General features: G+C 35.7%; 2 protein-coding genes and 1 long non-coding RNA gene across 5 annotated transcripts in view; 2 read left to right on the top strand and 1 right to left on the bottom strand.

The window, feature by feature from the left end:
• Positions 1–8,050: 8,050 nt before the first annotated feature.
• LOC127065281 (tyrosine-protein kinase Drl) lies at positions 8,051–83,015 on the top strand. Of its 2 annotated transcripts, none has more exons than XM_050997393.1 (9): positions 8,051–8,684; positions 37,971–38,098; positions 60,431–60,698; positions 66,849–67,023; positions 72,428–72,611; positions 78,031–78,187; positions 78,638–78,905; positions 78,983–79,169; positions 79,486–83,015. In XM_050997393.1, exons 1-9 carry the CDS (start codon positions 8,558–8,560, stop codon positions 79,732–79,734), a joined length of 1,743 nt encoding a protein of 580 aa, XP_050853350.1. In that variant the 5' UTR covers positions 8,051–8,557; the 3' UTR covers positions 79,735–83,015. The 2 variants fall into 2 exon arrangements, with proteins under 2 accessions (XP_050853350.1, XP_050853349.1); XM_050997392.1 differs by having other exon boundaries at positions 72,407–72,611.
• Positions 79,140–91,421, bottom strand: LOC127065285 (uncharacterized). The gene is made up of 3 exons (XR_007781994.1): positions 91,201–91,421; positions 79,296–79,736; positions 79,140–79,228 (listed from the first exon to the last, which is right to left on the bottom strand). It is a non-coding gene; the product is annotated as an uncharacterized LOC127065285 (long non-coding RNA).
• A 33,287-nt stretch (positions 91,422–124,708) lies between these two features.
• Positions 124,709–126,767, top strand: part of LOC127065282 (transcription factor Ken) — a 34,008-nt gene continuing 31,949 nt past the window's right edge. The window contains exon 1 of one of the 2 annotated variants that reach the window (XM_050997395.1): positions 124,709–126,767. This exon is cut by the window's right edge and continues 2,846 nt beyond it. The gene's annotated coding sequence lies outside the window, so the exon portion shown is untranslated. The other variant, XM_050997394.1, reaches the window with a different exon arrangement.

The raw sequence follows: 126,767 nt of genomic DNA, 5'->3' as shown, positions 1-126,767 counted from the left end.
ACATATAAGAGGACATGCGTTGACGGTTGAAAATATTATACGATTATTCGTTCTATAATAATTATTTTTCATGCATTGACAGATAAAAATATTAATCGTTCTATAATAATTATTTTTCATTAGGATCTTTGAAAAACAAGTACTGTCCATTTTGAACACTTTAAAAATTGTTTGACATCTCTGTATTCTCATTTGAGATAGTAAATATTTTATTTAATGAAAATGAAGATTTTTGATCTGCATAATTAAGATAGAATACCTTTCCGAAATCGGAACACCCTGTATGCATATATGTAGATATATATCTCTGTGTGAATGTATGTGCATATTAGTATACGCGCGAACGGTTGGCACCCTTCGATCGTGTACATATTAGCATGGCTTCGTACATACAATCACGCATACTCAAACATTATTGCATTTCTATCGATGTACTTACCCTCGACAATTTTTTTTTTTAAATAAATTCTATTACTTCGACATAGATCAGCATGGAAATTTAAAGACGTTAGATAGATTCCAGGATTTAATTTAAATTAAAAATTGAAGGATTTCGAAGTTTCTTTTTTGTTTCCTTTTTTTTCGAATTTAATGAAACATCGTAGCTTGTAAAGCAAATTCGAGTTGGAGTTCTATTCGAGCGAGCATAAGTCCGTTAAATTCGTTTCGACGCGTTGAGTCCTATTTCGAGTCCTCCGTTGGAATAGTTTGTAGTTAAGCAGTTGATCTAACGCGGGATGATCAGGAGCAACGGATAAGGGATTGGTTAAGTTTCGCAAACAAGATACATGTCGTGGGATAAATTTCTTTCGTAATCTCGTAAAGTTTCATTCTAATCTATTATTTCGAATTTGTGAAAAAGGATTTTAAATCGTTTTATCTTCAAGAAGCTTGAATCTCAAAAACATAGAAACGTAATAATATTTTTCGAAAGTAATAAAACACGTTTTGTTAACGTAGACCAAAACAAATGATATATTTCTTGAAGTCCTTGGAACACCCTATAGATATAGAGTATATTACATAACAAAAGTAAGTCCATCGAGGATCTTCCAGTTGAAGAAATTTATCGTATAATCGAATTCAAATCGTCCTTTGGTAGATCGGCTTTTGTAGAAGCGTGCACACCCGGTACGTGACAGTGCGGTGTCTAGCATATTGTACGATCCTTCCTGACGAGGGGTCGCGACCCTTATCTTTAACAGGCAGCATTCCAATCGAAGAGTACCCCGTCGCGACCCTCGCTGCCTATAGTAAACAGCTTTCTACGAGCCATACGTTCGGTTAATGGGGTTAATGAATGCGTTTCTTTCATTTTCTATGAGATGGCGATGGTCGTGATGGTGATGGTGGTGGTGGTAGAGGGTGAAACGCGAGGCGAACATCGTTTAATCGAATAACGTCCGACGTGGATGCACTTTGAAAAGAGCCGCGACGTCGACGACTTTAATTCTCGAAAGTGCTGCTGCGTTGATCGAATAGTCTCCGAGTGTAAAGGACGCCTTGAAATCGTAAGAGCGGAGAATCTTTCTTTGCCTTTGCCCGGAGGAACGGAGAATTACGAACGGTGGGGTTTCTCTAGTTTTCGAAGGAAATTATCGATAACGACAAATGTGATTTCTTTTCGTTCGAAAGATCATCTTATATGTCTCATGATGTATATAATAATGATACGTTTATCACGTATCTTATTAATTCCTTTTAAACTATATTTTTTCTTTCCTTTTTTGTCTTTTTGTTTTTTCAAGTCATCGACCATGCGTTTTTCTATATTTTTTAAGAATATACTGTATTATTGCAGTATGCAATGAATACATAGTATATCTCTGTTACCCGATATATATCAATACTGATATCATTCAACTATGATTTATGGATATTTGATGTTCAATCGATAATTATGGACATATCGATATTTTTCTCCAGTTCTATCTAGTTTATGAGAAAACGAACGGTAGCATCGGAGAGAGAATCTTTTTTAAAATAGAGATGATATCGGTATAGTAAGGGACGCAACGTCTCCAGAGATACGTTGTCGAGGGTCAAACGAAGTACTCAATTCTTTCTCTTTTTTTTTTCTTTTTTCCCCTCTCTCTCTCTCTCTCTCTTTCTTTCGCTCTTTGGGACCATCGATAATGGACTTTTAATGTGTTCGATTTACGAATCTCTACGTCGTATCTTCTCTCTCTCTCTCTCTCTCTCTTTCTCTTTCTCTCTCTCTCACTCGTTTCATCCTTCCAAGCGATAGCAATTTCCATAATATTTCCGGCTCACCTCGCGACTCGAAATTGAAGGGACGAGCAGAAGGTCGTGTACGATGGTGGTTCTACAGCAAACACCCATAGGTGTTTCATCGCGATTACGTTGCGAACAATTTTGCAAGTGGCCAGTGAAATACGATTGTAATCGCGATAACGAGCTACGAAATTATGCGCGCTTGGCCGATCGACAAACGCGTTTGCTCGACAAAACGATCGTACCTCAACGCTTTGGACGATCGTCCTTTCACTGAAAATAAATCGAATCATTTTAAATCGTAGAAAATATTTCATTTCTATATGGATTGAGAACTTGTTCAATTCCAATTCAATTTACCCTTTTTATTCATCATTTCTTTCCTTTCATATTTTCTTAATGGAATAACAATCAAATGGGAATGATCATTCATTATTCATACTATTTTGTTATATTGTTAGATATAACGTAAGGATTTTGTCTTTCTGCTTTTTTTTATTACAAAAGAAAAATGTTTTTTAATAAATTTGAGACAAATTAAAATGTATTTGATGTATTCGATATATATGTGTATATATATAGTACGAAGAAAAATGAAAGAAATCTTTTTGTACAAAACCGAATTAGATAATAAAAATTTTCTTTCTATTTACTACTTAGTACAATGCAAAAAGAAAATTTAATAACATTCGTTTTTTGTTTCTTAATACAGAAGAAATCAGGAAAGGATGAAACGAAGAAGTATATATATTTTATTTACTTAGAAAATCAAGAGACATTACACTTTATATAGAATATTGTACTATTATGAAGTTTATTTAGCGTGTAATAACAATATACAACCGGACTCGAAGTTAATAGAGAATTCCGTCCGATTGTGCGACGTGCTGCGCATATCGATCGAACCGGTGGAACCGGTGACACCGGTGACACCGTGCTTCCGTTTTCCCCTCGGACTCGTTTGAAATTTTCGGCATGTTCTTTCTCTCTCTCTCTCTCTCTATCTGTATATATGTATTTCCTTTTTCTCTTTTACTCTCTCATCGAAAAGCACCGGTGTCCCAGCGATTTGGCTCGTAGCAGGGAAAAACTCGAAAACTTTGGACGGGAGCGTTCGTTCGCACCGTCGACCATCTGTGCCGAAATTTTCTGCGATTTACCCGACTCTCGTTTCGTCGACGCGAGAATCGTCTATTGTCATTTGAAAAGTTATACGAGAAGGAAGATAGTAGTAGCTCCTATTTCTTTATTTTTCAACGAGTAAATAATGACGGTATACGGTAAACGGAGTTTCTGATGGATGAGAATTTAACGATGAAACGTTATTAATATCACACGAGTTATTAATATAACGTTGGCGTTCCTGCGTACCTTGTAATTATTTATAAATAATATATGTGTGTATATATATATACATATTATATAATGAGATACATTTTCTATAAATTATATTAGCTGAGATACGGATCGAGATTTATGAACACACAGGTGTTTTTAATATAAAAGTGACATATATTTGTTTAAATATATTTTAATGTCTAATTATTTTCTACGAGATTTCGTATGTATTTTTTCTTTCTATCTTTGTTGCGAGGTTACAGATAATAGTGCGACGAGAGAGTTAGAGAGAATTGCCATAGAGAATCTTAAATGATTTAGACGTTCGGTTTGCGTGACACAGCAACGATGGCTGATTGCTACGTTCGTATCGAGCGCTGCTATTGATACGTCTAGAGTTATTTAATTATTTACTCAAATGTGATTATAGCGTTCGTATCCACGGTATAGTCGGTGCTTCATTAAGTTCTACGTAAACATCTTGGGGAATATCTTGAAGACGACGGAGATTTTTATTGCATCGATGGAACTAAAGATATTATATCGAGAAAATGGAACGAACTCAAACGTGAAGCTTCATAAAAATTGATACGCATACATAAAAAATTGTATAATCGTTATAAAAGAAAGGAAAGTATTTATATAAAAAAAAATCATTAAAAATTGAAAATCAAAAATGAGATGAAGAAAAAAGGAGGAAAGGAGGAAGAAGAAGAAGAAGAAGAAGAAGAAGAAGAAGAAGGAGAAGAAACCGTAGACGACTAACCAGCGATTACAACGATCGATTTCCAATGATTATTAATTATCAGAGTTAATGATCTGGCTGATTGGAGCGTAGCTGTCTCGAGGAGCTCGTTAGTTTCACGCCGTCTGCTTTTCTCGCCTGGTCGGTCCTGGTTTCTGTTCGTTGTCCTGTCGTTGGTGCGTCGATTTCAGCGTCTCGCGTTGCTCCTGATCGTTAATTAAATAAATTCACTGTTAATTGTCTTGGAGCTTTTCATTGCAGACGTGGCCGCGGTTGCGGTGCCAACGACGAACTGGTTGGCTGGCTGGTTGGTTGGCTGGTTGGCTGGCTGGCTTGGCAGTGCCGTAGATTCCCTCGAGGGGAATCGAGATCGCGCCTCGATGAGCGCCTTGTCTCTAAAGCTCACTCTTAAAAATACTACTACCATCATTCTTCATTGCCATTTGGCGGTTTTTCTTCTTCTTTCTTTCTCTTTTTTCCATTCCAAATAAAATAATGATTCGATCGGATTTTTATATTTTTCAGCAACTCGAAGGATCATAATTAAAAGGTAATTATCATAAATTGAATCATTAATACATATTTATGCGTAATGCTCGATTGTGTTATTATTGTTATTACTACTTGTTTTAAAGATTTATTTAGCTATCGTCGATTGCGTTTTATTTATTCGTCAATTTATTACTTGATTACGAGGATGAGTGCGAGTTTATTTTATCGATTATAGATGCACCGATTAATTTGTTAAGGTATGGAAAATTTTGTGAAACGTTATTTCCAAGTATCATTGTAACAATGTGAACTAATTAAACAGATAATGACTTTTCTTTTTCATATGTAACATAAAACAATACAGAAAGTTATATTGAAACTAGGAACTATAATAGTCTATCACAATGAAAATGGTATAGAATATGTCTGGCTTATTCTATTCTATACTCAGAGAACTGTTCGAAACAAGAATAGTATAAGTCTGACTTATGGTGTGAGAATGAGGTATTATGATCCAGTAGACTACTACAAATATATAACGTTGATAACACGTACTAGAATATTTATAACTTTACATTATTCACATTCTTGTTGATTGTTTTATTAAAATGCATAATATTAATTGCAATTTACGATAGGTATGAAACTATTATAAAAAAATAAAAAAAAAACGAAAATATAAAATCGTGCTTGTATTCGTTATATGACATTATATGGAGGATATTTAAGTACAATGGCGGAACGATCATTCGAGGAGAAACGGCTAGAAAGATTTATAACGTAGAAAGGGTCCTTCGCCAATAGCTGCGATCTATGGAGAAGAAAGAAGGAAGAAAGAAAGAGGAGAATAAAGAAATATAAATGTAAATATTAATAGAGACCTCTCTTTCTCTCTCTCTTTCTCTCTCTCTTTCTCTATTTCTCTATCTATCTTTTTCTTTCTTAATATATGGGACCAAAGTAGCGAGGGTAAACTTTCTCCAGGGCTTTCTCTTTCCCGTATCTTTCCTTCTTCTTTCTTTCCCTTTTTTCTCCTGCTCTCCATCGTACAAATATTTAATGGATCTGAATGTATCTGTTCATATTGTATATGATACTTTATGCACGCATATTTCATCGAATTTTCTTAAACATTTTACTGTTTATAAAAGTTAACGATCAATTTTAAGAAATAAATTAACTTGAAAGGTGCTTAGAAAAAAAAAAGAAAATGAAACGAACTTGAGGATAAACGATCTTTGAAGTTTTCACGAGGACTTTGATAATAAATTTTCACGACGACTTTTAAAACAAATTTGATGATATCGAATCGAGTCGTCATTTGATATCATCGATGTCGATATTCATCGAATTAACTCGATAAAACTTCTTATATTTTTCATATTCGGATGATCGAAAAAGATAAAGAATTATGGAACCATCAGTAGCACTACTGTCGTCGTTAAAAAACTTTCAATGTGCGCGTGATCGCAAAGATACGAAATGAAATCAGGCAGAGAACCATCATCCCCTTCGGATAACTGAAAAAAAGATAGAAGATGGAAAGGAAGAGAAAAAAGCTCTTTAATTATTTGGCGATCCCTCCGATGACGGCGCGCTGGTCCATCGGCAGGTCTCTAGAGAGAGAAAGAGAGAGAAAGAGAGAGAAACAGTTAGAGGGAGAGGGAGAGGGAGGGAGAGGAACAGAGAGAGAGAGAGAGAGAAAGAGAGAGAAAACGAATAAGGGGAGGGTATACGTTCCGCTGGATTTAACGGAGTTAATTAATCCCACAGTATAATTAAAGTCCCGTTTCGATGTGCCGAAAGGCGTGCACGAATCGACCTCCTCCCCACCTCTTTTTCCCACCCCCAGGCTCGAGCTCGCGAGTATAAAATCGTGAAAAACGATGAGTTTTTTACGAAGCGTCCAACTTGTTCGGGGGTTGGCATCAACGTTGTGAACCGAAAGAGAAAAAGTTCATTATCTTTTGTACTACTAGTTCGGATAATGAAGGCTATATAAGTACATTTTTAAATAGAAAAGAATTATTATGAGATGAAATAAAAAATGTTAACACAGTAGTAAAGAATAGATAGATAGATAGATAGATAGATAGATAGATAGAGAGAGAGAGAAGATTAAAACAAAATAAAATTGATTGATTATAAATAAGATATAAAAAAAGAAAACAAATTTTTATAAAAAGATTTGGGGTGATGATAAAAGAAAACGATATAATTTATAAATTTTAACAATGATAATAATAAGAAGAAAGATAGATAGTAATAGAGAGAGAGAAAGAGAAAGAGAGATAGTGTGTAAGTAGGAAGGTTAAAAGGTGAGAGAAAGAGCGAGAAGTTGGTAACGACGGAATGCTGTCCGTTTAATTAAATTCTACCGTTTTGAAGCGAGACGCGTTGGGTCATGGTTTCACGACGACTACTCGCATACAATTGGAAATCGAAGGAGAAGGAAAATGACTCCGAGTAGAAGGTTCCTTCTCCAGACCGATACCTACCTATGCGTTTCTTCCACTTTCGTAGATTATTCCTCCACTTCCTCCTCCTGCTTCTCTTACTCCTCCTAGTCCTCCTACTCCTTCTCTTACTCCTCCCCCTCTTTCTCCTCCTTCTTCTTCTTGTTCGAGCTCGCACCCCAATTTCCCGTTAAGCGAGATCAGCTTACGTCGACGTCTCTGATATTGCGTCGTTCTGACGAGGATAAGAGGGGCCGAGGGGAGGCTAGTGGGCCGAATTTTTTCGCGCTATGGGGGGTCACGTCAGTGTGGAATTTCGCGCTTGAAAGAGGAGATTTGAAAAGCGTCTGCTTTCGTTGAAACGAAACTTTTCGTTGACGTCAAGTCACCATTTTTTTTCTTTCTTTTCTCTTTATTCGTGAACGAAGGAACGTGCGAATGGATGGATATTATAAAAATAATGAAAACATAAAAAAGAAAGAAAAGGAAAGAAAAGAAAAGAAAAGAAAAGGAACGAGTGGCTACTCGTTACAAGAAAAACGTTAATTGTCCGCAAGAATAATTAATCCTTTTCGATCGAGGATACAAATCATCCAAAGAGGAACTTTGCTTTCGCTGGAGTCGTTTTTCCGCTTTTTCCGAAGTACCCGTCCATCCTGTTTCTTCTTCCATTCCTTTCTACGTTCCTTTCCTGTCTATCCTGTTTGCGCAAGGCGCAAGCGCGAATCCTGTCGCGCCCCCGAAAAACCGTGCGCGCCGTTCGCCAGTTGCGTTCGGACGTTCACAACGTCACGTTCGTCTCTTTTCTCTCTTGTCTGTGTATCGTGTTAGTTCGTCGGTCTCCGCTGCCACGTGACTTTCGTTTTCGATACGCGTATTTTTAAGTCGCAAAAATTCGAACTATTACGACTGTCTTATTTTTTGTTGTTGTTGTTGTTATCGCTGTCGTAACTTTTCCTTTTCTTTATATCGTCCTTATTGCAGAAACACTCGTGAAGGACATTTATATCATAAGTATTTACGAACGAAAGGAAAGAAAAGAAAACGAGTAAGAATTGAAAACGATAAAGAGATTTTTAAGGAGAGAGATTTTTATTCCTTTTTCGAGACAATATCGTTTCGTTTTTGCGAGACATAATTATGAAGTACCACGTTGAAAGACGTTCGAACGTTCCTCATATCCAAAAGAAAATTATGATCACTCGTTTCCTTTAAACACACGTCGGTGATACACCGGTGTGATACATCGTGGCCCTGGCGAACAGTGTGGCATGTGACCATATGTGAGACAATGTGGTGGGTGGGTGGATCCTGCGATCTCCAACGATGCAAGTTCCTTGTTCTCCTAATCCTGATAGGTTGCAGCGAGGCATATCTCAATATTTTCATCAGCCAATCGCAAGTTATGAAACTTTTGGGTAAGTTCCTTCAGCTCTGACAATGTCATCATTTATAATATCATATGATTTTTCTTTTTTCCGAGTTTTATCAAACTACCTTCAGTATTTCTCACAACAAAGCTCGTCATTTAAAGGATTCCGCTATCTTTTTTCTCATTTTTCTTTCGTTTCCTATCTTAACGTTGCCTCGATAAAAGGAGAAAGGAGAGAAAAAAGAAAATAGATATAATGATTCCTTTATAGGAGAACTCGTTAACAGATCAGATTACAATAGCGAGGTTGAAAACTACCGATGCTTGAAAAGACGAGAAGAAAAGCGCGAAAGAAAGAGATAGAGAGAGAAAGAGAGAGAGAGAGAGAGAGAGAGAGAGAGGGAGAGAGAGAGAGAGAAAAAAGAGATACAGAAAATAAGTGTAGATAAAGGAAATAGGAACTTGAAGGGAAGCGTTTTTGAAACCGGATCTATTTCGATGTAGTAATCTGGATGCAATGTCATTGGTACCGCGAAAATGGTGTCAGGAAATGCGATAAGATAGAAGTTAAAGACGCGAAAAGTAGTTTACAGTAAATGAGAATTAAAGAAAGAGAGAGAGAAAGAGAGAGAGAGAGAGAGAAAGGGATAGAGTGGAGAAAGACAAAATTGGCACTCGTCGTTATGGAGTGTCGTGGAGAGCATTGAATCAGCAATTTGCGGCACGAGGCGTTCGTTTTAATGGTCGTGTCACCTATATACACTATATATATATATATATATATATATATATATATATAAAACATATGTATGTACATATATATATATACAAACATATGTATGTACATATATATATACACAACACATACATGGTGAACTTCCTAGCGCGCGTGAACACTGTATACCATTCGATATCACTTTACAAACCCCCATGATTCATATAGCCGCACCCGTTCGTGTATGTATATACACAGAGCGTATAGCGAGCGGGACATTTCAGCTTTTTCCTTCTCCGTTGGTAAAAAGGGGTAAGGGTTGAAAGGGGATGAGAAAAAGAGAGGAGAGAGAGAAAATGAGAGAGAGAGAGAAAGAGAGACGTTGATGTATTTACGAGCGACTGGACGCTCGTGATTTCTCGAAAATCGAGCCAATCTCGAGCATTCCAAGCGTTCTATGTATTATCGTCCGTCTCTCCTCATTTTTTCGCATACTTTAATCTACATGGCGGACGTGTTTAAATTTACGATTAGATCGCGAACGTGTTAATGTTGCTGCTAGAGAATATCTTATTACGTTTCTCGAACGTCTCATTTATTTTCATATTAAATATCGAATATAATTTTCGTTTAATTAAAATACAAAAAAAAAAAGAAATGATACTACGATATTAATTGTTGTAAAATTTATTTCTCTTTTATCTTTTTTTTTGTATTACTTATCTTTTTGTCGATTTATGTAGATTCGATCAGTTTTCGGATATAGAGAATCGATGTTCTCTATACGTATATACGTATATTTTTACGCTTGTCCCATGGCTTCTTGCCAGGAGCCGATAAATCATTTACTTCTATCTATCTGTTTATCTACTTTCGCAAATTTTCGAAAAACAAAAACAAAGAAAATAAACAAACAAACAAATAAAAAATGCGAAAAATAAGAAAAAGAAGAGGGAAAAAAATTGTACGTAGGATAGAGAAGCATAGGACATTTAATCTTTAAAGTGCTACGAGAGGACAGGTGGTGCATCGAGATAGAAAGAATAGTCCGAAAGCCTCGGTTTCCTTCTATGCGAGAAAACTCGAAGGCGCCTAATGGATCGCGTAATACTCTTGCATTTTGGATTTTATCGTTGAAAATAGAGAATGGTGTATAGAAAGATAAAGGGTTACTGGCGTTAGGACGACAACTACAAGGACGACGAGGAAGAGGATCGAAGCGGAGGACCGAAGCGGAGCCGAGTTTCGTCGCCGAGCCACTCGAAAGTCACTTAACTTAGATTGCCAGAGCGAAATGACTTTACTTCCCTGGAAAACTTCGTTCCGTAGGGAGAGAAAGAGAGAAGAAAAGAGAAAGAAAGAGAGAGAGAGAGAGAGAGAGAGAGAGAGAGAGAGAGAGAAGGAGAGAGAAAGCATTACTGCTAGCGAAAAAAAAGAAATGAGAAAGAGAGAGAGAGAGAGAGAGAGAAAGAGAAAGAGAGAGAGAAAGAGGGTGAGTTCGAAGTTTAAACCGAAAGAAAAAGAAAAAAAGCAACAGAAAGAGAGAGAGAAAGAGAGAGAGAGAGAGAGAGAGAGAGAGATAAAGCGTTTCTCCATTCTATCTTCCTTCTTTTTTTTTAAAGACGAAAATACTAGAGAATTCTCTCTCTCTCTTTCTCTGTCTCTTTTCCTCTCTTTCTCTCTCTCTCTTTCCAGCAAATTCAGCGTTTACCTGCGGTAGTAGGACTTCGGGAACGTTTACGCGACCCTGTCGGTTGGTTCCAATTGGATAGCAGACTTCGTGGACCTCTTCCATGACTCGTTACCGCAGTCTTTTTACAAGCAGGCTTGTCGACTGACTTTTTAGAAATTAATCGAGATCGTCGAACTATTCGATAGTTCCAATTTAACGCACTAATCGATATCTAATAATGCTGGATTGATCGCGTGGATTTTCTATTTTCTTTTTTATTTTCTTTTTTTTTCTCTGCGAGAAAAACGATCGATTCGGAGTTTACTTTTTGTTAGTCCTTTTTTGCTCTGTTTTCTTTTTTTTTTCTTGTTTTTACTTTGCTTACATATAGAGTACTTCTCGCGTACACGAAATTATTGTGCGAGATTACGTTGGAAAGGTTTAATTTTAACGAACACACGCCATTCTTTATACCAAAAATATATCGTTGATTATTGTGCGAAATTGTGCGAGTTTACGTTCACAAGGTTTAATTTTAACGAACACGTGCCATTCTTTATCCCAGGTATATCGTTGATTATTCAGGAGGTAGTTTATTGTTCGGATATTCATACTCGGGACGCGAGCAAAGTTTAATATGATTTACATTTAATGGATTGCCAGGTGCGAAAGTGCAATATATCGAGAGAATAAGAGAGAGGAAGAGAAGGGGAGAGAGAGAGAGAGAGAGAGAGAGAGAGAATGAAGGGGAGAGAGATGAAGAGAAGGGAAAAAAGAATAGAGGAAGAGAGAACGTTTCGTTTACATAATAACGTTTAAAAAAGTAAAGCTTATCTGTAGGATTACATTTTATTCGATCGATCGGTGATACTTGTAATTGGATTGTAGACGCGCGAGGTAGACGAAATTTGTCGTTTTATCGTCGGATAAAAGGAAAAAAGTGGGGCGAACTATGACCGTTCGAACGAAAACCGATTGCCTCGTATTTTGTTGCAAGTATTGAAAATCAAATTGAGGATTTTTTTTCGCAATTTATTCTTCATTACGTAAACATGGCAAACAGTATCGATTAATATCGTTCGTTCGTTCTAATCTATGTATCTTCTCTCGTCTGCATTTATTTTTTTTTAATTATTTTATTTATAATTATTATTATTATAATTTTTTTTTTCGTTGATGGAATCATGTTATAGACGTTTCGTCAGATGTGCGTCATTTCGTACGATATTTGTCATGACGACGACGTTCGTGTCGTCGCGAAATTAGTAAATACGACGTTCTCGAATGAGACCGCTATGGCGGTCCCTTGTACGATTAATCGCGCATTCGAAGATTAACGACATTGTTATGCCGTAATTAACGGCTGCTTACATGTGAAACGATGTTTCAGTAGACATCTTGGATTACTAGAACATTCGTCTAGGAATGTATGTATGTGTGTATATATATGTATATATATATTTGCACGTATGCAAACCAAAACGAAATTTTCTGTTTTCATATAAAATAAAATCAAATTGTAAACATAAATAAGCGTTATAGGATATAGGTCTTGATTTATTATTTGATTGGACTGTCATAAATTTTACTGTTTGCACAATCTTCATAATAATACTTGTTCGCTTTATATTAAAAAGAAAAAAAAGGAATAAAAGAAAAATGTAATGTCCTTCAGTTCTCTTTCTTTATCGAAAGCTTTTCATTTCTTTGTAGAAACTTTCATTATAGAAAGTCCGAAAAAATGAAATCGAACAAATTAATTTTCTTTAAAAAAAGTGCAAAGTACGGACTCGTAAATATACATAAATAAATTCAATTCATTAATTTATATAAATACTAGACGAATGAGAGACTTTAATAATTTCTATTCATTCAATATAATGTATTGACGTTATTTTTTTTTCTTTTTTCTTTTTCGTTCTCTATTATAATAAGCGATTTTTAATAAAAATAATATTTAATAAAAAATATATATGAACGACTAAATTTGAGTTTGGACAGAATCGCAATGTCATCAGTTATTTGGTTGGTACGATGCTCGTTGGGGTTCTTGCGAAAAGCGAGTTTCAGTCGTCGTTCGTAGACGAATCTCGTTGACGCACCTCGACACTTTGGGATTGCCGCTGGAATTGATTTTTAATTTGCTTTCGGGACACGACGTGCGCGCACGCTTCAATCGCTTGCCGTTACGTTCCCCTTACTCCTCTTCAGCTCTCACCCTTTCACCCCTTCACCCCTGTGTTTGTACTGTCTGGACCACGAACGGCCGACAAACAAGCAACGTTTTCGTTCCCTTCCAAATGTCTCGTTACGAAGACTGAATTTCCCAGCATTTTTCTTTTTTTCTACTACGATTTTCACTCTTTTGCTATCTTGATAGAGAAAGAGAGAGATAGAAAAAGAGAGAGAGAGAGAGAGACATAGAGAGAAAAAAGAGAAAGAGAAAGAATCGACAAAAAAATTGTTATTAAAATGGAAAGACTATTACACGAACTAATAAATTTTTTTTCACCTTAAAAAAGTCAAATCGTTATAATTTGCAGATATCTTTTAAAAATGTATACGACGTGTAATAAGATATTTTCAAAATAGATACTCTTTAGAAATTATGTTAATGTAACAAGAAGCTAAGTTTTACTGAATAATAAAATTTCTTGGAAATTATGTTAATAATAGAAAGCTAAGTTTTGCCGGAGGAGAAATTTTTCTTGGGAATTATAATAATAATAATAATAATAATAAAAAGGTAAGTTTTACCGTAAGAAAAAGAAAATTGGGAAGGGAAAGATTGGATCGAACACAGCTGCGATTACAGAAATATCGGGAAAAATCGAATGGTGGCCATTTCGTAAGCCGATCAGAAAGGATCATATCAATTTCCTTCGTAGCACACAGGTTCTCAAGATGGAAGGGCGTTAACTAAATTGCAGCAGTTTGCCAAGGGATGGAGATCCGGAGAGACGATAACGTTAACCGCCATAGTTTATGGCCGAGCGAGTCCGCACGCTCTTTCGCATATATGCGGTTAGAGTAACGACGTTACAACATGTTTCTTTAGCACCATGCTAATCCCTGACACTGGATTAATTAATATGTTTGTTGCTTCATGGTTTTATAACTGCTAGCTCTGGTTTCGAGCCATTCTTCTCGGTCGTTTTTATTATTATTTTTCTTTAACGTGAGAAGTGTCGCGCATAAACGCAATGTTAATCAAGCTATACCTAAATTATAGTCATTGTTTAGAGCAAGTAGATAATGTTCGAGTTTCAAACTCACACTTGTGTCTTTATTAAACAACGATCTATTGAAAGAAATTAAATGTTACTTTCTTTGCTGATAATTGATTTGTGAAGAAGTAGTTATTGAAACATTTTATTTGTATTTCTTTTTTATCAATAATATTTATTATATTTATTATAATTGAGTAATTAAAAGTATCTATTTATAATCGTACATCGTGGACATTGTAAGAATTAATAATTCAGCTACAGAATTACTTATTAAAAAAAAAAAGGAAAAAAGAAGAAAGCAGTATTTATATAAGTTGTATGGTATATAACTGTAAGTATATTAAATAATGAATGAAAATCGTAACTAAAATGAACGAATATGCAAAGGAGTACCGACTCTTAAACGTAAGATTTCAGTATAGCTCTGAATATCGTTATCTCTGTAACGAGTGGTTAGAGTGCCGCTTTGTACGCGTATATCTCGTTAAATTCTCTTCTCCGTGTTCTTTGTGGTAGAATGTAAAACGGAGAAAACATAAGACCTGCTTGGATATTTGGAGAAATTAAGATCGTTTGGATGTAACGTCGTTTAAAAAATTTCGTCAGAAAATAAATATCGTCAGGGTGTTTCTTAATCGAGAGAACTCGTTTCTTCTAGATGTCATCCCTGTCTGATAAATTTTCTGCTTGAACTACTGAATTTCAGAAGAAGGAAAGAAAATAATTTTAAAATATTTTATATTCTACTTCTCTTTTTTTTTGGTATTAATATTCTTAAATTGTCATGATGATTAATTTAATTAACATTGCCGATCAATACAATTATTTTTAATGTCAACATTATTATTTCAAATAATTCGGTGTTGAGCCTTAACTTTTTCTTTTTTAAATGTATTCTTCAATTTTTATGTCTTGTATAAAAAATCCAATATACTCCATGGAGACTTTTATTTGTTGAAATAATGAATTCGTAATAATAATAGTAATCATTATTATTATTATTATTATTATTATTACGTTCACAACGTTTCCATTTAAATAAATTATAATTAAATCGACGATTTGACCGATAATTAGGATCGCGATAAATTTGATACTCTTTAAGATAGAACGATTAATTTTATTTATTGAACGATTTTGTTATTACAAAATTTATATCCATAAAAATACGTACGTATGGTAGGCGAATGCAGTCGAATTTTTGTCAATATTTTCGCACATTTTCGGATAACGAATGATTCTTGTTCGGTGTGCCGACATTGTCAGTCTGTTTTTTTAGTGTCATGCTAGAGAAAGGATGACCCGTCGAGGAAGAATAATCGAAATTTGTGTAGAACCATATTAAAGTGGTAAAACAAAAGGAAAATGTGAAAAACACAAAAACGAACCAAGTTTCGGGTCTTTCTTTTCTCTGTCTTTGTCTTTTCTCGATTTTTATTTATTTATCGAATAGCTAATCAAAATCATTTAACCGTATTCATAAATGCGTGACGTACGTGCATACATACGTATGTACATATGTATTTACATATATACATCAAATAAACAATTAATCTTGCGATCAACGAGATTGTTGCGTTTGAATGAATTCTAATTGCGACGTTAATGAAATGCCTCGAAATAACCAGAATTGATCTATCGATCATATATATATATATATATAAACCGTAGATACGTTGTGGCAAATGCGTCGATAAGGGGAGAGTCAATTTTCGTGTTAACATGTTCATGTGGATATTTCATTAATAGGTTTGATTCATAATTTAATTTTTTTGTTCAATAGTGAGACGATAATAAAGACATTAACCGATATCTATCTATTACTACTATTATTTTGTAATCCGACATTTCTCTACGATCGAATAATATTTATATCTCTTTCACGTTTAGAACCAATAAAAAATTTAATGATTTTTTTTGAAAGAGAATATTAAAAAATAAAAATAAATAAATAAATAAATAAATAAAAAGGCAAAATGTAATTCGAGAATACATACCAAATTGAAAAGAATTTAGTTATTTCAAACGCTAATCTAACTTATTTATTTATTCCCCATGAAAATCCAATCGTGATCGAAAAGAGAGAGAGAGAGAGAGAGTAAGAGAGATAGGGAGATAGAAGAGCGTTCGCTTTCCATTGAATAGAAATGTCCGTGCTCACGCTCAATGGTCAGCGTAAATGCAATATATTGCTATTAATGCATCGATTGAGAAGTATGCGTATGATTTGCAATCGAATATGCGAGGCTCCGAGCACCTGGTGCACAAGGCTAAAACCGATACTGTGAATCCTCGAGCATAGACCAGCTTTATTCCTACGGTTCATGGCAGCTTTCCATATCACTGGTTTCGTATATCTCTCTCGTTTTCTACCCATCTAGTTACAAACTCGAGCGAGCTCGCATTCCGTATGAAAATATTATTTCCTTGGGATAACGCGTTTAGATTCTCAAAATGCAAGATTTCTCAAATAGCATTTTATTTTTTCGTTTTTTTTTTCAACAATTTTATAATCCCTTTTTTATTCCACGATCCATAATTCTGTAAAAAAACTGAGATATCGTTTTTAATCATCCTTTAAAATTATTTCATATTACGATTAATTTGAACGATATATCTATGAATTAATTAAGGACATTGAATTTTCTATAAATGTTTCAATTAGTTTTCATAATTTTATTCGAAAGAATTATTTAAACGAATTATTTTATTCCATCACTAATAATTATTATCAAAGTACATAGATAATATATATTCTTATTCTTCATAAATTATCAGAATTTTATCTATCAGCAGGAAGTCATTTTTTTCGAATATTTCTCATCGTTCAATACTTTTTGTTTAACCCTTGATACTTTATCGTGTAACGAAATACGTGGGGGCATAAGAGATACGGCGACTACTTTGCAAAGCAATATAGTTTCGAAAGACGTCGCGAATTCTATTTTCTCGGCATCTATGCTCTGAATATCTAAAAGTAATCTGGATACTTTTGTGGAATGGTCGATCGATATGCGGCCCCGTGGGTTCACGCGTGACATATGGTACATGTCGAACGCATGACGGCACCGACCAACAACCAAAATGCTCTCAGCATATTCGACGGGCGAACAGAGACAAACAGAGAGAAAGAGAAAGAGAAAACGAGAGAGCAAGAAGGAGAGAGAGAGAGAGATAGAGAGAGATAGAGAGAGAGGAAGACAGATGGAGAAAGAGAGAGAGACAGAGAGAGAAAGAGAAAATATAGAATATAGAATATAGAGATAGAGAATATAGAAACTTGTGTATACGTTTTAAACGAACCTGTTTGTGTATGCGGATGTTTTCTATAGCTTAGTATGTGAATAAACACTTGCTATTTGTATACAGTTAAAGTATTTTTCTTTCTCGTTTTCTCTTTCTCTCTCTCTCCTCCTCTTTCTCTCTCTTTTTCTTTTTATTTCTTTTCTTACCATTTTCCTTACGTAGTACACTTGAAGTCAAGTACAAATTCAAGAACGTTACTTCGCAGGTTCGTTTTCCCGAGTAGATAGTAGTTAACTCGTTCAAGTATTAAAAGCAAGTGACCTTTAACGTAGCCAAAAAATCGATTGTAAAAATAATTAAAAAGATCAGACAAATTATTATATTACATGTATTTAATTCAATCGAGTCTGATGCCTTGAACAGAATATTTTAAGTATTTCGATAATTTTGTTCGATGATCGTTTATGTCGTAATGAGTAATTTATCTGCGAACTCATAAATTATTATTCTATTTGGATATATTTTATTGATTTTTCAATCGCCAAATGAAGAGATAATCTGTTCATCTGAAAATCGATTTTACATTTAATCTCGTTTCGAAACGAAACAGTTATAAAATAGATACGTTTTAATAAGAAAAATTATTTTTACAACAAAATTGTTTTTTTGCGAGTTTCATTTTATTGTTTTCATCAAATAGATGTAGTTGTTTCCAACTTGATCTCGTTTACATAAATCGTCCTTGCAAGGAATTTGATTTTATAAAAAGTTTTTACGATTATCGGGAACGAATTAGGGGGTGATATAAAGAGGGCCAGTGAAAGAATCGATTTGGAAGGATGAGTGGTTCTCGTTTTATAGTCATCGTAAGTACTAACATCGCGTGCACGTCACGAGCGTGCTCTTTATTCTGATTAATTACGTTAATCGGCCATTTGTCGTTACGCATTAGGATCTCGTTAAAAGTGAGTTGCCGACATTAAATCAATGGACGCATACTATCCTGCATTCGAGAGACATTATGATAGATTCGGTGATAATAATGATGCTATTTGTTCCTCGTAAGAGAAAACGTGTGGGGGTTTTATAAGCGTTTGTTTGAAATGAATCAACGTTTCATTACGCGCATGTAATCGATTAAATTCGATAGTTACACATTACTAAGCTTAGATATATATATTAGTACATAAACATATGTATATCTCGAATGTGTTTTTAAATTTCCATTAGATCGCTGTTTCTCTGATCAAATGGAGTGACAGTTTTGGCGGAAGAAAGTCTTGTTATTAGCACGTTATAATCAGAATCCACGTCACTAATATCGTATAGGAAGAAATGCTGAACACCGTGGAATTTAATTAGAATATAATGCCTATGGAACTCGACTATGACAGCTATCTCGATAACACGAAGAACTTCAACATCGTAGCCGAATAGTTACAGACAAAATTTATTATCTTATCATATTTTACTTTCTTTAAAAGAAACCAGGAATAACAATATAATTAAATAATCAATAGGAAAATAATTTTTATTATCATTGTCGATGATTATATTTCGAATGATGGTTGTTGAATTTGCTTCGTGTGACAATAAAAGGATCTTTTTATTCGAACGAAAGTTCTAAACTGTAGTCTCGTTTGAAAGTTACGTTAATCGGTATGGTCCTCGGGCTGTGAAACGATTTCCATGGTTCGACAAAGTTTTTGATATACTTGTCAGTTCGCATTAGACGAGTAGGAGAATGGGAAGAGAGGAAGCAGTAGGGGGTGGGAGAAAATGGGGGAAATGGCGAAGGTGGAGAGTAGAAGAGCTTGGAGAACACGCGCGTCAAAGTGGAACTCGCTCGGAGCTTTGCAACCCGTTCGATGACAACGTTGCTAGACGTTCGCGAGTTTCAACGTTGGATCTCCAAACAATTCTTGACAAGAACGTCGAGAAACAGCCTCAGAAGCAGCAGCCTCAGACGCAAACCCAGACCGCCGTTGGATTTATCCTCTCAGAGACGAAGCAACGCTTCGAGAGAAGAAGGAGACGTGGTCCTGTGCTCTCTTCGAGGTTCCTGTCTCTTACATAGATATATACGTACATATGTAACGCTATCTACGAACCTATCTCAGTACCTACGAATTCTGAAAGCCGATTTGCCTCGAGAGGATTTCCTTGCGTTTAGACGTTAAGAAGGTCGTCGTATCTATCGTACTATCTTGCCAGTTTCATGCATAACTAGTAAGTAGTAACCTTTGTAGTTATATCATTTCAATTGATTCTTCATACGTATCGAGCATGATCAAGAGACTACGTACGTCTAGTATGCCCTTTTATCTAGTACGTCTAATCTTAGTTCATACTTATATAAGATTTATACGTAATGAACTAACTCTCTGTTATTAGAATAGAAATGTAATATATGCACGTATTAATATATTAAGATAAGATAAAGATATAGTATTAGGTAAGACAAGGGAGAAACTGTCTGATTTATTATTATGATTATGACTAACTTTAAGACGCAGTAAAAGGAAATGTTAATATAGAAGGTATAATTACAGTGAAATCAATTGTAACGAATTAATTCAGGTCCTCTTAAATCTGAGATTATAAAATGAGTTTAGAAATTCTAATTAATTCGTAGGAGATGATATTCGTATTTTAAAGGATCGGGAAGTTAACGATTCGCACTATAAATAAGCTAATAAGTAACGAGCATTTGAACACGAATCAAACGTTTAGTTCACGCTACAGTTTCGCCTCGAGTGATTCGAACTTTCGTCAGTCGTTGCGGTTTCGTCTCGCCTCGTCTCGTAGCGTGCATCGCATCGAATTCCATTCTTCTCGAGTTTGTTTCGATCCAAAGAAAAGCATGCGATAGAGAACGACTCGAGTTTCAAAGTTTCACCAATGGAATCGAGATATTCGGAGGAACCAAGGAAGGAACTCTTTCGTCGTGGCTCCGTGCAACTTTGCCACGCCTTGCTCGCCGATTTAATTAGCTTTCAAACGCTTACAACTTCTGATTTTCTCTTTCCTTCTCTCTCTCTCTCTTTCTTTCTCTCTTTCTCTCTCTTTCTTTCTCTTTCTCTTTCTCTTAATGTACCAAAAGTGAGAAAGAAAGACAGACAGAGACGGACAGAGAAAAAAGAGAGAGAGAGAAAGAAAGGATAGAACAAAAAGGAATTCCTTCCCGGCGAGTATTCGCCAATTAAAAATTCCGCTTGGTTGAGCTCGCCTAATTATCGTTCGCTGTGTTGATGAGAGTAAAATGGTTGGGAGTTGGATTGATGGGAAAGGGAAGAGGAGAGTCGATGGGAAAGAAAAAGAAAGAAAATGAAGGTGGTCCTCGATCAATGATGCTTGATTAAGAAAACCATGGTAATGATCGGCGATATTTTCAACGAGCGATCGTTCGAGAAGTTGAAGGATAATTATTATTTCTTTTCTTATCCTTCTAAGTAAGTACTTCTTCCGTTTCCATGAATTAAAAATTAAAAGGGTCGAAGTTATCTGGAAGTATTAAAATGGTTTTTAATACGCCAAGGGAAATCTCATTGTCGTGGTTTTGCTGGTCTACAGAAGAAGAAAAAAGAAAAAAAGAAAAAAAAAGAAAGAAAAGATAAACACGGTTACTTCGACACGTTACTTTTCCCATTTAAGGTTTTATTCTCGAAAAGATTCGGTCGAGCTCTTCGATCGACAAGATGGCGAAACGAGAAAACGACGGGGGTATACAGGGAGTTGTTGGGTGGTGACTGTAAAGCGGATGATCGAGAGGAAAGTAATCGAGTTTCGATCGGTAAATCTGCGATGGATTCGTCTACTCGATTCACTCTTTTTCTATAGTTATGGATATTGGTTTATGGAACTTATTTCGATCCTCCATGAAAGACTCTATATGAAATAAAATCTAATAGGAAAGGTACACATCCAAAATTTAGTCCTAATTGTAAATTGACATTTTTAAACGTCTCATCTTGTTTGCTATTTTACAAGAAGATTATTTTTTTTATATTATACGGATATTTTCATATACCTACTCACAACGGTGTCATTTTAGAAACAAAGCACATTATTGATGTTTAACTTTTCATAATTAAATTCAGTCGATACATTACAACGAGACTGGCAACGTTTTGTATTGTTGTTAAATAAACAACCTACATATTTCAGAATTCAGTAGTTATTCTCGATATACGTACACGTTATAAATTTCAACATAAAAGCCATATGTTTAATAATAAATACAACACAATATTCGTTTGCTTATACATTTAAAAGAAAAAAAGAAAAAGAAAAACTCCTGAAAGATATTCTTAAATCGATAAAGTCAATCGATCAATCTTGTTTCTAAACATTTATCTGGACAATACAAAATTTGTTAATAGAAAATAAAAAAATAAAAAAAAATGACAGAAAAGAAAAAACAGAGAAAAGAAAATATAAAAATGATAGTTTTTCCAATCTCGTATATCATCCTTTTCATGTGGAACGAAGTCGACGAGAAACAGGTTGAACGACAATCCAGTCGAGTCAGGTCGAGTCAGTGAATGAGAAGGGGTGGGTGGTAACGAGGGAAGGATGGCGAATTGACACTCGAAGAGCCGCCATAGCGAGTAAATGGACACTTCACTGCCACTCGAGGGCGATTAACGATCGTAGATAAAACGTCGTCGGGGAGGATGACGACAACGACGAGGAGGATGATGATGATGATGATGATGATGATGATGATAAGCGAGGGCGATCGAGCAGCCCTCGAGTGGTCGGCAACCAACAAGTCAGGGTTAGTACCGTTCCACTGGCAATCTCGTTTATTAATTTGGTTATTACGCCATTGAAATTTGCGTCCTGACCAATGTGAAATTTCTCCGTCTCCATTCACATCGCTATCCTCTTCCATTTTCTTCGTCCTCTTGGTTGTTTCTCGTGGTGTACTTTACGAGCTCCGAGACAGTGCAAAACGCCAATTAACAGATCCCATTCATTTCTGAAAGGACTTTTATCGTTTCACTTCCCTCCCTTATTTCTCGCCTTTCTCCTTCCTCTACATCGTTTATACGATACCATTGTAAAGGGTGATTCCGTTTAATCCGTTGCAACTTGATATCTTTACTTTCGCGAACTCAACGAATTTTTAACAACGTTTTTATGTTATTTTATTTTCAACATTTGAAAGATTTTTAATTGATTCTTTATAAGTTTATCGTTTGAAAGATAACTTCTTGAGTATTTATTATCTTTAATAATTTGTAGAAAAGAATTCACGTGGAAATGTGCTCTCTAAATTTTTATTTTATTTTACGAACGAATAAAACCTTCAAAAAATTGGTTAATCAAGTAAAGTTTGAATGTTACAATAACGCGACGAAATAAATCGTAAGCTTAAATTATATTTTATTTGTTAATGTTGATTAAAAGTTTGTTCGAAATATTTCACAATAATTTTTTCGTCGAAGTTGTCTTGGTATCATTGAGCAAGGTCGTCGATTCAATAAATAGATAACGAAGGTCCTTGGTCCAATCGCTACACAGACGATAGATTCGATCTTGTATCGGCATTCATTAATAACCAAGCGTTCAGTTCAGTTCGACGAGTTGCAACAGCTATTGGACATGGCATATTCACCGCGTTACGATAATTGTCGTTAATTACACTTCGTACGCCGTTTTGCGGTTCCACAGAAAAATATGGTTATTTCATTTTTCTGATGACTACTCTTCGAGTAGATTCACTTCGTTAGCGAGAATCCTCCGTAACGACTATCCCCAGTCGTTCTCTTATTCATCGACTCGATAGAATCAGACTTCGATCGGTAATAACTTTTCAAGCTTTCAATTCATTAAAGGATTTACAAAGAGCTCGTAGAAATCGTGTTTGTAAATCATTATTTTAAATACATTACATTATTTCCATCAAACGTATACGATAAATCGAGTTGAATCCTATAATATTTATTATTTATATGATATAGATTTCATTGAATTATTAATGACATAATAATTACTTTTATATCGAGCCATTAGCAAAATTTCCTCGATTAGAAAATATTATTTACAAAATATTTAAACATTCATCATTAATTAACAAACAAATTGTTCGATATCATTAACGAATCCTAATGGAAAACATATGTTTCTTTTTCAACATTCTCATATTTCTCATACGTCGAACTGCATCAATTGTCTCGTACGTATAGACGAGTTGTTTATCTTCGTTTTTTTTTCTCTATATCGAGAAGAAAGAAAAGGTCTACGTGGCAATGAGAGTGCTTTCGCACGAACAAAAAGCCATATTAATTACGAAGCATTCACAGTCCTTTCGGTTCGTTCATCGACGAGCGCCGACAGTGTCGTCGCAATCATAATTCCTATTAAACCTCGACGAGTCTCGCATCGACTCGAGTGCTCGCAAACCACCCTACCACCCTCACCTTTCTTCTTTTCTCGAATAAACGCTCAACTTCTCTTCCTCTCTCTCTCTTTCTCTCTATCTTTTTACTTTCTCTCACTCTATTTACTCTCTCAGCTCACCGTCTATTTTCTCTTTATTTTCTCTCTCTCTCTCTCTCTCTCTCTCTCTCTCTCTTTCTCTATTCTCTGTTAAAACGTTCACCCTCCTCGTCTTTTCGTTCCAACCACCGAGTAGCAGTAGAAAGAGGATTTATAGAGTCCAGAACTCGGGAGATAGCTCTTCGTAATGTTAGTAGTCTCGATATTATAAAACGTTGCATCTGAACCCCAATACCTACTACCAACGTTCTTCTTTCTTGTCCCTTCGCCAACTATAAATCTCTTGCTGTTATACAATCACACCCCTGTGCTCAGCGATTTCTCACAAAGACAACGAGATAACGCAGTTCTTCTTTCAGGAATTTCGTAAAATTCGTTCGCCAGGAGAACGGTCTCGTTGTCGGCATTGTTATCGTGTCCTCGGAGAGTCAATTAGACTCGGTATGGTCGTTCCTACACTGGCCCGGGGACACATCTTAACTAGATTATAAAGTTTATAAACGAATGTCTTCTTGGCTTGAGTTTCTCTTAAAGAACTTTGGAATTCGATCTCAGTTGGGACTTTTGTCATCCGAATGTTCTGATTCTTTTTTTGTCATCTTTCCGATTACTAGCAACTATTCATTTTCATTTATGATTTTTATGCACCTTCGTATGACACTCCATACCTTATAAAATATTTTCGGTTTTTTAAATGCATTTCACAGTGATATTTACAAGATCTCGAGAAAATAAAAAATTGATTAAGAATCGAAACTGTACCGTATCATCGTTCGTACACCGCATCGGATAGAAAACAAACGATTTAACTTGGGACAAATTTATAAGCTAAAAAATTCGCCGAGCGTATCAGATAAAATCGATAATGCGTAGCAGCGATGATAACACCTGACTCGTTCTCGCGAAGAATAATCGAGTGTTGACAACAGGAATTATCGTCGTCGTTTCAACGACAGATCGGATTCGGTGAAGGGTTGGATGCTCGGTTAATTAAAAGCATGCAGGGATAATTGAATATTAAGAACTCTATACTCGGTGAAGTGTCAAGAGAGAAAGAGAGAGAGAGAGAAAGATATAGAGAAGGATGGAGAAAATGGTGGTGAAGTAGAATCAGTGAGGCACGTAAAACGGGTTGCGACTGATTTTAATTAAAGACAAACATCCCTCTAACTCGACGACGCTCTTTCTCGGCCCACTCGGGGGAAACAACGATTCTCCGCCCTTCGGCACGAGAAGAGAGCTTGTTCTTTTTCTCGTTCTCTACTTTTCTCCTTCCACCAATAACTTCTCTTTTTTTATCTCTCACCTTTATTTTCCCTCTCTCTCCTTTTTTCTATCTCTCTTTCTTTCTCTTCCACTCATACCGACCGTGTTTTTCCGTAGCTTTTTCTTTTTTAATCTTTTCGCAAACCATCCGACAAACTCTTACAGTTCGCACGATTCTCCGAATACGAGGCTAACTGGATGTCGAGCGAGACAAGGTCTGAAGAAAGAGAGATAAAAGACTGAAGGATGAGAAAATAAGAGTGAGAAAGTGAACGAGAAAGAGAGAGAGAGAGAGAGAGAGAGAGAGAGAGAGAGAGAGAGAGAGAACAATAGGGAAAAGAGAAGTATTGTAGAAGTGAGTTTTCACAGAGGAAACTGACACTGGACGAGTGCAGATAATTTTCAGCCAAAGTACGAGAGGGTCTCTCTCTCTCTCTTTCTCTCTTTATCTATCTCTATCTCTATCTTTCTCTCTCTTTCTCATACTCTCTTTCTCAGCCGAGAGAATTTGCGAGAAGTAACGCCAGCTTGCTCGAACGACCCTCGCTATCCGGTTTTCTCTCTCTCTCTCTCTCTTTCTCTTTCTCTTTCCTTTTCTCTACTCACCCTTCTCTTCTCTTCATCGCGCCAAGTGCAAGCACGAACACTAAATGGACCACTTTCGGAGTACACTCACCCTCAAAATTAACGCACATCTCTTAGGTTAATGTTACAAATTGGTTAGATTACATATTTTCTTTGGTTTAACATAAATGATCATGTTCGTTTAATACCATGACATTTAATCTTAAAGATTTATTTTTATTCTTAACACTTGATCCTTAAATAAATGTATACCTATAAATGTTTTCAAACATAAGGTTTTTGTACTTGATTGTATTAATTAAGAAACCGCGGATATTTTTTCTTTTCTTTTGCTTTTCCCTTTTTCTCTAGACATTCTCGGTTATTTTAAATTCGTAAAGAAAATTTTTTCTTTCTCTTCTAACTCTCGACAAGCAGGTATATGATTTATTTTTTAAGTTTAATTTTGTATTTTTATATGTGCGTTCTGCCAGGGCGATCTATAATTTAAAAATAATTTAAAAATAAAGAAAATAGAGAAAGGGAAAGAGAGAGACGAAAAAGAAGGTAAGGAAGCTGGCACAGAAAGTTATTCTTTCAGAATTTTTCTGTAGCGCTCGTCGTGTACTTTGCTGCCTCGTCGACGAAAGGAGGTAGATCTTAATGAATTACGAATGAGGGTGTAGCACGTTACGAAGGAGCAACAGAAGAGTAAAAGATTAGCTTCTGGCGATATTCCGTCCAGCGCATCTATCTTCTTTATTGCAAATTCGACGAGTCAACGTGACACTGCGTGCTTTCTCTCTTTCTCTTACTTTCTCTTTTCCTCTCTTATTTTCTGTACCACGATAAATGACTTTTCTCTGGAATTCTATTCGACTTTACCACACACGTACGCTCACATACTTATACGTCTCTATGTAATAGCTACCTTCATACATATATACCTATATGTATATGGACGATCTAGCGATAAATGATCCAGATAAAACGTGTACGTGGGGAAATCAAAATTCAAGGTCGGTCCCCCGTTTTATCGCTAAGATACTTTACATTGATGTGATGGTGGAATTGCAAAAGAGAAAGAATATAGGTTAATGAAATTGTGTTTTTAGAGAAAAATCGTTAGAGGATTAGAGGATCAGATAATTAAATCTTTTTATCAAAAAAGTTAGACAAATCAGATTAAATTTTAGAGATAAGACATTTCAATTTATTAATCGGAGATAATATTTTAACGAGAATAAAGAACGACAAATTCGTTTAAAGAAAATTTTACCATGATACTGGGTATATATTCTTTTTTATTCGTAAAAGCAAAAAATACAACACAACAATTTTTGTTACAATGTTAAAGTATTAATGAAAAAAAAAGATATATAATAATTAATTAATCTTCTTTCGACCTTTTTCTATTGGATTTCTGCTTTTCAACGAGTATAAGAGTATTGTTTTTATTTTATAAATTATATCAAGTAACAAGGGAAATTATACGTCGATCTAGTCGTCGCATGGAAATAATCATATTTCTGAAGGGTTCCCTTTGAAACAGTACTCTTCGTAATACGAAAGCGTTAGACAAGTATAGATACAAAAGATGATATGCGAAATGTTCTGGCTACGTTATACATATACGTACATACGTACGGAAATGGAAAGCTAAGCGAGGGAAATGGTGAAAATGTTGTAGCCGCGATAGCGTCGCGTTCTACAGTTAATTCGACTAAAAGCTCGAATGCGAAGCCGGCTAAATCGAGTTAATCCAAACAAAAGTATAGGTAGGTAGCCTATACTTTATATATATATATATATATATATATATATATATATATATATATATATACGAATAGAAGAAGATATTTACGTATAGGGTGACCCATTTTAATATACTAACGAAAAAACCGAAAAATCTTGGATTTATATGTCGATCGAAAGAGAGATAAAAATTGTTAAAAAATATTATATTAGATAAAAAAAAATAAAAAAATGCAAAGGAAAACAAATCTCAATATCTTTTTTTTTTCAATTACATCTAATACTCTATACATATCTATTTATGAATCAACATAGGCCACTCTGTATATACGATGCTCATGGATGGGGATGGCAACTCGCAAAGTACATAGATCCCTACGAAATAGCAAAAGTTTCGACGTAACGAAAATAAAGTATCAAGGTAATGGTGTGGTTACGAACGAACGCACACGGATGGATAGATATTCACCTATCATATATATACATGTATATATATACATACACGCCACACATACATACAGGTACATTGGAATATCAGGATTTCCGATAGCCAGGGGATTCGAAGTAACTACTTTAAGCGTTTCGGGAATCTTCGATAGCTACTCGAGATACGGTTAAACGGGGAAACTTATCCCGACTCATCGAGAGCAAAAGGCAGGGATGCCAATATTGGTTTGTCGAATGGAGAAGCATATCTTGGAAACGTGAACGGTACGGAGGATAGGCGTGCTCGTACGAGCGAAAATGGTCCATTTACGAATGGATAAACAAAGGGTGAAGTAAGGTACAAGGGAAACTGTTGGAAAAGACTCCAGAGACACGAAAGATTAAAGTCGTCTCGTATAAACGTTGCGAATCACGTGGGCTCGAACACTCGAAGGTATGTTTCTCCTTCTATCTTAGTTCGTTTTCGCTTGAGAAAGTAATTGTTCAAACTGGAAAATTAACTTCGAACATGTAACGAATGAGACGTTAAAATAACGCTGAATGATTATAGATATTTATTAATGAAATCTAATCGTATAATTAATCGATTCACCTAAATATATTGAATGATAGTTTGAGCAAGACACCGAAGGATGTACTTACCCACTAACATAACTCGAGAAGGAATATAGGCTTTGACATTAAATGTCTCATTTCATCTGCTTCACCAAACTTTTTCCTCTACCTTCGACGAACGTCGTCGATTCTCGAGACGTTCAAATTTCCGGTTCAGTCGATCGTACCCCCGAGGCGCCCACTCCTACTACCAGGATGTGTTTCCTACAGGATGTTGTATCCTTAATGTGTTTACCTTAGCTCCTGACCCCGATCGAAATCTCCAGGAACTTCCATAGCTTACGTTCTTTCCCCTCCCCCTTCTCCTTTCCCCTCTCCTTTCTCTTCCCCTTCTTCTTTTTCTTTCTCTTCTTCTTCTTCTTCTTCTTCTTATACTAGAATCTATCTCATGCTTGAGAACGTCGAATTCACCCTGGGTTCCCTGTAATCTCGCTTAAGAAAATATACGGTGTCTGCGATTTGGTTGATATACTATAGTCGAAACATTTCATTATAAATAAAAATTATTTAACTATATATACGTTAGACAAGTATGAAAAATGTTGGAAATTTCAAGAATTGATTTTATCAGAAGTGGATTTTACTTCGTAGAAAAGTTGTTCCTTAGAAAATTGTACAAGTTTTATCTTTCGTATTTAACTTTAAATAGAGTTCAATTAATTTCAATGTAATCGGATTTCCTGTAAATATGTTATGAACACTCTTTCGAACAAAAATCTGTTTCATTTAATTTATTAATCACACATATTTATATAAATTATTTTTTTATTTTTAAACAATAGTTTTGCACATTGATACGAAACGACCTATATTTCATATTATCGGTAAATGCGTGAACATGTATTTTACATTTGGAAAAATTATTTCGATACAGTAGGCGATCGTACAAAATTTGAAAATTTACAATGAGCCAAATTTAACATGAGTCACACAATTAATGGGAAATTCGATTAGTAAAGTAGCGTATGTAGAGAAAGCGCTTGTTAGAACAATGTTACGTAGCGCGTACGCATTACTATACTTCAATTCGCGAACGACGCGTTCTGTACACATCACGGCTGCTCGAATGCGCGCGCGCGCGCGCGTACATTACAAATTCAATTTGACGTCGCATCAGACTGCGATACAACGTCGATCCCTATGCTAATTCGATCTCACGATGAGAGTTGAACTCAACGGGGATGAGATTTTCGTTTCTGTCTCTTTCTCTCTCTCTCCCTCTCTCACTCATTCCCTCTCTTTTGCTAATTTCACGTGTTGAACTTTAGTTAGATCGAAGAGATGATATTCGCTTTATTACGCGTATATGTATATATATATGTGTGTATGTATATTATATATATATATGTATGTATGTATGTGTATATGTATGTAGAATCTAGAGGTAGAGTTAAAAAGAAAAGGTGAATGATCGTTGACTCTGATAAAGCTTCATTAATAAATTAAACACAATTGTAGAAGAAGATTTCTTTTCGTTTAAATTGTATAAAATGGTATGTGGACGCCATACTTGTTTCCTTTTCTTTTTTTATTTGTTCTTTTTTTGTTTCTACAAAGCACATTAAATGATGCAACGAAAGCGCGAATGCAGCGCGTTGATGCAAAGTAAACGAACGAACGCGCGATAATTCTTTCGGTCGAACGATAAGGGATGACGAGGGTAAAAACAAAAAAAACCAAGAGAGAGAGAGAGAGAGAGAGAGAGAGCTCCATTTATAATCCCTCGGATAAAAGCTCGGTAGAGACGTTCATAGCGGGGTTTTCAGAATTAACGTAAACAAAAGCGAACCGAGTATGGGTGAGGGCAAGGGATGGGGTGGAGAGATCAAACGTTCCGTTCGCCTACACAACGACGACGCATCATGTGCGCGCGTTCGCTCAGATTCTCGTTAACGTGAGAGTACTTTTCTCTCTCTTGCATTTTCTCTGTCTCTCTCTTTCTATCTATCACTCTATCTATTTGTATTTGTTTATTTATTCGTCGTCTTTTTTTCTTGTTCTTTTTCCTTTCTCTTCTTTTTTTTTCTTTTCTTTTTTTGTTTTTTTGTTTTTTATTTTTCTCTTTTTTTCATTTTGTTTTGCTCTCGATCGCAAAAAGCACACTCGTCGTGCGCACCCAATTTCAAAACCATTTCAAGTTTTCGTTCGTAAAATATATTTTGTAACTTATTAGAAATTTTCGAATGGTATTTTTTCTTCAGTTTGTAGTTTGAAAAAGATACTGTAGATTTATAGAATGTGTTGGAAAAGTCGAAATAATTAAAATTTGTAAGTCCCTCGTAATCGTTCGTACTTTTTTATTCGTCCAAATGTTTGACGATAAAATCGGCACGTAATTATTTTATCTACGTGTTATTTTCGTTTATTCTTTTTGACTTTATTTTAAAATATTCACTGTAAACATTTCTGTTTAAATTACGATAGTTTGATAAAAGGTATATTTTAAAACATATGTATTTAATGTTTTAATTAACGATTTAAATGGGACAAGAAAAGTCAAGTTACCAATGAAATCATTTATCTTATAATATAAAATTATATTAAAATCGAAGATCAATATATAATATGATAGAAGATATTTTGACGTAAAATCCGGAAACCCTTCCTTCGAATAGACTTAGTCATCGATGTTGCGATTGGACAGGGTCTTTCGATGAAATTCGAGAGGAGTAATGCGTTTATGGGTGTGCACTGGCACACTCAAAGCAACATTAGCGATCTTCTGCAACGACCAACAACGACGGCCGCCCGTTCATATGCCAGACACGATTTTCTACTTAGCACGAGAGAAACCCAACCACTGAACTCTCGGCATCGAGAGGTACACATAACCCATCTTCTGTGCCCTCGATACCCATTCCAGATTCCTCTCCACTTGTCCCATGGGAAGAGCTTGGAAAACGGGACACCCTTTTCTCTTCATCTTCTTCTTTCTCGTTTCTTCCTTTGCCACTCTCTGCAAGTAAATTGATAGATTGGTCCGCGACCTACGAAGCCGAGTGTTTTTCAGAGATATGCTCGGCATGATGGATTCGATCGTGATTCCTTGCGAAATGGTATTTGGAAAATTTCATAAAGAGAATCCCTTTTCCTACTCTCGAGAATAGAATATAAGATTTATTAGACTATGTAGATACGAATATATTAGTATTTAAAGAGTTTTTCATATTGACTGTATCCTTCCATCGAACAACTTTATTATCTTTTCTAGATTATATTACAATTTCGTTTTAATAAATTTTAAAAAGATCCTAGAATTGAGATTGCAACAAATTGAACAGTTAAAACACATTGAACATTGAAGATATATATCTGATAAAATTTAAGGACGCTTTTAAACGTAAAGGGTAGAAAAAGAAAGAAAAGGAAGAAGCAGTGGATTAGTACGGTTTAGTCGAGGACGACGAAACCTTACGAGGTTTTATATCGCCCCGTAACAGGATTACGTTCATTTGTTGCACCAGTGAAACCATCTTAGCATTACGGAACTTAATCCCAGCCGAAGTTAGCCGGTCCACAGACTTCTTCCTCTCTTGGGATCATCCAAGATTTATCTCGTTGATATATATATATATATATATATATATATATATATATATATATATATAATTTTCTTTTTTTAAGAGAAAGAAGAAGAATCCGATGGAAGCAAGCTCTATCGTCTTCCTCTTTTTTTTGTATGTGATCGAGTAATATCAGGAGATTCAATCCTCTTTCATATTTTCAATCCTTTTCTATGACTCCTCGGGGATACTCGAAGTTATTACATAAAACAGTTATGTAAATTCTACTTGCAGTATATTATTTTTTCTTATGTTCGTTATTAACGATAACTATAATAATTTTTCTTTTTCAAAGAAGTCACAAAAAAAATATATGTATTTGTTATTCAGAAGAACGGACGAAGTTGGAAGCGATTATTTTAGTACTTGAAGCACGAGGATTATTTTGAAATATATTATACTCTGGATAATAGCTTCGAAACTTTGTGAAATCTTTTGTAGCAATAAATTCATTTTAATAGAGCGTTGCTTCTTAAAGATTTTATATTAACTGTCTAACTTTAGTTCATATCATTGTGTATCACTTATTTAGTAACAAGTATCACGTAATGTGTAATTATTATAAAAAGAGAAATTATTGTTGATTGGATACTTTTAATATTAATGATCGGATATGTATTTCATTTTATAGAAACAACAAGACATTATTGTATTAGTAGTGTGTGTTAATGTTCTTTGTCGAAAGTAATCTGTATTTAATGTTGTGAAAAGAGAGTACGATCAATATAGAAATTTGAGCTACGTCACAGTCGATAGGTAGTAGTGGGATTGTGCGATAGACAAGGCTCGTAATTAACAAGGGCGAAAGCGTCTCGAGGTAAGCGGAAATTAATTTGTTTCTCGCGATGCCTTCGCTTAAACCTCCAACCGAATAAAGAGGGTAGGATCTTATCGTTTTCTTTGCTCCTTCGTGTTTGTCTTTCTTCCGCGAGACTACGAACTACAGAGTAGAAAGTTGCTTAATCTTCTTAGTTCGCTTAACGCTCAACTTCCCTTTCGCCATCGTCTTAACTATCGACATGGGTATTCGAAACGTGTGTGTGTGTGCTTTTAGATAGTAGATATATAAAAATTATTTAATATACTTTATTGTTCTTTCAAAGAATTTTGCAATTAACTTTTGGTAAAGATTATTAAGTCGTGTTTTCTCAAAGTTAAATCGTTTATATATTAAATAGTCGAATTATTTAAAAATGGACTACTTTGGAAGATGTTAATTTAAAACATTCTAATGTATAATATTTATTTACCATTTTGCAATTTTCGAAGTAAAATTTTATTAGAATATTAGAACAGAAATTGGAATTTATGAATTTCCGCGAACAATGTCTAGTAGAACTCGCGACGAGAACGAATTTCGATTAATCTCGCGATTGATCATTCAATAATAATGATAATAATATTTATTTGTTTACGAAACGTAGGAACATGGAGGCTGCGAAGGGAAAATTAATAGCGGCCCGTTGTTTCTACGGCGAAGCGTGAAATAGAAATTGCAGTCACGGAGAGATCATGCGAAATGGCGGAAGCAGAAGGAAACTTTAGATTGCTCCTCGAAAGTTTCCTCACGCGAGAAAGCCGTAGCGACATCGACGAGGCTTAGGCAGGTCGAGTTTCGAATGACGAACGCCATTCGCGTGAGGACATTTTCGACTTTATAAATAGATGTCTTCTCTCTATCGACAACTTGTTACGCATTTAAGGCCAAATCGTTGCTTTTAGTAACTATCCATAGTCCATTCAATAGAAATATGAAGACATTCCTTTTTTTTCTAATTGAATATTTTTTTACATATTGAAAACGAAGCGAACGAGAAAAATATAAAAATTTGTCGTATTAGTTAAATGAGATAAATTTTACAAATAAAAAATGATATCTATACATTTTACCAACGACATAAAATACGAAGTGATCTTTTTACACATGTTTTTTCTTTTTTTTTGTCGATCAAATGCTTTTATAAAATTTAAATATTCAACTTGGATGGTGAATATTAAAATGAATTTACATCTATCTTGACGTCTCGTTGAAGTTCGCTGCTTTAAAAAAAATAATATGTGGATTACATTTTGTTATTCGTGATTATTATTAAAATAAAGAATCACGATATTCTGTGCTTCTTTTTTTTTGCTCTTTATATAGTAAAAGATATTATCTCGAATAAATGGAAAAATATTGTTATATTTGAGATAGATCGAAGAAAAATGATACGATTGTTTTTTTTAAGGAAAACGATATATTTTTCTATATCCATTTTGATCACCTTGTATATTTCTGTTCTTTTTAATGGCATTGGTCCATGTAACTCGACATTTTTAATAAAAATGTATTAATACAAGTATTGTCAAAAAACTGTTAGTTCAAAAGATATTTTAATGTATATATTGCAAAGAAACCATGTAGAGAGTTACCACTAAAATGTAGTAAGAACAGTAGTAAGTTAAGAAAGAAAAGTCTTTCGATTTTTCGATCTTTCAATTTCGGACATTATTGACTATTAATAGGTCTTCTATTCTTTATTTTACATAAACAAAATAAAATTTACATAATTACAATAAAAATTGAAATGATTTCAGTTTGTAGTTATATCTTTATCACGAAAAAAAGAAAAAGTTTAATTTAAAAAATTAATAACAAAATCGGTTCTATTATACCAATATTGTTACAATATTTAAATAAATAGAGAATAATTTACTCTTGAAAACGGTACTTGTTTCAAGTTTCTACGACTTTCCGTTCCCGAGATATCGCCTTCCAAAGATTTTCATTCATAATTTGTACACTACACCTGTTCGTAGTAATAGTATAGTAATAGTAACTCAAACAGCTGAGCGGCGTAAATTCTTGGAATTTATATAGGTCAGTGGGTCATTGATTAACTTGAATGAAATTATGTAGGTCAGTGACTTTTTGTAAACATCTTGTATTTATCAAAATATCTCCGGATCTAATAGTCGTAGAAAGTTGAATGTAGTATCATTTTAAAGGGCAAAAATTTCTCTATTTTTTAAAGTGATCGTTAATAATTAATTAACAATTTGTTATAAACAATTTTTATAAACAAATTCTTACAGAGCAAATTCATACTAGTTTGCTAACTAAAAATGCAGATTGCGACTAATTTATAAAATTACATAAATTTATAAATTATTAATAAACAAATTATTTTTTAACAACAAAATTTTTTTTATATTATTAACTTCTTCTTTCATTTACATGGGAATATCTTCCGAACTAATAGTCGTAGAAACTTGAGTCTAGTATCATTTTAAAGGGCAAAAATTTCTCTATTTTTTAAAGCGATTGTTAATAATTAATTAACAATTTGTTATAAACAATTTTTATAAACAAATTTTTACAAAGTAAATTTATATTAATTTGTCAACCAAAAATTCAGATCGCGACTGATTTATGAAATTACTTAAATTAATAAATAATTAATAAACAAATTAATTTTTTAACAACAAAATTTTGTTGCATATTATTAATAGCTATTTTTTTTCATTTACATGGCAATATCTTCGAAACTAAAAGTCGTAGAGATTTGAAACAAAAATATAAAGTAAATCCAGAATAAGTGCAGAATAAGCGCAAAAAAGCGCAGAGTAAGTGCGAAATAAGCGCAGATTAAACGCTTATAAATATCTCCTAAACTGATAACTTCTCGACATACATAGATTAATATTTTTTTTATAGAGAATGTAGAGATGCATCGACTAATGCAATTAAAAACATATGTATTTGTTAAAACAAAGTTGAACTTGATTAGTTTTTCAAGCAAGTCTTTTTATCTGCAAAAAAGTTGTTACTGCTGTAGCATGGTTCCTCTGTACCGTATAATTTTTGTGAATTAATTTCCAAAAAAAAAAAACGGAGATATTCATACTTAAATCAAAATTATTGTTCCACCGTGTATATATACGATATATACACGATATACCAAAAGCCTACAGAAACGTTCGTGCAAGAGGACATTATACAAGAGATTTGTTTGAACGTGGTATAGTCGACCAAGAACTAGAAGTATTTGTTCCTCTCTCTCTTTTCTTTTTCTTTCTCTTTTTCTCTTAGTCTTTTTCGGTCTCAAGGGATATATGTACGTGTACGTACATACATATGTATATTTCAAATCGGAATATTTCACATCGTCAAAAACGTCTTATCGTGGTATCATGAAGAGAAAGCGTTTCCATGGTTACGTTCTAGCGTATATTTCTTACATATGTATGTACGTACACACATATAGGTAAAATACAAGTAAACCTATACATGCTAGATATATGTGTATTTGTATATAAATATATTTACTAGAGGAACATCTCTGGATATCGTTCACCAGCGAGATATCGAATTGCGTAGTCATACGTGAAGGTAGACACGAATGACGCTGCGATCGGGCTGAGAAAATTCTGACCTTCTCGTCTTACCTATCCACGGAATTTTCGAGGATTGAGGAAAATGTAGGGAATGTCTATGGTAGTGTGTAGAAACGTGCAGTATTCACGTACGAGTAACGCTCAAATCCACGAAAAGGATTTTCAGACGATGATCCACACACGAGAGATCGTACGGTGAAACGTAGAAAAGGAAAATGAAAGAGATATAGATACGCTGGCTTTTCTTTTCTTCTTCATTGCTCTTTTTCTCTCTCTCTCTCGATTTCTTCTTACTTTTTATCTCTTTATTTTTTTATCCTCTCTTTTATTCTCTCTTTACATGTTTAATTTTTTCTTTGCTTTCTTTTTATTAATTATGCACAGTAAATTTAACAGATTGTGTAACATCTCTGATAAAGGATTTAAAACAGAAAATTCTTTTTCACGAAGCAATAAGAATCTTTAATAAAGTTGAAAATATAATGATATGCTGGATTAAATAAGAAAAGAAATTAATTACGTTTTCATAGAAAATTTAACGACGATTTAGATTGCAATACTCATTCAATATTAATTCAAATTAAATATGAGAAGAAATTAATCAGATAAGTTATCTCGTAGTGAGTATAATATCTCGAGTGTTATGTCTCTTTCAATGCCTGTTCCTTTTTCTCTTTTATTCTATCTTTCTTGGGAGATTCGCATCTTAAAATCCATCTGGTGAATACCCAAGATATTTACTGCGGCAGATAACTTCACAAGATATACGATTTCACGATCCGATGAACGCAGTGGTAATAACCATCAAGAGCTTCTTACGATATGTCGGAAACGCTTTACGTGGTTAGAACGAAGTGATTTTCAATTTTTCAAATTTTTACGATCATCCTTATATCATTATATTGACACAGGTTCATTTAAAAAAGAAGAAATCTTGGAATATTTTTATATTAAAACGTATCAGAATTTACAAGATTAACGATTACAAATAAAATAGTATTATAAACCCTGCTGGTCATCGTACTCGTAAATTTATGTACCTTTCCTAAGGGCTGCACGTGGCGGCATAGTTCGTGATAGGTCGTTTCTTTCTAACAAAAGAAGTAAGATTAAGCGGAGTAGTACTAGCAGTAATAGTAATAGTAGCAGTAGCAGCAGTAGTAGTAGTAGTAGTAATAATAGTAGTAGTTGTACTAGTAATAGTAATAAGAGGATGAGAAGAAGGGAAAAGTTAGTCGATAGAAAGAAGAAGAACTTTGCCCTCGCATCGGCCGCCGCCGTCGCTGCCGCCAACGCCGTCGCCGCCGTCGGCCCATGCCTTTTTCATAATTGATCGTCCGATCGATATCCGTTCTCTGGCATATTCTGCTTTCAGGACTCGAGGCGGAATTGTACTACGTCAGAGAGGGGGTGGTCAACGCGTACGCCATGAATTTTGTCGTTCCGGTGCCAGCGAATATAGCAGATCTTGAATTTTCCTGGCAGAGTCTAGCCGGTCACCCGGTATGTACGCATGTCTTTTTCTTCTTTTTATTCTTTCCCTTTGGATATATCGTCGTCAAACTTTATCGCCGAAGACTAAATGTCGAGGAATATTTTTCCCGTTAAAGCTGGAACGGAATAATAAATGAAGAGAAAGTGAAGGTCGATGACCGCGACTATGTAAAATTAACTATGTTAATACGAATATTTTTTTTTCTTTTTTTTTTTTTTAATACGAACATCGCTTTAGATTTTATCTTCAAACTTATTGTTTTTTGTTTAATCATATTTTGTTTTAAAACAAATACCTATACTAAGTTTAAACTGTACCGATCGGTGGTTTATAATCGTACGACTTTTCTACTGGAACATTTGTTTGCAACATATTTTGACTTTTTATCTTATATTTTATCGCACCGTCTTATTATAGATGTTAATAGATACACGAGATAGATACGTTCATACATACGTACGTACAATATATACATACATATAGATCTTATTTGCATAAAACATGTTAAATATTCGCTTGGTCAGTTGAATCAAATGGCGAGAGATAGTGGTGGTCCTTTAAGTGTTAAGTCATGGTATGCTCGTTTAAATGAACGCGACTATGTACCGATACATATGTACATACGTAGATATGTACACGTGTATACATACAGAAACGCGTAGAGAGGGCTCTAGAGCATCGTCACGGTAGTTTAGCAAGAGGGTGTTCGATGAGAGAGGGTGGAGGGCTTGGTCGAGGACTATATCAATACTCTATCAATATGAAATACAAACAAGCGATGGGAGAGTGGCAGTCCGTGCCTCGATTTTACTTTCCCCCTTTAGTCACCAAGGAAACCGTACTCACCCTCTAAAACACTCCCCTATCCCTACCTCCCACCTTTGTCTTTCTTCCTTCTTCTACTCAATCGGACAAGAGAAAACGCGGAAAGTCGTGACTTCGTTCGGACGTTAAACGACAAGGAAATCGTGACTACGTGACTATCGTTTCTTCTTTCACTTATCTTTCTCGTTTCAAATTCTTGAAATGTATACCCTCTTTTAATCGATCCGCATTAAATGAATTCACACGAATATGATCATATAGAAATAAAATAGTTTCGATAACAACTCAATAATTATCCATATAAAATAATAGACAACTTTCTCTGTATTTTGTATATACTCCGTGTAAAATGTTGGCTACAGATAAATACATATCGTGTATATTATACGGTTATAAAAAAATATTTGATGTGATCCTCAGTGAAACCATTATTTTACACACATCCATATGCGATAGAAAATTCGGTAAAATTAAAAAATATCGATTTTCGGATTAAAACACCAATATTTCAACATATTTCAATATTTTGAAATTGCGATATGTAGTAATCAAAAAATAACGAGTTTATACGAATATTTGAGATATCAAGTTAAACTGAAGAAATTAATTAATCATTCTTTACTTTCAAATTATATCAAATTAAATCATATTATAATCACCTCCGACAATATAGGAAATTAAATAATTAATTATTTTTACGGAAAGATTTAAATGGCATAATTCAGTACCAGTACATACTCTTTATCAATATGGATAACGTCACGATCATCTTATAAATGTCGCAAGTGTACAGATGTAAAACGCAGAAGGTAGAAACGCGAGGTAGGATTCAATCATCAGAGAAATGCAACGACGCGTACCCGTATGCGAGGGAGACTCCTCGTATACGGTCGAATGCTCCGACGCTTCCATAATTTCATTCGCCTTTGAACGGAACAATTTGCATCCCATTACGAATCGATTGCTTCCTACCGTGTCGAGCTAATAAAAAATGTTTCGATTCGTCGAGCCGACTCCTCGAAAATCGATCGTACGATTTTATTTTAATGAATGCTCAATACCAAATTTTTGCAATTTTATTTCTTATAAATGAAAATTTAAATATGAAATGTTACATTAAAACATTATAAATCCTAATAATAATCAGTCACGATTATAAAATAAACCATGGGACACGTAACAATGTATATTACCATTTACAAAGACTCTCGTATATTTTATTTGGATTAACATGAAATGAGCAGAGATATTAAACATTTATATTGTAGTATAGACGTAATAATAATTGCATCGAATTTAACTAACATTTCTACGTTGAACGTAGCATATGTAATTATCATAAGTAGTAACTTCTTAAAATCATGTATATCTAACAGGTAATAGATTTTATTAAAATAGTTCTAAAATTAGCGAAACAGGATTTATCGTTGAGAAAATATAGAAATCGATATTCAAATGGACAAATCAAATTGGAGTAGATATCCAAGAGATTTGCAAGCGTATATCTATGTATATATCTAGTAGTTGGACGTGTCTATTCGCGTAACAGGGTTGCAACCCCAATTACACGTGCCGTATCGTTCCTCTATCCGTTCATCTGTGTTCACGAAAACTTCTTGTCGTGCGAGGGAATTTACGTTCTCGTCCCTCCGCAATGTCTGACTCACCATCGCTGTTTCTACTCGTAGTTATCTGTGTCCTCCCATTGATAAAGACAATCTCGAATAATCTTGGTGTATCGATAATCTGGTTATCTGCACAAATCGTTCGATCTGATTCGTGCGTGACTCATAAAAATTTATTACTTTTCCTTGATTATGAAGAACTCGAAGCAATCGATATATACTAAAACACAAATTATATATTCTATAAACCGTCGAATACTTCTTGAGATACATTAATCTTGAATACATAAAGTTTCTTTATAATTAATAACATCTTTTTATTTACACTCGATGCAAATATTCTAATATATACAGTTTTTTCAATATTTGATTTTGTTCACCTACACTATTTATATCAAATCTTTCGACTCTTAAAATCTTAAAACACACACACACGTACAGACACATATATATATACATAGAATACAATCAGCTGATCTATTAGAGTTACTCGAGATTAGTCATTCGAGATCGTCTCGTTTCACGAGCTACCCTTGGTACGTTCGAATCGAGACTGTCTGTCCGATTGTCCCAATTATCCTGACGTTCGATCTAACCGAAATCGAAGGGTATAAGATTTGCTCGGGCGATCGGGTAATGTCGAATTCACGATAAGATGAGGGTGCAAGCCTCGCGCCCCTTCTTTTTTTGGTGTACGACTGTAGATAGGGGTTTGTGTATGCCCTATTGCTCTAGATGGCAATAATATCCTTTTTTTTTCTTTCGGAACGAAAGTACGCCCCATCGAGTTCCCATCGGCCTCGAGAGACCGACGGTATTACAAGTAATTGTCGCCCTAGGGTGGTCGAGCATCCACCCCTGTCATATCCACCCCATTTTGCACAACATCCAACTCTCTCCTCTCCTGGTTTTGCTATTCGCGGAGAACGGTGCTAACAATAAGGGGAAAGAAGAAGTGATAAGGAGCTTTTGCTTAACAAGTGGATGATTCACAAATCATCCCGAATTCAAGTTTATTCCCAAAACGTTTGAAATCTGATGGACATGAAATTGAAAAAAAAAGAAATAATGGAAAAAAAATTATTTCTCCTTTTTTTTTTATTACAGATATAAAATATTTGTTTTAGTTATATAGTGTATACATATGAAATTAGTTTGGATTTAAGGTACAGGTAGACGGGTCAAAAGTTTGTAAGTAATTTTTAACATCAATTAGATACTGTTATTTAGAAATTTTCTTAGAATAATAATTTTTTTTCAGATTGTAAAAAAGGTTCTTGATTTGTTTTTTTTTTTTTATAATCTGCAAATAAATTTTTTTAATCACTTAGAAACTTTTTGTTCATCTATATATATGGGGATAGAAAAATTGAGGATATTAAACGTTTTGAAAAATGAGCGGCCCACTTTAGATCAACAACACAAATACATCCATCTTTCTTAATGTCCTACTTCTTGTTCTTCTTCCTCTCTTACTGCAAGTCGAATTGAAACTCGACAGCTAGTAGAAGAAGCTGGAAATGAAAATCCTCTATTTCCTCGAATCATCGATTTCTTTAATCTTTCCGACATCGAGAAGTCAAAGAGCCAAAGGGATGCCATCGAAATGATTGTCCACAAAGACGAATTGTAATTATAAAAGAACCGCGTTATATAAATCAAGAAGATTGTCCTAGAAAAGCTTTAGAGGATAAAAAGAAAGAAGAAATTAGTAATGTAAAAATTGTTTCAATGTATTGATCACATCGAAATGTAATTATAACTATCACTCCTTTTTCAATGTATATTCAATATATCAATAAAAGTGTGCATACTGAATAAACATTTTTGCATTTAGTATATATATTTTTTTAATTATCACGATAAAAAATTATTTTCAATAATCAATGATAGTAAACATCCTTTTTATAATGAAAAACTCAAGAGAAAAAATGAAAGTTCTTAGACATTTTTTTTTTTCATCGTAAAGTAAATACGTTTGTGTGCTCAAAGTGATGTTCGCGATGAAAGAAAAAAGGAAGAAGAAAAAAAATAATGAACACACAAATCCTTTCGATTGTTAGCTCATTCATTACGAATTTATGACCTGCCGTCGTTCCCGACGCGTATGAGAGCGCCGAAATACGTGATCTACGATATTTCATTTTGATAGTTGCGCGCGTGTAACCGTCGATTACCGCGGCTGCCGTTAATTAATTAAATTGCGGCCGTAAATAATCGATCGTATTTTCGTGCATGTTGGCAAACGGTGGTATAGTCGTTGTCGAAATCGTAACGATGGTCATTGACGTTTACAAACGAATACGAGATTATAACTCTTCTCTTTGATATCTTTATCGTATTACTTCTATTACTATCGGTTATAGCACGATAATATTTTCAGTCGACAACTTCAAATGAAATATCATGCTTTCTGAGAGCTCTTTTGAAAGGAAAGAAATGAAAGAAAATCGTTCGATGGTTGACCTGATTTAAATGAGAACTAAAAATTCAAAGGCTTTCTCTTCTTTGATCGTTTCTCTTTATCTCTCCTCATCAAGCACAGATCAATATATACTCCACAATCCTCAACATTCTCTTTGCATTAAATACAAATAGAAGAATTTATATTTTATGAAATAAATTAAATACGATTGGGACGATACAATGTTTCAATTTTTCAACAATATTACGATCAATAATTTCTTACTTATTGTCTATATAATGACGAATGTCATTATAATTTTTTTAAATATTTGCAATAAAAAATAACAGAGGAAAGAGAGTTTACTAATGGTATTAATATCGAATGGTGAAGAGGATGGTGGACAGTGTGGAATTAATTGGAAATTCAACGAGATCACGATCGTTGATGCGAACCGATTAATGCTCGGTACGTTCTCGATAATCCTACAGGAGAGTAGGTGGAGGGCAGGTGATGTGTACGCGCATAGGGCACCACGGAGCCCTTCGTGGCTTCCGTATGGTAAGTCCTGTGAGATAACAGCCTCGTGTTTCGGATAACAGGGAATATCAGCCGCAGGGACATCCGACACCCCGAGTTTACCCGTCGCACCCCTCGGACCGCCGATGAACGCGCCTGCCACGGATTATGCGACATAATCGCCCGTAACCCGAGACCGGACTCGCGTAATTTCTCCGAAAATATATTTTCCATGAGGAATGAGACTGGCACGCCTCCTTTCGGTGATATATCCTTCCTCCGTTTCTTCTTATCATTGTCTCTGTGTAAGATACCATGTACTTACTGTATTCATAAATTATTCGAACCGTTCAAATTATTTTAATTAATTAAAAAATCCATTTAAAAAAATATCATGCTATTCGAGTTGTGTTGCGTAATTTTTAAATTACGATATAGTAATTAGTAGTAAGTAATAAAATTTCTGCAATGTTTCTTCAATGTCTTTTAATAGGATAGAAAAGAAGGTTTGGTACAAGCTTCATTTTAAAAATGCATCGAACAGAGTGTAACAATACTTTTACGAAAGAAGAGATAAAGAGAGATGGAGAGAAAGAATTTTTGCAGTAGAGTTGAATTTTGTAATATTTCAAAATGAAATACGATCGGCATTATCTCCGATAAAGCTGGCGAGACTCGCCACTGGCAGCGTCACGTAAGGTGCGCTTTTCGTAGCTTAACTTTCTCGTAGAAAAGCGACCGTTCGTGAGAGTACGAGGCCTTAAGGTACGAACGTGGTTCGCGTTTAAACTGGAAATTTTGTATATGCTGCATAATACGGCCTTATTATGTTAAGGTATACGAGAGACTACACGACGAAAGATAGAGAGACAAAGAGATAGAGAGATAGAGAGAGCAAGAGAGAAGCAGGTCCTTCCTAGAGGGTGAATGCATAATAGAGTACTGCAACTTCTATCTCTCTCTCCCTCTCTTTCTCTTCTATCTTCTCCTTCTGTTCTATCTTTTCGTCTCGATTAGACTTCAACTTTGGCCAACTCAAGTGGCTGCTTTTAGTTTCAATCTTTTATTGTTTAATGCGAAATAGATTTTTTCAATTCAATTCTATTTACTTCTTTGTCATTATTTTATTTTATTTATATGATATATTTAGTATGTTATATATATATATATATATATATATATATATATATGTATATATGTGTATATATTGTAATCAAAGTATTTTCAATAATGGTGATGATTTCCGTCTAAATAATTTTAGAAAATTTCTAAAGAAAGAATGAAAGAGAAAATGTGCGTTTGATGTTTATGACAAAGTTTATGATTAATGATGGTGCGAAGATTAAAATGAATCTTTGATCGGTAGTGACTATAACATTTGAAAGACGTAATCGAAGTTGATTTTTTAAAGCGATAAGTTTACCAATATCGAGCCGATTTGCAAAGAAATGAAATTACGTTTTTATAGGTACGCTTGCTTATTCCTTCTCTCTTTCTCTCTCTCTTCATTTCTTTCACTTTCGTCGTGGCCTTCATCGTCGAGGTACGTGGCGTTGACGTTTTAATAATTTCATTTGCCACGTCAAGGGCCTCGGTATTTCCACGCGAAACTTTGCGAGGTATTTTCCATGGAAGAGAGCGAAACAACCCAGTCTACTTACCACTACAACCACCACCACTCGTGGCCTGCTTAAGCTCGCAGAGATTCAATTTCAACTCGTTGAATTGCATGCTTTCGCCACGAAACAGCTCGGAACGGGATAACCACGGCGACTAATTTCTTTGCTTACCGAGGAATATAAAACTTTTCAACGATCGAGGCCAAGAAATGAGAGAGAGAGAGAGAGAGAGAGAGAGAGAGAGAACGAAAGAAGAAACGAAAATGATGGCTGTGCAGCCTGAAAAAGACGAGAAAGACATTCACGAGAAGGAGTTACGCGCGTTGTAGCGTGTAAATTAAGCGTAAGAGCGTAAGATGTCGAGACGGTTCACCCCTTTTAACGTAGGGTGAGAAGGGCTTGAATGATCGTTAACGTCCTCCTCTTGAAAAACGATCATTAAAACTAACCTAACCGGGTAATTGTAACGCGAAAGAAAAACACGCCTACCTATCCGTGAAATGGCTCTATTATTTTTTCTTTCTTCTTCCTACCAATTTTCTAACCTTCCTGTATTTCTTTTGGTCTCACGTGAAAGGAATTACGAGAATAGCCTGTGGTTGTGTCACGTTTCCTATTTTTGTCTTTCTCTTTCTACTTGAGATTACAATTTTATATCGTCTACGTATACTACGTTATACCGTCTACATTTTTAAGAGACGCGTTTATTAAATAATAAAAGTATTTCATTAAGCATAACACTCCGAAGTATTTTCTTAAATTCTGTAAATTTTGAAATTTTTTCAAAAAGGCGAAGCACGTTCAATATTTATCTCCAGCGCAAACAATTTAATTATCATAGACCGTAACTAATATTTAAAACAAAATTACTTCTAAACGAACTGCACCGTTCGTTAATATTAATATGCTCCGTTATATGGACCGATAATTTTCCATAGAAAATTGTTACGATATCATTACTGATATAATTAGCGAGAGAGCGTGTAATGTACAAAATGGGTTAATGAAAATTAGAACGCTTGAAATCACGCTACAAATATAACACTTAAAAAACATCGATCGTAAAACATTGCCGTTGTTACAAAAAAAAAAAAGAGAGAAAAGAAAGAAAAGTAATAGAAATGAAAGAAAGAAAAAAAAAAGAAACAGAAAATCGTCTCATTTGCGAAAATCCAGAACACTTTAAAGGCGATCGAATTCCAGGTCGAGAAGAAAGATGTTGGTAGAAAGTTAGAAGACGCGTGTGTACTCGTCTAACGTAGCTTACCTATAAATTCCTTTCGTCTCGGCAGCTCGGAGGAGACGCCGGCAAAGTTCTCTATAGAAAACTCTTAGATTACGTCATTAATTTTACGAAAGTCCGTGTGCTAGGTCCCTCATGGAAAGTGAGAAAGAGAGAAAGGAGAAGAGAGGCCATGGAGATTATATCGAGAATGGAAGCGTTAGTACTGGCTGGCATTGAGCGATCGCCTCATCTTCCTTGCGAAAAGTTAGATGAGGAAATTTGTCCTTGCGATAGGTTCCCTCATAGTTGCTGAACTTGTGCACGTTTCTCTATATTACCAACGTAGAAAGATAGAGAGAGAGAGAAAGAAAGAGAGGGAGAGAGAAAGAGAAAAGAATAGAGTGAGCGAGTAGAGGACAAAGAGAAAGCTCGTTGTTCACATTTTTTTAAATTGTTATTTCGGTGATACCTGTTACATCGGAAACAGAGAGAGAGAGAGAGAGAGAGAGAGAGAGAGAGAGAGAGAGAGAGAGAGAGAGAAGGTTTGTAGAAATATTTGAGACTAGGAGAAGCCTTCGAGTAGGAGGAACCAGCTAAGCCCTTTGGGAATTAATATCTTGAGTGGGTAGGAACGATCAGAGAACCACTTCGATGATCGTCGAAGCGATTAAACGACGGAAGATGAAATCGTCGTGGATGTTATCGACTATATCCGTTTTTATTCAATACATTTCACGCATTAGAAATGTTTTATTTTATTATCGATCATTCTCCTCTGTTAAATATTTTTTATCCTTGATAGAACGAAGTCAGACGGCTCGAAGTAAATCTCTTTAAGATCATCCAATTTTCCTTAGAAACATTAATTGAAAAGGAAAAAATTGTCCGGACTTTTTTACATTAAGAATTTATTCAAAAATCACTTTAAAAAGGACAATGATTAATAGCCACTTAATAAAATGGAATTTGTCCTTTGTGCTATCTTTTTTTCTTTTTCTTTTCCTCTTTCTCGTATCATCATGGTATCGCAAAAACTTGAAAAAATTCTTTCGCTAACAAGCGTAAACTACGTTTACAACGTTAAAAGGAGAAACGAGAGAGTCTGGAGCTTTGATAAAATCAAGAAGGAAGGAGAACGAATAAAGTTTTGTTCCTCGTTCTATCACAGTAAACTTCTTAGTAGATCTTAGAAGAAAATTCTCTTCTCGTTATTTCCTGAAAAGCCAGAGATCGGCTTACAATTTCTGTTGGGGTGATCGTTGCGTTGTCGAGTTCTCGTAAGTCTTGGTGTTGGCTCACCAGAGAAGCATAATTACAGACTTAGTCCAAGGACGAAGAAACGTCGCATTTTCACGACGATAGGAGATGATGAGATCTTTGGTGTCTGCTTAGACTCCTATCTATGTTTGAACGGCCGTCGAAGAAACGAGCGTAGAACGCTAGTAGGAAAGTCGGGATCAGACGGTCGTTTATCAAACGTAGAATTAGGGACATCTGTCCGCTCTGGAAGCCCGCCAAATTGAGTACCCGCCCTTTGCAACCGACGCGTCCTTCGAAATCAACGGAATATTATCTCTTTCCTATTATCCGCTATCTCTTCTCTAAGATTTTTTATTTTTTTCTTTTTTTTTCTTTTATCTTCGTCGAGTACAATTCATTTCAGATTTCGTTACTTACGAATTGAATAGAATAAAAAAATTGGTAATGTTATTAAATTGGTATATAATGATTACATTTTTTTTTACATTATTAAAAAATGAACATATACAATACGTAGAAAATAGAATAAGTTGTAACTTAAACAACGATACGTTATAGTGTTCGATAATTGTTCAATCGACTTGTTTTTCCTTTTTTTTTTTTTTTAAATTAACCAAAAATGTCTCATTAACGTAGAAATTCAATTTCTGAATTAACGAGAAGGAGAGAATCAAATGGTGGTACTCGAAAGGAATAAACTCTTGGAATGATTTTAAGGGGCTGACTTAAAAGCGATTACCTACTTCGGACGAGTCGGGTATCATCGAGTTGAACGAGCTAGGATAGCCTGCTAATGATTTATCGCTGTAATGGACAAATGATACGAGCGAGGTGTCGTGCTAATGCTAACACACGTAGACGCGTAACAACCGTCTGATAGATGCGTGCTAAGCGAGGCAAAACAGTCTGTGTAACGTCGAGTTAATCGATGAAATTCACGCATCGTTATCGCGAACTTCCAACGTGACTAGAAATTCGATTGCTTGTGGAAAACTGATGTAGTTTATATAACAGTCGCCTGTAGCTCTATTTAAAATAAGAGAAAATATATGAATCAAAAATTCTCTTTCCCTTTATCTTTCTCATATACAAGTATCTACAAACGTTGGAAATTATTTTTATTGAAAGGAAAAATAAAATAAATCATTTTTTGATTCGTTCCTTTGACACGTATTTCACATTCTCTCGCTTATTTGATCTCGAAAATGCTCCCGACGATGGAACAATTCTTTTATTCAGTTCTCGTAGCATATTGAAGTATTTTATTCAAATAGTATAAGGTATTTCATATCGCGATGAAATAAAAAGAGTTTTGATAATTTATCGAAGAAAAAAATCGATCGAGTCGAACTGAAAATTGCTTCTTGTTATAATTCGTAAAGTTAAGGAGAATAATTTATGGTTTATTGCAATTTATAATAATTTTATTCATTGTCTCGTTACGAAATACTCCATATTCCTTACCTCATAACAACGATCAAATTCTATCGATAAGCCAAAGGCGAAGGATAAACAGTCGCTCGTAAACACGATTGCAATTAGCTGTCTTTGGTAACGCAAATGCAGCAGCAGATTCGACCATACGTTTCACGCTTGGAAGAGAATCGATCGACGCAAAGGATTCAGTGAGACGAGAGTATATTGCCTTGAACGGGAGATATATTGATAAAGAAAGTGAGAGAGAGAGAGAGAGAGAGAGAGAATGAAAATAATGACTAGTATATGTGATTGTGCTCTAGATGGATATATCATTCGATTGCACAATTTGCTTGTTTGTATACTTACACTTTGCACAAACATTTATTTTATTTATTCATTACAAACGCCATCCAATATTTATTCGCTTTTAAAGATATTTTTCTAAATCATTAAAATGGAAAATGCATCGATTGCACAAATCTTTTTTAAGAAATAAAAAGTTTTAAAAATCAAAACGATAATCATTTTTTTAATTATCCATTGATATTTTATCTTAAGGACAAATGTTTGTAAGATCGTAATAATAATTGATTGGTATCGATAAGAAAAGATATCTGAGAAGATCGAGTTTCGGGTTAACACAGTTAAAAGGAACGGTGCCAGAGTCTTGCGACTTTAAGCGTAGGTGTCGCGAATAGTATGCGAGCGTATAAGGTAGAAGGTCGGGATCAGAGGCTCGTTTATCAAGTCCCTGGATTCCGGACGTCTGTCCCATGTCCCACAGGATGAATTTATCGGTTTTATAATTAAGCGTGGCTGGCAATACCCGCCAAGTAACGCGCAGGTAATTTATATACATATACGTATATATCTTTCTTTCTCCTTCTTTTTCTTTCTTTCTTTCTCTTAGTGATACTTTCTATACTTCTCTTAGATGTAACCTTCTTAGTAAAACTTACCCTTCTCATCCCCATTTTCGTACTTTAAACGTAAGCGAGATCCTCTTTCTCTTTCTCTCTATCTCTCTTTCTCTCTGTTCAACTTGAATAACGGACGGTAGTTTGCTTTGTTCTCGATACTAAGCTAAGATTCCACAGTGTAGATGGATAGAACAGAATTCAGATGGTTTTGTATCGTTGTATTTGAGTCGTGGCGACTGAAAGTTGTTAGGTATACGTACACAAGAGGCAACGTCCTAACGAGCATGTAATTACAATGAAACGATTGAGCTCTGTACGAAGCTCTGGGAAATCCAGGTAATTATTACGAATTATAGCGGAAACCGAGAGTGCAGCAGCTCGTAGGCTCGAGTTAGGACAGCTTCGCTAGAGGAGAGAGAGGAGATGAGAAGGTTTGCCTGGGAGAGACGGGAGAAGTCGAGAGAATGAGAGAGAGAGAGAGAGAGAGTGATAGAGAAGAGGAGAGACGAGATGAAGGGACAGAGGTAGAGACAGTGGTAGTAGGAGAAGCCACGAGAGAAAGATGGAGAGAGAGAGAGAGATAGAGAGAGAGAGAGACAGACAGAGAGAGAGACAGAGAGAGAGAGAGAGACAGAGAGGAGTGAACGGATACGGCACGGTATGGAGTTTGAGGCTTGTTTGAACAGGCTGCAGCTTCCAAAGAGGGTGGTCGGGGTAGTAGGGGTTGCTATGACGATCACGCCCCATCGAATTACGCGAAAATTGCCCTACGTACCCCATACCCAATCGTCCACCCTTCATCAGGACTTCAGTCTTTCCAAACTCACTCATTCTCTCTCTCTCTCTCTCTTTCTCTTTCTCTTTCGGTCTCTGTATCCCTCTTTCTCTCTGTCTGTCTTTCTCTCTCTCTCTCTCTCTCTCTCTCTCTCTCTCTCTCTCTCTCTCTCTCTTACTCTATCATTCGTTCTCTCCTCGTGTTACGAATGCGAGCGACGATAAACGGTTTTGCCAAATCGCATGCCTTTCGATCGACCTTTTCACTCAGCTCTCCCATCTTCCCTAACTCTCAAAGTACGTAGTAGTCAAAGTCGATGACTAAGTCCGACCAGATATTAAAGTATCATACGTAACATTGCATTCGTCGGATATAACTTGATGTTATCAAAATATTTAGAAACTATATGATATGCATACATGGAGAAACATAATTGAATTGAAATATAGATTTTATTAATTTTAAATAAATTATTAAGGGGTTATTACGATATTATATTAGTGAACTTTAATTTAAGGATATGTTAATAGCCAAGAAAGAATCAACATATTTGCAAATAGAATTATGTTTCTATGTTTATTCGACGATATACTTCGATCTAGAATCTGACATTAAATGGATCTTACATACCTACGAATAGAATAACTACGACATATAATTACATAACCAAGCTGTTCCCATTAAATTCGTTTAAAAACACGGGTTTGAATCGAGATCGAAATAGCCATTACATAAATACACGTATCCTACGTTATTGTTTCTTATAGGTTTCGATACGAGGTCGGGTTACGTGCAGTGGACACAAATTTTCTCTTTTTTCTCTCTCGCCTGTTGTTAGGTAATAAGCCGGAGGCAGGATTAAAAGACTACGAAAGTCCAATATCGGTGGGACCGTCAGGTTGCGAGTAAAAGAGCTAGACGTTACACGAGATTCCTGTGGGAATTCCTGCAATCCTTTACGTGATTTCACTCTCTCTCTCTCTCTTTCTCTCTACCTCTATCTCTTTCTTTCTCATGTACTACGGGTGCTACACAGGGGACGCAATGTTTTCGCATTAAGGGTCAAACTGTCCCCTCCGCAACTGAACATATATACACATACACGTGCGCTCTCGCGCGCTTGCTCACTCACATATACATATATACAACAAGAACAGTGCCAACGAGTCGCCGCAATTTATACGCTCCTGGCGCCAATTAACCGGACTTTCTCGTAATAAAATTAGCCTCGCACGATTTCGTCCTGTCCCTGTTATACCATTCGTCGCGTTTCATGTCTCATGAAGGTTCTCGAACGTAAACCGACGACAGAGCTACTACCTCGACTTTTCCACTCTTCTTTACCAACGTTCATATTCGTTTTTAATTAAAAATGGGATTAAAATATATATCGACGTGGCACGGCACCGACGCGAGAAAAAAGACCAAGCTGATTAACTCTGGGGATTCTGTTTGTTCCTGAATTTCCATTATTTGGCTTTACAAATGAGTTGTTTATCTGCTATGTATATAACAAGAGAAAGAGAAGAGAGAGAGAGAAAAGTGTTCAAAATTTGTCCATTTATCGTGTGATTTTACGAAATATGAAACAATGAAATGCAAAGAGACATAAAAGATAAAAAATATATATATAAGTAATTTCATTTAATATCTATGAATATCCAAGAAATAAAATTAAGATACTTAAAGCTATTTCGAATTTAGATGAACAGCATGGAAAATTCTATATAAAATTCTATATAAAATGAAAGTTCGCGAAATAAAAAGATTATTATTGCTTTTCGATATGTATGGTCATGGTTTATAGAAAATCATCGACGAAAGTTATCAATCAAGCTAAATTTTCTGACTGTCCATCGCGTAAGAAATTAATTTCCTTTTGCGGTTTGGTTTTCTATTACAACGTTGGAGGAGAACAGTCCATTTTATTTCGATTTTTCCGCGGTCGTATCGCCGCCAGAAACCGCCACGTATAACAATGGTACCGGTCGACCTAGAGAAGTGAATGAATTGACAAGGAAATGCCACACAAAGAAAAAGAGAAAGAGAGAGAGAAAGAGAGAGAGTGAAAGAGGGAGGCAGGGGAGAGGAAATATTTTTCATTCGCCGAAGTAACGTCAATTTTTCACGGGATCGTGGACAACAAAGTTAGCCCAGGTGAACTACTTTATTTGCGGAACGCCATTGTCCGTCCATGGCTTGTAATTTCTTATAAACTCGTTTCTTCGTGCATTGTTTTCTCTCGGCACCTCTCGTGAGTGCTTTTAAAAGCTTTATCACGAAAAAGAGGAAGAGAAAAAGAAAGAAAAAGAAAAGAGAGAGTGAGAGGGGCAGGAAACGAGATAGACGATTATAACGGTCGTTACTTACTGCCGAAGAACTATGAAAAGACTAAAGTGGAAAGTACCGTTCGTGGTAGGTCACGTCAAAAAACAAAAAAAGAAAGAAAAAAAAATAAAATGAAAGAAAAGAACCATAAAAAAAATGACCGAAAAAGGAAAAAGAATAAATTTTCTGAAGACTTTATCTGGGACGGTATAATATACACGAAACAAAATCATTTTTACCGGTCTTGATAAAACATCTAAACATACATGTAATTACAACTTTAGATTTGTGCTGTAATACTATATTATCTTGATAAGGATCTACTGTTTATGCGTGTAACTATGTAATTAAATATATAGAGAAACAAGTGTATAGATAAAAATCGAAAGTGCTTTGGTTCATAAACTAATTTGACATTTGTTCGTGAATAGGGTTAACAGAGAAGATCAATGAGAAAGACAGAAGGTAGAGATCATATCCGTTTGTCATTTTCCTCTTCACTTGACTGACGTTTACGTCGGGACGACTTAGCATTACTTCCGGGATGAAGATGAATTAATCGAGAACCATCTTTTCGTACTCTCTCTTCTCTCTCTCCGTCTCTCTTTCACATACACACACACCCTTCCGTGCTACTCTCCTTTCCCTCTTTCTTTTCTTCTATAACGAATATCTTCACTCCACTTCGTCTTCTAAACCCTTTCATCGCGTTCATCGCCATCGTTACGTCGTCGTAAGCAAATAGATTCGAGGAAGAGGGGAGATCCTCGTTTCTCCTTCGACCGAGAGAAAATTTCTGCGTACAACCCTTTAATAATAATTTATTATCTTCTTGAACGTTAGACGGATCAAACGGCATTCCATTACGTCGTTAATACAATATCGTTCGAAGAGTATGGCTACGGATAATTGAATAATTTAATAAAGCTTTTCGTCGTCAGACGTCGAAGTACGTGGGAAGATATGGAAAGGACCATTTCGAACGATCTCGATAAGGGCATAACTTAAACACTATATTTAAACGTTATGTCGAGGGTAAAAAAGAGGTGTTGGAAAATTGGTAAAGAGTTCGCATAGTCTTCCTTCGTATAATAGCGATGTCATATTTGAGGACAATGCCCGACGTTTAAAAGGAGAAAGGGAAAGAGACAAAGAGAGAAAGAGAGAAAGAGAGAGAGAGAGAGAGAGAGAGAGAGAGAGAGAGAGAGAGAGAGAGAGAGAGACACAGGAGGGAACGACAATTTAACGAGCGTGGTTCTAATTATTAGCTCGACTGTACTTCACGGACTGTGAGAGAACCGAAGAGGGTCGCGTAAGAGTTGTTTCTACCCTCGGTGTTAACGCGATATACCCTCTAGGCTTCAGGCAAAGCCTACACTGAGAGAGATAGAGAGATAGAGAGATAGAGAGATAGAGGGAGAAAGAGAGAGAGAGAGAGACAGACAGACAGACAGAGAGTGAGAGAGTAAGAGCAAACGCGCATGTGTATGCTAAGTCTCGGCTCACCTAGCCTCATCTACGTTTCTGTTTAGACTTGTCTATCTCTCTTCCTCTTCGCGTCTCTACGCTTCCATACATATGCATCCAGATGATTTACTGTCCTTTGCACAACACTCTCCATCTCTCTCTCTCTCTCTCTCTATCTAACCCTGTCTTCGTCTTTGCTTTTACTCTCAGAATCCTCTCCCAAAGCCCATCAGGCAAGTGTCGTAGATTCCAATGTTCAAGGGCACTCTTCACATATTTGTTGAGGCTGAAGTAAGCTTAGAATTAATTTACTATTCCAGATCTAGGAGTTAGAGATTGTATACTCTGTAGTTTTATAATAGTAAAAACAAAAAACCGCATTAAAAGGAAAAGAGAGTAATTCTTTTGAAATGGATATTGCATTTGAAGTCTTCGAAATCGATATACATCCAAGTATTTATCTTATCAAGCTATACTTTCTTTTTTTTAATTTTTATATCACGGGTATATATATATTCTGCATACTTTCATTCTTATCATATACTTACAATTTTCTGATACAATGAATAAAAAATAAAGAATAATACTTTTTATTTATTTAAAAATATTTACATTAATTTTGTAATGGATGCTATAATTTTTGTTTGATATATTTTTAATGTCAAACATTTGTTCACGAAAACCTTCGGAACGAAGGTTCTCGTTCCATTTTCGAGGAAGGTAGTAGCGTTATTGCAAAGCCACAGAACTAGCGATCCAATTCGCGATAACCAGCCTGTCGCTTTGGTCCAGCTCTCGGTTAGCTATCTGTCGGCGTTGCTCCGATTTCTCCTATTCGACGCTGACTGAGAACTTTCTCTCCCTTCCGGGTATTGTCCTATCGAGCTTCGAACGGGTCATACAGACAGGCGGAAACATGGTGGAAAAGCGTTAGGACCACGGTGACACTCTGTCGTCCATTCGACTGGAAAGCGATAACGTCTTCGATCGATCGGTTCGAATCTGACGAGAGCTAAGATCGTGCATGATTTGAAAGAACTATCGGAAAAAGGAAAAATGTACATGGACCTATCAGATTATCGACATTTTGACTTACTTTTAGTATCTAAAAGAGTAATGTAAAGAAAAAATTTTATTATTAAGATTGAAATTACAATAAGTTATATATAGTATACATACGTACAATGTCAATATTTTAAAATATACGTACGTATCTATATTTATATAAATATAATTATATTAATATTTGTAGATATATATATATATATTTTATATATATATATATATATATATATATATATATATTCATATAAAATAGTCTACATAAAGTGTTTGCCACAGTATTGAGTTAAATGTCTTTATTTATTCTTTGTTCTTATTAATAAAATGATTAATTCTTTTATACTTATAGAAGAGATAATATTGTTTCATATTACTTTTGGAAGTAGAATAGGATTAATATTTATTTTCATATTCAGATAGCTCTTATCAAAATGAATATTAATCCGAAAGATTTATTTTTTCTTTTTCTTATTCAGTCAAATCATATAATAAAATCTAGTTTTCTTTTCTTGCTAGAAATAATTCCTCTTTTCTCGAAACAGTATGGGTTTCTTTCGTCAGCCTTATGAGCTACGATCACGCTCGCGTTAAGACGTTTTCGTGATAAGACGATCTCCTCGGGAAAACGCGATAGACACGAGTACTCAGAAATGGTTTTACTAAGCCTTAGGCAGCGATGATTGATGACGCTACGAAGATTTTCATTTTACGATATTTATTTCTATTCGTTTTAAAGCATATAATCTTATCACTTGTATACTTACATGAAAGTAAAATGAAAAGAAGAGGAAGGGAGAAGGAAAATGAATATATTTACCTTTGCGAAAATATATTCAAACAGTGATTCTCAAACTTCTTTAAATCATGCTTCTCTTAGAAAAAGAGAAGTTCTCGATTAACAGAATCTAATGATTCGCTTATTTAGCATATATCTCGTTCGAATAAAGTTAAAAACAATGATAACAAAGAAAAAGAAGTTGCTACTATTCGATTTCGACGTAACATTTTTTAATCCAACTTCTAAATATTTTTTATAAAGAAATAACGAAGTACTTATGTACATACGCCTATATTAAGAAACTAGATACGAAATGGAAGAAAGAAAGAAGAAAGGAAATTTCTTCTTCGACGATCTTGGTCTATATATATCAGTAAGAGAACAAAGAAGATCGGCACGTTCATTGCACTGCTTTAGTTGAAGAAGAGAAGAGAGATAGAGAAAATTCCAGTTTCGACGTATCTTCTTTCGATCGACCGAGTTTCGCTTTTCCTATGAATCGGAAAAGAAAGGCAGGAATGTTAGGAACGATGAGAGTGCTCTTGCCCTTCTCGTTTTCGTCAAAGACTTTCCTTTAATTTCTAGCGTATCCGATATATATATATATATATATATATATATATATATATATATATATATAAAATGTCCAGCTGAACGGGATCGGGCATGGTAGGAAGGGTGCCGGCAAAACTCCATAGCAATCGACAACGTCTCATCGTAAGCTCGTAACTTTAGACTCCGAGATGGTTGTACGTGTAGGAAAAAGGATCGGTGGTATTTCGTTATTGCGAGAAAGATAAAAGAAAAAGGAGAGGGTGGAACTTTAGATAAGAACACGCTAACCGTGATTCTCCTTTTCTAGTCACGTGTTTCGCGAGTTCTTTTTCTTTTCTTTTTTTGTCGATGATATACGTGAACATGTTTCTAATTTCGTTGCATACATTTAAAGATGAATTTGTAAAATTTGAAAAAACAAACATTTACTTTTTTCTTTTTTTCTTTCTTTTTTTTGGTAATAAATTTCCACATTCGACGTTCATTAATTGATTTATTGCGATTTCGACTATTATAAATCGAGAATCAATCATTTTTATAAGAAAATGTTTATTTAAATTCTTATATCTAATCTTATATCTATGCTTAAAAAAAGAAAGAGCGAAGCGTATCTTTGAAATAATGATACGACAACGAAACTAAAATCGAATCGAGAGGGTGAAGTATAATTTCGAGATAAATTCTATGCGACTCGTTTCCCTTAAAATTTCGACAACGCTTCAGTACGGTTGGCGCCAAGCAACGGCGGGAACGCGCAGGGATAATAACACGAAGTAGTCCGCATAATTTCGTGATAAATCGTCGTTCAGGGACTTCAAAAGCCACACTCGTTTCCTTCCTATCTTCCACGCTTCGACTAGACTCGAGCGTCACTATACGGCTTCCCTTTCATCGACCATAACAATGGCGATACTGCGATTACTCTTTTACCCCCAATCATCTATCCCGACATTCACCGTCTCGCTTTCATTTTTCCTTTTTTTTTTATCCTCTTGAACGATTGATTGTTTTACGCAACGTATCGAAAAAGAAAAAGAAATGACTTCTAGTTAACCTTTATAGTTAATAGATATTGTTTCGACGTGAAATACTATAGGGAGGGAAACTTCAATTTAAAATGAAGAAAAATGAGAAGGATGATAGTGCTGAAAATTTAATACTCGATAATTATATTGCTTTTACATATATACTTATATAGGTATAATTATAAGAGAAATAAATTACTTATTATATTATATAAATTATCATTGTGCATAGTTCAAGACCAAACAAAAAGATTTTCGTTTTAACAAAAGAATTTCAAATTTCTTTTAACCCAAATTACATCTTTAATTCGTTATATTAAGATACGTTGAACGTACTGGACAAGACTGATAGAAAGGTTCAACAAAGTTTCGAGAGAGTATGAGTAAATGAGTTCGAGAGGGTCGGACGAAAGCAGACGCAGCTTGGGTAAACATTTTTACGTTATTATGAGGATCCGAGAGTGGATATTAAGTAAACGCCTGGCAGCGTTGAGAAATCGTTGTAGAGTAGCCGAATAGCGTCGTTCCTGCTCAAACCAGCCTCCTCCCCCAACCTTTCTTCGAACTAGTCGGATCGAAAATTCAACCCCCTAAACCTCCCACTTTCACCCTCTTCTTCTTCCTCTTCCTCTTCTTCCATTCTCGATGTCGAGGTAATCGCGAGATTGAACGGACGTCTCGTTCGCCGCTCGAGTAGTTAATCGCGATTTTCAAGAGCACGAGGAGCCATTGAGGGGCAGGGGTGGTGGATAAAACGTCGTACTTTGCATTTCGGTAAAGCCAGCGAACTCAGTCGATTTTACCATTCATCCTTCTTTTTACCATTTCCTTTTATTCGCGAAAACGGATCGTTCGCTACGATAACCGTATATCATCGGCTAATCCAAGAACGGCGCGTTTATGCGTCGTAAAAATAGAGAAAGGATGAGAGAGAGAGAGAGAGAGAGAGAGAGAGAGAGAGAGAGAGAGAGAGAGAGAGTGTTAAGTGGAGCGAGAAAGAAATTTTTCATCGTCTACACGCAGTCTGAATGTACTTCCTTTCCTTTTTTCATTCTTTTCTCTTTTTTTCTCTCTCACCGAGAGGACTTTGGTCGTCGTGATATCTCGCATAAATCTATAGATACATTCTTCTTTATCTATTTTATATTAGAGTGATAACGGGACTGATCCATTGAAGTGGGTACATTTGAATAACCGGATACTTTTTATGATACGAATGAATTCTTCGGTAGAATAAAACTTTCTTTTTCAATCGGTAGCCACGAATCTTTTTTTCTCGATTATTGGGAATGAGAATAACGAATAAATATGAGCTGTTTGTTTTGCGAAGAAAAATATTGATTTTTCATTTGACAAATTTCTAAGAACATTCTCGATCATTGACGTCCGATAAAGTACACTGAATGTTACATAGCATGACATGAGAAAGACAGATATATTACGATCAGATGGACCTGGAGATTCTCGTACTAGACAAAACATTACCGAGGTAAAAATTGAAAGAGTAACATGAAAAAAGAATTAAGAGGATTGTTGGGGATCTCCAGGGATGGCAAGTAAACGCGATAGGCAGGTGTCACGCCATCGAGTTACCCCCTGGCGCGACGATCACGCAGATTACGATGGTCTCGTGCACGAGTTTGTCTCGGGGGTGTTTACCCCTTTCCCTTCTACCACCCACTTTTCCCCAGCAGCTCTCTTCACTCCCACAACTAACGGACTTGGTTACGTTGACACTGCATCACGAAGCACTAACCACGTTATTTATGTTACCTCGTAAAACTTGTGGCGTGCCTAAACACACTATTCCTTACGATCCTCTCTAGCTTCCCCTTTTTCCTAAAGATCGGACACGTATACACGCTCTGGCAAATTGTACTTAGGAGTGGATGGGGGAAAACGTGGGATGAAGCGAGGGACTTGAGGGTTGGGGGTTGAGAGGTGGAAGGGTAAAAGAAAAAAACGAGTTACTTTCTCATTTCGAAGATTTCTCAACGATCGTCCTCGACCGAGATTAGGCTTAATAGTCGACGGACCAATCAGCGTAAACATTCGTGCCCGAATTAATGCGGGATTATTCGTAAAAAAGAAAGAATGCATGCTTCGAGTCAATGAAGTATAAAAAGTTGATCTGTAAAAAGTCTACTTTCCACGTATTATACGTTCATTAACCGCGTCTACTAGCTCGATCCGCTTATTCCGACATTTCCGATACGTACCATACATACGTATGTAAATACATAGCTCCAGAGCTCGATCCGCGATTACATTTCTATCCGCGCTTAATGTACGCGCTAGTAACGTGTTTACGTTGCATGCATACCCACAGAACGACTCTCGTATTAAAGGACTACTATTCGTCGAGAATGGCGCTGTGGTAAAGAACATACGCGAGATTCGTATCTAGGAAAGATCGGTATTTCTAATTTCTTTATTTTCGACGACTTTTTGTCCCTTTTTAATTTCTCTTTTTTCTCCAAGGACTAGAACGTTCACGTTACGTTATTTATTCACAAAAAGGAATTTCCTTTCAGTTACCATATTCTATGGAGTTGGATTACGACGTGGTGAGAGTAGCGGGTGCAGCTTCGGGCATGATGGCTTTACTGTCTCCGAGGGTGAACGTGTCGGCCAAAGGCGAGGTCCCCGTCGTCCTGCAAGTCTTCAGGATCAGACTGCCTTGTTCCGGTCTCGTTAGCGCCGAAATTCCTTTGGCCCTCAGGCTGAACGTCACCGCACCTCCTGGGACCAAGTATAACGACACCATACTGGTTTTCAAGAGGAACAAAATCTGCTTGAAGGGTGCGTCGGATCATTAAGAACCGTTTTCGAATATATTATAATATAGTATAATGTATACACACACACACACACACACTCGCGCGCGCATGAAACTAAAATTTCACAGGGTCTATAGTATTTTGATAAAATTAAATGTCTTCTAAAGGCATTATTTCACTTTAATTATTGCGGTGAAATATTTACGCTAGTATATTTTGATAATGAAATTTAAATAATAACAATATAGACGATTTTATTACGATTATATAAACTTTACATCGAGAGTTCTATATTATAGATATATTATACAATATGACAATATATTTATAATGTACGACACCGTGTAAAATAATACTTAAATTAGTATAACTATAGTCCCGAAATCGTTCTCAAAACGTCGCGATATTTTTCCCCGACGAAATTGTCATTTTCGTTTTTGCTCTCCCATTGTTTTCGTTATTTTCCGAATGCAAACGAGTCGAGGCTCGTGCGTACAACGGACGAGCTTTCACGCGAAGTACCTTTGTCTCTAGCGTATACATGTGCCACTCGATAATTACTTCGTTTATGTAATCGCGAATTTAATTAGCGTGCTGGACGAGTTCACGGAATGCCTTCGTTACGGAATTTCGAACGTGTCACGTTAAAAACACACGCCACCGTGCCTCGTCCCACGCGCGCGTGCATGCACGCACCCGTACACACGTATACACATATGCACTCGTATACACGTTCACAGGTAAACTTCCATAGATATACAAACACATACACACACATGCAGGAACGATCCCTTTTAAACGCTCCAACTCTATACGTGCGATTTACGACCCTTTGTGTAACCTGCGGCCACCGACAATGGCGATACATGATTTATCAAACAAGAATTTCGTACATACGTACTGACGCTCGTAGAGGCGTACAAACTCGATGCCCAGCTTCGATGCTTTTCCCGCTTTGTCCATGCCGATTAAACTCGTTACACGGATGAGCGAGCTACTCAAAATTCCATTTTCCCGGTGAGACTATTCCATTTGCAATATTCTCTCGTTGTTTTTGATATATATCGATATATCCAAGAACTCGATAGTTTTCTTTTCATTTCTGATCCCTTTTTATTCCCTCTTTTTTCCTCCTTTCGATTTCTTTTTTTTTTCTCGCAATACTTGCAATTATTAATACTGACGAATAAATCATGTGTCTTATTTGTTAACGAGCGAGTAAAAAATTTTTATTATTTTAATCGTTACATTTAAGAAATTAAATTATAATTTTCTTGGTGCATTAAAACATAAGTAAAATCAATATAAAACATCATAACATCTTTTTTCGAAAGAAAATAAAATCACTCGTTATCGTTATTAATTATACTATAAGAATTCTACGAGATATATTTATTACGCAAATACGACTAATTAAAAAAAAAAAAAAAAAATACGATGCAATTTGTCGTTAGTCGACTTTTCTTTATACCCATAGACTAGCCTTAAAACGACAAACTCCGGTACGATCGTCGATCTCTGTTGGCAAAGACTCGCGAGCAGCACGATCTCTTCCTGTTCCGTCGATACGACTGATATATATTTCGCGAAAGAATTAATGGTTTCGCGTACGGTGATGGATGCAACTCGACGCGTGACACATAAATTTCACCGTCGGCTGTCAATGAAACGTCGGTTCGCAGGCACGAAAATCGAAGGGTACGAATCGTAGACGTCGCCTGCAGTTCGCCGAATACTACTATACTTTTTTTCTTTTCCTTTCCTCCTACGAACCTTTTTATTTATTTATTTATTTATTTATTCTTTTTCTTTCCTCCTTTCTTTCTTTTTTTCTTCTTCTCTTTTTCTTTTCTGTCGTCAAATTTTTTCCTCTTCTATTCGCGAAATATTCGTATGCGATGTGAGCGTGCACGTGTTTACGTGTTTACATATCGAACGACTGAAGGATGGTAGAGGATGACATACAGTCAGCAGACGATAGAAAGGATATATAAGAAAAGGTGAGACGAAAAAAATAAGGAAAAGCGAGAGAGAGAGAGAGAGAGAGAGAGAGAGAGAAAGAGAGAGTCGACAAACAAGGATTCAGATCCAGTTACCGAGAGAAGTGAAGTTACAACGAAAAGCAATTCGCCCTGAAAAATTCGATCTCTGGGGATCGGTGTATTTAATAAAAGAGAAAGAGGAGGACAATAAGAGAGAGACAGAAAGAGAGAGAGAGAGAGAGAGAGAGATCAAGAGAGGTCAGAGGATAGCCTTGAAGAAGTATAGAAAAGTGGGGAGAAGTTGAAGAGGAAACCTCATCGATATATTTGTCCCATTTTTCCGAGATAACGCGCGCAGCCTAGAAAGATATTCTCCTTTGTCGATCTCCAGTATAGAATCTCGACTTCCTCTTTTTCCTCTTCCTCTTCCTTTTTCTCTTCTTCTTCATCTTCTTTTTTTTCTTCTTGGAACGAAGGATCGGTCGAAGGGCGTCGTTGCTATCGAAGATATCCTGCGGCAATCCGAACTCAAACCTCGAGACCACTCGAAAGTAAACGAGTCTCGTACTGAAAGAGATAGAAGAGAAAGAGGTAGATAGCTAAGAAAAGAAAGAGAGAGAGAGAGACAAAGAAAAAGAGAGACAGAAAGGTTCTGGGAGTCCTCGATGAGTTCTTCTCTTCTTCCCTAGTGATCGAGCGAGAACAGATTTGTAGTTTTATCGTGTAATTGGTGGAAAAGTGTGTTTCTATTTTATCGAAGACGAAAGCCATATAAATCTTCATCCTCGTTTAATCCCGCAAGTTTAATTTGTACTTTTAATTTTTATGTTAATTTTAATTTTGATCTTCGAATTTAAATATGTAATGTAATAGAATTATCTTGCACGTCTTAATCGTATTTAAATGATTCTATTATTTTTAAATAAGTTTGTAAATGAATTTCGTTTTTCTTGTTTCTTTTCTTTTTTCTTTTTTTCTCATTCAGTTCGAAAGTCCTTTATTATACTCGTGCTTTTCGAGTAAAGACTCCGAGGTAAAGAATCGATCGAGTCAATTCGAGGGAAGAGACTTTCTTTCTTATATTACCTGGTAATAAGAAGATTCGTGTGCGAGTCTCGTAGGAATTAAATTCGTGGTCGACGAGGATGGTGATTTTGGCTCGAGTCCTAGATAGCAATTCGGTAGAAGGGTCATACAATTAATTCGAAAGGGACTTCATTTCGGGCTACCCTAAATCTCGGTTAACGTCTGTTTGATACTGTCTGATAACACTTTACTTTAGAATTTGAGTAAAAGGCCTAACTCAGCTTTTAATGATTCTTCGTGTTCTACTTCAAAAACTTCTTCCTTCCTTTCGGAAATTTGCAAGAAGATACAGAACTTGTTCAAAAGTTTAGTTACATCTTCAAAAGATTTCGGATATTATGCCCTTATCTATAATGATTTTTACGAATTAATATTCTTAATTTTACTATTCACACAAAGTAACACATTATTTAAAATTACAATATTTAAAATGCAATGTAAGATCAGATATAGAGATTTTGTACGTAAAAGTTGATAACGTATATCTCGTTCCATTGGACCGAGCTAAATCGGGCCAATCTAGGCCGGTACGATATAAAAATGGAAAAGTGTGAGTTTAATCTACTAACACTAAAACTCTAACGCATACTAACCTAATTGCTAGGTTACACCTCAGAGGAATATGACTCACACAAGCTTGTATAGCAATGTGATGACAAGTACATGCTGAGTAACACTGTTCCCTTATTGCTCTTGTAGTTCGTATTTTCTTCCTATCTGTCGCTGAACTTCGTACACACTTCGAACGAAAGATGACGAACAGCCTTGAGGATAATATTACACTCGTTATGCATTCATCTCCCGCGTGATTTCTATTCTCTCTCCAAGATATTTCATCCTTGTTCGATTTTAGAGAAAAATCCACGCTACTGATATTATTTCGCACCGAGTAGAAAAGATAGTAGAGTTTTCCTTTTTCCTTTTTTACCCTTCTCTCTTTTCCTATTCCTTTTTCTCAACGTTTCTTTCTTTACGCGAAACTTTTCATCCTTAGCAAACAGGTTTCGAGGCTGTTGCCTTATTTACTTGTTCTAGTATGCTGCCAAGAGATGACTTTTGCTTTTCTCTTCATTGGTGCGGAAAGGTCTCGATTTACGAAATAACTTGGAGTAACTCCAGAAGGGCGAAGAAACATTAAACAAAACTTGAAAAAAAAAGGAAGAAAAAAATGGAAAATATCTCTCAAAGAGATCCGAGCTTTCGCCTAAGAAACTAATCTTGGCGTAGTGTTGCTTTTTCTTCATGAAAATTTCTTGATACAAATGAAATAAGACATGAAAATATATGATAAGAACGTAGAATATAAATGGTATGAAATACATAGATACCTTATATACATACATACATATATATATATATATATATATATATATATATATATATATATATCTTTTTGTTACATAGAATAATATAATTTGTTCTATAGAATTTATTATCCGACGTAATATTTTTTGCTTATTGGAAAATTTACAACACCATCGATATATACATACATGTTATTTTAATCGTCATTATGATCAGATATAAAGTGTGAAAGAAAAAAAAATTACAAACACAATAAGAATTCACATGGAATGAATAGTTAAGAAGAAAATCGTTTAGGAATGTTGGACAATTTTGATGGTGGCTGTACGTGGTAAAAAAGTCATCGTTTGGCTGTTCGAGCTTCGTGAGATGAGATCAAAGAGATCTCTTTGAGTACTTTCCATGGTTCGTCGAAGCTGCTAGCCCGTTGGCTTTGGATGGACATGGGTCGTGATACGTCCAACGTATAAACGTACAATCATACATATATACATACGTACATGCATATACAATAAGTGCGATGGTGTGTGGTATCGATCGACCAACGAGAATGAGAGAGAGAGAGAGAGAGAGAGAGGAAGAGAGAGTGAAAAAGAGAGAAGAGACACGAACGGAAACTACTTCTACGATGAAATCGACGCGACTCTCTCGATGGAAGGGACACGTCGGATCTATCGACGAGTTCGATCGCCGAGAAAACGTCCTGTCGAGAGCATTTCCTCGATTTAATAACGTTTTAACGCTCTTCTACGTACTTTCCATTTGACGATAATAACGGCCTGTCGATGACAAAGAAAACGCAAATTTTTTGTTAACTTCAACGACTTTATTTTAATAAAACGTCGCGTCCCTGCGAAAATAACTTTAATAATTTCCGTCTGTCGTTAATTCTCGTTGGAAGTATAATGACTATAAAAAGTATTGAGAAAATGAACTTGGGTACTTATTTTTTCTAAGATAATAACTTTTTAAACTCTCTTGTACGAATTATTTTATATTGAAGTGATATCGCCCAGTAAAATATCTACTTGTTCGAAATAATTTATTTTCATGAGTTATAAAATGTATTCTTTAAATTGATATGAGTATTTTTAATCCGATTGTGTGAATTATCTCTTTCTCTCTCTCTCTCTCTCTTTTCTCGTGACACTCATTACTATAAGAAAAGAAAAAAGCAAATGAATTTACATAAAACCGGAATAATTTATAGTAACGCTAAAATCTCGTTTCAACGATATCGTTATCTCAGAGAAATACGATAAATATAATAATATTAAATTCGATAATACATCGGAAAGCAAATTGGACTCGATAACGAAGCATGCGCGAGCCAATGAATCGAAAGAACTCGTTGATCGTGTAAAAAGCATCGTTGTTAGCGCGCATGTAGTATGACGAATTTTGGGGATATAAATGAGAAATGAGGGCTTATCGAAACAGCAATGAAATTATTAATATGATACATCGTTTGTAAAATATCATATGGAAAAATATGTGAACGTAAAATTCTACGTCATATACAAATACCTGTATGAAAATAATTAAAATTGACTAAAAATTTTTTCACGAAAATATTGCTAACGTATCCAAAACATGAAATTATATATACATACGTACATAAAAAAAATTTGTTCATCATTTAAAATAAGTTTATTTTATTTAAAATGATTTTTTAGAAGACAGAATATCGAATATATATATCGTTTTCAAGATCGAGTCTTTATTTGTGAAACTCGATTGGATTCCGAGACGATAAAGAAGATTTATCAGGACACTCAACATTCGTGCTATTTTTTCAGGAGTTGAAACACCCCCTCGTAACGAATCGGTACGTTTAGAGCCTGGTCCTTTGGTGAATGGTGCTGGTGCGCTCTACGTTGCTGCTACTTGTGCCTGTGCTTTGATACTAGTCATCGGCAGTGTCGCTAGCGCTTTGTACATTCGCAACAGCAAGGCACGAGTTCAGGAATCTCAGTAAGTATTGTAACAAATGAGGATTTGTTTCGTCTTCTTCTTTTTTTTTTATAAAGATAAGCGGAAATTAAAAATATCCTTTTTTCTACTAAAGTATTTCTTTTAAGGAACAAATTAAAAAAATAATTCTTATACGATCTTTTATCGAAATTTGAAGTGATAGAAATTGTCATAAGCTGTGATATGAAAAAAACAAAAATACACATCTTAGTACACATCGAATTTTAGTAAAAATATGAAGTATAACAACAACTATTCACTATTAATATATAGTGATATATTTGAAATATTCGATACTTACAATTGCATCACTCGAGTGCTACATTCTATACGATTCTATCATAAAAGTTATTAGGCTAAATTTCATTGGATTTTTTTATTAAAAATAAGAAACGAAAAATCGCAAATGCAGTCGAGAGTTCGTTTCTTCCCCTTCTCGAAGAAAAGCGAGAAAGGTACTTCCCTTTAGAAGAGGAAAAGGGAGGAAGTGGGATTTTTGCTTCAGCCCCCGCGAGAAATTCGTCGGATAAGCTGGATAGGAACTCGTCCGAATGAAATATCCTTTCAATAAGACCCGGTGATCTGTCGGTCGCTTGGCACGCCATCCGACATTTTATTGCACGACTATACCAATCGGTTCCTTGAGATCTGTCCTCCCACGGCTTGAGCGGCTTCAGCAAGACGAAAGATGAAGTAGAAGCACGTTTCTTCTTTCCCCCATTTCGACCCTTGAATCCTTCCATGTTTTTACACGAATAGCTCGTGTCTGTCCTTTCGAGTTTATCCGTGTCATAGTTTAATTTTACGAGCCAAGATAACCTTGTCGTTTTTCGATCAATAACCTTTTCATCTCTATTCTGTTTCTTTTCTTTCTCTTGTTTCTTTTATTTTATACTAATCGTAACATAACTACATTTCTAACCGAGATGATATATCAGATTTTTTTCAAGAAAGAAATAAATGAATTTCTGTCCTGTTAAATCAGTATGCGTCAAGAAAAAAAAAGAAAGAAAGAAAACATTTACACCTATAATTGATAATGACATAGAGAGATATTAAAAGCTTTCTTCTTTTCATTGAAGTAACATAACTCGACAAAAATGATCTACCTTTACCTCTCATATAGAATACGCATATATACAGATTTGTAGCTACACCTTACTATAAGCAGAAAAAGAAGAAGAAAAAAAAGAAGAAGAAAAGAAATTATTATCGTTCTTCATTAGGGTCTGCATTAAATATTAAACTACATGATTATATCCGTAAGTTAGAGGATATAGAAGGGGACAGAGGGGATAAAATTCTTCGAAGGTACTCCCTATCTTCGTTTTCGCGATGGAGGAACCTCGACGCGGGCCAATTGTCTCCCTCGAGATATATTAGCTCTTTTGAGGCTCTCCACCCTGATAACGCGCGGGAAAACGGAGCTCCAGGCTCTCTCTCTCTCTCTCTCTCTCTCTCTCTCTCTCTTTCACTTTCTCTTACACACGAGACATTTTCCCTTTTAGGCCACGAGAAAGGGAGAAGATACAGATTTTACATTCGTTCGCTCGAGAGAACACAGTCAACCTCCTACCTCTCTTCCCTCTTCAACTCCCTCCCTACAGCCTCACTACCCCCTACCTCCACATCTTCCTACATTTCCTTGATCCTTCCTCGTTCCTACGTCGAACTCAACGCACAAAAGGCGTTCCTGCGATTCGACTCTCGGAACTAGTGGTGGTAAAGTGGTAGGGGATGTTAAAGTGATGCACGAAAGACGCGAGCGAAGAGTAGAACTTTCTTCGAAGAGTAGAATTTCCTCGAGCTATTCTACTTACCCGTTCCAACATTTTAACACGTTAATATACATGCTGTAGATACATAGATAGGTATGTGTCGTCGAAGGAACGATAAAGTTTGGAGAAAAAGAAAATAGAAAAGAAATAACAGATCTTTTAGGTAGGAAAGACAGAGAGAGAGAGAGAGAGAGAGAGAGAGAGAGAGAGAGAGAGAGAGGAAGAGAGACACATTTTATATTATTATTTCAAGCGGGCTACGTCTCGAGAGACTTCCAACTTCAGACATTTATTTTGACTAGTTCGTTGATATGTACGTTGGACGATCTAACCCTAGATACCTAATACTATATCTCTCTTTCTCTTTTCTCTCTATTTCTATCTCCTTTTATAGTTTTACTAATTTATAATCGGGTTAGGGAAAGTTATAGTCCAAGGGAAAAATTCGAATGCAATGCGACTGATACGCTTTTATCTCTTGAAAAGTCTGCGGAATGTGTTCGGAAATAGTGAAAAAGAAAAAAATACATAGATAGATCGAAATAGAGAGAAATAGTGAAAGAGAGAGAGAGAGAGAGAGAGGGGGGGGGGAAACGATATGAAGAAAAAGAGTGCGAGAAAATTCTGGTTGTCAGTATTCCAGTTATTTCGAATGTCGCTGACGAAACACGATTCTCTTTCTCTCTTTCTCTACTTGGTTTTCCTTTTTCTTTTTTCTTTTTTATTTCGCTCACTCGACTTTTCGGTAAATTGTACCGGCAGATTTACATACACGAAACGGGCAATAAATCCATGAAAAATATCGACGGTTCTGTATCGAATCGACGCGCGCGAGAAAAAGAGAGAGAGGTAGGGAAAGAGACAGAGAGAAAGAGAGAGAGAGAAAGAGGGAGAGACAAAGAAAAAGAGAATCTACCCTCACCAACGATGTTCTACGTTTCGATTTTCCTCTCTCTTTCTCTTCCTTTTTTTATTTTTTATTTATTTCGTCGTACGGTATATCGTGTATCTTGTCAGGCATCGACGTTCTTTAATAACTATCGAGGGTGGAACCAAAGCCACCCTTTTACAAAGCGCGTTGCCCCGCGGGCTACGAACGAATTTCACACGTCACCTTCGGATCTAAAACTTATTCGATGAAAAAAGAGAAGAGGAGAAGAAGAAATCTCCTATATCCACGGCCACATAGTAATCCGACAGTTCTTGTTGAAAGATATGCGTACCGTTGAGCACAAGAATGGTGTAAATCGGAATTCACCTCTGTTCCGAGAAAATACGATTTTTTTCTTTATTGCTTATCATCTATAGGTGTATATATCTTTACGTATGTTCGATCAATGTAGTAGATGCGATACATTTATATAGATACGTAGATACATACAGGGTGTGTATCGTTTTATAACTGACCGATGTTTCTCTCACAAGTGACAGATGTACGAATAAATATGTTTCGAATGTAGTTTGATTTTTTCTTTCTTCTTTTACTTCTTTCTTTTTTTTTATTTTTTTTTGTTTCATTGCATGGAAAAAAGTTCCATTAAAAACAAATAATTGATATTCCCTTTATATTTCAACGTCCATTACAATTTAAAAATTGATTTCAGAATCGTCATACTTTTTATAAATAATAACAAGACTTTTATAAGTCGGACGTATTAACGAAAATAATCTTTATGGAAGGTATAATAATAAATTACTTAAGTCGTTTATTTTACAAGAAAATATTTTACGAATAAAATTGTGTTTTGCTAAATACACGTAATGTTTCAATAAACTTAAAATAGAAATTCAAAGTTAATGTACATACATGTACATTATATATACGTATAATCATAAACGTATCTAATTAATAAAAGTTATATATACATATAGTATGTACGAATCGAATTGTTTCAAAAGTTATAACAGTGCAAAACTACGATAATATGTTCTCCTACATTTTCTGTACTTATTAATACGTATACAAAATATTTAGTAGATATTGCTGACAATCGGTAGCAGCAAGTGATAACGAATATTTCGTCTTGCATTGAAATAACGAAGCTTTGTTTATCGGTATTCCAATCTATGTATAACGTGTCAGAGTTATATACGCTACAATATTCGTTACAAAAAATTTTATACTTTCCTCGAGATATAAAAAATCGAATATTTCATAGAAGCAGTATTTCATATGAAACAATTCTGCAACATGAAACGGCAGATTCGTTTCAAAATACATATTTTCATTTACAAAATAAATACATACACGTTCCGTCGATTATACGAAATTGAACTTAAACTTCTAATAGATCGCCAGGATTTCTACGTGCTTTGTCTAAAATTAAACTCATTCCCTTTATTATACCATCGTTATTTTTTATCGATCTCACAAATCGATGAATACTAACAAGTTTACAATCAGATTTATTATCACAAATATCGTATAGATACGTCGGAATGTTTCAATTTTTACAATTCGTGTATACATGTCTGATTTTGTCCATATTAATAACGGACGATGGAATAGATGAGCAGGAAATCGATAGGAAGCAGAGCATCGAGCGAATTATCGAATCCGTTCGATATTATCCGAGCAACTAATTCGATCGTAGGAGAATATTATCCTTTGACGTAGCATCGATACTCGCCAAAAGAGAAACAGAGAGAGAGAGAGAGAGAGAGAGAAAGAGAGAAAATGAGCGAGTGAGTTAGCGAGTGTGTGAGCGAGAGAGATAGATACATAGTGGGTGTGGGTAGAGAAGAGATGATCCAGAGCGCTGGAGGTGCTGCTCGCCCGGGAGGAAATGTAAATCTAGCGAGATAGAGAGAACCAAAGGAGCTCTCGACGTCGAACGTAATTCCTCGTTGAAGATTATATAAAGACAGGCGAATAGACTGGCGCTTCCGCTTTCGGAGTTTGCTTTCTATCTCTCTCTTCTCGAACGAGAAAAGCAAGCTATATTTTTCTCTATCTTTCTCTTTCTCTCTTTTTCTGTTCATCTCGACTCTGCCTTTCGCGTTCGAAATTCGTTATGGCTTTTTCCCTTTTAACTTCGTTTACCTCGACGTTGCCGAGACGATGTTACTTGGTAGCTACACTACGGACAAGTGCGTATTCCACGCATTCGAAGCAAATTCGTTCTTTTCTATTTTCTTCGTCTTCTTCTTCGTCCCTTTTTCTTTTTCTTTTCCTTCTCTTTTTTATTTCTTGTCTTCTTTTTTCTCTCTTTATTTCTTTCTTTCCTTCCATTTCAAAAAGTTCTCGTAGAAATGTACAGGGTCACTTGAAATTGTATGAGATCCTATTTCTTTGCAATCATCGAGTATATATATATATATATATATATATATATATATATGTGTGTGTGTACATATACAGTGAATACAATTTTACCAAATGACTTGAATTTTAGTAAGAAATATATTAGTAATATAATAATAATAATAATAATAATTTATTGTAGAGAATTTTTCGAGTTTGTCGAATAATTTCACGTTACTTCAATTTGAAATAAAGAATTAATGAATCATCCTAAAATTTCTAAATCTCGTCGCTCCTATTACACGTCTCCGCAATGGCGGAGACGAGCGATTAACTCGGTCGTGCCGTCTCATCCTTTCAGGAAAACTCTTCCTTGCTGCAGCTATTCGGCAGCTGACACCGACGGACTTGCCAGAAGTTCGGTCCTGGTCAGAGTCGACCCACGGCCCGGAAGTGCGAATTCCGGAAGTTACGCGACCATCGCCGACCTGGAACCGCTTTATGCGAGACCTTGTGGATCCAGAGCGAGTTACTACGCTGCCAGTCATGTCACGCATCTCAGTCAGGTACGACAAAAGAAAAATATTTTTCTTACTTTTAAAGATTCGAGCGTATGTATGTATGTATGTATGTATGTATGTATGTATGTATTTATAAAAAGAAATTTGTCCATTTAATTCATATATTATATATTATCGATCGAATTTATATAAGATATTATATAGAATTTTAATAGAAAGATTATTGACCAATCATCAAACATTTTTATTCTACCAAAATTTATTATATGTCACATTTGCATCTACGATCAACGATTCCGATGTTATCAATAAATTTCTCTTCCTATAAATATTAATATTAATTTCGAAAAAGACGAAGAGAGAGAGAAAGAGAGAGCAGAAGAGAGAACTAGAGAGATAGAGAGAGAAAGAGAGAAAGAGAGTTCACTTGAAGAAAGTATTGCGAACTCTTTTGAGAGACAAATCGCAAAAAGTAGGTAAATATCTTTTTCCGTCGATCCCCTCACGATTTCAGAGAAAAAACATCTCCTTCGTTCCCTCTAGCGCATTTTTCTTTCCTATTCGAATTACGTTTCGTCTCGTCTCGTCTCGTCTCGTCTCGTCTCGTTTCGTCTCGTCTCTCTTTTCGTATACACCGAGAAAATCCACGTTCAAAAGTTTATCGAGTTCGCAGACGAGCGAGCCGCTTGCCAGGGTGAACTTTTCCTGCACCGATCCTTCCCACCTCTTCGTGCCCTTTATTCAGCTATTTCAAAGCAAGCATAGGTAGGTACACACACACACACACACACACACACACATAGAACGAGTCCCGAACGAGATTCGGCTCTTGTCGGAGATACATATCTACACGTGTAGTCTTTTTCCTTTGCTCTTTTTTCTTCTTTTCCTTTTTTTCTTATTTATCTTTTATTTCCCCTCTCTTCCCCACCTACTCCTTCTCTGTCTCTTTCTCTCTCTCTTTCTCTCTCTCAGTCACTCACTTTTCTTCTCTGTTTCTTTTTCTCTCTCTTTTTCTCACACACTCTATCCCTCTTTGTCTCATCGAAAATTCCAATTCTCCAGACTCTCCCGTCTCGCGCCATTCCTCGGACTCGTGTGAGTGGATACGAGACAACAGAGCGAGATAAGACAACTTCTCGTGAAAATTAATATTAAAGGACGTAGGCAGTTGGGAAAGGACAAGATGGGAGAAACTCACGCAAAATGTTAAAGTTATCATATGGTTGTTGTCCTTTTCGTGGGTTATTCTATTCGTGTATAATAATATAACATTTGTTAAGAAAACATGTTAGTAGACATATTGAATAGTAATAATGCAATCATAATATTAGGACTGGGTAAACTAAACAATGTTATTAACATTCTCCATATAATATCACTTTCTAACTTTCTAAATAAAAACAAAGCTAAAAAAGAAATAAAAGAATAAAAAGGAATAAAAAGCGACGAAGGAAGTAAAGAAAAGTTAATCGAGTTTATCAAAGAGACCAAAACCGGCACGAATAAGGAGGTGGTTTATATTCTAGAAGGGAGAAGTATGATGGAAACGAGCAACGTTTTACGTTAATTTTCTCGAAAAGAAGAGGGTGACGAAGGTCGGGAGGGTAACAAGGGGAGATGTCGGAGAAAGCAGGGAGATTACACACACGGTTACTTCGCTTTTCCTCTCTTTCCCTCTTTCTCTCTTTCTCTCTCTCTCTCTCTCTCTCTCTCTCTCTTTCTCTTCGTCAAAGCTCCAAACTGCTTTCGAAGAAGAAGAGGAGAAGGAAGAGGTGGTGGGTTGAAGGAGTGGATGAGAGGAGGGTAGGAAGGCAAAGGGTGGCTGAAAGTGGGTCCTGTGATTGTTTCGGCTTTGATCTTGGATCAATTTACCCGGGTAGCAGAGACGTACGTAAGTGTGTATGTGTCTCGGCCCTAACAGAAAAGCAACCTCCTCTTTACGCACACATTACAATTTGCATGCAAGAGTACGAACAGTTACATACCCGCTTGCTTGCGCGGTCGTGAGAGAAGAAACTCTTCTCTCTTCTTGTCTTCAACGCGCGTCTTAGCTCTTTCTCTTAACTCTCTTCAGTCTATATATCTTTCTAGTACCGGTAAAACGATACGCTTGAGACGGTATACTCCCTGACCTGAGTCTAGAGGACGATAGTTTCAGAGAACCACGAGATCTGAAATATATCTCCTGGAAAATTCTCTCTCACCGTGAAACGTGATTCTTCGTAACGAAATTAAATATAAGTATATTGTACGATAGATAAATTTATTAAATATATGAAACATATATATGTTATATAAAAAAAAAATCTATGAAAGCAATAGATTTGACGATCACGTAATCGAATTTATAATTCATATTCGGAGAAGTAATCACATATAATATTTTTATAAATCCTCTATATGGTTTTACCAATGGATATACGATGATGCAGAAGAGATAGAGACGCAACTGCCCTTCCCTAAAAAAAAAGGGAAAAGAAAGAAAAAAAGAAAGAAAGAAAGAGAAGAAAAAAAGCAGTACGAGTGACAACGGAGAGCGTTCGCGTAAGCCGATTCTCGGATTTAATTAATTTTCACCTCGGTCCCGCAGCTTCTTTCCAACGTTTTCTCTCGTCGTTTCCAGCCCGAGTTAGGACACAACTTTCATCGAGTTAAATCGAATCCGCATCGTCGACTTATTTCTCGCTTCGAAGTTCGACTAAGAGAACAATAGTGTGTATATGTGTGTGTGAAAGATAAAGAGAGAAAGAGAAATAGAGAAAGATAGAGAAAAAAATGCACGAATGTATCCTGAAAATGAAGCTTTTAAAGCGCCTACGGCCTGCATGACCGGCACGATATTTGACGAAAGCCACTCGATAAATAAATCAAACTCTTGCCTCGTGCACACACGGACCAACGAAAAAAGGTTGCCTGCGGCCACGTCGCGGAATCGATAGCGTGATATCGTGATAGAACAAAAGGATAAAAGTTCCACTTCCACCCCTATCCTCTCTAGTCCCTACGATGTATCTACTTCCGTTTCGGTCTGACTAAAATCCATTTTGTATCTCTATTTCTCTTTATCTCGTTCGGCGATACTCACTCTTTTTATTTCCTTTCCTTTCCCTCCTTTTTTCTCGTTTTTCTTTTTTCTCTTTTCTTTTTTTTTCATTTATTTGGATTTCGTATCCTACTCATGTCGTCGTATTAAAATATTTTTTCTCTCTCTCTTTCTTTCTCTCTTTCTACTTCACTCGACATTCTCCATTATAAGCACACTCCAGCTCGTTGATAGGATTTTCCACGAGTTTCTGATATTACATTTGCTACCAACACGACTTCTACGTCACTCGGAAATGTTTATTTATTTCTATACCGTTATCGTTAATCGTTACAGAGATAGTAGTTAATTGGTACGTTGGTATTATTAAAAAATCGGTATTTATAATTGTCGAATAATTAGTATTGGAAATTTAAAGACTTTTCTTCGCTCTTATCGGAAATTCATCAAATTCCTATATATTCTATTGTTCCAATCTTTTATATCTACGAGATAATGAATATCGATAATAGACGTAATTACGATAGTATTACGAGTGCTGAATGGAAACGTCACGGCAGTCATACGAAATTGCAATATATCTATTTGAGTACGAACAGAAAATAAAAATATATCTTTCTTTTTTTTATTTATTTTTTTTTTTTTACACTCTTTTCGATGACGAAGGTGCATTACGATGGAGAAAAACTTCGTATGTATATTTTGCCAGTTGACAACATTTTTTCAAGTATTAATCGCATTTTCGCCAAGTGTGATTGTAAAAACGAAAAGAATAACGTGGTACGAAATAAAAATGAGAAGAAAAAGGACGGACGACGACTGTTGTGTGTTATGAACTGAATACGGAAACAACAAAGATAGAAAAAGGAAGGGAACGAAAGGAGAACGAGGAAGAGATAAAGAGAAAAGCGGAAATTCGCGTTCGAGGGAAGAAGCGAAATCGGCCTAGCGTAAAACTCGTCGCGTCGCACTTTTTCGTTCCGGAAACAATGCTCGCTTGTTCGCGGATACTGTGCTCGCAGTTCACCCTCGCTATAATTACAGGCACCACCACCCCGATAAGCCGTGGAATCAAACGTATTTGCATTTTCATAAAATCGCTCTCGTCGTTGGACGACGAGACGACCCTCACGACACCTCCGAACAACATCCTATTCGTTCTCTCTCTCCCTCTTTCTCTCTCTCTCTCTCTTTCTCTCGTCTTCCTTTTTTTTCTTTTTTTTTATTCTATACGTTCATCGACTCTATTTCTCACCTTATACACATATATCTAATTTACATTTATTTATAAAGGGCGAATTATATCACATAATTATATTTAATAAGAAATATGACGAATGTTTTTTAATCCAGTGTGCATTTCAATTGGCTTTTGTTAAATTTCCATGAATTATAAATGAAACGGTAAACGAAAATTTAATCTACTTTGTCTGTAATTTATATTATTCATACTTAACTATAGATATAATTTAATTTATTTATAATATATTAACAATATCATAGATACTTTCCATAGTTTTTACATTAATTTGCTCGTTTAACTTGTTCATTTCATTCTTTCCCGTTTAAGCTGTCTAATTTCACTACGAACATTAAAATAAATTTATTTGTATATCTCTCTTTCTCTATGTCTCTCTTTCTCACCTTTTCCGAATTGAATACATCCTATCCAGTAACTTCACTGTTCCCGGACGAGATAACACGTTTGGAATCGCTTTTCCGCCGCTTTTCTTCCTTTTATTTCGCCGCTACCCTTCTCATTCTCCACGTTCTATGTACGAGTGTACAATATGTATGTGTATATATATATATATATATATATATATATAATATATATAATATATATATATTAAATATATATATACACAGAACAAGTTGGCGTGTGAGCGTACGTACAGCATGAACCGGAGGCAAAACTCCGTAAAATTGAAATTAATGAATAGTCCGCCCTCATACCGTGCCACGTCGGCTTTCATCGTTACATTTCGCGACAGGGACCGATGGAAATTCGTTTGAGAACAAAGGGGACACACGTCGACAACCCACAGTGACGAAATGTCGGAAGATTTCTTCTTCATCTTCTACTTTTTCTTCATTTCTTTATCCTCGAAATAACGTGAAACGTGTTTTAATTTAAACGTTGTATTTTCTCTCTGTCACTTTTTCTCTATTTCTATACATATTTTTTTTTTTATTTGCTTATGTACCTGTCACATGTATGCATTTAGTTATATTTAAAGGGTTTTATGACAAGATTTGTATGATATATTTATATGAAAAACCATTTGAAATAATCCTCTAATAATTAATATAAAAATGTTTCCTGCTAGAGTTATTTCATTAATGTATTCTGATATAAATAAACGAATATAATTTTCAATTATAAAATGTAATTGTTTCGCTTGATAAATTTTTCAGTCAACTGACCCCTGTGAAAAGGCAAGAGCGCTTTCAGTACCGAGATCGGCACTTTACTGTCGTAATCTCGTACAGGAGGGAACCTTTGGACGTGTATACAGAGGAACTTTGGATATGGGTGGTCGGGAGCAAGAAGTTATCATCAAAACGGTGACAGGTAAAGTCATTTTGAAAAACTCGATTCTTATTATTTCAAATAAAATGAAATAGACGTATATGTCTTAGAAATATAAGAAAAGTTCTAAACTCTCGTTGTTCTACTTGCCTACGACCGATCAACGAGTATCTACTTTGGATAATGTAGGAAATCTCATGTACCCATTATCGATCGAGTTTCATTTATATTTCGATTTCTTGTCCCATTAAACAAATATCTTTAATATCTCAAATAAAGGATTAAAAATCTTTACGAATCGGCTTGGACGTATTCGCGAAGGTTAAATTAAAGTTTATGAATAAATAAAAGTTTTTATATCACTTTGAAATATGATCAATGATTAAATTAAAAAAAAAAATTGAGAGGAAGTATCATTTCCTCCGTTAGAAAAGTATCATTTAAGGATAATAAAAAAAAGATCGATTAGAAATACAGTATCATAACTTTCAGAGGTAGCATCCGCTTATCAAGCATCCTTGCTCGTTGTGGAGGGTTCGCAATTGGCCGGTCTGGTACATGCGAATATAGCCTCCTTGGCAGCAGCTTGCCTTGACAGTTCATGTCCATTGTTAGCGTACACAAGTACGCAGGGAGAATTAAATCTGAAACTCTACCTTACCGATGGGAATCATCATCCCGTGACCAGGGATCTGGTGAACGTTGGTGCTCAGGTTGCCAGAGCCGGGGCTTTTCTGCATGGTCGTGGACTCTTGCATAGGTGAGAAACGTTCCCTTTAGGAACAATCGTTCGACCTTTCTATTACGATCTAACGATATTATGTTTTCGTATTTTAGGGATATCGCTGCCAGAAATTGCCTGATAGAACCTAACAGCCTTCGTGTTAGATTAGCTGATGCTGCCTTGGCTCGAGATCTCTTTCCTCAGGATTATCATTGTCTTGGGGACAATGAAAACAGACCGATACGTTGGATGGCTTTGGAAAGTCTTCAACACAATCAGTATAGCACTGCGACGGACGTGGTACGATTTTTTTCATTGACGATAGTCTGTTATAGTATTGGCCAATGTTTCCTTGATCGCTAGTAGAAGTACCGTCTATGTCTTAATATCAGTATCGTGTTTAAATCAATGTTAGATATATCTTACCTTATTTATCACATATATATATTTTTTTTATTAGATATAACATTTATAGATCCTTTCTTAATAATTTTATATTAATCTTTAAAACGACGAGTCTCTCAAATGCCGCAATAGTATAGAGTTTAAATCAAAATGAATGAGCGGTAATTATTTTATATACCGAGCTCACTGAAATTGTTCTGTCTTCATCAAGTGGTCCTTCGGCGTATTCCTCTGGGAATTAGCAACGTTGGGTCAGCAACCATACGTTGAAGTTGATCCATTCGAAATGATGGCCTGTCTTCGAGATGGATATCGATTGGCACAACCAAGACCTTGTCCCGACGAGCTCTTCGCTGTTATGGCCGTCTGTTGGCTTGGCCTTTCGAGGGATCGACCAACGATGCCACAACTTCTCGCCTACTTGCAGGACTTTCACGACGCTCTCGGTGGTTTCATATAAATCTACAATCACGAGTTTAAAAGAGTTATTCATTGAAAGAGTCGATCGAAACGTCCTAATGCGAATCAAAGACTAATTTCGATAATCAAATGAAACATTCCGAAATCAAACCAAATGGAATTGAATTTGCACTGCCAAATTTGCGAAATAATGGAAATACCTTTTGATATTCGTGATATTTCGCTTAACACACCATAAAATATTTTATCTCTATCTTTCTACTCTTTCTCTCTCTATCTCTTTGTGTCTGTCTGTCTGTCTCTTTTTCTCTTTCTCTTTCTATTTCTCTTTCTCTCTCGATTTATATCTGGTCTAGGTAACCGCACGACGAATCTTCGCGAATCCGATCTCGCGATCGAAACACATATATGTTTACGTCCGTCCATGATTTTCAAAAAGTCTTGTGAGAGGAAGAACGTAGAGAAAGAAGAAAAGGTGCGCCTATCGAAACGCAATACGTCGTCTTCCGAAGTAAGACGGATCAACGACGAGACAAACGATCGAATGAAACGATCCATCGAAGTGATTTCGTTTTGTCGATATATAAAAATCGAAGAAAAGAGAAAAGAAAAGAAAAAGAAGACAAATTAATTACTTTCTCTTTCGTTGATAATGCAAATTTAAATAACTACCTTCGCATATACGACGTTCGAAGAAAAAAGATGAATTATAATTGGCAAATAAGAATTAAAATGACGATTCTCACGGGATAAATCGTAAAAAAGGGAAAATAGTGTTACGGAGCTCGTATGCAAGATAAGAACGGAGGACGAAATAAAGAAGAGAAACTTAAGCGAGTCGATGGACAAAAACGGCAATTACGAAATTATGGCCTTTGCTAATTAAGACGAGGAATAGATAGACAGACAGAGAGAGAGAGAGAGAGAGAGAGAGAGAGAGAGAGAGAGAGAGAGAGAGAGAGAGGAAAAGAGAGAGAGAGAGAAAGAGAGAGAGAGAGGGGGGGAGATGTAACCTTTTCTCGTTGATCTTGGCAAATGGCAGACTTAGAAAACATCTATCTCTCTTTCTCCCTTTTCGTAATTATAAAGACTCTTTGCGGAAGATCGAATCGGTAAATGCGCCTGTACCCGTGTAGTCGTTCGATTATTATTCATTAACGATTACGATTGCGAAGTCTCGGATTATCGTCAAGTCGAGGACATAAAAAGAGAGAGAAAGAGAGAATGAAAAAAATAAAGAGAGAGAAGAGAGAGGAAGAGAGAGAGAGAGAGAGAAAGAGAGAGAGGAAGAGGGAGAGAGAAAGAGAGAAAGAAGGAAGGAAAGGAAAAGAGAAGGGGAGAGTTGCGTGCGCGTGAGCACTGACATACACATATAAACAAAAAAGAGGGAAATATACATGTACAGAAGCAAGGCTCGGAGACACACTTAGGAATCCTATTGTCGTGTATCTGACCTTCGAAAGGCGCACATACAAATACAATCGAACGAAGGAAAAGAGAGAAAGAGTTGTGTACGTATGTGTAGGAAAGAAAGAGTGAGAGAGGGAGAGAGAGGGAGTGAAAAGAGACAGAATCGTGTATGAGTTAGTGCGCACGCGCACGTATACTGACTGGTTGCGTAAATGGGCGGTTTGACTATACGTCTCTTACTCGTAGTTATGTACCTATTAGCTACACCGCGAAAGTCATGTCGAACGTAGGTACGCACGTCACGCGCGAGGAAGCTCGAATTTGCCGCCACTGCCGTCTCTCGTCGCTAAATTTCGATCCTACGTCGTCCCTCGATCATCACGCTGAAACACGCCCAAGCGAAAATTCGACGACTGATTTTAATCGCTGCTGCTAATCTACTTCTAAATGTATTCTAATTAGGGCTGGCAATATCGGTCGATTTTTTCGAAGGATCGAAAATCTCAACGATTCGTCGATTCGAAGAATCGAAACCTTGTTTTCGAGAATTTTGAAGAGCGCGCAAGCAAAAAAAAGAAAGTTCGACTTCCTTATTTCTTATTATTCTTGCCAAAACATCGCGTAGATTACCTTTTTTTGTTTTAATAATTTTAAAGTCGATTTAGCGCTGATAAAGAGAGATTGTCGAATTTTCGAAAAAGATCGACTCTCGAATAATTTTAAGTCGAGTATTTCGAGGAACTCGTATAAATGCCGGTCCTATAATTCTACTAACTACTCGATGTTTATTAAATGTCTCGCATGTTTCCCGATTACAAAACCATTATAATCCTTATTCCTTTCCCTATCCCACACTCCCGCCACTCTTTCCTATCGTTTTTCCTCGATATTTCCCGATGTGCTCTCTGTAAAAAAAAAAAGAAAAAAACAAAAAAAAAGAACAAGAAAAAAAGAGAAAGAAGAGAGAAAAGAGAAGAAGAGGGTGTCGAAAGAATTTGGCTCTCTACATTCTCGTACATATAATTAACTATTTAACAATGACAGCGAGTGTCGCTCTTCTTCTTTTGGGAGAAAGAAAAAAGGAAAAAACAAAAAAAAAGGAAAAAAGAAAAAAAAAAGAAAGCAAGTAAGAAATTTACTCGAACTAAACTATTTATAACGAATTTATTGCTCGCTAATCTTTAAATCTTACGAAATTGTAAAGCGAATTAATTAATTTAACGAAAATCGTCGGTACCTACGGCTAAATAGTCTTGTAATCCGATACTCGTATTTCGTGAATGTTGTTTCAATGGAGGAACAGGGTTGGCTAGGGTTGCATACACAAACGCGAACGCACGTATACACAGGGAAGAACGCGTTAGTAGTAAACAACCCGACACACGCGGACACGTATGCACGCACACATACATACTTTTTTCGCTATCGATGTACGCTGGAAATCGCTTAATTTCCACGCGCATTCAAGATCCAATTAATAACGACAACGATAACGATATACCTATCTCGTTTTTTCCCTTATCGCGGGAAACTCTCGTCGTACGAATATCGAATCGTTCGAATGGCAACGAGAGAAATCGAAGGGTGGACTGATTTTCCCGCGAGTCTTTCGTTTCTCTCGATTCGAATTTCCCCAACCCAATTTCCCTTTTTCCCTTTCCTCAACCCCTACCCCTCTTATCTCGTCGGCAGTCCACCCACAACCCACGATCCCGATAATACCACGGACCTCTTAAAAGGATTCCGAAGGATTCCGAACACAGTTTCGAGTTCACTGTAAATACCTCTAGCGAATAAAGGATAGTGGTGCGCCGAGTGAGTTGATTTGTGCAGATTCTATTATTTCCTACGACGATTTACGGCATTATTTTTCAACGGAAAAAGCGAAGAAATATACGTGTTGAGAAGAAAGCAATGCGATGTCTTCAATTTACCCCTCTAATCACTCCAAACCTTATCTCAAACCTTTATCAAAAATTAATTTCAGAATTGTAAGGTAGACTTGGTAGACTGATTTGGAACTCGTAGAAAGTTTCTTATGTTTTTGTTCGATCGAATATATTAAAGAGTCATTACATTTCAATAACGTATAAAGAAATTTTGTGAAATATTCTATGCGCAAGGATCGATAGATCTTGATTATAAAACAGAGATGTGATATTTTAAGATTAAATGAGATCTTTTTGTACCTCTATAGTAAAAAATTATAACAATTTAATGAGTACATTAAAATGCCATGTTTATTTTGAATTTTTAACATATTTGACACATTTGTTCGCTAAAACACGTAATTGTTATTTTCAAAAATAATGAAAAAGAAAATTTTGTCAATGCAGTATCTAGAAAACGCTGAACGCGTGTATATATTCTCCAACTATTTCTCAATTTGACAAAGAGATAGAAGGATAGAGGGAGAGGAATGAGAGAGCCGAGCAACCGGGCAACGAAAATGAAAGTGATGGAGAAAGTCGGAGCATTGTTACGAAGCGTGAAGCTCGGCACTGCGTGTACGCCATGCGACGAGCTACTCCACCTCTACTTCGAGATCTCGAACGTAAACGAATTCCTTTTTGAAGGCAAAAATCGAATCGAATCGAATCTCGTGCCACGCTATTTCCTTTCTTTTTTTCATATCATTTTTTACGAACGAACAAAAAAATAAATAAATTAAAAATAATTCGAGTGGTATAATAATACATTGCTTATTACTTTTTAACAATGTACGATAAGTCAGAAGGATGGAAAAAAAATATGTTTACGATGAGTAACGAAGAAAAAAAAATTTTTTTAAAAAGGAGAAAAAAATATCGATTATTTTGGCTAATTTCAACTTTTAGTGCCTAATTATTCTTTAACTCTAAACGAATGAACGGTAAATAAATGAAGAAAAAGTGAAATGTTGAAAAAGTGAATCAATTGAAAGAGACGGAAAGCTCGAATTTATTTTCTGTACTCTATGCTCTGTTCCAATCACGTAGCTGGAAGCCACAGACGATGATCGGTCTTACGCTATCTCGAAACTTTCTCCTGCAGTTGATAATAATTTGTAATACGTGTATTGTTCGTACCTCTTTCGTATTTAATATGTCCTATACATACTTTTACGTTCATACATATATGTGCGTGATATATATTTTAATATGTCGTTAACGATAGTGACTACATGCTTTCGATAAGAAAAAGAACAAAGAGAGAAAGAGAAAGAGAAGAAGAAAGAGAGAGAGAGAGAGAGAAAGAGAGAAAGAGAATAAAAGCAAAAACACTCGATGCTTTGGCACTCTTCGTCTCTCCTTCACGCTTTCACTTATTCTTTTAAAAGCCCCAGACGGAAATTACGAGCGAGACATCCGGCCAGGCCGACGTGTGCGTCGACTTTTACGCGATTCGCGAAACGACGTTGACTTATCAGGTAAGATTTGTATTTTTCTTTATTTTTTTTTATTTTTGTTTCTGTTTCTTTTTTTCTTTTTTTTTCTTTATTTTTGTTCGAAAACATTTCGTTCTCCATTTAATAATATCGTCATGTAATATATTTTATTTTATCGTTAAGTGAAAATATTTTCAGGCCTCGACTATATTTCTATTCCTTTTCTTTTTCTTTTTTTTTCGCAAAATTATTATCAACGAGACAATACAAATTTTTAGCTTTTCAATCACTAAGAAAATATATTTTATTAAATTCTGAGGATTGCATAATGTACAAAACATATAAAAAATTTTATTATATATATAAGTCTGTGTTGTGTATGTTTGTATATCCATGCAGAGACAGCATGTTTGTGTAAACGAAACTAAAGAGAGACGTTGACGAAAGCGATCTTATGTAATTTCAACTCGCGAAACGTTCGTCCTCGTATTCGAATGGTTTAAAACATATTATCGTTGTATTAGCAACATTGAAGAGAAAAACAAAAAAGTAGAAAAATATAGTATCTCGCTTTAACGTTAACTGACTTTAATTGGTCAAATTTTTGTAATCAAGAGAGTCATATAGAATCTGTCATTAAACCAATATTTTTTTTATAGATTTTTGAAGAAATCGACGAGAAAATTGCATTTTTAAAAATGATGATCATAGATTCTTGGTAAAACGAAGTGATGTAAGTAATCATTAATGTAGAAAAAATAAAAAACGATTTAGAAGAAACTAAAAAGAAAATTATGAAAAGAAACGATCGTTGTACTTTTTTATTGTTTTCTATTGCCGTTTAAAAAATTCGCACTATGAAGAAATGTTCAATCGGATACGATAGCTTCGTACATATCCGACAACGATGCTCTTATCCGTAAAATATCACCATTGATTTTCCATAAAGACCTGAATCCGACCCCCTCGTGAGACAGAAAATATATTGATATACGTATTTCAGAGGACACCATATACGTATATATCGTCCTGCAAAACTGTACAAATGATCGTATATTTCGTATAAACTATAATTTATAGTCGGCAAACGATGGAATCGAATATCTGTCGAAAGACAAAATATGACGAGATATTTAAAAGTGGTTGTCTGCAATCTCGTCTAGAAAATAAAATTTTAATGTTTTAAAAATTTCAAGGAAAAAAGAAAAAAGAGAACGAAAGAAAATTCTAAAGAAAAGAGAACATGTAACATATATTTATAATATTATTTAAAGATATAGTGTTTAGAATTCTAACAAATATTTCAAAAATCATTATCATCGTTATAAATATAATGCACTTATATTCATTATGATCTTTCTTTTCGCTTATCGCGTTTGTTGTTGAAATTTTGCCTCTTTTTTCTATTTTTTTCTCTTTCTTTCTGATAAAACGTTTATCATAAAATATCTATGCTAGAGCATTTAGAGAAAAGGAAGCGAGAGAAGAAGAAGAAAGAACGAGGAAGAGGATTGCAAAGAACCTGTCGCGAAAGATATTGAAATATAGGTGTTAGTTTAACGATACCTATTTAGACGGGTGCTTTAATTCATCGATCAATGAGATACCATCGATCTTATTAACTGATCTAAGAGAATCGTACCAACTTCTCATTTCCATACTGGTACAAGCGCAGAGTAAGCTAGTAGACTAACCGATCATAAACGTCCGTAACTTCGAATATATTTATAATAGTAATCGGTTTTTCTTTCTTCAGTTTCTTTTTGCATCTTTCTCTCTCCCTCTCCTTCTCTCTTTCTCTTTCTCCTTCTCTTCCTGTCTCTCTTTCTATCTCTATTTCTTTTTTCTTTTTTTTGTAATGTTCAATCAGGAGAGTTACTCGTCATAAATGTTCATGGTAATACCTACTTCAATACAGATACCCACGCGATAACGCGGTAAATCAAAGGTGTATAGCTGGAGGTACCAGTTTTCACGATAAACATCGCGTAAACGCGCGTGTCTCGCGTAATCGCGACCGCCTCTCCATTCACATAGTTCATAAGACCTCTCTCTCTCTCTCTCTCTCTCTCTCTGTCTCTCTCTTTCTCTTTCCCCTCTATCCGTGTATCCGTCGCATTTATGAAAAGAGATAAAGAAAATAAGGAAAGAGGAGGAAGTGGTGTGTAAAATGAAATAAGCTTTGACAGGCAATCCTTCGTATTGGATAAACCAAAACGAATGTTCCATTAGAATACCTGAGACTATCTCTCGATTTTTTTCTAGACTAACTTGTTATAATAATTTATACACCGTTGGTAAAATTGCTTTTGAAATAATAATTCGAAGTTTTTCGAGGGCTTAATTAACCATGTCTAAGAGAAAGTTCTTCTACAGTCATCTTTCATTCATTAATCCATCTTGAAAAGGATATACGTATAGCTATATAAGGTGAGTCGTGTAACAATCGTCACGATTTTTCATGCATTTAAAAAAAAATATTTTCATACAAATAGTCATCGGTGCTCGATCGTCAATATATAAAAATTATAAGAATATTATTTTCGTTCGATGAAAAATTGAGATAACTTTTAAATGGCATCGTATAATCTTTTCTACGCTTTATTGTAGATAAGACAAATTTAACACAATTTCTTTTTCAAAATATTCTGCATAATGCATACATAGTATATGAATGGAGATAACTACTATCGAAATATTGTATTTCAAACTTATGTGATCTTCCTAAGAGATCTCTAGTGAATCCTTGATCCATATATTATCGCATTTGTTAAATAATTTTTTATTAAAAAAAAGAAGAAAGAAATAGAAAATATTTTTCATTTATTTATTTATTTATTTTTTTTATTCACCGTTAGTTTTTTCCTTAGCAAAAAAGGACCTTGGATGAGCGCGTTTAGAAAAGGTAAGATGCTCGACTCTCGTCTCAGTACTTAAGCTTTCTTTTTGCTTTTTTAATTCGCCTCTTAAATAGCAATTATCGTGCTTTCCAGTTTTAGAGATACTCACCCCTCTAACCTTCTACGAGAGTTGTAAAACAATCGACTCCTTCTTTCGGGCTGTATAAAGCGCCTTACGCGCGACCGGTCTTTAAATCGATCCTCGGAAAAACTTGCTCCTCGAGTAAGAAGAAATAGGGAAGGGGAAAAAAGAGGAGGAGGGGTAGATACGGTAAAGGTACGTTAGCTCGTTTTGTCCTGACGATATCGGCAGAGATAAAGGAGAAATCGACGGAACTCAATGCATCGATCGTAACAAAGGACGCGCACGCGCCGATTCGAAATAGATTATACCGGGTGAACCCCGTGAACAATCGTAATTATTTTTATTTATTCGAAGAATCATGTTTTTTAAGAATCGTAAGTAAATAAATTATGTATTTGCGTGTACTACGATGTTAAATAAAAATATTTCAAGTTCGTTAAAAAAGAAAAGAAAAAGCATTCGTTGATGTGTTCCAGTTGTACATATGTTCCACTTTGTATATAAATTCAACAAAAAAATGTTATTATTATCATTATCATTATCATTCTTATTCGTATGTTTTATCGGATGCCAAGTTACTCGATAAAATTGACAAATATATAAATATAAAAAACTTGCTCCTTGAATAATATAAGATACCTATATTACATAGTCATTAAATTGGTTCGGCATAAATAGGCGAAGCACCGATCTGATATGCGATTTTGTTCCTTTTCTTCGTATAATTTAATATTCTTAGAAAAATATTTAATAATAATTATTATATCCTATATACGTTTTATTTTCTTTCTCCCTACTTTTCTTTTTCTCTCTCATTATGTTATTTGAATCAGTAATCGTACATCCAAGCTTAGTTTAGATCTCTGTATCTCGACTGTAATTAAATGTTATAATAACGACTCTGTAGAACGTAAGTACATATTGGTAAAATACTGAAACGAAACTTTCACTCTACCGTTAGTAATAGTTAATAGATAGATAGATAAATAGATAGATAGAGGAAGAGGGAGAAAGAGAGAGACAGAGAAAGAGCGAGAAAGAGAAAAAAGATAAAGAAAAGAATTTTGCTGATAAATGTCTAGAAGTGGGATGAAGGGTGACGAAAAGGGCTGACTTTACGAATAAATATGATTAGGGAAGACAGCTGAGTAAACGATCGTGCGATCTTGAATCTAATCGTACGGATACTCGGTTCCGATCGAGCGAACGGTCGGGTTAGCGAAACACTTGGAAAGGCGGCTCAAGGCTCGGTTAGCCTTGGACGCGTTAGATTGTCTAATATTCGAGCTTCGAGTAAATGCTGCGTTATTGGCGACTTCAGACAAAAATTATTTCGTTGTTTACAGAATACCTATTGTAAGATTAAAATCATTTTCGAGATTTCTGGAATAGAAAAAAAAGAAGAAGGTGAACGAGAAGATAAAATTATATCTAATCATATTCTAATCGTATTCTAAACGAATTAAAAACAACGGCACATTCGATCAAACGTCGACGACATAGTCGCGTTATTTTAATCGGTCTAACCAATTTTGATCTACAACAAAATGCACATCCGCTTGGTCTTTATAGGGATAAGAACTTATAAGCAAACTTGTAAAACGTGTATCTTGTCTTTAAACTCCACGCAGTTTCTTGAATTCTCAACGCAAGTGATATAACACGTTAACTTCACTAACTTTCATTTACAATTTCTTGATAATTCTTAAATTTCAATTTTCGGAATCGGTAAAGATATTGTTCGTAGTAGTCGCAAGGGAAGAGAAATTTTTCTCTAAAAGCTGAACAACTGTTCTAAAATACAATCCTTCTTTTCTTTATTTTACACGAATAAAACAGTCGCTTGATTTTGGAAATGAAATAGAAGATATTAATGTGAACAGATAAAAAGCAAAAAAAAATATACATTAACGATAAATCCGATCTAATAAATATCTAATAGATTAAGATCCATTACGTCCTCGATAGGGCCGTTATCATAGAAGGGTTAATACATAAAAATCGATTGCCCGTGAGCGAAACTTTCTGCGTAAAGTTTATTCGAGCGTCTAACGCGTACTTGTTAGTCGTGGCTAATGAAGTGCTGCTAGTGTCTGCGAAGTTTTAGCAACAGCTTGCTCGTGCGGAACACGCTTTTCCCGAGTACGAGAGCTCGAGACAACAGATGAAAGATACTCGGAGCTTCGATCGATTCTCGAAAAGGAAAAAATAGATGAACGGTTAGATTCGACCCACCAAGATAATTTTTCTACGAAGGAGATAAACAATAATAATTAACTAAAATGATATTTGACAGCTTAGTGGTATCACTGTGTTATCGCAATTAGATTATCTCGTTACATATTATTTTACATGACATTAAATAACACAACTTACTTTCTACAAGTTTCTAATATAAAAAACGAATCGATCGATCCAACATAGAAAGCGTAAATTGGTGTTGACGATTATTAACCAGATACCATTTCAGATTTCTTTGTCCTATTCAATTTTTGATTGAAAATCGATTCTATAACTCGATTGTGAATCACGTAAAATATTGAATGGGTAAAAGAAAAGAAAGAAAAACAAGAAAAAAATACTTGTGGTATTATCTACCGGTCGTGTCAAATTATATTCTATGGTTGTCAATATCAAAACCATAGACTGGTAATATCGATTTGAAATTATCAATTCGCATCCAACGTATTGATATCTTTCCAAAGAAAAAAGATAAAAAAGAAAAAAGAGGGAATTAAAATTGCTTGCTCTTCTTTTAATAGCTGGTAATACTTCAAAATTTACATAAATAATTACGACCGTGGGTTACACGTTACATTAGTTCTACTCGAGTTATTAAGCAATTGGAAATTTATCGTTTGCCAACGTAACTATTGCAAGAACTTCAAGTAGACACGATATCTTAGTAAAAAAAAAAGTCACTTGAAAAGTATAAGAAAGAAAAGGTAGGATATAAGTTGTCCGTCGTGTGATACACGTGCGTACGCACACGTGGATACATATATACATATATGTATGTATATATGTATATGTATATACACACATAAAGACACATATATATTCAACACTCATGGGTTATGACATAACCGTGTAATGCATGCGTTTAAAGGAGACCATCGAGGAGACGAGAGCGAGAGCTCTCTTACGAGGGAAAGCATTGCTCACTTTCACCGTTCACGCGGGCTTTTACAATGTAATACGAAGTACATCGTGCTAAAATAAGGCTTTCGTTTTATCTTTTTCATTCCTCTGTCTCTCTCTCTTTCCCTATTTTCTTTTCTTTCATTTTTTTTTACAGATAAGCATATATACAAAATTTGGCTTTTATATCAATTCAACAAATTAGTTTTCAAACTTGACTGTTATTAGAAACGTTACTACGCAATCTGTTAAAAAAATGAAAGGAATTTATTACTTTCGCTGTTATTCCATTACATGAATCATCCTCCAAAATTGATTTGAAATTTATATTTTAATTTGTCATTGTGCATACAAGCTTCTTTTTTTCGTTTATCTTTCCTTTTTTTTCTACTTCCGTCGAGATTTTCATAATTTTTCGAAACACCGATAAAATAGCTCAGTTTGCATAATACACGTATAATATGATTATAATTCACACATATATAATAATATTGTAATAGTATTGAATATAAAACGTACACGTACTTACATACATATATAAAGATGTGTTAACGATAAGTATATTTGTTCGATTATCGAATCCTCTTTTAATATTATACTTACTCGAAGTGCTTTTGCAACCCGCGAACCTGCATCGCAACCTTACGTAATTCTCCTCTCGGAAGACGCTTTGTCCTCGAAGGTTTTTTTTCAATCACTTCAACGACACGGAACTCTCTCACAGGTATGTAACTCGTATGCTCGTTGCGTCGAAATTGACGACGACCGACAAACTGATCGGAAACGTAATAATAATTACGCTGGTCGTTTCGATCTACGTAATACGATCACCTAGAAACTCCTTGAAGTTCCTGATAAAGTTTATAAACATTGCAGATAAATATTAATTCCAAGATCAGGACTTCTTCGCAAAAATAATTCTTACACAAAAACAATTGTGTACAGATGTATATATGTTTTGATTGTTTCATTCTACGTAATACGTAATAAACAAAAACTCCTTGAAGTTCTTGCTAAGGTTTGTAAATATTATAATTATTTAAAGATCGAGTCCTTCTCGCACAAAGAATGTTTTTTACAAGAAAGTTTATTCGCAATTTATTAATTTATAATTTCAATTTATCGATATACACATTTATAAGAATCTCTATAATTTTATATATTAGAAATTTTTGTTCGTCTTTAAAAATCAAACTTTTAACATTCGCTAATGTTAACATTACAATGTAAAATAAAATTGAATTGAAAATTTAACTTACACGGAGAACGTATCGAAACGAGTTCCATCGATGATATCACGTAGTACCATTCGATTATATCGATTACTTCCACTTTTTCGCGGATTCACATCGACCATGTGTTACGACAAAACCCAGAAAATAATGAGCACTGATCTACGGAAAAGGACAGGAAGTCTCGTTCTTACTTTTCTTCTTCATTCTCGTCTTCAAGGAGGTCGAACTTTTATGGTAATCGTTATGGGAAACCCATGGACATGAGACGATGTATCGGAAAGGTCACCGTGAAGATTTTTCCGATTTTTCTTAGTTCGACAAAAAAAAGAGAAAAAGAAACGCAAAGACGCACTGATTTCCCGCGGGAGCAACTTCGTAAGTTTCATTGAGAGAACCCTTGGTTACGCACTTGTTCTCTTTCTCTTTCTCTCTCTTTCTCTTTTCTTCTTTCTATGGTGCGTCTGATGCTTCGAAGAATCTGCATATCGTTCGCGAAGATCGTTGAGATCGATCGAACCTTTCGATTCTGCAAATGGCATCCCGATCGATACGACTTTTAAACGTCAACATACGTACACATACGTACAAACATACATATGCATATATCCTGTTCACGTACATATGTATTGCCTACCAATTACCGAATGACATGGATCACCATTCTTTTCGCATTCGAATTTATCGGATGACGATTTATTCGAAAATAAGCTTATACCATGGTCGTATTTCTTTTCATGTTATCTCTTTCTCACTTTCTTTCTACTTTCGGTGAAAAAAAAAAAGTTTAAGACCTGTCAAATTTTTCTTTTTCTTTTTTATTTTACAATTGCCGCATGCAATTAATTTTTTAATAAGTATATACCGATGTATCAGTCATTCGATGTGTCTCCCTTTAAGGAATAAGTTATCCTGATTATTATTCCGTCAATCTTTCACTCTCATTGACTGCATTTCACTATAATGATTTATTATTTATCTTCTCATCTCGTATATACTAATTTCCGATACCGTGCGATTAGATTTTCAAGTATGCTTATAAGTATTATATATCTATCGCACGTGCGTTCTTCGAAATTACTCGCTTTCACATCGATCATTCATTTCATATTAATAATAAGCCCTCTTCTCGATATTTGTTAATTACAATGTAAAGAAAAAAAAATTAAATAAAATAAATAAAAGAAAGAAAGAGAAAGGAAGGAAGAGAGAGATCTTTTCTCGAACGCTCAATAAGTTATCCGTCTCTTTCTTTCCCATTAAGACAACTTTGTAATAACAGTTACCGCAAAGTAGGTATTCACCTTGCAATTTCCGATGATCGAAGTCATTCGAAATAAGCAATACGTCAACGAGAACGCACGTTCGTTTTTTTTCTCTTCATCTCGCACATTGGAACCTTTCACTTCTTTTCTAAAACGCATACAAAAGGTTGACAATTTTTTTTTCTTTTTTCTTTTTTCCTTTATGTCTTTTTTTCTTTCCTTCTTTTTTTTTCTTCTTTTCTTTAAGGAAATCGAGTAAAAGCTCGCCGTTTTGTCTATATAGCATGACAGGTCGATACATATACACGTATATGTAAGTATATATATATGCACAAGTATACCTTCAAACACGATACGTAAAGTAAGGCGGGCACTTTCGAATTGCATAACCGCGGCCCGCGCCTTCATTCGGTTATGTCAGAAGAAAGTTGCCGAGAGCCTGCCTGGGAAATGTAGGTAGGTAGGTAGGCATAAGTCTCGTACACACACACACACACACACACATACATGCATATAACGAGCCAGTATATATGCGCACGAGCGTACACCCGCCTGAGGCTTTGCCTTTACTTCTCTTTAAACATTATAAATAAACGTGATAACTCTATCACGACGGCCTAAACGACTATCACACCTCGAACACCTATGTTTCAAAATAATCTTCAATCTTCTTAATTCCTTTCTCTTAATATTTATTTCTTCCTCTTCTTCTTATTTCTCTAGATCTTCCAACGTAAGTTCTATTACGAAAAATATTTATCGAGATCTTTACAAATGATTTAGATCTTCCTTCAATTTTAACATTTCGTAACAACCGACGATAGACTTAATGTCGAATTAATATTAATGAAGAAATATAATAGTTTGTTGATATAATATAACTAGCTTAGACTAACACGTTATGTTATTTATGTCTAATAATTTTATTTAGTAATTTTATATTCAATGACACACACATATAATACTTTCCACATAACACGCATATAATATCTATTCGTTTGTCTCTGTAATTTTCTTTATACGATATTAATTGAATGAAATAAGTCACTATACCGTTTGAAAAAGTTACTTAGGATAAGTATCTTTAATAAAAAAAAAAATATTATAGAAAACTTGAGGAAAATTTCTAAATATTTGTTGTAACCCTTTAATCTTAAAAGAATTTGTTCGTGTACCATTGAAAATATCGTACGATCTGTTACACCGATCTGTTACACTGTTATAAGATCGTTAAATTTCTTACGCACGGAAAGGATCGGTAGGAGGTCAAAAAGTGCAAGGGAGAAGGGAAGGTCGTAACACCTGAAGGACGATCGGTACCTGTTTCACCTCGCCAAAACACAATTAACCCCCTGCGGAGGGGCAAAAGGGTCCCCTTCTTTAGTCGCTCGCCAAAAGGGAACGGTCCTGCTTCAGTGGCACGCGACCCGTTTGATTTACGAGCCGATTTGCATTTTATTTTTGGCCCTTCAATCCCTCTTCTCTCACACGAAGCATCTATCTTGTACATACACTTTGTTTTGACCAAAACGATCCGTTACACTGATGTCATCAACGAAAGCCGACATTTTCAATGTCTTCACGGTTACATGCAAATGGTAAATTTTTTCTTGAAATTTTTTTTAAAGAAACAAGGTCACTAATGCAAACCTTTTCGCATTTAACGATGTTTCGAGTTAAATCGATTTTGAAACACCTCTTTGTATTTCTTACTCTCTATATATACACAAGTGCGTTTCTTGTTTCTTTATATACGTATACATACATCGAAAATATATAAGAAGATTTTTTAATGATCGTTAATAATATATCTACGCAGGAAAAACTGCACTTGCTTTAAATAGAACTTCTAACATGTTTTAAATATTTTTGAATAATTTTGTATAAAGGATAATAAGGAAACAAAAAGGAAAAGAAATTTGTTATATAGTTGAAGCAATTGATAATAATGGAAAAATAAGGTAGAATAGCTGAGGGAAGTACTCGAAGTGATGAAGTAGATATGTGCATTTTTAAGTATACGTATTTATAATATAGCATCGTAGAACAAACGACACATTCTTATGCTATTTATTATTGATAGTGCGTTACATATAAAATTATCTTGTGAAATTATACTTTTATAGTATTTGTAACTTTGTTTATAGTCTTTCATATATCCAGTTGAAATATTACTTTTATGATGTTAACATTATAGATTAACAGAGATATGTAAATATTATATATATATGTGTGCGCGCGTATGTGTGTATACGCTCATTTTGTTTTAATTTTTAAAACATATGGCTTATCGACTTAGTTTTAGTGACTCGTAAGCGATAGTCTTAATTATGCTTTTCAACTTTGTAGAACGTATTCTACGTTGCTTTTGCGCTACTACCTTTATCGACGTATATTTTGTTTATGGGCCATATATATGACAAGGGAAGTGTTATCACTGTTATATTTTGCAACACGTGAGTCAACCAAATTTTGCTGTCCCCTCTTTAAAACTAAATGTACGTAGAATCTGCAACGTGGTAGTTGCATAAGAAAGTATTGCACTTAGAAATTTCAATGTTCCTTAATGTTTTTTAATCACCTGTCGTCATATCAGTAGACTTGAAATTAGTTGCATATCAGATCAACTAAAATTACGATGCATCGTTTTACCTTGTGCCGCAAAGTAGATGAGTTCGCATGTATGTATATACTAAATAAACCGTTAGTGACTTTTATCGCAGAAAAAGAAAAAAACTAGTTTGACCACTTCCGACTAACACAGTTCAAAATGTATCCCTTATGAAGTCTAACGAAAAAAAAACTTCTTTTCTTTTTCCTTCATTATCGAGAACCTTTCTTAACTTCAATCTCGCTGAAGAGTTTCTCCTCTCAAATTCACCTTAGTCTTGACCATTATCATACATTTCCTATTATATTATACTCGTATATATTATACACTAATTTTGCGTAATAACTATACTCGTTTCGCTTATATGCTATTTACCTTCATTACAATATTTTAACATGTTAATAATAAAGTATTTCTAACGAGTCTGACACTATTTTGAAAGTAAAAAATATTTTTAACTTTTCGCTAAAATCTTACTCTTTTTTTTTACAAAAATTTTAATCGAATCGATTTGACTATTTCATTTTAATTGTTTACTATAAAACAATGCGTATCATTTTGAAAGCGTTCGAGGGAATCAATCGGAAGTTATAGAAAAGTTAAATGTAATATTTTATTGGACTTGGCTCAAATCATGTTGAATCACGTTGAATGATTGTAAACGTTCAACAATATTGAGAAATTTTATATCTATTACGAGTTAAAACGAACGAACACTTTTCACGATACTGATTGCATAAGGCATTCCCGGTGGTCGTATGAAAAAAATGAAACCGGTGTTTATGTAAATTGTTGTAAAAATCGAAGAATTAGAAGGTCAAATATACGTTGAAAAAAATGTAGAATTTTCGTAGTGGCTTCACGTATTTACTAAATATTTATCGGTCGTTGCAAAGCATTTTCTAAGATTATCGCTACGAACGTTATACACGTTTATCGTATCAACATCGGTTGCTTTCGAGAGACCGAGGCTTGATCGAAAGAAAGTGGCCCGTTCAGTTTTATCTCGACTACTGGTATCATGAGTTTACCTAAGCTTATCCTCCTCTGTATGCAACCTAATTTCAAGCTACATTGTGTATATAGACACTCGTTTTAATTATTACCTAGTTTTCTATTGCTCAAATTTGTAGTCACGTTGCGAAGACATTACACGAAGAACTTATCTACAACGCATAACTATATAGAAAATATGTATATCCATACTCATAAATAATATGCAATATATATATATATATATATATATATATATATATATATATAGCAAGAAAAAAGATCATAAATGCTTAATATCGATGTAATGCAAATACGACAAAAAAAATATATATAGATATATATATATACACTTATCTCTCTATTGCAATTGTATATTTTCTACATTTATCAATATTTCTCAAACATTATACCTACATATCTATCAATCTTGTTATAGAATAGAAAACGGTCCTCCAATACAACGACTTGGAATATTGATAACAGCCTAGTAATCGGTAAATATCCTACGGAAAAAAACAAAAAGAGAAAAAATGAAAAAGGAAAATAAAAAAAAAAAGTAAAAATACAAGAGAATCGTAATGGAGTCTATCGGACGGTCGTTTGAACTAGGTCAAAAGTTGGTTGGTTGGTAGTCGCGACTCTGCCGATGTCGACGAAGAATCAAAGAGAGGACGAAATGGGTCAGCGCCGGAAACGATGTCGAAACGACGACGAATATCGCGCGAGCTCGCGCGTCTAGCCGCCGCGCTTTCTTCGCGACCTTCCTTCTCCTCGTCTATAAATACTATTCCCTCTATTACACTACTATACGCCCATAATACGCGCTCACACGCGTGCGAGCACACGGAGCAAAGCGAGCCTATCGTTCGTTCGCGCGACGATTGTTTCGAAGCGAAATATAGGTCGGCGCCTAACGCACCAACCTCTTACTTTTCTCCGCTCTCTTCCGATAGTAGTCTCTCTCCCTCTTTCTCTTTTTTCTCTCTCTCCCTCTCTCTTTCTCTCTCTCTCTCTCTCTCTTTCTCTATTTCTTCTTCTTTCTTTTTCTCTTTCTAACAATAGAGATAGGAAGAGATATATAACGTATTCTTTCAGATTCTTTTATATGTTCGGCTAGATCCGAGGGGAGACGCTTTACATGTAAAATTAATGTTTTCATATTTCGACGGTTTCTATTATGATCGAGAATTTTTCTTCTTTTTTTTGCCTCTTTTTTTCTTTTTTATTTTTTAATTAAATCAGTCGAACGTTTATATCTATGCCTATTAAGTAATAGGCTCAAGTAAAAGTCTGGAAAAAGTGAACTTACATTATCACTTGTTCTTAGTTATAACTAAGAGTTATGAAAAAAGAAGACGATCTATTTCTTTTTCTTAATGTATAGCCTGCAAATATATTAATTGATATATATATATATATATATATATATATATATATATATATACATACCTACATAGAAAAAATTTTATTTATAGAACGAACGTATAGTTTTTTTCTGATCTCGAATGAAAGATGCTTTATTTAGAAAATAGTAATAAATTCAAGGACACTTTCACTTCGTGCAAGAAAAGTAATGGACATATTGTAGATGGCCATGGTAAAAGGGTCAAGCTGAATACCTGTTTTGAATAGCTACAATTTTCTAAAGGGTTCAGTCTTATTTCTTCTTTTCTCTCTTTTTTTTTTATTTACAAATGCCTATATACGTTCGTTGTTACGCAAGTTACAGGAACGATATTATTAGTGAGTCACAGACTGGACTAATCTCTAGACAGCTGCCTTTGCCAAATGTTCGAACGATGTTTTAAACGCTTTCTTCTTCGACTTCTTCTTCTCCTCTTCTTCCTACCGACCTTCCCCTGTCTAAAAATAATACACTTCGCAAATGTGAGTTTATGCAATTGTATCTGTACTGCCGAAGTAGGCCGACATTTCGTGTCGCGAAAGAAACTTACGAATTTCCAACCTTATGTCGTCCGCTTCAAGGACTTTTGGAAGTAAACATTGCAGTAAACAAGAGCGATCGGATAAAGAAATATGTAGTAATATTGAAAGATCAGAAATTCGATTACAGCAATAATATTAATAATATAAAAACGAATGAAAAGGAAGAAACTGTCCGGTCGAACGTGATTTATCAAAAAATGGTAAAAAAATTAATTACATTGAATTCAGAATAATTTACAAATGGGACATCTAGTTTACAAGTGGCACAACAATATAAAACATCTGTATAATATTAATAAGTTAGAAAATAAGACGAAAAGAGATCTACGAGAACGTATGTGATAATAAAAAATAAATCATAAGAAAAAAAAATATGATGGTTATCAAGAAGAAAAATAAAGTGGGTCGTATCATAAAGAAAGAAAAATTATGTTCGGACCTTTCTTCGTGGCCTTCCACCTCCCACCTCCTACCTTCTAACTTCTACCTCCTACCGCCTACCTCCCACCTCCCATCTCCCACTCGAACTACTTTCCTCTCTCACCCTTGCCCTTTCTATAAATAGACACGCGTACGATCGCGTAAACTCTGGCCCTCTCGGTCTCCAATTGCGACAGCGAAGCACGCAGCACATTGGATTGCGACAGGGTCGTAGTACCGTGTATTGCGTGGGAGGAGATTTCCCTCTTTTCTCTCCCCTACACCCTTCCCCACATCTCTTCCACCACCTCCTTCACTCTGCCCTTTGTCCGGTCAACCTTTCCTCGCCTACTCACGGCCAAAGCGCCAACGACTACTTTCCCTTTCTTTTTACCAATCGCTTACGGTCGTATCTACTCGTACATAAGTATATATGATTTACGCAAATTCGAACTATTTTTTCCTTTCTCTCCTCACTTTCTTTTTCTCTCTTTTCTTTCTCAACGTTGCGGCAACCGCGATAATTCATTCCTATCGAAATCAATTCGTACATGCAATAAAATCCGATTCGATTTATAAAATTCACAATCTACGTAGTCGTCATGGAAAATAAAGTAATTGTAATCGTGCTAATCGGATTATACAAAATTCTATTTAACGCAGTTATTGTCTGAAGTAACGATTTCCTAAATCACAGTTCGATTCTCTAAAATAATGATATTTCTACGAATATTTTCTTAGAATTAGCTACGACTCGCTGAGACCTCCTTGTTTACTGCCCTTCAGACGTTGAGAGTACGAAGATTGGGATGTGTCTGCCGAAGGTTTCTCGAAAGACGGAGTAGGAGAATCCTTAGGAAAGGGAAATCTGGAGAGGGAAAGGGCGTGGTCGTCAGAGAGTGGGATGAGCCGTTCGCATTACAACGATACTTCTAATGTATAATAACAATAACATACGTAAAAACATACACAATGATATAACCTACCTAATACATATAATAATCACGCGTTAATTGTGGTAATGGTGATAATGATAGTAATGATAGTGATAGCAAGCGTTAGTGTGAATAGGTGGTAATAGAATTTTTTCAAGATTAAATCTATTCTATTCAAACAGTATTATGAATTATGCTCAATGAATGTAATTATAACGTTCAAATATTCAACGAATAGTTAAAGCCTTACCTATACACTATGTTTATATATTCTCTCTTACTATTAGTGGTAAATGTTCAGATCAAATTCTTCGATGGCAGATAAAATGAGAAAAAGATATAAAGTTAAATTAACAAAGGTGTCTATCAATAGATCACGAGATACAGATTTAACACGCTCGTTGACCTTTATATCCGAGTTTATATCGGTATCGCTGAATATCGGTAAACCTCGTAATTATATATGTCGTGTGACACGATCGAGAAAGTCAAATGGACGCGGTAATCGCGAGATCGTTTAGATACAACGTGTCTCGTAAGTGCGTGCGATCTACCCTTTTACGTTCGATTATCGATAAACTTCAAGTATTCGCAAGTACAGAAGAGACCTACGTGTCACGTTCAACGATAGGAACTCGACTCGAATTTTTCACTTAGACGAATTATCTGTAAAAACTTTTGATCGACTAAAATCAATTTCGTACGTGATGTTTCACGATTGATCGAAGCGATTAATAACATTTCTTTCGATTGAAATTTTATAACACGTATGACAAAGTCGATCATGATTTGTAAATCTCATGACATTGAATGCAGCCTTTGTTTGTAAATAAGCATTGTTTACGCATTATGCATGTCATTTTGAAAAAATAACTGTATTCAAATTTGTAAAGGTCGATTCGAGGAATAGTCTAGAAAATAGATTAAAATTCAACGCACTGATCATTTGTTTTTAGTGTCAATGATAATGAATTAAAAGACTATTTCAAGTAATATATATTTTCTTTTGTAAGATAATTAAATTGTAATAAACTTTTTCTTACCGTGGAATTGTCACGAACGAAGTTCCTGATTGTTTCTCAATAAATCGATAAGTAAAGTAAGTCTTCGCGATCGGATCGTCACGAAATCGTTCGCGACACGTCGATAAATAAACGTATCGAGGGTGCTATCGATACGTCCGCGCGTGATTCCGTGTCGAAATCGCAAACGTGAGCGCGTTAGTAAAATAAAAATCGTATGGAACGCGTCTGATTTTAGAAAGCGATCGACAGTGTACCTTCTTGCGACACTTTCAAAATCTTTCGATTCGATATGGCGTCTCTCTGCTGGACAATGCCAATGTCGATTATCATTTTAACCATAATTTTAAATGACGGCTATCTAATAATCTAACATTTAAATAGAAATTTATATTCCTTCAATGTTTTAAATTTATTATCTAATTTTTTATAAAACGTTCATCGCGAATATTTTTTTTTCAATATATGATTAAAATAATAATTGAAAAAGTATGATTAACAAATCATTGTTATAAGAAATTACAACTTAGACTTTAGAAATGTATTTAATTCTTTGAATAAAGCATGTCTATATTATTTTGAAAAGTAAATTCAGTTCTTGTACCACCCCCTCCCTCTTTTATCCTTCTCTTTCGTATTTCAGTTAACGAAGCAGCTCCGGCGAAATTTCGAAATTAGATTTACTTAAGAACATGACGAAAAGGAAGCATCGCGAAATTCAAGTTCCTTGTTACGAGAGCAATTAACAAGGGTGGTGGCAGGTTGCCGCGGACGAAATAGATAGAGAAAGATAAAGAAAGATGAAGAAGAGATAGATAGAACGAGAAAGACGGAGAGAGAAACATTGGTGCTCGACCTTAACTCTCCAAGTCGTAACGAGAGTGTCGCTTCTAAATGCGTCGTTTGCGACACTCTTTGGACCCTGTTAGAGCAAGCTAGTACAAGCGCTAGACGCTTCTACGAGACCGAATTAACCTTGTTTCGACGCTCCATAAGAACGATCTCGAGGCGGAAAGTCGTAACATCCTTAGACGTCCAAGAAATGGAGCGAAAAAGAAAATTCATTCATTTATTATAGCCAAATTCATATAGGAAATTCATTTTATTACAGCCAAAATTTACTATAACCGTACTATCCTAATTGCAAAATAAAAAGGAAGAAATAGTAAATGATTAATTTATACAAATATCAATTCATAATGAATTATGGATCTACATATATCCTTAAGAATGTGCATAGAAAAAATATATATATCTATAAGGTGAATATTCATGGATCCATATGAGTATCATTGATACTATTTTTAGTAAATAAGATACCATTAATAGACAATATTTATAGTAGTTTATTCACAAGTCTTCTTATTCGAATATATTCTTATATAATCGTTAGATAACATTTATGATTGTTATATGGATCAATTAAGACGATTCAACTAGCTTACACGTTATATAAAATGGATAAATTACAATTTTTTTTTTTAAATACATCGAAATAATAACAATTATGTCATATAATAAAGATTTGCAAAATTCATAATGTTATGATATTTCAAAGCTAATAATGATTATACTGGCATCGTTTAAAAATAGGTAACGTTGCTGATACTCGAAGAAAAAGAAAAATAGATAGATAGATAGAAAAAAGAGAGAGAGAGAGAGAAAGAATCACGACAAAACTTCTATGCTTCACAGTAATCGCGTCCTTGGCTCACAGCGGTGGATTAATCATCGATTAGTCGGACGAGTCACACGAGCTAAACGATCTCTACTTTCGGAACGCAACTTTGTTGGCCTCTCGTATTTTCTCTCTTTTTCTCCCTCTCCCTCTCTCACCCTTTCTCTCTATCTCTATCTTTCTTCCTTTCTCAGTTACGCTCTTCAGCTTCGCATCGAGCTTCCAAAAGCATTTCATTTCCAAAAATGCGATTTTGTTTGCAATTTGACATCAAATATGAAATGTTTTTTAAGATACGATATGACATAATTTATATGATGGAAGATTCACAAGGGAATCTTATGGGGATGGAAAGATGGAAGTATTTATAAACTGATTTCTTTTTTATTTTTCTCTTATCCTTTTCTTCTTCTTCTCATTCATTCTGCAGTAAATTTTTTTTTTTTGAAAGCGTCAAAAGTGAACTCGACAGTAAAGCATCAAAAGAACGTAATAATATTGACAATGTAGAAGCTACACGTTTATAAATATTATATTTGATGTATAAGAGTGTAACAAAATTTCTCCAAACATCCAGCAGTGTTATAAATAAATCGAATCTATAAAGAGTTACATCTTTACCCTGTCCGTAAAATACTTTTCCTCGAATAACACGCTGTAAATATTTAAAATCGAAAGAAATGAAATATAATGATAAAAACCGAATGTATCTATGAAACAGAGAAACTGTTTTGACGTTATCAAGACGGAATAAACAAGATTAAAGTATACCAATTGATGAATAGAAGAAACTAGGTAGAACAAGAGGGCGGAGAACGAACTTGAACCGTAGGAGTATGCTTCTTCGTGAGTAGCCTCTATAGAATGAAAGAGAAAGAGAGGGAGAGAAAAAGAAAGAAAGAAAGAAAGAAAGAAAGAAAGAAAGAAAGAGAGAGAGAGAGAGAGAAAGATAAATAGATAGATAGATAGATAGATAGATAGATAGATAGATAGAGAGGGCAAAGGCGAATCCTCAGCACTTTTAGCGGTCGCTCAGCAACGGTATAACGAAGAGAAGCCGGTGGCACGTAGCAAGGTACATAATAAGAATGACCACTATTATTTCGACACGGCTCTCTTGGTCGACCGGGTCGGCCTCCTCCGGCTTCTACGCATGGCGAGAAAGAGTGAGAAAGAAAGATTCAGAGAGAGGGGGTCCGCCATATTGGCAGCTTACGTAATCTTCACGAGCTCACGGCGCGCCACCGTCGACGAAACGAAATCGAAAGTAAGCAAACGTTCATAGCTTCGGAGTCTCTCTCCTCTCTCTCTCTCTCTCCTTCTTTCTTTCTTCTTTCTTCCTCTTCCCTCTTTCTTTCTTTTTATCTTTCTTCCTCTTTCACTGCTACCACTGCCAACCGCAGCATGTTCTGGCCGATTTCGAGCAGGAGAGGAGGAACGTTTCCTGTCCCACTCGACGCAGGAAGCGCCGACTCGAAGGAAGGCACTCTCTTTTTTATCGTGCTCGAGTAAACACGACGAGTGCCTCTCTCTCTCTCTTTCTCTTTCTCTCTTTCTTTCTCTTTCTCTTTTTATTTTTTTTTGTCTCTTTCCCTCGCATGGTCTTTCAATGGTATTCCAAAGGAACAGATTCTCTAATCTCCGGTCTAGCGATTGTATAAAAAAAAAATATATAAGAAATTAGTAAGGCCTCTGAGATATATAGTCCTATTAAAAATGCGAATTCGTAGGAAGGACTCGTTAGGATTTGGGAACTTTCGAATATACTTTCTCTTCCATTTGGAGAGACCTTTGAAATCGAATCTTTCTCGCCGTTTCATGTATTTCATTTCTTTTCTTTTCTTTATTTATTCTGTTTTTTTTTTTTTTTATTTAATGTTTATTCATTTCATTCTGATAGATTGCATAGGCGCAATAGGGAATTTGGTAATCATTTGTTATTTTCTTTGGTCTTTTTATCTTTTCTCTCTCTCTCTCTCTCTCTTTCTCTCTTTCTCGTTCTCTTTCTTTTTCTTTCTCCATGTTTTTCTCAAGAGCGCGTAGCTGTCTCTCATCATAGGCGAAAGAGGGCCACGGGCCGAGACATCGATTTGGCCCGGACGAATTCGTCGAAAGCCGATCTATTTTCCTACGAGTCAGTCACTTGCCCAACCAGTTGGCAAAGTGCCATTCGTTGCACCTTAGCAGCATCTTCCTAACTTCCCGAACCTTGCTCCCAATTTCTCTCTATCTCTCTATCTCTCTATCTCTCTATCTCTTTATCTCTCTCTCTCTCTCTCTCTCTCTCTCTCTCTCTCTCTCTGTCTGTCTTTCTCTCTTTCTCTCCCTCTCTCCCTCTCTCTTTCTCTCTGGCGCGAGGTGAGATCGCACAAATAGATACTCACATACGCCCACGGTTGAAAAGCTTACCAGCTAGTTCGCTTGTTTTCGCTTTCTGTTTTTCAAAGCATTTCCACTATCGATAATATGTGTTGACATTATAAATACGTAACATTTATTTAAATATTGCTTCATAAAAATTAATAATAGTCGTCAAAAGGAAAATGTTATACCATTGATATATATTTTTGTTTATTCTGTAATTCTATCTTTTCCCTTATTCTACAAAAATTATATATATATGTGTGTGTGTATCGAATATCATTCTATTTTTAACATCTACGATATTCGTAGATAAGAATAATTCATTTTTTGAATCGAATTGTTTGATGTCGGTTTTCCACCCTTAATAAAATTTTAACAAGATCAAACGAAACGAAGAAAGGAAAATAAAGAAAGGAAAACATAGAATTGTCTAAAATGACGGCGAACGATTTTTAAAGCGTTTTGCGCTCCTGAGCGGTGAAAGGTCTTCCGCGAGGTCGCTCGAGAAATCGCTCGACCGTCGAGAGAAAGAAAAAAAGAAGGTAAGAAAAACAGGGGAACCTTTTACGATAGCAAAGACGTAAGCAAGAACTTGTGCGAACGCACTGAGCGATTCACAGTGATTAAAGTAGATAAAAATATCGATAATATTTTTTGATACATTCCTTCTTGTTCGATCACAAGTTAGATATTTAAATACGAAGAGATATAGCTTATTTAGAATGTATAAAAAATTATATACACTAACTATTAAAAAATTAGTATATAAAAATTAATATAAAATATTTATATCGACGAGCACGAAATAATACTAATAATAATAAGAAGAAGAAGAAATAATTATAAACCATTCAGTTTGTGACAAGCCACAATTCATATTCATTCACATTCTTGCATTCCTCGTAAGTTGTAAAAGAAAAAACAAAAAATGTAAGAAAGTGTAGCAAACAAAAAAAAAATGAAAGGATTTTCGCTTCCATTCTATTTGTTAGGGTCACCCGTCATAAGCCGTTGAAAAAAGGAAAAAAAGAGATCTAGAAAAAAATGCGAAGTGCCCGAACTCGTTTCTCAAAATGGTGGATCTTAGTTGTCGATGACGAAGGCAGAAGCGTCTGAACAAAAGCTGTTCAAGGTTCTTAGCAGCATATTCCGATTTCACCCAGAAGGTACCAAGAGCGAGTGGCTTTCTCGCGAGTCGGCAAGATCACAAATGCAATAAAGTCGTTTCACCCTTTTTCCGATACCCTTAGAGAGTTTATAGGAGCGCGTCGAAGGCCAATTTCTAATCCTTCCGCTCAAGGATAAGAGAAACGCGTTTGGTCCTTGCCAGTGCTATTCTATTGCTTATAGGACAAAAACTTTGTAGAAAAACTTTTACGTATAGAAAACAATGGGATCGATGTGAGGAAAGAGAGAGAGAGAGAGAGAGACAGAGAGAGAGAGAGAGAGACGAATGAATGTAAAGAGAGGGAGAGAGCGTTCTCCTTGAATAACGCGACGGTTTTCTACGGCTTGTAAAATGAAAAAGAGAGAGAGAGAAAACAAGAGAAGGAGATAAAAAAATTTCGAGGTGATCCATGCCAACGTAGCTAACTTCTTCGAGACCTTTTGACAACTTCGATGTCGGATAAGAATGATGGTGGTGATGGTGACGTGAAAAGAGAAAGAGAGAGAGAGAAAGAGAAAAAGAGAAAGAGAAAAAAAAGAGGTCTACAGAGGAAGAAGAATAAGAAGAATAAGAAGAAGAGAGGAGAGGGTTGGCAGAACGATAGAAAAAGTCTCATAATCTTGGCATTGTGAGCAGTAACAGGCCGAATAATTTCCAAGCGGACGCTCGTAAATGCCCTCGTAAACGACTCGTAATGCCATGGCCATCGGACCTCCTCCTCTTCCTCTTCCATCTTTTTTCAACCCTCCTCGGAGTGCTCGTTTGCCGTCGGGGTTTGCCGACCACCGAAAAGAAAGAAAAAAGAGAAAAAGAAAAAAAAGGTTCGTCTTCGCTTTTCCGGTTTTCACCTCGAAAATCACCCTCTCCATTTCTTTTCTCTTTTTAAACTTTAAAATCTTATAGCTTCTAACGTCTAACATCTAAGTATAGCTTTTGTTGCGCCTTTGGAAATTATACTTTACAATTGTTTCTTAGATAACTGTGTTATTACAATAATGCATTTCTTTGTTATGCCATATTATCGTTTCATTTTTCTACCTGTTCTCTTTCTCTCTATTTTTCTTTCTATTTTTCTCTCCATTCAATCATTTGGAAGTTTATGTTTTATAATTTCTGTATAGTATATCTATAATATTTATTAATACATAATACTCCGTCACATTCTCTGATAGCAGAATGGTACTATTTTAGACATTCTGTCGTTCTTTATTACCGTAAAATAATACAAATATAGAATTTTAATACGAGTCATCAGAATGGAATAAATAAGAAAAGAATAATACAGAATAAACCAAATGGAACTTATACTCTAATTACAAGAATGGTATTATTCTAGAAATCGTAGAATGGTGATTCTATTATTAGCTATTCTATCGCTTGTTACACCCACATTCCATTTCTATTTACAAGACTAACACAGTAGATAGATACTGATACTTCTTCTTATTCTCTAGACGTGTAATATCGTTCAACGAATTAAAATCTTCATGATTCAGCCGCCAATCGATATTTCTCTAAGTATCGATCGGAAAAAATCGATCTATTGTGGCCTCTGTTGATGGACAATGGTCATCGAGAGACCGAGAGAAATCTCATTGGGTTGTCTCTCGTTGAGGAAGTAAATGGAGCTTTTTTTCCTTTATGGCAGCAAAGAGAAGAGATAGAGAGAGATAGAGAGAGAGGGGGAAAGAAAGAGAGAGAGAAAGACGTATAACATGGCAACTTCTGCGAGCGTAAGTTTATTGAGAAGATTATGTAAGTCGCTTACGGAGACGGACAAGTCTCTCTTTTTCTCTCTCTTTCTCTCTCTCTCTCTCTCTCTCTCTCTCTCTCTCTCTCTCTCGTTTTCTTCGACGATTCCTCTCGCGCTTCTGTTTTTCCCTCTCCTCTTTCCCTGATGGTCGCCACGAACGCGTCGTTTATGGCCACGACTAAGTTGGCCGAGGCTACGTTTTACGGCTACGTTTCTGTCTGAGACGGTATATTTTCTCTCTTTCTCTCTCTCTCTCTCTCTCTCTCTCTCTCTCTCTCTCTCTCTCTCTCTCTCTCTCGCGTATCTCTCATTTCTTTTCTTTTCTATTCGTTCGTCCAAGGCTTTTTCTTCTTCTTCTTCTTCTTCTTCTTCTTCGTATTCTTTCGAGCTCAAACGAAAAGGTCTGGAAGAATCCGAAGGCTTCGAATCTTTTTTCACTCTCGTACGTTCTTCATCCTCTTTGAGCCAAGAAAAATCTTTCGTTATCGCGAGAGACTTCGAATCGACCGACGACAATTTAATTTTCGTCGTCTTAAGATTAATCGTCCTAGTGGAGCAAGGCCGAAGTAAAGTATGTATTCACATAGTTACTACATACTTACGTACATACGTCGAAAAAGAAAAGCGTTTGATAACACGCCACGCTCTACAAGAGATAAGCCGTGAGCGTCGTTGTTTCGCAAGGGCAATTAAACAGTCGGCAGAAGTACGAAAACTGATCGTAGGGTACGTATCTCTCTATATATCTATAAACATGTATATATATATATATATATGTGTCTGTGTATGTATGAACTTATACGTATAGATCAGAAATAGATCAGAAAATTTTAGATTGATTTTTATATCGTATAGGTCTCTCAATTACATCGATTTATCATCTAATCGAATAATTCGAAATGGGAAATTGTTTTTTACCTTAATTATTTCTGACGATAATTCTTTTAAAAAAATTTTATAGAATACGATTAATATAATATAATGCTTATGAGTATAATAAAATATAATGCTTTAAAATTAATTATATCATTAAATCAATTACTTTTTCTATTGTTCAACAAGTTATACAATGTTACTAAACGAGCGTAATGATGATATAAGAAAGGTATTCTTTTATCGTTACGTTAAATACGCTATCTAATTCAAAGGTAAATTTTTAATAAGTAGATTAGAATTTCGTTCGTTAGGATTCCACAAGCGGTATCGATGAAAACGAAGCAAAGGATTCGACAACATATCGTCGACGAGGAGAAAGTAAGTATATATCAAAAAAGTTGTCGAATCGATTCACGAATTTGTTCGAGAAAACGAAACGTTCTCTTCGATGCTCAGAGAAAAATTGCTCAATGGCGCTTATCATTAAGAGAGAAAGAGTTTAAGATAGAGATTGAGGAAGAGAGAGAAAAAGAGAAAATAAATATTTATTATGTCATAACTATGAAAAGGAGAGAGGAAGAGAGAGAGAGAGAAAAAAAAGAGATAGAGTGAAAGAATCCTATAAATATAAAGATAATGAAATATAAATAAGTAATAACCTGGAATATTAATATTTGACGATTGAACAAACAACACTTAATTTAATGACCCATTATGTTTCATAGATAATACCTGGTTAATCACTTTAATAATTAATTCATGATTTGAAATAAATAAATGTAAACGAATATTGAAAGTTAAAAAATAAATGCAACTGTAACTTTCTGAATGAATTTCAGATTGGACAGAAGATCTTATTTCAAAAGAGAAATAAAAAGAGAGAAGGAGAGGAAACGATAAAACTTTTTCTCAGTCGCAACCCCTTTTACAATATGACCCTCACCTTCTCATTCTCGATCTATTCTCCAACTTCGATAAAACACGACGCAATTAAGTATCTTCTCCACAAACGAAATAACGTTTACGGAGAGAATACGAAGAATCGTTTCGATTTCCGACCGACCCAATTTCGTAATAATTCGTCGAACGCTTCCACAATACGCTCCCTCTCGTGAAAGCTTTCCTTCGTAAATTTTTCTCGACGTTACAAATATATGATATTAAAAATAAATAAAAAAAAAACCAAATTTATTTCTATTCTAGGATTACAATTAAACGTAATATTCTTTCTAATATTTCAATATTACAACACTCTAATCTCCTATTACTATAATCACCAAATTTTATCCCAATTCTTTCCATTAATTACATTTCTTTTATAATTGTCTGATAGAAACCTCTTTGATATTAGACTTAAAAATCATTATATAGGATTACTCATCGAAGATCCGAGGTAATCGTCGAAAATTAAATAGGGACAAAAAAATACAAAATAAAATAAAGAAACAAGAAAATAATAAAGCATTAGTAAAAATAGAATTTATTGCTCAAGACTTTTCCAAGAGTTATATCTAGCCATCGTCTCCATCGCAAAGAGGACACGAACACCTTCTCGTAGACATGCACGCGCGAGACCAAGTGCGTTCGTTTGAAGCGTTAGAAAGAGAGATAGATAGATAGATAGATAGAGAGAGAGAGAAAGAGAGAGAAAAAGAGAGAGAGAAAGAGAGAGAAAGAGAGAGAGAGAGAAGCGTATAAGTGCGTAGAGCGTGTGTAAGTAGGCCACGGTGCTTTCACACGATAAGGTCTTATCAGAGCGTGCGCGTACGTCATCCCTCTATCTCTCTCTTACTCTCGATAGCTTCCTTTCTCGTATTCTCTCTCATTTTCTACCTCTCTCTCTCTCTCTCTCTCTCTTTCTCTATATATCTCGCTCTATCTCTCTTTTTCTTTCATCGACAAAGCGCCGGTAAAGCCTCCTTTCTCGGTTCTCCGCACGATAAAGCCCTTCTTCCCGTTCGCGTACGCAACGGGCGAGGCTTTCTAAAGGCTCCGACAGCGTGAATGAGAGGAATTTTAAAAGCGAAGCCTTTCCTTTCTCCCTCACTGTTTTTCCCTCTCTCACTATCTCTCTCTTTCTTTCTCTCTCTTTCTCTTTTTCCCTCTCTTACACACACGTACTCTTTCACTCCGCCACGTACTACTCTCTCGTTCCTCTCTTTTCTTTTTCTTCTTCTCCCGTTTCTATTGTTAATTTAATTACGTATTGTTTGCACTCACGAGAACACTCTCTGTTTTATTTATATGATCCTTACGATCATATATTATATGTAGGTATTTGCTTAAATTTCCTTTTAATTTTTTTCATTTACACAAACATACTCGCGCTATTCGAAATATGTTTATTGCACTTTTCCACTCTTCATTCATACTTGCGATTCGTTTCGTATCTTTTTTATGTATTCACTTCTATTTCCTTACAACTTGTAAAATGTATAAGTCCGTTTTTTCGTTCCTCCCACCCCTCCCCCTCTCTTTCTCTATCTTCCTCTTTCTCTTTTTCTTTCTATCTCTTTAACATTTCATTACGTTGCACTTTCCTCTCCCGTTCCACTTTTGTCATTTATTAGCCATCTATCTTTCTCTACGACGTCTCGTTCTCATGCTTGTTTATCAAATCAAAAGTGTGACAACGTCGTTTCATGAAAGAAGAAATGCAAGGAGAATTAGATAGAAAGAGATATCTCGTATGGAAATGCAAGACGATAGCGCGGTTAGAAAGAAAGCATGCACACGATGTGCCGACTAACTCGTGCCGAGATAAGCGAGAAAGAATTAGATACACGCGAACGCTCAATTCCTTTTTCGAGTCGTAGCGAATCTGTTCATACGTATACAATGATATACAAAAATGATTGTATGTGCTCTTTGAATAACATCCTTTTCAGAATGAACGAGGTACTTTGAATTTGTGAATAGGTGAAAAGAAATTTGTTTGTTTTATTTATTGAATATACACCTATATTATTTTTAAAAAATGTCGGAACGATGTTATAAAAACAAAAAAAGAAAAGAAAAGAAAAGAGAAAAAACGATCTTCTACTTCCAAAACCGATTTAACCTTTACATTTCTATAAGACACGTCAATTTTTTTCTTGTTTCTTCTTTTTTGTTTTATATCTACTTGCAATATTAAGAAACGCGATGTTTAAAAAAAAATGTCAAAGTTCGTAGATTACTCTTTTTTTATGATTCCATTTATGTATCCTAATAAGATACGCTTAAGTAGAGATGGATACGTTTTTTGATGAAAACTATAAACTTTTGATATCGTAAAAAATTTATTCGAGTTAGAACTAAATTTTTACGACGTGAAGATTGTTGTCTTGCGTGAAATGAAAGACGCAGTTTAGACGCCCGTCGGAAAAGTCGAGCCTTTAGGTAAGAATGTCTACGACAGACGAGTAGGAGTAGAAGAAGTAACAGGCAAGAGAAGAAGAAGAAGAAAGATAAAGGAAGGAAGGAGCTTAGGACTCGGCTGGATCGCGTGATTTTCTCCCAAGGTTAATCCGTTTGAGTTTGTAACGTCGCATAAAGCTATTTGCGTGGACGTCCGAGCGAACGCGCATAATTTCTAGCCGGCCGCGGATAAACGTTTAGCTCGGACAAAAAGACTTTTTAACGTTTGCTCTTTTCAAGTTTTTCTTTTCTTTTGTTTTCTTTTCCTATCTTTTTTATTCCTCTTTTTCTTCTCTTTTTTTCTTTTTCTTTAACGGCACTCCGACGCGTATCGTATTATCGCTTTTCTATATGTTACCACTGGCACTTGCTTCTTTCTTAAAATAAATGCATCTGCAGTGTTTACAAGTTTCCAGTTCAATATTTATATAGAAATTAATGTAAATAATAGTAATAAGTAAACGGTCAGATTTTTATAATACTATTTCCTTATTATATCTCTATCAAATTGATATTATATATATTAGACACTTGTATATAGACATCAGAGATAATCATCGACAAGTAATTTTACGTGAAATGTATCAGAATATTCGGAAATCCTTCGATAGATTATATCAAATTACGTAGATCTACTCGTTCAATGAATACGTATAAACGAAACTTGCTTTATACGATCTGTTTGAAAGGCTGCAGCATTAAATGATTTACAGAAATTCTACGAAAAAAATGATTTTCATTGCGAACGACATTTCTAAGATATTTTTCAAAAGGTTTTGAATGGACTTATTGATAGAGAGAAGAAACGAGCAAGCAGTTACGTTCGTCGAATGATAAAGAGAAAGACGTTCTCGACGGATTTTCTCCGTTGATGTTATACACTACGTCCCTGGAACAGTAGACGAGCGTCGACGCGTTAACGCGACGTACAAATAACAATGTGGAGGCCTTGAGAGAGCACCGCAATCGTGCAAGGCATCGAATGTAAAACGTTCACATAACGTTATGACATTACATAATGATCCATAGAGTAATGCTACTGCAATGTCGCGTTGTCCGTTTGCGATCGAAAACCAGGTGAAAGATCAGGATCTCTAGGATCTAGGGAGAAAGAAGAAAAAAACCAAAAGTAGACAAGGTACGCGTGAGTGTAATGATAATCGTCGACAAGATGTATTTGACGGCGATAGTCAGTCAAGGTGATTTTAAAAAGATCGTACGAACCTGTGTTTTATATGTGTAGTTGTAATTTGTTATTACTCGATCGAGTGTCATACGTTATTTTTCATCGATATCGATTACCCGGGAAATAGTATTTCGAACGTACAGTAGTGAAAGATTGCTTTTAATGAGTTGGAATCGTTTCATGAGAAGTGAATTGTCGTTTGGATAAAGAGGAAAGCATTGATTGATATATATACATGTGTATATATGTGTATGTGTATGTACATATATGTGTGTGTGTGTGTGTATCTATGTAAGTACATTCAGTAATATCGAACGATCGATATCGTAAGAATCCGTTCGATGGAATGTTTCTCCACGTGTTCTAAAAATCCGATGATATTTCGAACTGACGAGCAAACACTAGTTTTATCTGTTCGTGATCGAGGTTTTCGATCGGGGGTACACGTGGATAGCGTCGTGGATTATCGGACGATCGATCGCCCTGGCGCCATTTAGAAGGTTTTTCTCGGAAAAAAGAAATTAAAGTCTTGACTGCTGTCGTACTGAGTTAAATGCGTAACCAATAATAATCGACACTCGACTTTATCCATTTTATTTTATATACTCTTTTAGAATCTGTTCATTAACATTTACCAAAGAAAGACTGCTTTCTGCCATTGAAAAATTAAGTTTTCTAATTATCTTCAAGGATACGATTTTATTATTTCACAAATGCTAATGAAGATCTAAAATAATTATGTCACTTTAAAATTATAACGTCGAGAGACTATGTAGTATGAAACTTATCTTATGTATTGAAAATATTCATTGTTAAGTCTGCAATATAAAAACGTAACAAATAATACACTGTGATATTCTCGCCGTATGACTAAGATTATTATTCGCTTAAGAATTTGAAAATAACATTGCGCAGACGCATCATGCAACACGCACGACAGAAAAGAATATCTGAAAAAGTATGTAACTCAAAAATCTCATTTCGTATTCCATAAATCGCGGACTATTTTTTAAAGTAATAACATCCACCGATTTACAATAAACAACGACGTAAATTTTTTCACTCGTCCTTGTAATCAAATCTCTACAAAAAAAAGAAGAAAGAAGGAAAGAAAGGAAAAAAAACATATCAATTTTTTTTTCTTTTACATCCACATAGCTAGCAACGTAGACAAAACAAATTTGACCTACTTTCAGACGTTCGAACCTTTTTACCCATTATCCCTAACACATTAAAACTATACCGAACAAAGTCCTTCATCGCTTCTTTTTTTTTTTCTTCCACATTCGGTCCGATTAAATAAAAATCGCGTATCCATTTCTCTCTATTTAGAATTCATTCCATTTATGGCCTACACCCTTTTAGTCATCTCTGTCTTTCTTTCTATCTCTCTCTTTCTCTCTACACTTCTCTCGTTCTTCGAGAACGTCCTCCGTCAATGATAAATTACGTAAGCGAGTGTGTGGGTGCGCTCGCGCGCACAAGATTCGTCGGAGATTTTCCTTTTATTTTTCATTCTCGCGTTTCCCATCGGCCATGATGGCTCCCTATTGTCTCGTACCGAAAGACGTTCCGTTTGCTACGAGCGCCACGTACAATCGCCTTCTTTTTTCCCCTCTTCCTCTACTCTTTCCTCCCTCTTCACCCCACTCTATCCTAACCCCCACCCCCACTGCCATCACAAGCGCACCAGCACCATTTCGAAGAGAAACGCACGTGCGCCTTTCATTCTTGGAAAGTCGAGGTCCCCGATTGTGTATTACATACTTTATCTCTTTCCACGTTCTCTCCATCAAAGAACAAGGAAAAAAAGAAAAAAAAAAGAAAGAGAAAAAAATAAGGAAAAAGAAATAGAAGGAGAAATAGAAAAGAAAAAGAAAATAATATACCGCCTTATCGCTTTCCATTAAAGCTTCATAAACGTGTCGTTAAAAATAGGTATCAGATTTATCAAGGTTTTCATAAGCGCGTGTCTTCGTTATACAATGTTTTCGAGCAACCAACTATAGGGCTACGCTTTCCAGAATATGTCGCTTTAACGGCGGAAGGATTTGAGATTAAAAGATTATATAATTCTGTGAAAGCGCGAAAGAGGCGAGAAAGAGGAAGGTAGGTAGTTAGCTCAACGACCAATGCGTATGTATGTACATATGTATGTATGTATTCATGTACGTACATATCTCTCGATCTAAGGAATCTCTTGCTAAGGTAGTACGCAAAACCAATCATTTTATCTTTCAATTTCCAAGCTTCGATCGAAAAATAGAATTCGATATTACTGAATAGATTTAAAATGAATAGATCTAATAGATTAACTGAATAGATCTAAGAATCTATAATCTGATTGATGCTCGAAAAATAAATCGAACTACGTTTAAAGAAATTTTAGTACAGACGTATGCGTGTAAAAAATATTCAACGAGACGTTCGACTATAGAAAAGGAAAAATTATGATTAAAAAGAAAAAAATGTTCTATTTTAAATTACGTGGAGATATTCTTTCTCTTTTATGATACAGAATGAAATTTTTATATCAATCCAAGTTCATTGAAGTGAAGGAAGAAAAAAGAAAAGTAAAAGACGAACGTAAAGTGTTTTCATAGCAAGAATGCAAAATAAACAATATACATACCTACGTATGTATATATCGTGTACAGTAAAATGCATTAATAGCGCATTGTGGGGATACCATCTAACAATTTGCTAAGTTTCCCTTTCCATATGTACTTATCTATTATATACCTATGCATTATGTTAACATGACGACATTGTAACAACTGAACGAAAAACGATGGGATGCATTTCTAGGCGTGCTCTATTCGTATACGTTGGTTAGTATTATTTATTCTTACAATTAATAGATATATCCTAAAGGGATATGTGAACATTGCACGTACACAATGACGCTTTTATAAAAAGTAGAAATGGAGAGATAATAGAGGAAGATACGAGGAAAGGAAAACTTGGATAATTGGAAGAGGTATCTCTACCATACCTAGTAGATACACGTATACGTATGTGTTTGGTTATTCGGTATAAGTGCAATTAAAATATCATGACGAGTTAACTGGTCATTCTTAGTTAACAAGTTTAATCGAATTTCTTAATGATCGGTCTTTCAATTTTGGGTTGAGACGAACGATGACCACGACGACGACGATATTAGACATACCGAGAGATTCTTCTTTCATTTCTCTCTAGAAAATCTATATAAATAAAAAATCAAAAATGTTTGATATTTTACATGAACGGACATACAAGACTGTTGAAAAATACAAATCCTTTTATTTAATGGATTTATTTATTTATTTTTGTTTTTTTTTAATAGCTTGATATAGAAAATAAAAAAAGCAAGAAAGAGATGTCCCGTCTTTCTCTATCGTTTTCTTTCTTTTTTTTCACGAGTATGGTACTCGCGTGTTTCTTCGTGGCACACCGTACGTGCAAAGTAGAAGGTTACCGCATGACATCAGCCCGTGAGCTATTACTACACTCTATTACTTCGTTCTCTTGCGCGATGATAGCGGCAATCGCATTTTCTTCCATTAACGAGAGTACGTTCGCGAGCGTTCGAATGGACTCCTACGATTCGGTCGAAAATCATTCGCGTAAACGTCGAACAATATAACAACTAATAACGTTTTGGCGTTATCGTTTTAACGATTTTCTCACCGGTGTAGCGCATTTAAAAACAATTTGTATAGTTTGTCGAAAGAACAAAAAAAAAGAGGAGAAAAGTAAAAAGGAAAAAAGAAAAGGAAAAGAAAGAAAAAAAAAGTTATAACTAAATCCACATATATATAGATTATGTAGGTAAATATCTACGTACGCATACATACATACATACATAATATGATCCAACGCGAAAATCGATTCCGATTGTTCGCGAGAAGGAGAAGAAGCTTTACGTTGTCAGCCGAAAGGCTCGGCTTTGCGAGCTCGCTAACGAGCGTGGCATGCTGACATTTTACGAGGTACGCAAATAAGTGCATAAATAGATGAGCCAATGCGAATGAGAGTTGGAAAGATTTTCGTCATGTTGCGTTGGGAAAGAATTCACTTCGAAAATAAGACTGGATTCGTAAAGAAATATTTCTCTTCTTCTTTCCGTTTCCATGACAAATGAATTTACGATAGTCGATATATCTCATGATTTATTCTTACGCTTTCGCAAGACTATCGGCTTATGAATGTAGGTACATTCATGATTATGTCAAATATAGTATTATGATATATGCAACATTAGCATAAATAAATAACGAACACTTACATTATTCTTGTAAATGCAATTATTTTTCTTTAAATATTGTACCATGACTTATCGGAAATAAGTAACTCGAATAATAAGGTAAAATGGAAATTAGTAACAAATTAGTAGTATATCTAATTGTAAAATCTCTAGATCGCTCTATATATATATGCACAAATACTTGTTTCTTGTATAGGATGACCCTGTTTCCTTTCCTTTTCTTTCTCTCTCATTACGTTGCCGAACGAATGGATAATTAAAAGTAACTTACGCGCAAGGCGTTCGTAATGTAATGATAAGCGCGATAATTGACGCAAAAAGAAGTTTTAGTCGTCACGGCAATTTATACGTAGGAAGACAAAAGCGATGTAATTACGTAAAGCCGACTTGTAAAAGGAAACGTCATTTTTCGAAACGATAGTTCTCTCGCAGAGGTTCTTTTCTTTGCTTTGTTTTGTTGTGTTTTGTTTTGTTTTCCGTTCTTTTTCTTTCTTTTTTCTTTTTTTATAGACTCTCAGGATCGTCGAGGACGAGTAAGCAAATTCCCGCGTAAGAACAATCTCTTACGTTAGATCGAGAAGTTACAAGAACGAGGAAGCCTAAGATAAACCTGAGACTTATGCGATTGCATTGAACGACGTCGAACAAATATAAAAAGACGATGCCTGAAAACAACACTAATAATATTTAGCTAACTATACGTGCACGCGTAAACACATATAGGATATGCGTGGAGGTTTGCAACCTTGAAAGTGGCCACCGCCTCCAACTTCGTCACTTTCGTCCGAGCTCTAACAGCCAAAGCAATTTCTATCCTCGGAACGAGTAACAGCAAATGCAATTGCAACTGCTCCGGCAAAGCGGAGCGGAGCAACGGCAATGGCAACGGCAATGGCAACGAGCCGATCGAGAGAAAGGGAAACGAGGGAGCGAGTGTTTGTTGTTGGCGGAACGACGGAAGAAAGATCCCTCCTCTTCCTCCTCCTCATCCTCAACAACCTTCTTCGTCGACTTCCCGTCTCTGTCTCTATCTCTTTCTCTCTGTTAAGCAGTCCCACGTTATCTCTCACTCGCACTCCTTGCCCTTTCTTTCAATACGTCTTTCCCTCTACCCCTTCTATCTCTTTCTCGCTCTTTCTTTTCTCTCTCCCCCTCCCTCTCACTCTTTCTTTCTTCCTTTCTTTCTTTCTGTTCGTTCCTCTCGCTGTACTCCTGCTCTTTCTCCACTCTCGTCACGGGGAGCAAACCGGATTCGCAATAAAACGAACCACCTCGAAATATACGCGAAGAGTCCAACGAGGATCTAACCTATACGGTCAAACTGGATCTCAGTGTCTCACTCTCTCCCCCTCTGTCTTTCTTTCTCTCTCTCCCTCTCTCTCTCTCTCTCTCTCTCTCTCTCTCTCTCTTTCTCTCGCTTCCTTCTCCTGCCCTCTAAGAGATTCGAGTGAAAGGGATTCTCGGTGGAAGGAAGGGATAGCTAGGCTACTCGCGTCGCCTTGTGAGAAAGGTGCAAGTACGATCGTCGACGAATGCTTCTTTTTCTCTCTCTCTCTCTTTCTTTCTTTCTTTCTTTCTTTCTTTCTCTCTTTCTCTCTTTCTTTTTCTCTCTCATTCACTCTCTCATTTTCGTGGGACGACGCGACGACGACGACGACGACGACGACGACGACGACGAAGCAGAGAGACGTTGAACGCTCGCTGGAGAAAGAATAAAGGGGAAAAGGGGGGAAGAGAAAGGGAGAAGAAAGGAGCGAAGGGTGAAAAGAAAAAAAAAACTCAAAGGTGGTTCCACGATTCCGGAGAACAACGAAATCCCCCTTCTTTCTCTTGCGCTCTCTTTTTTTTCTCTTTCTGAGTTCCTCGCATGTATGTATGTATGTATGTACAGTGTGAGATGCGAAAAATTTTCAAGGGTAAAGAAGCTTCGTCCAAATAATACATGATGATAATAATAATACAAAGCGAGATATTTAATAAAACAATTTAAAAATATATGCATTTCTTTAAAAACATTTGTATAAATTAATTCTAATTATATAACGCGTTAAGACTCGAAATTATGAGGTTTATAAGACGTCCTTAGATATTAACATATTTTGCATAATGTTGACTTATTTTAAAGAAACTTGTATTATATTTATATAGTTATTTTTAAAAATCTACATATATAATTTACTTGTCTCGCGTTTATTCGGTATGAATATTTAGCTGTCTCGTGATAAGTCGAAAGAAACAAGAAGTCAAACGATTCGCGAGAGGCCGGTCGTGCGGAGAATGCAAAAATAAAAATACAATACACTTTAATTGCACGTACGGTGTGCGACGCAAGGCAACAGAAGAGGACCTTGCGATACCCCTCTTTCTCTCTCACCCCTCTCTCTTTTCCCCTCTCTCTCTTTATTCTCTCTCTCTCTCTCTCTCTCTCTCTCTCTCTCTCTCTCTCTCTCTCTCTCTCTCTATCTCTATCTATCTATCTCCTCTCCACTCTTTCGCGAGTAATGATAAACAGCAGCATGCTGTTCCCTGCAGCGATTACGCAAGTTGCTTGGCCTTCTCGGCGCGCTTTTAATTTAGACCGCACCATAAATAAATAAACAGTATCGCGAACGCAATAGATAGCTCGATACTTTCCTTCCTTCTCTTTCTTTTTTCCTTACGTCGTAGTTTTATTTGTACACTTTGGATATTAGTCATAACACTCTGTTCCTATCTATGATTTATTATATATATATGTGTGTGTGTGTGTGTGTGTGTGTGTGTGTGTGTGTGTGTGTGTGTGTATACATAGATAATTTTTTCCTTATACTAGCTATATACTTTTTGATTTTTATAATACATATATGTATTATTATTGAGTATAACTAAACTATGTAACAATCTTTATATCTTTCATTCGTTTATCCTTTCACATTTCTATCGGATTCTATACTTTCCTTATTTTTGTTTCTTCTCTCTCTTTTTTCTTTTTTATCTTTTTCAACTTAGTTTATAAGTTCGTTCTTATTCTTGTTGTGTCACATTCCTTATCACTTTGAATTACGTTGTTACATACTTATCTAATCCTTTTTTCTTATAGTGAACTAGATCCATGGAAATAAATTTTCCTTTTTCTTTCTATTTCCGTCTTTCTCTCTTCCTCTCTCGTTTACTGACATAAATCAGGAGAATCGAACGGATTAATTCCACGTGATCGTTTGATCGATATCGTTTTACCGTCTCGCGAGAACGCCTTTGATTTTCCAGGAAGCTGCAGACGAGGTCGTTAAATATATGTAGGTATATCATCGGTATCGCGAAACTTCTTTTTTCCGTTTCTCGAGGTCGAAAATCGAAGCATTTCGCGCGATCGAGGAACAGAACGCTCTTTCGAAGGAGTGTAACACGAACGATATTTGTTTCTCCCTAGGTAGTAGGTTCTTCCTTCGTTAAAGGTCACCGATTTCTCATCGATCGACGATTAAATTATTAGTATAGAAAAGTTGACATTTTTCATGGCATTAGTTACTTCAATCACTGTTAAAGAAGTGATCGATTTAGAAAAGAAAATTTATCGATGTTTTCCAAAGAAAGAAGAATTAAAATTAGATCTGAACAACATTATCAATAACGTGTCTGTAAATGCACTTCTTCGTTATTATTGCTGTTGTTGTATAATATCAAAGAATCCGTGAGAAATATGTTAAATCGATTGATTATCATTTTTATCGCGAACATAGAAATAAATTACGTCGATACTCTTCCCAATTGGTATTAACGTGCATAACAATCTAATGAAGTAGAAAGGTCTACTTATTACTAGTTTCCTCTTTTCACATCGTCTAAACTTTAAGGTAATTTCACACCGAGTGACTCGCCACGTGACAGTAAATCTTAAGAGCGCTGCATTACCCTATCAGCTGTTTCTCGACCTCCTTTCAACTGGCGGCTTCTCGCGAACGAAATTCGTCTACCGTTCCTAAGTATAGACGTCGTTGGCATAATTCGCAGATATATACGGATAGCCGTGGCTCACTCGAATCCGTGGTGAACGGAATCGAACTCATCCACGATTCGTCCGTCGGCGATCCATCCTTCGCCAAACGGGGTCATTGATCCTTTTCGTAGATTTCGATCGTTGTGTCGTTCGCGCGGGGGTGGAGAAAACTGGAACGGCGCCGATTCGGAGCTATTAGAAGCGGTCGCCAAAAACTTCGAGGTCCCACCAAGAGAAATTTCATTGTCCGTGAGATAGTTAATGTTCCGAGCATGATATTTTTTTTTTATGTACATATTTGCAATTCGAACGATTTCAGGAAACGATTTCGAAATTAGAATTGTATATGAGCGGATTATTATTAAAGTGACACGTGTAAAACATTTTCTTTTTTTTTCAATGTTTATAACGATACAACAAAATAAAAAATTACAAAATAAACGATGAATTTCATTAATTCAAATGTCTATTTAATCTATTTTCATAATTACTTGCATGTATTACTGTACCGTAATGATTTATATGAATTCTAACAGACTCATGTTCATCGAAGACTCATATTTATTCAATACTTAAAATGGATTTTTATCGTATATTTTTACATACAAATAAAAATATACATATATTAGTAGTATATCATTAACGAAAGACGTAATATACTATTAATGGGTATTAGAGTTCTAATTTATGAGAAGATAACCGGGTAACCGGCTGCGGAAGCGTTTATGAAGAATTTTGTTCACTTTGATGAAAATGATCTCTTTTAAGTCGTTTCTGCGCATATACATAAGTATACTAAAACGCGATCGAGTTACGCCGTCGTTGCGAGCTCATGTTTTTGAAAGAAAGCATGCGCGATAGAGAGAAAGAGAGAGAAGAAGTAGAAGGAGGTGGAGGAGGAGGAGAAGGAGGAAGAAGAGAAGGAGGAGGAGGATGAGGAGGAGAAGGAGGAGCAGGAGGAAAAAAGGATGTGAGAACGAACGGTGTAACTTAGTCGAGAGTAGTAGAAGAAAAAGAAGAAGAAAGAGAAGAAGAAGAAGAAGAAGAAGAAGAGAGAGGAAAAAGGAAGAAAGGAAGAAACGAAACATTTCGTCTTGCGGTTTGCGAGCGAACGAAGAACCTCGCGATAGCGTGCGCGGGAGAAAAAGACGACGATGGGATCAGCCACGAGTTCTAACAGACGGAAAACGAGAAGAAAGGAAGAGAGAGAGAGAGAGGGAAAGGGAGGGAGGGAAAGGGAGAGAGAGAGGGAGAGGGAGAAAGAGGGAAAGGGAAGAGAGAGGAAGTCGTAGAGGAATGGTGGATGAGAGAAAAAGAAGACGAAGGGAGACGGACGGTCGTGGAAAAAGAAATAAAGATAGAAAAAGAGAGATAGAGAAAGAGAAAGAAAGAGTGAGAGAGAAAGAGAGAGACAACGAGAGAAAAAGGGAGAAAGAGAGAGAGAGAGAGAAAATTTATTTTCATAATTCAGACTCACAGAAAAGAGTATAAAATTAGATTGATATGGAGGATAACAAAAACGAGAGAGAGAGAAAGAGAGATGAAATACTAAGAGTAAGTCAGAAAGGATTGATAGACGAGTAAAGAGATGAAGGAAGGCGGACGGAAGTCGAAAGAGAAATAAAAATAAGAGAAAAGAGAAAGAGAGGAAAAAATCTCTCAACTGTGAATCAATAGCTCACAGAAAATAATATGAAAGTATATTAATATAAACAGAACTGCTAATGGTAATAAATTGTGAATGAAGTTTTGGATAGGGATAGAAAAATAATAAAAAAGAGGAAAAGTAAGAAAAAGAAAACAAGTAAAAGAGGTGTTGAGAGGAAGTCGGAGAGAAACCAAAGGCGAGAGGAACAGAAGATAGAGGGACGCAAGCGGAAATGGAAGGAGAGACGACGATAGAAAAAGAGGAAAGAATGAGAGAACATAAATGTTTATTACTACTGGTTCCTTCCACCGTATCGCCAAGAATTGTTAGAAGAATTTTACATCAGCAAGTATTTAAAATCGTTTTTATATATTTTTAACATTTTAAGAGTAAATATTTCACTAGAAAAAAAGCAAAAAAATGTAATAAACAAAAAATTGAGAAAGATGAACAGTACAGAGAGAATAGAAAGGGGGAAAGTATACAAAATAAGAATGCTAAAAAATGTATAATAAAATATAGAAATACACTTCATTAAAAATTACAAAATATATAGAAGTAAATATCAATTTTTTTCTTTTCTTCTCTTAGCAAATTTAAAAAGAAATTCAACTTTTAGATGGAGATAGAGATGGAGACGAAGAGAGAGATAGAGAAAGAGAGAGGGCCGAAGAAGAGTTCCCGAGTAGATTCTTACATATTACGTGGAGAGTAGCCGTAGCCGAGCGTATTACACTATTGCCGAGACAAAGAGAGCCTCTATTCGAGCACGTCCGTCCGACAAAGAGGAGGGTACGCGCACGCGGAGGAGCGCGCGTCCTCCGTATCTCTCCTCGTGGTGTGGCGCGAAGAGAGCGAGTTATAGCTGGGGGGAGCTAGCAAATGAGAGAAAGAGAAAGAAAAAAGAAAGAGAGGGAAAGAGAAAGAGATAGAACGCACGCGCTCCGTTATCGGGCCGTGCATGTGCACGAAAAACGCGGCCTCCGCGGGTACGCGAGCGTAGCTGCAGTACATATATTAACGTACGTGCACACACGCATATACCCTAGCAAATAGACACACAATCGAAGGCGCGCGTGTACCGGCGTACATAGTAAGGCCTAGGCAAGAGAGCTATTTGTAATGTAATAGTGAGAGCAGCGGCACCAGCAGCAGCATACAGTGGGGAAAGGGAGAGTGTAGAGAGGAAGGTGGTGGTAGGTGGTAGACTAGTATGGTGGGGAGTGATAGAAAAGAGAGGGAACGAGAGAGCTCGAGCGCGCGAGCGCGCTCTCGCGCGCTCGAGCTCGCGAGAAAGAGAGTGAGATGGCACTCGACGAAGAACCAATACTACGGTTCCCTTTACAAACGAACTCACGAGGCTCGCGAGGCCTCTCTAGCGTGTCGAGTATTCCGTCGGGAGTTCTCTCAAGAGAGAGACGCGCATTTCGGACCCTCAACCCTTTCTGGGTTCGGTCTCTAAGCTCGAGCGGGGCCCACCTGGCCTCTCTTCTCTTTCACCACCATCTCACCGACGGGCGAGATCGGAGTCGTATAAACACACACGCGTAGACGTAGACGTTTGCGCTTGAACGCGCAATACACGTAGGAGCGCTTATTATACGGAGGAGAGAATACAGAGACAGGGTTCCGAGTACCTACACAACACGGATAGTTCATTCTCGTTGGATAAGCGTCGTGTGCCGCTACCACCACCACCATCGACAGCGCCGGCAACAGAAGCAGCACCTCCACCACCACCAACTCCACCACCACCACCACCACCGCTACTACTACCACCACCAGCAAGAACAGTGCTAGGAGCAGTGGCAGAGCGGGCACCACCTCCTGTCGAGCGCTGTACACGGTCTCTCTCTCTACCTCTCTCTCTTTCTCGACGCTTACCTAGGAGCCGAGCGGACAGAGAAAGAGGGAGGGAGAAAGAGAGAGGTGCCGTGCTCTGCTGGTAGAGGGAGAGAGAGAGAGAGAGAGAGAGAGAGAGAGAGAAAGAGAGAGAGAGAGAAAGAGCACGAGAAAGAGAAAGAGAGAGAGAGAGATGTAGAGAGCACGAGAGAGGGTCTCGGCTTTGCGCAAAAGTTACGACCGAGCGAGTAGCAGTGAGACACACCGCGGAGACCGGAAGAGATCCTCTCTCCCTGAAGAAGTCCTCCCGGCGAAAAAGAAAGAGAGTGAGTGCGTGCGCGCGCGCGTGTGTCACACGGAAGGAAAGAGAAAGGAAGAGAGAGAGAGAGAGAGAGAGAGAGAGAGAGGGAGTAATCACGCGCGTGAAAATTTCGTCGTCGTCGCCGTCGTCGTCGTCGTCGTCATCGTCGTCGTCGTCGTCGCCGTCGTCGTCGTCGTCGTCGTTATCGTCGTCGTCGTCGTCGTTGTTGTCGTCGGCTTCGACGTTATTATTGTCGTCGTCATTGTCGTCACGCATCCTACGATCATCTTTTCGTGCGTGCTCGAACGCGAGTGTCGTCGTCCTTCTCCCATCGCAACTCGCGACAGGTGACTTCGTGTTAGTGAATTAGAAAAGAATAGTGTGTTTTTCTATCTTCGTTCTATGTGTTTGTGTTTACAATCCGTACGATATTTCGTACCATCGTTCGTTTCTTCTTTACGTTTAAGGAGCGTTGCTCCCTCAACAAGCAATATCTTTTTCTAATTCTTCATCATAGTCGTCGTCTATCCTACGGGAATCCTCAACGCAACCCACCACGTGGATTTATATAAGCAGACCACGAAGGATCTCTCGCGTCGATCTCGAGGGATCTTTTCGGAGCGCGCGAAAGTTGTTTCGGAGTTGATGGGCGCGCGTGGACGGGAGCACGTGTCGAACGATCTTTCGCGACGGACACTCGAGTGAATTCGTTTCACGACTTTTCAAAACAATTTCTTTGGAGATATTCTTCTTAGGTGTCCCTTATTATTTCTGCCCACGCTGTCTTGCGTTACAACAGTTGGAAAAGTAAAGTGAAGGTAAGAGAAAGGGAGAAAAATAGAAAACACTGAACGAAACAACGTACAAGTTTACAGCAGAAGGTGATCAAAAAGGATATTCAAGAACAATAATAACAAAGGAAAATTACGATCGAGTGACGAAGCACTTGACACGAGAAAGAAAACAAGAAAGCAAGAGGATCTTGGAGAAAGAAGTTAAAGTTATTAGGACGACAAGGACGAAAGCGAGGAGGAAAGGAAATCGTAGAAAGATAATTTTCGACAAATTGAAGAAGTTAAAAAAAGAGAAGGGTTGAACGAGAAGGAGGAAGAAAATTTTCATAGAAGAAAAAGTTTCGCTTGAATTCGAGAAGGTGAAAGGAAGAGCCGAAAAACGATTGGAAATTTTTCGAAAGAGAGAAAAGAATTCTTGGCCGAAGTTGCAAATAGAAAAGGGGTAAGAGAGAGAAAAAGAAAGAAAGGTAGAGAGAGAGATAAAGAGAGAGAAAGAGAGAGAAAGAGA

Source organism: Vespula vulgaris, chromosome 7, assembly GCF_905475345.1.
Source record: "Vespula vulgaris chromosome 7, iyVesVulg1.1, whole genome shotgun sequence".
Classification (NCBI taxonomy): Eukaryota; Metazoa; Arthropoda; class Insecta; order Hymenoptera; family Vespidae; genus Vespula; species Vespula vulgaris.
Note: the sequence above shows the minus strand (reverse complement) of the source record. Positions and strands in the feature narration are given on the sequence as shown.

Bases quoted from the DNA above. Each gene is read 5' to 3' on its own strand.
- LOC127065281 (XM_050997392.1), top strand. From the start codon at position 8,558: ATGTGGTGGGTGGGTGGATCCTGCGATCTCCAACGATGCAAGTTCCTT. The intron at 38,099-60,430 runs GTATGTACGCAT...ATTTCCTTTCAG, and splicing joins AGAGTCTAGCCGGTCACCCG to TTACCATATTCTATGGAGTT. The intron at 78,188-78,637 runs GTAAAGTCATTT...CATAACTTTCAG, and splicing joins TATCATCAAAACGGTGACAG to AGGTAGCATCCGCTTATCAA.